A 107265-nucleotide genomic window follows, 5' to 3' on the forward strand; every position below is an offset into this window, starting at 1 on the left:
TTTTGTCTTCTTGGTTCCTGAGCTTTCCGGTGAGTTTTCCTATTTTGGCATAATCCAACGGCTTAGTTTGCCATTCCAGTCTGGTAGGGACTTTATCTTCTTTCCATCTCTGGGCTAGTAGAATCATAGAATCGTAGAGTTGGAAGGGACCACAAGGGCCATCCAGTCCAACCCCCTGCCGAGCAGGAAACACCATCAAAGCATTCTTGACATATGCCTGTCAAGCCTCTGCTTAAAGACCTCCAAAGAAGGAGACTCCACCACACTCCTTGGTAGCAAGTTCCACTGCCGAACAGCTCTTACTGTCAGGAAGTTCTTTCTAATGTTTAGGTGGAATCTTCTTTCTTGTAGTTTGAATCCATTGCTCCGTGTCCGCTTCTCTGGAGCAGCAGAAAACAACCTTTCTCCCTCCTCTATATGACATCCTTTTATATATTTGAACATGGCTATCATATCACCCCTTAACCTTCTCTTCTCCAGGCTAAACATACCCAGCTCCCTAAGCCGTTCCTCATAAGGCATCGTTTCCAGGTCTTTGACCAGTTTCGTTGCCCTCTTCTGGACACGTTCCAGCTTGTCAGTATCTTTCTTGAACTGTGGTGCCCAGAACTAGACACAGTACTCCAGGTGAGGTCTGACCAGAGCCGAATACAGTGGTACTATTACTTCCCTTGATCTAGATGCTATACTCCTATTGATGCAGCCCAGAATTGCATTGGCTTTTTTAGCTGCTGCATCACACTGCTGACTCATGTCAAGTTTGTGGTCTACCAAGACTCCTAAATCCTTTTCACATGTACTGCTCTCAAGCCAGGTGTCTCCCATCCTGTATTTGTGCCTTTCATTTTTTATTTTTTTTGCCCAAGTGTAGTACTTTACATTTCTCCTTGTTAAAATTCATCTTGTTTGCTTTGGCCCAGTTGTCTAATCTATTAAGGTCATTTTGAAGTGTGATCCTGTCCTCTGGGGTATTAGCCACCCCTCCCAATTTGGTGTCATCTGCAAACTTGCTCAGGATGCCCTCAAGCCCATCATCCAAGTCATTGATAAAGATGTTGAATAAGATTGGGCCCAAGACAGAACCCTGTGGCACCCCACTAGTCACTACTCTCCAGGATGAGGAGGAGCCATTGATGAGCACTCAGATAGTAGTATCTGAGTGGCTGTCGTTGCGTACACGAAAAGTCTTTTCTGCTCCTTTGGGACCTCGGTACCTACAATTCCTAATAAAAAAAGGCATCTGGGGATTTTTTTTCAAATAATATTTATTCATTTTATAAGAAAACAACAAAAATACAAACAATACAAACAAACATAAAAAAACACAATCAACTTCTATATAACCTAACTTTCATTAGGTGACTTCCCTCATTCCCTTCTTCTGGAATTCATTATATTTCCTCTTTAGTAGTTTATTCTCCATTATTTAATTAAACCATTATTAATTTAATTAAACCATTACCTATTAACCTCATCATTATACGATTTCCTCTTAACAATCTTTCCAACTTCTCATATTTAAATCGACTACTTTGTTCTAAAGCTATAACCTAAATTCACCACCAAGAACCTTACTTCACATCCTAACTCAATTCTGTTTTTTTAAAATAAAAGTTATTTTAAACATTTTTTTTCAATTCCTTATATATCATTTCCCAGAATGCTTTTGTTACCTTACACATCTACCACATATGCTAAAAGGTACCTTCTTTTTCTTTTGCACTACACATTTAAATAACCATTATGCCACTTGGAGAGCCATGGCTTCCCCCAAAGAATCCTAGGAAGTGCAATTTAAGGGGGCTGAGAGTTATGAGGAGACCTCGCTCTCTTCCCCTCACAGAGCTACAGTCAATCCCTCTTCCCAGGAAACTAGGAATTTCAGCTCTGTCTCCTAACAGCTCTCAGGTGGCGCTGTGGGTTAAACCACTGAGCCTAGGGCTTGCCGATCAGAAAGTTGGCGGTTTGAATCCCCATGACGGGGTGAGCTCCCGTCGCTAGGTCCCTGCTCCTGCCAACCTAGCAGTTCAAAAGCACATCAAATGCAAGTAGATAAATAGGTACCGCTACAGCGGGAAGGTAAACAAGGAATGTCGCATTTGACTGCTCCAATGCATTACATCCCACAGTTTGAAGGAGTGGCTCCATAATTTATGGTTTTGGACAGTATCGCCACGAGCTTGAAGGTGCTCGCCCATGTTCCCTCTAGGAAAATTAAAAGCAACTGACAAGGTTGGCTTGTGTTTCAAATTTGCATTTACATGATAAACACCAGCTTGTCTATCTTTCAAGTGATCCAGTTCCTGTCACTCTCTTTTTAATGCTTTTCTTTCCTGAGCTCTCCTGTGGAGATTAAGAGCTATTAATGTGCAAAAGACCTCAAAGTGTGTTTATAAGCCTTTATTCCATAGTACGTGGCTTTGTATGCCAAAAGTAGAGGCAGTTCTTCTTACATGTGCTCTGGTATTTATGGCCTGGGTCAGCCAGTCTTTACACACTGGCCCTCAGAAAGCCCAGTATAGGAAGATTGAGGGGACATTTTTTGGCCCCAGATATATGTGAGACTTTAAGGAATTAAAGAACCTTTTAATGAGGGTGAAAGAGGAGAGTGCAAAATATGGTCTGAAGCTCAACATCAAAAAAAAACCAAGATCATGGCCACTGGTCCCGTCACCTCCTGGCAAATAGAAGGGGAATAAATGGAGGCAGTGAGAGATTTTACTTTCTTGGGCTCCATGATCACTGCAGATGGTGACAGCAGTCACGAAATTAAAAGACGCCTGGTTCTTGAGAGAAAAGCAATGACAAACCTAGACAGCATCTTAAAAAGCAGAGACATCACCTTGCCGACAAAGGTCCGTATAGTTAAAGCTATGGTTTTCCCAGTAGTGATGTATGGAAGTGAGAGCTGGACCATAAAGAAGGCTGATCGCCGAAGAATTGATGCTTTTGAATTATGGTGCTGGAGGAGACTCTTGAGAGTCCCATGGACTGCAAGAAGATCAAACCTATCCATTCTGAAGGAAATCAGCCCTGAGTGCTCACTGGAAGGACAGATCCTGAAACTGAGGCTCCAATACTTTGGCCACCTCATGAGAAGAGAAGAATCCTTGGAAAAGACCCTGATGTTGGGAAAGATTGAGGGCACAAGGAGAAGGGGACGACAGAGGACGAGATGGTTGGACAGTGTTCTCGAAGCTACGAACATGAGTTTGACCAAACTGCGGGAGGCAGTGGAAGACAGGAGTGCCTGGCGTGCTCTGGTCCATGGGGTCACGAAGAGTCAGACACGACTAAATGACTAAACAACAACAACAACATATGTGAGACATGAAATCACACAATGGCATTGGCTCTGTATTCATTATATCATTTCACGCCACTCCAATCTCCAAGCACTGTCAGATTCCTGGGGGTTCCAAGTGTATTTACTGTACCAAGGAGTTGTGTTTCCTTTCAGAAATGAGGCACAGCATAGACTGTGATGTCTTTATGATAGATGGTTTATTTACACATATATACAACCTGAGCCTATGATGGAGAGGGTTACAATGGGGTCTTGCCTCTCCCATAGCCCAGCCTTGGATTCTGACAGACACCAGCCATGCCTCTGAGCACCTCTCTAGCTTGTCACCTTTTGCTTCCAGGTCACATCGCAGCCAATTTTAAAGACTCAAACTCTGCTTTTGTCTTCTAACTGACTCTGAGCTGAGGGAGGGGCCTGTCCCATTTGTCACCTGGCACTGAGTCCACTCTGTCTGGTTGTCCCCATGGCTCATCACCTTCCTTTTGTTTCTTTAATGTCTCATCTCCCCAGGCAATTTCCTGGTCAGAAAGGTGGCCTGGTTTATACGGTAGCTTAATATCTACTGGATCCAGGAATTTAGGGGAGTCTGGTGCCTCATAACAATAGACTGATGGAATGAATCTGATGTTACAGAGCAGTTTCAATAGGCCTTGACTTTCACAGGTATTGATAGGGTGATGACAAATTCAGCGTTAGGACTTATGAGAGCCTTGATAGTTTCCTGATGGGTCGGATTGTGTTGCAAACAAAGTACAGTGGTACCTTGGTTCTCAAACTTAATCCGTTCCAGAAGTACATTCCAAAACCAAAGTGTTCCAAAACCAAGGCACACTTTTCCATAGAAAGTAATGCAAAATGAATTAATCCGTTCCAGACTTTTAAAACAAACCCTAAAACATCAATTTAACATGAATTTTACTATCTAACAAGACCATTGATCCATAAAATGAAAGCAATAATCAATGTACTGTACTATAAAATAAATAAGACAGTATTGTAGATGATAAAAGTTGAAATTGTTTTTTTTTCCTTACCTGCACTGATAATAGTCATTGTTTGGATGGGGGGCTTTTATCCATTTCCACAGTCACACAATCAATCAATTAGTAGCTGAACTGGGTTTCCACACAGTCACAAAAACAAATTAACCGAAAAAGCCTCAAAAACGCAAAATAAATAGCAAAAACAAAAGCGCCAAACTTAATCCTTTCCGGAAGTCCGTTTGACTTCCGAAATGTACGAAAACGAAGGTGCAGGTGCCCTGGAAACAATAGACTTCCAGGGTTTCTGTGTTTGAGAACCAAGGCGTTTGAGAACCAAGGTACCACTGTATTATTCTCTAGTTTCCCTGCCCCCAGCTTTCTAACAGTACCACAGATAACACTTTGGGAGGAGTAATGGAGAGAGGCAGGCAGAGAGAGATCTACATATTCATGGAAGATTATTTGCAATAGTGATATCAATGGGGCCGAAAGTGAAAAAGCAAGGCATAAATGCTCCTACTAGCTCTTGACAACATGGCCAGTGGCAACGGGTGATGGGAGCTGTAAGGCAGCAACATATGGAGAGCCACAGGTTCCTCATCACTGCTAGAGTTCTCTGCCCCAAGAAGCTTACAGTTTACACTTTGGCATGGTGAGAAACAATGTTGGCGTGAGGAAGACAACAAGCGAATGACATGAGCTTTCCTCTTAATGGAAGGATACTTCTTTGCAATAGCAGCTCGAGTCCCTGTTATCTGCAACGTACCAGAGGACACTGAATGCTCATGTGACCTTTTGTAAGTAGTGTCAGCCTCTCGCATCGTCAGGCATCTTGATCATCTAGGATTCTCTCTCAAAAATGGCTCGAATAAAAGGATAACTTGCATTTTCCACATTCAAAAATGTTTGAAGCATCAACTTTGATCATCTAGACAGAATAATAAGGGAGCAATTCCAAATGTGTTTGACTTTCAACTTAGTTTTAATCATGCTGCCGCGACACTGGAACGAAACCTATGTATTTCATTCCAAGGTATGTTTAATCTTCATGCTACCAAAGTAAGAAAATATTTGCGTAATGAAGCACATTATGAAAGTACAAGTATGTCCTTTGTTTATGCCTATCCTTTAAAGTTTCAAATGTGTGTGCGCTTTTTTAAAAAAAAATGGATGAGCTGAGATTCGGCTTTTACAGTCTCATTTGAATGTGTATGAGTTGAATTTTCAAAAATCAAAACACACTGCCCAAAGATATACCTTAAAAAATAATTAAGGATTGCCCTCCCCTTAATTGTTTGGTTCCTGGGCCAGGTCAGAGCCGGCCATAACCAAATCTAGACCTCTAGAATTTGTTGTCCGTCTCTGGGTCCCAGAATTCACTTGCTGGAAAAGGAAGGTGTGGTTCTGTAGAGAGAAAAGAGCAGACAACTGGTTTATGACAACTAGGTGGATGCAAAGTTTTCATGTTGCCTGAGAACTGCACGTCTGCACTTGAAAAAGCCTCAAAGATCCTTTGGGGAATTATAGGGGGGGAACTGCTCAAATTGTATAGAAATTTTTTATTCATGTATGCGACTAGAATGCTCCTTGCCCAAAAATGGAAAGAAGAAGTAGTCCCAGAAAAAGAAGAATGGATGCAAAAAACTCATGGAATATGCAGAAATGGCCAAACTTACCAGAAGAATAAGAAATGAAGATACCCAACCTTTTTTAATAAAAGAACGGAAATGATTTATGGAATATCTGCAAACAAACTGTAACCAGATAGGAACATTGGCAGGATCACTGTGCTAACCTGCAGTCAGTTTTATAAGAGTATATATATTAAGGTAAATGAATAAATGAGCAAATTAATTTGGATATGCAGAAGATATTAAAAATAAATTTAAGGAACCGCAGGAAAGAGGGGGAAGGAAGTCAAGTTTTGAAATGTTAAAATGATTGTAAAATTGTTGAAATGTATAAAACTGAAAATCGAGAGAGAGAGAGAGAGAGAGAGAGAGGCCTACTGTCTACAGTGTTACCTCTGGATACGAACGGGATCCATTCCGGAGCCCCGTATGCATCCAGAGCAGTACTTACCCTGAATCACTGAATCTGTGCATGCTCCCGGTGGAAGATTTAAGCCTGCACAGACCTAGGGCTAGGGGTTATAGGGCTAAATTCTAGGCTCAAGGCATGCAGCTGAAACTGAGGTCGATGCTGTGTTTCATTATATGAATGTTGATGTTCACGATGTTCACCTCTGATCAGGGAAGTCAACAAGGATTTGCAGCTGAAGAAAACACCACCCTAAGGCCGCCTTTGTTTCGTTTCTTGCTCCCTTACCTCACTCAGTCTGTCGCCCAGCTAACCGTAAAATACCAGTGCATGCCTGTACCTGTAAAATACCTAGCTATGCATTGGAAAGGACTCATTAGATGACTTGGCCTGTCCAAGAATACTCAGTTGAAATGCTAATTATCATCCGTGCTGGGGTGAAACTATAAATGTGTATTTCCTGCTCACAGCCTTGGCGGAGTCCCAACAGCTGAGGACTGAAAAGCTTGGAGGTTCTCCACCTCTGGTTTACATACTCCATGCTCAGCATTCTGTGTCCTCGATATGTATGTAAGTTGCAGTCTCAAAAAAAATTATTTAAAATAACTTATATTTTAAAAAAACAACAACCTGGAAGCTTTTTTTATTAGGAATTGTAGGTACTGATATTCCAAGGGAGTAGAAAATACTTTTTATGTATGCTACTCGGTGCTTTTTTTTCGGGGAGGGATGCAGAATATGGATATGTATTTTGTATTGTTACAATTCTACGCTTGTACAATCAATTAAAAATTTATTTTTTAAAAAAAAGAAAGAAAGTTGCAGTCTCTTTAGCTTCCTTCACAAGCCCCTGAATGGCAACATCATGCCCTAGCCAGGGAAAACCAGAGAAAATTGCAGCTGTTTCAATTCAGGCATTGTGGGTCACATACCTGTAGTTTCTGTAACAAAGACGACATGTGCCAAACTGGCTAGGATCATTAAGGCTCCCAACAGACTATTAAAAACAGAATAAAACATCAATCATTAAAAACTTCCCTAAACAGATGTCTTCTAAAAGTCATATAGTTGTTTATCCACAGGGTGGGTGCCACCACCGAGAAGGACCTCTGCCTGGTTCCCTGTAACCTTGCTTCTCACAGTGAGGGAACCACCAGAAGGCCCTCGGCGCTGGACCTCAGTGTCCGGGCTGAACGATGGGGATGGAGACGCTCCTTCAGGTATACTGGACCGAGGCCGTTTAGGGCTTTAAAGGTCAGCAACAACACTTTGAATTGTGCTGGGAGCCAATGTAGGTCTTTCAGGTCTCGGTGGCCATTCCCAGTCACCAGTCTAGCTGCCGCATTCTGGATTTTCCGGGTCACCTTCAAAGGTATTTTCCAGGTCACCTTCAAAGGCAGCCCCACGTAGAGCGCATTGCAGTAGATAACCAGAGCATTCACCACTCTGCTGAGACAGTCTGCAGGCAAGTAGGGTGTCAGCCTGCGTACCAGATGGAGCTGGTAGACAGCTGCCCTGGACACAGAACTAACCTGTGCCTCCATGGACAGCTGTGAGTCCAGAATGACTCCCAGGCTGCGCACCTGGTCCTTCAGGGGCACAGTTACCCCATTCAGGACCAGGGAGTCCTCCACACCTGCCTGCCCCCTTTCCCTAAAAAGCAGTCCTTCCTTCCTTTCACAGAGCAACAGAATTGCCTATGAAGCCACAACTGAATTCATCTGCTTGGAGGCAGTATACTAACAGCGGAAGCGTATCCACCATAGAAACATCTCCCAGTAACAAAATGCAGGCTATTGAGTGCCCAGGAATTAATCTCCACTTTCAGCCCACTGCTATACGCTCACAGAGTCAGCTTCTATTCTTCTAACTGACCTGATTCTGTAATCCCATTATTAATATCATGAGAATGGCTGTCCTACCTATAGCTTTGTGCTATCAATGGAAAGCCAGAGCACCTAAAAAAAAAAAAACAACCACAAAATAAATTAACTCTCCTAGGTCTTCACTAAGATTATTTGCATCAATGCAAATGGAATTAATCACAGACGCATTGGAACAATCGTCCATCACAAGTCCCCATATAGGTGGCTGCAGCTACTGTAAGATCTACTGTACTGCTGAATGCTGAGCTCTATTACATCCCATAACAAAGCTCAGCAGACCTCTGCCAGAGTCCACAATTTCCAAAGGGCACATAATATTTGAATTGTGTGCAAGGCACCAGAAGCATCAAAGCATGAGCTTTAGAAACAGGATCCTGATGTCTCACTTTCTGCACTGTGTGGCTATTTTCTTGACGTCTGGTGGCGCATGATGGTGTTGCGGCTATTAACTCCGTGGGAATTGGGCCACACAAGGAGTCAGCGGGATTCTGTTGGCCTCTGACAACTGGCTCACATGCTCGGTCTGAGAGTCACTCGACCGCACTCAACTGCTCCTAGACTGCTTGTCCCCGCTTGCCTTCAGACCACCTGGCCTGATAATGTGCACAGGTGTATATCCCTTGCCACATGTTTCTTTTTCTTTTTAAAAAAATATATTTCTATTAAAGATTTCTTAGTTTACCAGAATACGTGCGTTGTCTCGTTTTTCAAGTGGTGTTCTCCACAGATCATTTTCATTCGTTGTGAGACATTAGTGCTGCATGCACTATTCAGTTGGGAAGAAAAGAGGTGGAAAGAGGGGAAGGGGAAGTGGTGAGTGGAGGGGGGTGGGGTAGAAGACTTTAGACTTGACAAAGTTCTGATAAAGAAATCAACATCAACTTCATTGGACTGGTCATGTTGTTTGGGTGCCCTATTATCGTCTTCCAAAACAACTACTCTACTCCCAACTTAAGAATGGTGAGTGTAATGTCGGTGGACAACAAGAGAGGTTTAAAGACGCTCTCAAGGCAAATCTTTAAAAATGTAGTATAAAAACTGACAACTGGGAATCACTGGCCTGTGAAAGCTCCAATTGGAGAACAGCCTTTACCAAAGGCGTTGTGGACTTTGAAGACACTCAGGACTCAGGACGCAAGGGAGAAACGTGCTAAGAGGAAGGAACGCTCGGCAAACCCTCACCGTGATCAACTCCCACCCGGAAACCCATGTCCCCACTGTGGAAAGACGTGTGGATCCAGAATTGGCCTCCGCAGTCACTTACGGACTCACTGTTAAAACTGTGTCATGGAAGACAATGTTACTCGGCTATGAGTGATCGCCAAATAAGAAAAATCTTTTGGGCAGGCTGGATAGCCTCTGAGAGATTCCACAAATCTGCTTCTCTCTGTTCTGTATTAGTGTTGTTGTTCATTACCCTCTTTTTCATCCAGGCTTTTCGGAATGTGTAATGGTAGTTGATTTCTGCATATGATTTTATTTGCTTATTACCCTTTATTACTTAACGGAAACTTTGAACCTAGAAGGCAAATGCCTATTTGGCCTTATAGGTAAAGGTAAAGGGGCCCCTGACCATCAGGTCCAGTCGTGTCCGACTCTGGGGTTGCGGCGCTCATCTCGCTCTATAGGCCGAGGGAGCCGGCGTTTGTCCGCAGACAGCTTCCGGGTCATGTTGCCAGCATGACAAAGCTGCCTCTGGCGAACCAGAGCAGCGCACGGAAATGCCGTTTACCTTCCCGCTGGAGCGGTCCCTATTTATCTACTTGCTCGTGCTTTCGAACTGCAAGGTGGGCAGGAGCTGGGACCGAGCAATGGGAGCTCACCCCGTTGCAGAGATTCGAACCGCCGACCTTCTGATCAGCAAGCCCTAGACTCTGTGGTTTAACCCACAGCGCCACCAGGGTCCCTAATAGTTACCTGCTAAATAGTTACCTGCTAAAAGATGGTGGAAACTTTCCTTTTTCGGAAGGCATTCCAAAAAAGGATTTCCAGGTTCCCGAGAGAAATAAAATGGCCGGCCTGCTCCTGTACTTTAGCAGCTGCATCAAAAACCCTCTGATGCAGTTTATCAAGGCCCCACCATCCATTCAAGTCTATAGATGAAGCTGCTGTTAGAGGCAGAAGAGCAGGGGGTAGTTTTTAAAAAATGGCAACCCTAGTTAGGAGTGGAATGTCTTAAAACTGTGCTGGTTTTAATTTTTTAAAAAATAGTTTTAGTGTGATGTTTCTTTTTATTGATACCGCCTCATGATTTGCAACCTACCTTGGATTAAAGTTTCAAGAATGCTAGGAAACAAACTTTGCTGTGAGGGATAGTGGACTGCTCCATACCATCCTATGAACCCACAGCACTGTCCCTGATATAAAAATGGCATCAGTAGACATGGAGCCATTACCTGGTCCTGAGAAGTGAAAACGAAACGAAGAGAGTGAAGCTTCATTTATTTGCTTGCCAAGCAGGAAGAAGAGGAAAAAGTACAGAAGGTTTGGTGCTTCTTGCCTCTCCTGCGAGACCTATGCCAGGCAACTTGGCATCTGGTGTGTACATGTGGAAGTCTTGCTTTGTGGGTGGGAGTTTGTCTGGAAACTGAAGGTGTTCAGAAAGCAGGAAGCAGCTTAGCTGCTGCTTCTTCTTCTTCTTCTTCTTTTTGAAAAACAAACAGATATCAGGCTAAGTGCTGGAATCTTTTGGAGTATTAGCAATTCATATATAGGTTGTCAAACTTAAATCAGAGCTCTAAATAATGTCCCCAGCAAGCAGTGTCTGCTTGTGTAATTCACTGTAGAGCTCCTTGCTTCCCACGGTCGTGGCATGCAGTGCTGAGCTTAAAGGAGCTGTGCAATTTGCCATCTTCTTTTCTAAGCTAATTCCCCAGATTCTAGTACACCAAAGGCCCAGGGTGATCCTGAGATGGAGAATAAAATCAAGCAGGTATCCCAAAAAGGAAATGATGTAGCAATGAGTAAATGTAGATTGGGTAATTGTGTGTTCCATACTCGTGTGTTCCAGATACCCTAAATCAGGCATGGCCAATCTTGGCCCTCCAGATGTTTTTGGGACTACAATTCCCATCATCCCTGACCATTGGTCCTGTTAGCTATGGATGATGGGAGTTGTAGTCCCAAAACATCTGGAGGGCCAAGTTTGGCCATGCCTGCCCTAAGTGATTGTGTCCCCCAGAGCAGTTGGTCATAGAGTGGACCAGAGGAGAAGCAAATCTCAACTTGATCTTAAGTGATGCCCAGGACTGGAACAAGACGCTAGTGAACAGATTGGCAACTCTGACCACAACACTATCAAGTTTAGACTAGATATACCCATCCTTCTAAAAGCCCAATTAGTAGTATTCTAAGTGTTGCAGAAGTGCAAATAAAGATTATGTAAACTGAGAAAAATCCTATGTTTGCTTCCAATACCTATTCATTTATTTCTTTGGCAATCACTTGTAGCTGAGTAAGATTGCCTTCCATGAATATGGTCTTAACGGTTTGTCTATAAGCAGCTCTTTTCTTTCTGGGGGGGACATAGACCCCTAAACATTTTGTGAATCTAAGTTTGGCCTCATTGGGGGGCAGTATCTCAATGTGAGTAGGATAATGAGAGTACCCCTAAACATTTTCTTTTTAGAAAAAAAGCACTGAGGTAAAGGTCCCCTAGAAGGTTAAGTCTAGTCAAAGGCGACTATGGGATTGTAGCGCTCATCTCGCTTTCAGGCCAAGAGAGCCGGCGTTTGTCCACAGACAGCTTACTGGGTCCTGTGGCCAGCATGACTGAACTGCTTCCAGCACAACAGAACACCGTGATGGAAATCAGAGCACACTGAAATGCCATATACCTTCCTGCCACTTGCACTGGTGTGCTTTCAAACTGCTAGGTTGGCAGGAGCTGGGACCGAGCAACGGGAGTTCACCCCGTCACGGGGATCCGAACCGCCGACCTTCTGGCAAGCCCAAGAGGCTCAGTGGTTTAGACCACAGCGCCACCCACGCCCCTCTTGCACCTGTATCAACATGGGTAGTGGTACAGTAAGAACTCTAAACGCCCACAACACAAAATATCTCTTTGAACAGGGCCCTGTTTATTTCTCCACATGGAGACAACACGTGGAAACTAGAAATTCACTTACTGTGGCCTTTTTCTACCAAGCGCAACACATTATTATACTTTGCAACTTGTAGCAAATCAAGCCATCATTTTTTTTCCACTTTATTTTACACAAGTTGTAATTTTCAGCCTTCTGCATTGTAGTACAAACACATTTCTGTGCCAAAGAGCAATTTGCAAGCAAAGCACAGGGTTTCAGCACATCACTATTCTATTACTTTTTTAAAAGGAAAAAAAAAAGAATTGGCAACTTTTCCAAAACTCACCCCAACTGCTAGATGTCACAGTGGCAAGAATTCTCCAGCACTTCACTTCTGCGAAGATGATTTCACAAAAGAAATCTTCCAAGGGAACATAAGGCTTCAGCAATTCTGTTTCATCGTTTATAATTAGCGCAATTAAAAAGTGACAAGGCGCGTGGTACAGGAAGAGCAAAATGATCTTTTGCAGACAGCACAAAAAGAAGAGACAAAAATGATAGCGGCGAGGAAAGGATTTTGGAATGGTCATTGCTTGCTGCTTATTCTCAAAGCCATCCTATGAGGGAAGCTGTATTGATTGAGAACTAATGAGCAACTTCTGTGGTTTGATTTTTATGACCCATCTACAGAGGCGTACCTGGGGGTTGTGGAAACCGGCGCACATTGGGTGGCACTACTGAGCCTCTTGGGCTTGCTGATCAGAAGGCCGACGGTTCAAATCCCCTTGATGGGGTGAGCTCCCATTGCTCTGTCCCATCTCCTGCCAACCTAGCAGTTCGAAAGCACACCAAATAGGCACCGCTGTGGCAGGAAGGTAAACAACATTTCTGTGTGCTCTGATTTCCGTCACGGTGCCCCGGAAGTATGGCACTCAAAACAGAAGTGTGCCACTCAAAACAGAAGTGTGCCACTCAAATCGGAAGTGTAACACTCAAAACGGAAGTGTGGCACTCAAAACAGAAGTGTTCCACTCAAAACAGAAGCGTAACACTCAAAACGGAGCACGTTTGGCTTCCGGGAAAAGTTCACAAACCAGAACATTTAGTTCCGGGTTTGCAATGTTTGGGTTCCATGTTGTTTGAGTGCCAAGGTGTTTGAGAACCAAGGTACAACTGTATTGTAGGAAATTAAAATGGGAGCTGCCCTCATGACCACTAAGGAAGCCTGTGGAGGCTTTCCGAGAGAGAAGGACTCCACTAGAGAGCACTCAGTGTCCTTTGAAGCAGCAGACACAGCCATGAAGCTTCAGCAAGCCCTTCTTATTGTACTCTTGAGAATCTGCTGGCTGCGGATCAGATAGTGACTAAGTCCTGCTACTGGAGGGAATTATAAGGACAGAACTATCGAAACTGTATAGAAATTTATTCATGTATGTTACCACAGCGGCAAGAATGTTACTCGCCCAAAAATGGAATGAAGAAGTACCAGCAAAGGAAGAATGGATACAAAATCTTATGGAATATGCAGAAATGGCGAAACTTACCGGAAGAACATGAAATCAAGATAACAAACTTTTTAATATAAAAGAATGGGAACAATTTATGGAATATTTACAGATAAATTGTAAACAGATAAGAATATTGGCAGGATGACTGTAATAACCTGCAGTTTTATAAGAGTATATATTTAAAGTAGATGAATAAATGAGTAAATTAAGTTAATTTGGATATGCAGAAGATCTGAAAAATAAATTTAAGGAACAGCAGAAAGAAGGGGAAGGAAGTCAAGTTTTGAAATGTTAAAATGATTGTAAAATTGTTGAAATGTATAAAACTGAAAATCGAGAGAGAGAGAGAGAGAGAGAGAGAGAGAGAGGCATTAAAAGTTTTTCTTTTAACGTGCATAAGTGCAAGTCAAAAATGTCAAATCAGCTTAACCACCTCGCAGAGCTGCAGTTATTTATTATTATCATTTATTGAATTTATATACCGCCCTATGCCTGGAGGTCTCAGGGCTGCTCACAAGGCTTCCCTGGGACTCTGTTAAATCCATTGACGTCTATAGCATAGATGTGCCTAAAGCTACAAATAGTGCCACTACTTTAAAAAAAGAAAAAATGCCAAGGAGTCTCTGCCTTCCATAGCTGCAGGAGAAGCAGAAAATCCACAAGGGCAGGTTTTTCATGGACTTCGTATCCTACTTTTCTTCCCTCGGGAAATTCAAGCTGCAGGCATTGTGGCTACTTCAGCCTGAGCTGTTCAAACAAAGCGAGGGCACCATGCATTAAGCATGCACAACCGTTCGCATAATTCAAAGGAAAGTTTAAAGTGAGGTATGCAAAACTTGTTGGAAGGTCAGACAAGTTTCCCTTTGAACCCTGATTGCTCTTTTCAGCTAATTGTTCTGTCAGCTTCTTTCAGACGGAGGACTACAAAGGGCTTTCTTCCCTCGCACGCCCTGTAGAAGCTGACAAACAGGCTACTGATGTTTTCATCTATGTAAATCTATAATTCAGAAAGTGATGTGGAAATGGGTAGATAATTAAGGCAACACGGTGCATTAAATTAATCTGACAGTGTCTGAACCGCTCGGAACGAGAGGAGCGAGCCAGCCTGTCAAAACAAACCGTAATCATCGGAGGTAAACCGGCGCCAATATCTCAGAGCAGATTCATGACTCAGCAGTTGCTTCGCTGCAAGGCTGGCAGGGAAGTTGAGCCGTTGCTTTCTGATCCTTTGGAAGTTTAAAAACTCAGCGGATATCTTCCCTTGGCACGTGGATACTGGAAGCATGGTGGGAAGGCAACGTCTGTCGAGGCAATTTTGTTTTTGTTACATGCACACAGCCTTTTTATTCCATTGTGGAACTCAAGGCAGGGTCAAAGTACAGGGGAACATGTCGTGCTACGGAGCGGGTTGCTGGGGGGCGGTGCTCCAGCAAGGATCCGGGCGCTGGAGCACCGCCCCCCGGCAACCCGCTCCGTAGCGCGACATGTGCTTCTTCCTACTCAGGCGAAATGACGCCATAATCAGGGGTTGGTTTTGCTCTCTGCATTTTTCTTGAAGCTGTCAAGCAGTGAAAATCATGTCCACTGTCCCCCTAGAAGGCCGAAAACCATTTTGGGATTCAGGAAGGGTCACCTCAGGTATTGTTACCAGACGGTTTGCTAAGATCCTTGCAAGAATTTTGCTGGCCGCAGCTAATAGAGAGATGCCTCGATACTTTCCACAATCAGTTCTGTCACCTTTATGAAAGAGATTGATATTTGCATTTTTGTTGTTGTTGTTTAGTCGTTTAGTCGTGTCCGACTCTTTGTGACCCCATGGACCATAGCACGCCAGGCACTCCTGTCTTGCACTGCCTCCCGCAGTTCGGTCAAACTCATGTTCGTAGCTTCGAGAACACTGTCCAACCATCTTGTCCTCTGTCGTCCCCTTCTCCTAGTGCCCTCAATCTTTCCCAACATCAGGGTCTTTTCCAAGGATTCTTCTCTTCTCATGAGGTGGCCAAAGTATTGGAGCCTCAGCTTCACGACCTGTCCTTCCAGTGAGCACTCAGGGCTGATTTCCTTCAGAATGGATAGGTTTGATCTTCTTGCAGCCCATGGGACTCTCAAGAGTCTCCTCCAGCACCATAATTCACCATAATTTGCATTTATAAACAGCAATTTAAAACAAAGCGACGACACTTTAAGCAACAGAACATAGTTATGATAACAAAAACATGTTGTGGTTTTTACCTGAGATTTCTTTGATGCAATGCGCTTCCATCTTACGGGTTTTAAGATTTAAAAAGCTTCTAATATCGCTGTTCACCCACAGAATAATCCAATGTACTTCAATGAAAATATTGCAATTATATGTTCCAGGGAGGAATTGTTCTCAAAGCACTGTCTAATTAACATGCCTCCGGCAATATTCATTGTCAGCTCAATATTTACAAGTTTTATATAATGATGCAGATAGAGAAGCCTTACATTTGCTTGGGCTTTCATTGTTTCTAATAATCCCCAAACCTGTTCGCTTGACACAGCAACTCTCATTTACACCTCTCATTTAAACAGCCTCCATTATGGGCTAGGCATTTTATTTTAAAAAATTGCAGACTGGGAGAATGTACTCTAAGCTGCTGTGAGGGTCCAAAAGATTTTGATACAAATAAAAGAAGTCAGAATACCAGAGAATCCTTGCTCTGAAGTTTCCTTTATAATAAAATAAAAAAATTCCTTCAGTAGCACCTTAAAGACCAACTAAGTTTTTATTTTGGTATGAGCTTTCGTGTGCATGCACACTTCTTCAGATACAGTGAAATGGAAGTTTCCAGGCACTTATGTAGGGAAGGGGTGGGGAGGGGTGGGGATGGGGAGGGGGGATCACTCAGAAGGGTGGTGGAAATGGGTGATTGACTGGCTGATAGCTGTTGATGACCGCAAACGACTGCAAATGGTTTTGCATGAAAAAGCAAGGGTTGAGATGGCTGAAGATCGCTTATCATGTATAATGAGATAAGAACCCGATATCTCTGTTCAAACCAGGTCCCTCCATGGTTTTGAGCTTGGTGATAAGTTGCAATTCAGCAACTTCTCTTTCCAGTCTATTTCTGAAATTCTTTTGTAGTAAGACAGCTACTTTGAGATCTTGTATAGAATGTCCTGGGAGATTGAAGTGTTCTCCTACTGGTTTTTCTGTCTTCTGGTTCCTGATGTCAGATTTATGTCCATTTATCCTTTGGCGTAGGGTTTGGCCTGTTTGTCCAATATAGAGAGCTGAAGGGCACTGTTGGCATTTGATGGCATACACAATGTTAGAGGATGAGCAATTAAATAGTCCTGAGATGGTATGTTGGATGTTGTTGGGGCCAGTAATGGTGTTGTCTGGGTGTATGTGGCAGCAAAGTTGGCATCTGGGTTTATTGCAGGCTCTGGTACCAGTGTCCATGTTAAGTCTGGTGGTTGTATTATTGTGGGTGAGGAGTTGTTTAAGATTGGGTGGCTGTCTGTAGGCAATGAAAGGTCTTCCTCCCAGAGCTTGAGAAAGGGAGCGGTCATTGTCCAGGAGAGGCTGTAGATCTCTGATGATGCGTTGTACTGTTTTAGCTTGGGAGCTGTATGTGATGACTAGTGGTGTTCTGTTATTTTCTTTTTGGGGTCTGTCTTGCAGCAGGTTCTCTCTAGGTATCTGTCTGACTCTGTTGATCTGTTGTTTAACTTCATCAGGTGGATATTTTAGTTCTAAAAAGGTTTGCTGTAGATCTCTTAGGTGAGATTCTCTGTCTGTAGAGTTGGAACAGATGCGGTTGTAACGTAAGGCCTGGCTGTATACGATGGATTGTTTGGTATGTTTGGGATGGTAGCTAGAAGCATGTAGATATGTTTGTCGGTCAGTTGGTTTTCTGTATAAGGTGGTGTCTATACGTCCATCCTGTATTTTTATAGTAGTGTCCAAAAATTGTATTTCTTGCATAGATTGGTTCATTGTTAGGTTGATGGTGGGGTGAAAGTCATTGAATGTCTGGTGGAAGGTTTCCAGGGTCTGTTGTCCATGTGTCCAGATAATAAAAATATCGTCAATGTATCGCAGGTACAGGAGAGGTTTGAGTGGGTAGGAGTTAAGGAAACGTTGTTCTAAATCTGCCATGAAGATGTTGGCATACTGTGGGGCCATGCGGGTGCCCATGGCTGTGCCGCTGATCTGGAGGAACAGGTCATCACCAAATTTGAAGTGGTTGTGGGTAAGGACAAAGTGGCAGAGTTTGGTAGCAAAGTCCGCTGTGGTTTTATCTGAAATGGTGTTCCTTATGGCTTGTAAACCATCATTGTGTGGGATGTTGGTATATAGAGATAATAATAAGTTTATAATAAGTTTTGTGTTCTTTATAATAATAAGTTTTAATAATAATAATATAATAATATATATTATTATTATTATTATTATTATTATATAATAATATAATAATATAATAATAATAATAATAATATAATAATATAATATAATAATAATATAATAATATAATAATATAATAAGTTTTGTGTTCTTTATAATAAGTTTTGTGTTCTTTCCCCTTCCCTAGTAATGGGTGTGGTGATTCAGCAGATGTTATCAGCTTATGTAGAAAATTAGGTCGTGTAAGCTTATAAGGCAAGTTTCCTTGCAATTTGCAACCTGATAACTCAGTTAAGAGCATGAGACTCTTGAATTCGGGGGGGGGGGGGTTGCCGGTTCAAGCCCCACGTTAGGCAATAGATTCCTGCGCTGCAAGATTCCTGCATTGATGAAGGTTGGCCTAGAGCTTCTTCCAAATCCACAATTCTATGATTCTAGTTGATGTGGGATGTAACATAAGCAGTCAAGTACAACACTTCCTGTTGGCCCAGAGTGGACACGCAGGGAGGGGGGTGTTGCTCCAAAGCCAGGAGGACTTCCTGTCACACCTGGTCTGGAGCATCCTCCCCCTTGTGTGTGACTAGGTAAGTGGGCATGACCCTGGGAGACCCTATAAAAGGGGCTGGTCATGCCACCACTTTTTTTCTCCTTGATGGATGTATTTTGCTGTCTGCTGGCTCTCAGCCACCAGGATATGGGCTCATTCCCATATGGCAGGCATGTCCAACTTGAAGCTGACTGTGACATACCTGCCAAGTTCCTGCCGGAAAAATAAGGGATGGGCAGACCGGAAGTAGCGCTGCCGCCATTTTGGAACTGGGTAGAGCAGCACCGGAAGTCGCTTCTGAGCATGCTCCGCCCAGTTCCAAAATGGCCGCCACGCCAGAAATCGCTTCTGCGCATGTCCAGAGACTCCAGACATGCGCAGAAGGAGCCTCCCCCGGCCGGTAAGTGAACCGGGGGGAAACAAAAAAAAATCCGTTTTTCCGGCTATCCGTATTTTCCGGCTAATCCGTATTTCCGCTTTATCCTATCCACAACATTTAAAGGGCATTTTACACTACAATGCCTTCTACACATTCCCTGGTCCCTTGGAAGTGAATGCAAGGGCATTTATTTGGACTTCAAATTCACAGTTGTGCTCCGAACATGCACACCAATAATTACTCAATTATTTCACTCTTCAATGCAGATACACACACACACACACACACACACACACACACACACAGTATTTTCCTCTCCCTGCATTTCAAAAGCAGGTGTCGAGGTCAAGCAGGCATTTGAACCTGAAGCACAGCAGCCTATTTTGTTCCAATACCCCAAGTTTCAAGGGATAGAGTGGTGCCTCGCCTTACGAATTTAATCCGTTCCAAAGGCACCTTCGTAGGTCGAAAAGAGCCATTGGAAACACGATTTCCCTTAGGAATGCATTGGAAACGGAAAAATTCGTAAGTTGAAGCAACCCCATCTAAAAATTCGCAAGTCGAAAAAACCCTATCTAAAACCGCCACGGTTTCCGTTAGGATGTCGAGTAATTCATAAGCACGCAGCCATTTGCCCCATTCGTAAATCAAAAAATTCGGTTGTCGAGTCGTTCCTAAGTCAAGGTACCACTGCATGTTTTGTTGCAAGCAAATTGAAGGCTGAACAGGCAAGTTCAATCATAGCTGATCAATTAAATAGTTGACAATTTGATTCATTTAATAATTCACATTGTGTCATGGTAGCGCCAACCCTGCTTAAATTTTTTGTTGTTATTTGCTTCTGTAGCTGCTGAAGTGCAAAAGAGAGAGAGAATTAAGTGCAGGGGCCCCAAACTAAGGCCCGGGGGCCGGATGCGGCCCAATCGCCTTCTCAATCCGGCCCGCAGACGGTCTGGGAATCAGCATGTTTTTACATGAGTAGAATGTGTCCTTTTATTTAAAATGCAACTCTGGGTTATTTGTGCGGCATAGGAATTTGTTCAATTTTTTTTTCTTCAAAATATAGTCCGGCCCCATACCAGGTCTGAGGGGCAGTGGACCTGCCCCCTGCTGAAAAAGTTTGCTGACCCCTGATTAAGAGCATGCATACCCATGAAGAGAAGACAAGCAGCTTGTCTTCTTACAAAGCCCATATTTTGTTCTGTCATCTGCAGGAGCTAACCAAGTCAAGCAATTCCAACAAGAATGAGAATTACCTCTTTTTAGTCCCTATCTTGCTTTTCCAACCTCTTGCTAATAAATCTGACACAGTCGCAGGAGGGAAATGTAAGCCAGGAATAGTCATATTAGCGGTTGGCTGGGGAAATATTTGGAATTTTGCAAGGCCTGGAGTCTTATAGACAGTGCGACTCTGCCACCCAGAGGACAAATGCATGAGGTAGCCTAAACTTTCCTAACCAGACACTTCCTTTTCCGCAGCTCAAATAAAATGAAGGTCTCTCTTGATAAAATGACAGTCTTGAATGTCAGGCAATTATAGCAGATCATATTACGCCTGTATTAATATTTCAGTCGCACTGCATAATTATTGAAAGAGTGTCTTCTATGTCAAGCAATTCCGATTTAGAATTGTCAGGACTTTTTGAATACAGGAAACAGTTGAAATTCCCAGCATAGAAATAATGTGTTCCCCATTTATTGAAATGAGAATTGTGATTTTGCAGCATTCTTTGTAGGTTTTCACAAGCAGAGCATGAGGGGGGTGCCAGTTCTCCTGGGAATATATTGATTTGAGAGCTAGTGCTTCTGACCATGAAGTTCAGTTTAGTTCCTACAGCTAATTGCCATTGACCCACCTCTGCTCCCATTCATTTATCTATTTTAATCCTACTTTAAATCTGTCTGTACTAGAAGAAGCAAGCAGCACGTGATACTAAACCTCATAACGTTCCTGTAGAGCAGAGATTCTCCAGCTGTGATTTGCGAACTCCATTCTGATGGCCAATGGTGCTGACCATTAAACCCTTTGGCACCATTGAGCCTCTTGAACTTGCCAATCAGGTTGGTGGTTCGAATCCCCGCGATGGACTGAGCTCCCAGCTCCTGCCAATCTAGCAGTTTGAAAGGACGCCAGGGCAAGTAGATAAATAGGTACCACTGCGGCGGGAAGGTAAACAGCATTTCCGTGCGCTCTGGTTTCTGCCACTGTGATCTGTTGTGCCAGTAGCGGTTTAGTCATGCTAGACACATGACGCAGAAAACTGTCTGTGGACAAACGCCGGTTCCCTCGGCCTGAAAGCGAGATGAGCGCTGCAACCCCATAGTCGCCTTTGACTGGACTTAACCATCCAGGGGTCCTTTACTTTACCCTTTACCTTCTACCTGAAGGAGCATCTCCACCCCCATCGTTCAGCCTGGACACTGAGGTCCAGCTCTGAGGGCCTTCTGACCATTCCCTCATTGCAAGAAGTGAGGTTGCAGGGAACCAGGCAGAGGGCCTTCTCGGAAGTGGCACCTGCCCTGTTGAATGCCCTCCCATCAGATATCAAGGAAATAAACAATTACAGTGGACGCTCAGGTTGCGAACGTGATCCGTGCGGGAGACATGTTCGCAACCCGCAGTGCCGCGTCTACGCACGTGTGTGTGATTTGGTGCTTCTGCGTATGCGCAAAGTACGATCTAGCATTTCTGTGCATGCGCGAGTGCCGAAACACGGAAGTAACCCGTTTGGGTACTTCCGGGTTTGGCGTGGGACGCAACCTGAAAAGACGCAACCCAAGGTATGACTCTATCTGGCTTTTAGAAGACATCTGAAGGCAGCCCTGTTTAGGGAAGCTTTTCATGTTTGATGTTTGATGTGTTTTTATTATGTTGGAAGCCACCCAGAGTGGCAGCGGAAACCAAGTGAGATGGGTGGAGTATTAATAAAATTATTAATATCACTGAAATATTTGAATTGTATACAGTGGTTATAGGCTCCCAGTAGACCTCCTCCCTTGCAAAGCTACTGTGGGCTCTGAACCATTGCAAATTTACACCTAACTAAATGGAAAAGAGTTGTGCTGTGGTTCAGAATAGGTCCCAGCTCTCAACACAGCGCTTGCACCAAATGTTGCAGGGGGCAATTTGCAGGTGTTTGGCGCCATTTTCGAGTGAATCGGACGACACTGGAATTTTGGCGAGAACCGTGCCCTGCTGGTCAGGGCGCTGAGGGCTCAATTTGGCCTACCTGGAAACACGGTGCTTGCACCATCAAACGTTGCAAGGGGCAATTTGGGGGCGGCGGGGGGTTTGGCTGCTTCATCTCCATATTCAGCAGCAGATGTAAAGCTAAAACTGGGCTCTCGGCATTGCAGCGGCACATTTAGATCTCCACTCCCAGCTCCCAAACAACCCACTAGATCCTCAGTCAGTCACTATCTGCCCCTTATAGTAGATCACCTGAGGCCTTCTTGTAGCCCCAAGCCTTTTTAGTTAAAAAAAAAAGGTAAAGGGTAAAGGGACCCCTGACAGTTAAGTCCAGTCGCGGATGACTCTGGGGTTGCGGTGCTCATCTCGCTTTACAGGCCGAGTGAGCCACCGTTTGTCCACTCTGCAGACAGTTTTTCCAGGTCATGTGGCCAGCCAGAGCAGCACACGGAAACGCCGTTTATGGGACCGAGCAACAGGAGCTCACCCCACCGCGGGGATTCGAACCACCGACCTTTTGATTGGCAAGCCCAAGGCTCAGTGGTTTAGACCACAGCACCACCCGCGTCCCTCTAAGCCATTTTAGAGCTTTACGTAAAAGGATGCGTTCTTGGAAGTCACATTTTATTTTCACATAGCTTAATAAAGGTAAAAAAGGTAAAGGACCCCTGGACAGTTAAGTCCAGTCAAAGGCGACTATGGGGTTGCAGTGCTCATCTCACTTTCAGGCCGAGGGAGCCGGCGTTTGTCCACAGACAGCCTTCTGGGTCATGTGGCCAGCAGGACTATACTGTTTCTGGCGCAACGGGACACTGTGATGGAAACCAGAGCGCAGTGGTACCTATTTATCAACTTGCACTTTTTGGCGTGCTTTCGAACTGCTAGGTTGGCAGGAGCTGGGACAAGGCAACGGGAGCTCACTCCGTCGTGGGGATTCGAACCGCCAACCTTCTGTGGTTTAGACCACAGCACTACCCATTTCCCAACTACAGCCTGCAGACACATACATGCATGTACACAGCCCTGTCACCAGCTTCCTTCCTCCCTTCTTCCTACTGCGACAGCATAAAGGTTTGCACAACGGTTGAAATGTTGGTGGTGGGTAAGATTGCAGGACTGGGAAAATAAAAAGGTTCAACTGCGTTGACTCCTGATCCCACAATAGATTTAAAGCTAAGGGGAGAAATCTCCACGTTGCAACACGTATCGTCTACTTATAGGGTAGCAATGGCAGGGACAAGACAACTAAAAGGGCTGGGGGAAGATTCGATTAGAAAGGCCTCTATCTTCCAGATTTTCCCACCTCCCTGAAAAGTTCTGTATAATGGCATTATAGCAGGAAAATAAATGCATATACTAAGCAAAGGCAAGCCCTTCATGAAAGGTTACCTACCAGCAAGATTGTTGAGCTGGAACGGATTCTGCTATGCAGTCATGCAAATGAATGCCAGTCAGCACTTCGACTCCTAATCTCTGGTGACCATTGAGACCATGTCCCATTGCCTCTGTGAAGAAATATGTGGATATTTCTTACAAATGTCTTTTGTACTTGCTAAGCAAAGAGGAATTGGGTAGAGTTCGCTTCCACAAAATTCTCAATCAGCTCTACACTCTTCAAGACTAAGAGACGCCGTTATTTGACCGATATAAAAATAGTGATGGCTTCGTACAACCTGCCACTATTTCACTATGAAAGCTTCCTTTGTTGCTGAACTGTAACTTCAAACAAAAAGATAAAAGCTTGCTGAACATAAAGATTGGCTGCTTTTATCTGAAAGCTTGCCTTCTAAATCTCACCTCAGTTTTAGATTCGAAGATCTTCGGCTGGTGGCCCAGCTGTGCCCCTATCTGGACAGGGATGGCCTAATTACTGTTGTCTATGCTCTGGTAACCTCAAGGTTAGATTACTGCAATGCGTTATACCTAGGGCTGCCTCTGAAGACAGTTCAGAAACTTCAGCTGGTGCAGAATTCAGCGGCCAGGTTGCTCACCGGAGCAAGATGGTTTGAGCATATTACACCCATCCTGGTCCGACTGCAGTGGCTACCAATTAGTTTCTGGGCCCAATTCAAAGTGCTGGTTTTGACCTTTAAAGCCTTAAATGGCTCAGGATTGCAATAACTCAAGGACCGCCTCTTTCCTTATGAACCTACCCAGACCCTGAGATCATCTTCTGAAGCCTCCTCCTCGAGAGGTCCGGAGGGTGGCAATAATAATAATAATAATAATAATAATAATAATAATAATAATAATAATAATAATTTATTATTTATACCCCGCCCATCTGGCCGGGTCCCCCCAGCCACTCTGGGCAGCTTCCAACAAACATTAAAATACAGAAATCCATCAAACACAAGAACACAAAAACAGGGCCTTCTCTGCAGCGGCTCCCCATCTGTGGAATGCTCTCCCCAGGGAGGTTCGCCTGACGCCTTCATTATACACCTTTAGGCACCTTTAGGCACCAGGCAAAAACGTTCCTTTTTAACCAGGCCTTTGGTTGATCTGATTTGCATACTTTGCCCTTTTAAAATGTGTTTTTTTCTGGGGGGGGGTACTTGGTTGTTTTTATTTTTATTAGGTATTTGATTTTATTCTGTGAACTGCCCTGAGACCCCCTGGGTATAGAGCAGTATATAAATAATATAATATAACATAATATAATATGACATCACACTGCAATATTGTTATTTTTAGTTAACACACAAAATTACATCTGGCCCTTAAAAATTACATTAAGCCAGCAGCATAAGATCATACAAATCTGACACATGCATAGAGAGGTGGATTACACGTGTATGTTCATCACTTCGCAGCAAAATCACCCATCACATCTGAAAGGGTTATTGTAATTATAACACCACATGTAGAACTTTCAAATGACTTGCAAACACAATGCTTTTTTTAATAATAGTCCATTCACACATCCAAGCTGCTAAGTCATTCACACATAGTTACTGATCACCAACTATTACACATACATGCAGATGTGGGTGGCGCTGTGGTCTAAACCACTGAGCCTCTTGCGCTTGCCGATTGGAAGGTTGGTGGTTCGAATCCCCGTGATGAGTGGGCTCCTGTTGCTCTGCCCCAGCTCCTGCCCACCTAGCAGCTCAAAAGCACGCCAGTGCAAGTAGATAAATAGGTACTGCTGCGGTGGGAAGGTAAACGGCATTTCCGTGTGCTCTGGTTTCCATCACGGTGTTCTGTTGTGCCAGAAGCGGCTTAGTCATGCTGGCCACATGACCAGGAAAGCTGCCTGCAGACAAACGCCAGTTCCCTCAGCCTGAAAGGGAGACGAGCGCCGCAAACCCATAGTCGCCTTTGACTGGACTTAACTGTCCAGGGGTCCTTTACCATTACACATACATGTGTGATCCCAACCTAGTTAAAGCAAATACGTAATATTTTATGCTAGAACCAAGGGGTGTAACAGGATAGGACTGCAGTTCTATACAGTCGCTTGGAAGGAAAACCCAGTGAACCTGGATGGCTGATTCCTACTTAATAGCAAACAACGATTTGGTGCTATGTGAATGACCTCAATGTTCATGTGTTCCCTCCAAATTGGGATTGTGAATCAGCTTCAAACTAACTTGGTCTCGAAAAGTGGAAGGTGCAAATGTTCTGCTGTAGCATTTGGTTTATGCTAAAAGAATAACAAATGAAATGAATCAATGGCAAACAAGAAGAGGGTAAACAAGAAGCCTACACAAGGGGGGGGGGGGGCTTGCTGTAAAAGTAAGCGTGCTCGACTGACAATTTGCTTCAAAACTGACTATGCCCAATAATAGGATTAAGTATTACGGTATTAATACTTATGCTCACTCCAATCTATATATATATATATATATATATATATATATATATATATATATATATATAAATTCTATATATATAAAAATGTAAACTGGCCATGTCCGTTAGTATCCATGTTTCACCAAAACCGCTTGACCGTTTGCGTTCAAATTTTGACACAATGCTGCATATATGAGAGCAAGCCCATACCGTTTTCAAAGACAGATGTCACACCTGTGGCACGTAAAAACCCCAAAACCTCATGTTTCAAAACACACCACTCAGGCGAAAATGCATTCTGGGAAAAGAACCAGGTTGCAAACCAGCGCCCTCTAGCGGCGGCTACACTGGTACTGCACCTATAAAACCTTCCCTCTCAACAGCACCTTGGCTCCCGTTTACATACTAGACCGAATGGAGGTACTGACTCGCTTGGGTGGGGGTTGGGGGGAGGAGGGGGTGGGATAGGTCAGGACCCGGTGGGGCCAGTCACAGGGATGAGCCAGGGGTGGGGGGAAGAGGGGACGTGATACGTCATGGGACAGGACAGGTTGGGGGGAATCACAGGGAAAACCCGGGGGTGGGCGGAGGGTGCAGGATACGTCATGGATCGACACAGGGCGGGGGCAGTCACAGGGATTAGCCACAGCAACGCGTGGCAGGGCCAGCTAGTAAAATATATAAAATGAAATACAGGCATCCACAATATAACGGCAAGTACCAGTCAGAGCACACCATTTCCTCTAACAAGCAATAATTGGGGGGTGGGGAGTGGGGCTGGGCTGGGCTGGGCAGGGCTAGCTTGGCCTGGATGAAATCAAAACAAGTCAATGCACAATAATATTTTCAATTTATTATCTTTGCCACAGTACAAATATTCACAAATCAAACATCCGTCGTCTGTCAAAGTATGTAAACAAGTGCCCACAGTTGTCCCTATCCCAGTTTTAAGGTTGTGAATGTCTTAAAAAGTCCTTCAAAATCAAGTTTTGAATTTTGTCATTTGAGAATGGAATCAGGAGCCTCTTCTTTTTATAATAAGTCTTTTTTAAAAAACCATTCAGCCTGTGCAATGCAGTAAAATCACAGTGAAAGCCCTGGATAAACATGATTTTTTTTACAACAGGACCCAACCCATTAGGTTAATAAATGCATTTAAAGAAGCAGTATGTTGACAAAACGAGGTTCCAGTTCCAGAAATCAATTGTTAGAAATGCTAGTCTCTACATTAAAAACAATTTTAAAAAATAACAATGAACCAACCCATCTCTTCCATCATTTTACAAGTCTAAACAGTTTCACTTGCAAAGATACTTTCCAGTCAGGAAAACAGTAGTGCAATTTAAGTAGTTTTACTTCATTAAAAGTTACTGATGTCCAGTAATGCAAATGCCATAGCTTCTGTGGAAAGATAAGAAGATGCTTCAGTAAACAAGAAAAAACTTTGGCAAGCCCAGACAGGCTTACTAGTCCGTTAAAGCTTGTGTTAAAGTGTTGTGGGTTTTTTTAATGGTTTTTTTATATATAAACTAAAAAAAAGCAGAAATAAATAGACAAAATGACTGTAAACTGTCTTGAAATTAAAAATTTTCATTGACAGCTGGCACAACTTTACCATAAAGTCATTTAGAACAGAAGAGGAATTGACCTAAGAGGTTTTCCTGCTGCGGCAACCAAGCCCAGAAGACAAAGAAAACTACATTCTGAATTTTAAAAAAAGAAAACAACAAGTCTAGCGATGCCACAATTGCGCTTTCCCCTCCAGCAGCCTCACTTTGACTTCTTCTTAAAGAGGCTTTTTATTTTGGAGGCCTTTTTGTTCCGCTCTCCGTTCTGGCAGAGGTCCTGTGGGGTGCTGCTTATCCGAGGGGCAGCCGAGGAGGTTTCATGACCCGTTTTGCTTTCGCTGCTGGTGGAGGAACAAGAGGTGTGGCGGGGCTTGGGGACGGGAGCACTGCTGGAGAGCTGGTTCATGCTGCACGACTTCTCCAGAATGCCATTGTACACCTTGTTTGCGGGACTGAAGATCATACTTTTAGTTTCCGTCATGCCAACACAGTCAGGGGAACCCCTGGAAATGTCGGCCGTCAGGGAAGAAGAGTCTCCAGTAGATGACTCTTCCAGTGAGAGTTCCTCCCGTGATATTTTTTGAGGTGACAAAGGTTGATATATTTCAAGGCTCGAAGGAGGAGATTGTTTCCTTCCAGAAGAATTTAAGGAGTCACATTCAGAAACTGTATCTTGTACTTCCCTGCAGCAAAGAGGAGAGAATTGTAAGGTGTCAGACTGTTCCATTTAAGGATCTGTCTGTCTGTCTATCTCTATCCCTCTGTCAATAATTAAATTACCTACTTCATTAAATCTTCCAAATCCTGAGTTTACACACACACACACACACACACACACACACACACACACACACAACTTTTACTTGTCAGCAGTGGAAACAAAAACTGCAAATGGCAAGGCCAGGCATCCCCAAACTGCAGCCCTCCAGATGTTTTGGCCTACAACTCCCATGATCCCTAGCTAACAGGACCAGTGGTCAGGGATGATGGGATGATTTGTAGTCCAAAACATCTGGAGGGCTGAAGTTTGGGGATGCCTGGGCAAGGCCCATCATGAAGTCGGTTATTTCCCTTTGTCTCACACATAGGAGGGAATGCTTCTTTTAAAATGTTGCCCATGGGCCAGATCCAGGGGAAAGGGCACAAAAGAAGGCTGGTAGGAGCCAAATTCGCCGGAATCTCTCTCCCCGCCCATGTCAGCCCCACAGCCTCTTGCAAAGCCCCTCATGTGAATCAGTTGAATGGGTTGGGATGTGAGAAGCGGCACTGAATGGGAAATGGGTATTGCCAACATCAGGCAAAGGCACCTTCTGTACCTCCCAAAACTGGGTGGAGGTACAGAATGTGGCTCTGCTTGGCGCTAGGATATACCACTTCCCCTTCAGTGCCCCATTCCACAGCCCAAAGCCATTCAACCAGGTCCGTGACCCTCATAAGATGCTTTTGGCGGGGAAGGAGGAATGCTAGGAGGAAGAAGGGAAGTCAGGCTCTGCCATCAGTTTCTCATGCACTTTGCTGTCAATTCAACTCAACTATGCATCTTTCTTTAGAGTCATTTTTGTTCCACTTGCAAAAATTAAATGGAATAGATTCAACTTCTTCATTGGCAACTTGTACAATTCAATCAACTGAGATTTACAGTGACAGCCTTACTTTGAATAAATATGAATTCATTGCTCACACCCACCCACCCACCCCCTTTGCAATAAAAATGTAACACTTATACAGTGGTACCTCAGAAGTCGAACTGAATCCGTTCCGGAAGTCTGTTCAACTACCAAAATGTACAGAAACCAAGGCGTGGCTTCCAATTGGTTGTAGGAAACTCCTGCAGCCAATCGGAAGCCGCATCGGACGTTTTGGGTCCAAAGAGTGTTCGCAAACTGGAACACTCACTTCCAGGTTTGCAGAGTTTGGGAGCCAAAACATTTGACTCGCAAGGCATTCAGCTTCCAAGGTACAACTGTATGTGGAAACAATTCAATCTATTCCTTCTGCACTAAAATGATTTTTTAAAAGAGCCAACTCAATTCTTGTTTATCTGACCCTCCCCTGAATTCATAAAATTCTAAAATTGTGCACCTCCCATCTCTCTTCAAAACAAGGCATCAAGCAGTTCACTGCACAGAGACTCTGCTAGCCGAAGATGGCCCTGGCACCACAAGAAACACAGTGCTCAGAACAGTGTTTCTCCACTGGCTTCATTGTCAGCCATGACTTCATCACCTCAAGGTCAGATCTCTGTTAGCAGCTTTTATGTCGGGAATGCCCTTGTAGACCGTGCCAAGTGCAGCCGCCTGCCTGCTGTAACAGCCGAGTCTCTAAGGGCACATTAAATCTGCATTTCAAGCCCTGAATACCTTGCATCTTGCATACCATAGAGGGCACAGGGGAGTTAATAGTCTTATCGCAATCTTCCAGATCTAAACGGAAAAGATCCTTTGCAAATCCTTCTGGTGTGTCCAAGTCTGGACAGCAAGGGCACATAGACACTTCATGGAACTAGCTCTAACCGAAACCATCACGGTAGCGTCCCAATGCCCATACCATTGCTTGTCAGCAGTGAAGTAAATTGCCTCTTCCTCCTCTTCTGTACGGTAAGCAGCGGGGCAGCTGGACACGGAAAGGATGTCAGGATCTGCAGAGTGCAAAGTAGCTTGGGCATGTGGAGGATGCGGTGTTTGTGCTGTGTGTTGCGACTGCGGAGACGACGGCATGACGCTTCGCCGGGAGCGACACATGCTACTGCTCCTTGCTAAGGTGCTCGTTTTCACGACAGACCCTGAGAACGACAAAACAATGTTATTCAAAAATCAACCAGCTGCTCTAAGTTATCAACCGAGCCATTGCTCTGTTTCAGGCAGGGAGGATTTGCAACTAGTCCTATCTGCCCAAGCCCACAGACTAAGGATTTTGAGTAGAAGCAGCAGCAACAATAGACTTCATTTTAATCTTGAATAATATATCCTTCCTTCCTTCTTCCCTTCCTATTAATCCATACTTAAATATATCAGCAAAAGAGACAGGCAAGGGCAAGGCAGGTGTAAAACTGACCTCCACTTGACGGAATTTCACAGAAGGCTCGGTTATCATTTTGAAGTCTTACTGGAGAAGGTCACAAGGGAAGTCACAAACTTATGATGCTGACAGCAACACCTGACTCAAATATTTAACAGGAATCTGTAACATCTCACTGAATGTATTATGATCAATGGAGTGGATGGAGAGGAATTCTATGAACATCATCTATTAATTTTAAAGGTTTATTTATTAAAAGCTTTAGCAAGAGTGCCCACCAAGAAAAACTGTATCTGTGAAATGAGCCTTAGGTTACCTATGATATCTGAAACAGAGCCGTGGAAAATAGTAAAATGTGAACCAAAAAACAGCTTCCAAAATTGAATGACTGTCCAGTTGAAGAACATTCCTGATTAGATCTTGTTCAGACCCAGATCAACCTGATCACAGTTGTGCTATGCTCTGTGAGTGCAGCTTTCTCCCAATTGAAGTGCAGAGTGTTTGAGGACAGGGACAATCGCAGGTAAACCAAAATGCTTGCTTACAAAGCTACTGTACTACCAACTTTCCTGTACACTTGTGAAACATAGATCACATATAAACACAATCTCAAACTCCTTGAAAGATTCTATCAATGGTGTCTCCGAAAAATTTTACATATCACTTGGGAAGACAGGCGAACTAATGTCACTGTACTGGAAGAAGCAAAGATCACCAGTGTCTAAGCAATGGTTCTTCAACATCAACTTTGTTGGACTGGTCATGTTGTGGTGGATTCCCGATTATCGTTTTACAAAGCAACTACTCTATTCCCAACTTAAGAATGCTAAGTGTAATGTCTGTGGACAGCAAGAGAGGTTTAAAGACTCTCTCAAGGCAAATCTTTAAAAAATGTAGTATAAACACCGACAACTGGGAATCACTGGCCTGCGAGCACTCCAGTTGGAGAACAGCCTTTACCAAAGGTGTCATGGACTCTGAAGAAGCGCAAACTCAGGACAAAAGGGAGAAACGTGCTAAGAAGAAGGCACATTTGGCAAACCCTCACCGTGATCAACTCCTGCCTGGAAAACCTATGTCCCCACTTTGGAAGGACGTGTGGATCCAGAATTGGCCTCCACAGCCACTTATGGACAGATTGTTAAGACCACATTCATGGAAGACAATCTTACTTGGGTACAAGTGACTGCCAAAGAAGACGAAGATGTCACCCTCTGCAAATATCGGCACTTACATCAGATGTAAACCAAACCAAAATAATTTTCAACTACTACAGATCGGAAGCAGAGTGGGGTTTTATTTTATAAAGGCTTCATCAGTAAAATCACACAGCCCTCAGAATCTCAAAAGGTTAGAAGGGCAGTAGAGGGAAACAATTGTTTTGCCAGCCATAGAAGTGAAAAGTTTGGTGGGGGGAATGTCTTACAGGTTTTCAAGAAAAGATTTCTAGAATCAGCTGTGAAAATGAAGAACAGCATTAAAACTGCCCTCCTCTGCACAGCAGAACCCTAATAAGACTCTTAATCTCTGAGACACTCTCTCCTTTCAGGCTTCCCAGAAACAAGAGCACCCAACAAGCAGCTTTCTGTTGCAACTTCCAAATGAGAGCCCTTTCTTTTATTTCCTACAAAAGCAGGAAGGAGAAAGCTCCATCCACAAAGCCAGCATTTCAAGGCTGCCTACAAGAGAGAAAGCAGCTCTTTAAGCACCACACTCTGCACAAAGAAGCACAGTGCTAAAATTTGAAACCCTGAGTGTGTGGCTGTTCTTTTCTCCTTTTTCGGAAACAAGTGGCTGGGAGGGGAAAGCTTCCGGCACTTTCCAGGAAGCAAGCCTCCAGAGTCTCATTTCCCCTCCGCCTTTTAAATGGGAAGAGCTGGACTCAACTAAAAGAGCACACCTTCTGCTTCCTTCCTGGAAGAACATGTTTTGTTTTGTTTTCAAAAGATTCCCTCCCAGCTTATTTTTTATTCCCATAAATATAATGTGCCCTCAATTTCAAAGCTCTTATACTGTTCCATTATGTGGGATGTGACTGAATGTAAGTAAAACTTATCATTACTTTCTAAAAGAAGACTGTTATGTCATTATTGTTTTTAAAAGGGAACTAAAGGGGATTTACCAGGAACAGTCCAATCTGGACAAGCCAGACTGGATTGTTTAACTCAAACGGTTCTAACGAATCCATCAACTAGCTTCCTGCTATGTACAAGGGAATGTGCTCTCCTACAAGTTCACTAGCGTGAGTGAAGAAGGATAAAATTTAAACAATATATCCTCTTCTACTATCCTCAACATTCCCACACATTAAATAGCTGGGGTTCCATACGCCGACTGTTTCTGCTTTTCCATATTTCCCAGCATCTTTGCTCTGCTGACTCTTGCTAACCCCTCTGACCCTTTGCTTCATTTGGCATTTCAGTATGCCAATTCTTCTAATGGTTGTAGCTATTTGCCAAACTCCTGTGTATCTGCTGGCATTCAATGTCTTCTTAGATATACTACCACATACCATGAAACTGAGAAACGATGGGAGGAGTGTCTTCGTCAAGGTCATCTACACCCCCGGCAATTGGATACGGCGGGATGGAAACTCGCGGCATTACCACCCAACTATGATCAGAGTAAAGTGATGAAGTCAGACTCGGTAATCCTGAGTTATGTGCTATCTGGAAGCCACAGATCTTCTCAATCTGCTGCCATCGGTAGAGTCGCTCTCTCAAACAAGTGGTTAATTCAGAAAGTGCTTTCCTAAGAAACAACAGAAGTTTGGGTTTGTTTGTTTCTTTGTTTGTTTTCAAATTATGCATTTGGGGGTATTTATGACCAGCCATCATGGGTGGCACTGTGGTCTAAACCACAGAGCCTAGGGCTTGCCGATCAGAAGGTCGGCGGTTCGAATCCCCGTGACAGGGTGAGCTCCCGTTGCTCGGTCCCCTGCTCCTGCCAACCTAGCAGTTCGAAAGCACTTCAAAGTGCAAGTAGATAAATAGGAACTGCTCCAGCGGGAAGGTGGCCAGTAAAGTGAGATGAGCACCACAACCCCAAAGTCGTCTGCAACTGGACCTAATGGTCAGGGGTCCCTTTACCTTTACAATAATCCATATTAATGTATACAGTACTATCGTTCTTCAGGAGCTACAAACAGTTACATTATAGAATCTGATTTTCAATTTAAAATGCAACTCACATTAAAAGGTAAAAAAAAAAGGTAAAGGACCCCTGGACAGTTGAATCCAGTCAAAGGCAACTATAGGGTTGTGGCGCTCAGTTTGCTTTCAGGCCGAGGGAGCCGGCATTTGTCCATAGACAGCTTTCCAGATCATGTGGCCAGCATGACTAAACCGCTTCTGGCACAACGGGACACCGTGACGGAAACTAGAGCAGCGCACGGATATGCTGTTTACCTTCCTGCCGCAACAGTACCTATTTATCTACTTGCACTGGTGTGCTTTTGAACTGTTAGGTTGACAGGAGCTAGGACAGAGCAACGGGAGCTCACCCTGTCGTGGGGATTTGAACTGCCGACCTTCTGATCAGCAAGCCCAAGAGGCTCTGTAGTTTAGACCACAGCGCCACCCGCATCCCAATAAAAATAAATAAATCTTAACATTAAAATATTGAGCACTATAGTATCAACCAAGTTTATGCATTAAGCACAAGGGGCATCACCCACTAGGCAGGTCTCTTACTTTGCTTCCAGAATCTTGTGGTCCACTTCATCAAGAGAAGAGCTGTGTGCAACATGTAATGTCCCAAAGACGGTACTTCTCTTTTTCTTAATCTTTTCTGCCTATTATTAAAGGACAAATATGAAGCCAAATTTACATATACAATGCAATGGGTAAAGAGGAATATATACCTTTTTTATCTAGCCAATAGGATTTGGGAGATGTTACAAGGTTAAACTATAGTGACGCTCTCAAGGCAAATCTTTAAAAATGTAGTATAAACACCGGCAACTGGGAAACACTGGCCTGAGAGCGCTCCAGTTGGAGAACAGCCTTTACCAAAGCTTTGAAGATGCTCAAACTCAGAACGAAAGGGCGAAACACGCTAAGAGGAAGGCACACTTGGCAAACCCTCACCATGATGAACTCCCGCCTGGAAACCTATGTCCCCACTGTGGAAGGACACATGGATCCAGAATTGGCCTCCATAGTTTTTTAACAGTAAGTGTGTTTATGGAAGACAATCTTACTTGGCTACAAGTGATCACCAAAGAAGAGGAAGAGGAAGAAGAGGAGGAAGAAAAAGAAGAAGAAAACTATAGTGACCTGGGAATAGCATATCCAAAGAGACATGTTGTCCTATCACAATCTCTAAAATAGAACAAAAACTCCCTTAAGGTTTCCCATCTTTACATAAGCAAGAACAACTAGGGGCATAGTCAAAGGTATTCTCAACAGGTAACTCCACAACTATGCAACTCCCTGAAACCAGAGACACACCAAAAGTGTATTTTTAAAGGTGAGATTAGCATTCATTTATTTCTTTTATTAAAATGCCTTATGAACTGCTTTTAAATACAATTTGCGGGTATTGCGTTAAACTGAGTAACTTATGTTTCCTGCCTCAAAGGGTATCTCTCCTGGACTTTAAGCCAAAGCACAAAGTTATAAAATGTAAAACATTTAAAGCTGGGCTGAATTCAGAAGGCTGTGGGCAGGCTAGACTAGAGTAGCAGGAGCAGCAGCCTGGGGCACAGCTCTTAGGAGGGTAGTGATACAGTAGCAGGAACAAAATGAGACAAAAATGTGATGCCCCAGAATTGTAACTGCCCATTTTGCTCAAAACGTAAACTTGCAGGAAGCAAGGGTACACACACACACACACACACACACACACACACACACACACACACACACTTCTAGCTGCAATCCCACAACCTGAATTGCATTAATTCGGTGACGAAATCAGAGACTACACACTGCTTTTGATTGCGAGGACTCAAAAGTGCACAATACCTCATCCTTGGCAATTGCCAATTGCATTTCTGCATTTTGTCTCTTAATGTTGTAGTACTGCACTTCCACTTCGTGCGTGAGCTGGAGCCATTTCTGCAACGCGTCAGGAACAGACCAATTGCTTCTCAGTTCAAACTCCTTCTCGGCCTTTTTTAAGGCCATGCGGACCTAGAAGCCAGAAGAGATATGCAAAGATGTTGAGACACCTAAGCCTGAAGGGAAATTGTGTTTATTTGGAAACGTGGGGAGCATTAAGATAAATTCAACAGTGTAAATAAGTTTTGATAGATTCAATAATGGAATACCGAATTGTTCAGTTTAAATAAAATATGCAGGGATTTATGTGATGCAAAATGAACCATGGAAAGAGAAGAGGGGAAGTCACTGATATTTTAAGGTTGTTTAAATGAATATTCTAAAATGTAAAACAGAAAATTCAATAAACTTATGAATATAAGCCCTATCAGTGTCCTTGAACAAATGCGCTGTTTCAATTTTCTTTCCCTACTATTTCTTTAGGCTGCATGTGGATGATCCGCAGCCTGCATGCAGCCCTTGGGCACCCACGGGTGTAGCCCCCAAGCCTCCAGCAGCCACACCCACTTTCCACACTGCTCAGTCATCAGCTGCACCGTGGGGAAGAGATTCCTGTTCCTGCCATGCTGAACAGCAAAGTGACAATTTCAGCTGCATCAGGATTGCAAGGTTAAGCCTTGGGACACCCTGGTGATGCTAATGCAACTGGGGGGGGGAGATTAAAGTCTGTCTCTCTCCCTCTCTCCCTCTCTCTCTCTGTGTGTGTGTGAAAGAGAGAGAGAAACAGAGAGAGAGAGAGTGGGGGAGCTGCGTGTGGAGCCAAGCTGTTACTCCAAAGTGTATAGTTAAAAAGAGGGCTACCAGAGGAACTTTTAAGTGTATAGATGCAAAGCTGCAAACTCAACTCCCCTTGGAATATGATATGGGGAACAATATTCCTGATGGTGTGGAAGAAAAAAGGGGGAAAGAGGGGGAGGGGGGCACGGTGAGTTGAGTGGGGTCGGGTGGCAATGCTTCTAATTCTTCTACTTAGTGTATGTGTGGGGTTTTGTGTCAGCGTCACCTGATGAAGCTAGGCAGCTACAATGTGCAGCTCAAAGGCTCCAGTTCTGGCTCTTTCCTTCTACTGATTGTTACACCCATTTCTCTACCAGTTTCAGCTTTGTATGTCTAAACTACCTTTCTGGAATTGATTTCAGTTTGCTTCTCTGGTTTACGATTCCATCATGCCCCTTGCTCCAATGCTACAGTGCCATTAAGTGGCTGGGAAAGGTACAACTCTGCGTGGGCTATGGTATACTGTATTTTATTTGCAAATACCTGCACCAGCTCCTCTTCTGCATATTTAAGCCTGCTGAGTTCACATTCAGCTCCTTCCCTCAACTCTCTCAGCCGACACGCTTCCCGTTTTGCGTCGCTGATTTCATCCATCATCTTGCGCTCCAGGTTTTGCTTTTCCACAGCGACAGTCCGATTTTCCTCCTGTGCTTTTTCAAGCCTTCAAAGTAGACATTTTTTTCCACAGGTTAATAGTGTTTGTTCAGTTCTGTTCATGCCTCAATTGATTGGACAAATAATTTAAGCTACTCTGTGGCATCGCCAAGCGACATGTCACTAAACCTCTCAATATGTGTGAAAAGAACACCAAAGGGTTACCCGTCTCTCTCAACAAACTTAGCTATGTTTACTGTCAAGTTACGGTGCTAAGGCTCAGGACCACAATACCTCAAGGGCTGCCTCTTTCCATATGAACCTTCCCAGACCCTGAGATCATCTTCTGAGGCACTCCTTTGTGTGCCTCCTCCTAGAGAGCTCCGGAGGGTGGCAACACGAGGACGGGCCTTTTCTGCAGTGGCTCCCCATCTGTGGAATGCTCTCCCCAAGGAAGTTTGCCTGGTGCCTTCATTATGCACCTTTAGGAAGCAGGCAAAAACGTTCCTTTTTATCCAGGCCTTTGGTTGATCCAATTTACATCCTATGCACTTTTTTAAATGTGGCCCTTTTTGGAGGGGGGTTGTTATTGGGTTGTTGTTTTCATTCTGATTATATATGTCGTGATCTTTTCTGTGAACTGCCCTGAGACCTCCGGGTATAGGGCAGTATATAAACTCAATAAATAACTGAGGACATTCAAATTTGTGAAGAACATCAAAACTCATACAATAACAGGAATGCTGGTGTAGCTTAGTGGCTAAATGTAAGTTGAGGAGTCTCCTCTTCATACATCACCTTAACCATGAATTCACTATGTGGAATAGACAAAGTCCTGCAATATTTTCACACTGAATGGCCTTTCAAGGCTGTCATAAGGACTTTGAACACCCTAAAGTATTGGTCTATTTTTCACGTACCTCTCTTGCAAATCGCACAGACTCTGTTCTGCTGTTTGAAGGCTTTCTAAATCTTTCATCATTTTTGTCATATGCTCTTTTGAAGTCTTGTTCTGAGTATATGCAAACCAGCAGCCCCCGACGCCGATCACTATAGAAATGGTGAGGATGAAATCTTTCATCCAGTTGTGAGGCGGTCCTGAAAAATGCAGTTGTACATGAGTTAAAGAGATAGATCATCTAACAAGATTAGGCTGATTTAGATACCATGCTAAACCAGGGTTTAGTGCGACACAAGCTGCAACAAGCCATGAGCCCTTACGCTCCCCACCAGCATGGCTCTGTGAGTTCAGAAACTTCCACTTCCATTTTAGGTCGACCAGTTTGTCAAAGTTTTTTTAAAAAAAATATTACAAACTGCAGTTAATCTTAAGTATGGTTAGTGCTCAGCACAATCCCCCCCTTTCTCCTGGCAACATGTCTGCACATGTGTCTTAAAGAAGAATCACTGTAATCCTGAAAGGGTCAAGCCAAGTTAAATTAAGCTGGCTTATTTTCAATAATCATGCCTAAGATTAACTGCAGCAGTAATAGAAAATAGCTGCACGTGGCGCCGAGAAAAATATGCGGTGTTATTTGGTGCAGCCAGTGATTTTTTTCTGACAAAACATTCCAGAAAGGAGTACCAGCATCTTCACTTGGGCTGCCACTGCTGCCAGCTAGCCTTTGCTTCCCCTGGGGCTTACTTAAAAAAAAAAAGTTCAAAGGGGGAGGGAGGAGCAATGAAGTTATCCTCATAAGCTTTGGCAGTGGCTGCCACTGCCTTCTTAAAGTAGCAAGTGCTTCATTCAACCCGTGCTAGCTGGAGATATGGTGGAAGTGGCTGGGTAAGAGCAGTGGGGATGTTCCTGCAAAGTCAGGCTGCCGCTGCCACTGCCTGCCAGCCAGCCAGCCACAAGTACCTCTTTCATTCTATGCTGGGTTTTGTTTTTGTTTTTTAAAGGTTAGGGGGGAGCAGTGGCGTCCTCACACACTCAGGCTGCTGTTGTCTACCATCGATGTGGAACTGGTGGCAGGTGCTTCCCCTGCCCGAGGGAAGGCCTTTGTCTGAAGGAGGGGCTTTGTGCAAGAGAGGAACATTTTGTGGCATTTGGTGGGAGGGAGAGATCTATACGTTGTCTGTGCACGAGAGAGAAAAGGAGGCATGCATGTGAGGTCTCCTAGGGAGAGAGGTAGGCCTGGACAGAGAGGAAGAGAGAAGGGGGAGCTATGTGTGCATATGTGGTGTGTGAGACGAAGAGAAGGAGTTATATCTGTGAAGTGCATGTTTGTGAGTCGCATAGGGAGATGTGCATTTGTCTGTGCTCTGAATACATGCATGTGCTCTGTGTGAAAAAAGAGAGGTAAAGGTAAAGGACCCCTAGACGGTAATGTCCAGTCAACGGTCATTATGGGGTTGTGGCGCTCATCTCGCTTTCGGGCCAAGGGAGTGGGCATTTGTCCACAGACAGCTTTCCAGGTCATGTGGCCAACATGACTAAACTGCTTCTGGCGCAACGGGACACCGTGACGGAAACCAGAGCGCACGAAAACACCATTTATCTTCCTGCTGCAGCGGTACCTATTTATCTACTTGCACAGGCGTGCTTTCGAACTGCTAGGTTGGCAGGAGATGGGACAGAGCAACGGGAGCTCACTCTGTTGTGGGGATTCAAACCGCTGACCTTCTGATTAGCAAGCCCAAGAAGCTCAGTTTTTTAGACCACAGCGCTACCCACTCACTGTGTGCTCTGTGTGCGCATAAGAGGTAAGAGGGAATGTGGCTGGCCACCTGGGGTCCCCGCCCCTCCCCCAGTAGTGAGGAATGTTGCCTGTTGTTATTAGATGACATCTCTCTCTCTCTCTCTCTCTCTCTCTCTCTCTCTCTCTCTCTCTCTCTCTCTCTCAGGGTTTGGGTTGGGTGTGGCGTGGTTGGTGTGTAAAATCAACATTGTGTGATTGCCACAAACAGGACCAGCAGAAGACTGCACTAACTTCCCATGGCAAGCATGAGATGGAGGAAAAGTCAAAGAGCAATTCTTCCAATGGCCTTGGCACCAATCGTGAAGTACTAAGTGTCATCCATAAAATGTCAAATTTCAATTAATGTTGATAATTAAATACAAAATAAAAATGTGTATCACAAATTCAATAGAGAGGGGAGATGGGCATAGAAAGAAGGGCTGGGTGGGATCTAGAAATTTTTCAGTTTATCAAGATATGAGTACCATTGTGTTGTTTTTATTTTTTATTAGGTATTTTGTGGTTTTATATCTTGATTTTATTCTGTGAACTGCCCTGAGACCCCCGGGTATATGGCGGTATATAAATTCATTAAATAATAATACTTTTTACACACACACACACACCCCAAAAAAGGCTAATTCAGAATATGACTGCCCAATTGCCATTTCCTTTCACTTAAAAACAAGCAAGTGAAATGATGGTTTGCTTTTACAGTTTGTCTGAAACAAGGCAGCTTCAAACCATGCAATGAAGCTGGTTTGTTTCAGCAAGCTATAATTAGATGACTCGTAGTTTAGGATTTAGATATACAGTAATGCTAAATTGTGGTTCATCTAAAGCAGAAGTGAAAGCTTCCTAACTCCTTATGACTGCACCAGATGATAAAATAGCACACAAATCCAAGACTTGCCTAGGCTTATTCCTGTCCTGATCAACCATGGTTTATTTTTACACTCAAAACACACCATCTGAAGGATACCCACAATAGTATCATTGGATATATCCCTCAGAGGAATTAGCTGCCCTAAATATTAACGTAAATCACAGTTCAACCGAACAATTCTTTCTGCTAGCAGTTTAAAGGTGATGGGGAGGAGGCAGAGAGAGGAAATAATACTAACGTGTGAGAGGTCCAAATAAGACAACATCCAAGGCCTTCAGTTGTAGTTTCTGCCGGTGGCTCCGATCAATTATTTTCAACTGAGAGATCATAAATGCGGCTTCATTAACTGCTATCCTGTACAGAATAAAGCAGGGATTTTATGTTCCTTGTCCTGAAAGCAACTGTCAGAGACACAACTAAAAATGCAGATTCTATTGTGTGCAGTAACTCAAAGTCAATGAGAAATGGATACTATGTTGTGCGGTTTATCACATTTCATGTACAACACTAAACCAGAGGTGGTAGATTTTAATGTACCAAACTAACATCAAGTTTGCCATTAACAGAATGTTCTTGTTTAAACTGATATAGCATGAAACTATACAGAACTGCATGACTATGTCAGTATAAGTGCAATAATGTACCATCAAAAAAGCAGATTTCTTAGGCTAACAATGTTTTAGATGTAAGAAATGTTTAATCTTAATGTTTAATATATTTCACTGAGCATGCTCTGCACAGAGAGCCCAAGACTGCAGGAATAGCCAAAACTTATCAGAGCTGAAAAATTCACCTCGGCAATGTTGTTCCTTTGACGTTATTTTCTCTGAAAGTCTTCTCATATTGAGGAAGTTCAACGAATTCTACCAGCCACTGAAGAGTCTCCTCCTGTGTCCAGTTGTGAACTATAACACAAACACAAATACTATTTTACACTGGCTGGATTATCAAGAATTAAAGCAACTGTACAAATAAAAAAGCAACAGCAAGTTATTGGCAGGTTTGCCGTCTTCATCATGTGCTCATCCAAGTCAAGATTACACAAAGATTATAAAGTAGTAATTCTTAAAAATATTTCATTATTAAAAATTCCATGGCCTGGTTGAAAAAGAAAAGGTCTTGTGACCAGTGGAGTGTACACATAGTTCTTGATCCTGTTATTCCTCAACTCATACTGTGGAATGAAGCGGATGAAAACAGGTTGTGTACCCACATAAGGGAAGATCTCTGGTCGAGTATGGTAGAACATCATGTGGGTCCATGATATTTTGGTGACAGAGAGAGCATGCTATTTGGGTTGGGTAATGAGAAAATGAAAGAATACAACATACAAACCCTAAAATACTACTGATATTTAAAACTTTAAAATACAGCACCATATAGACTGGTATCAATCTCAATTTCAACCATGTTGGTCCTTAAATAAGAATTTATTTTTTATACCCCAGTCACTCTGGATGGCTGCCAACAGAATATTAAAAACACTATAAAACATCAAACATAAAAAAAATTCCTAAACAGGGCGTCTTCAGGTGTCTTCTAAAAGACAGATTTTTGTTTCCTTGACATCTGATGGGAGGGTGGCACAGGGTGGGTGCCACCACCGAGAAGGCCCTCTGCCTGGTTCCCTGTAACCTCGCTTCTTGCAGTGACGGAACAGCCAGAAGGGCCTTGGCACTGGACCTCAGTGTATCCAAAACGAACAAAGAGGAGCAACCAGCAGGCTCAGAAGAACTCCAGAGTCTCAGAAGACGATACTTTGGAGTCCCATTCACCTGTCCAGCCAAACCCAACACTGACTGAGCATGCTCAGTGGGTAAGGGTAGAGAGAAAAGGGAAATGGCACAGGGTGGCTGCACAGACGAAGCCTCCACAGAAGCACTCCACACTGCAACCTTTTGCATCCGCTAATCACCTACATAACAAAACAATTAAAATACTCAAGTGTTCACCCAGCTAAAGGGTTTATCTTCATCTTCACATGCAATGGTTATTAACGTGAAAGCTAGTGGCTTGGCTAGGATAAGGCTCTCTATATTCAAGACCTTGCAGACAAGAAAGCACAATCGCTTAAATATAGAAGGAACCGTAACCTTGGCCTCAGCTGACAGCTTTGCATGATGCCATCACAACAAGCTAGTAACATTCTCACTGGAATACTAAGAGTGCTTTTAGCATGCCAAAGTGCTTGCTCCCACCCAGCGCAATCTATTCTTTTCTTTCTTTCAAAAAGCAGGGCATTCTTGTTTCATGATTCACGAACCCCCAGATGATAACCATCCGCATGGCAGAGGATACCAGAGTCAGCCTTAAAAATACCTAGGCTCAGAGCCATAGCTAGGTGATCTTGCACCCCTGGCAGAAACGTCCAGATTGCGCCCCCTAGCCATGGACAAATTAACTCTTCTTTCCACCTCTTCTCCAACCCCCCCCCACCCATTCAATTCTCCCTCTATTTAAAACCATTTATTATGAGGCAATAATCAATATTTATGTTTATGGATATATTTTTAGTAGATTTTGCACACACACCCCATTGGCTGCGCCCCTGGTGGGGGCCCACCTCACCACCCCCTAGCTACGGCCCTGCCTAGGCTAATAAACGAGATCAGTTTACACTGTCTGGCGAAGACAAAGGATGAGAGATCAGCTGAACTTCCTGCAGGGGAGAATTCCAGAACTGGGCTGCAGCCACTGAAAATACTCTCACATGTCCTGCCCAACTTAGCATCAATGCAGAGAAGGGGCATTCCTTCAGGTATCCCAGTCTGAAGCAATTTAGGGCATTATAAGCAATAATTAGCACTTTGATTTGTGCTGAGAAACAGATTGGAAACCAATGCAACTGTTCTAAAATGGGTAGAGCATGCTCCCACAAGCCATATTCTAGTAAGCATCTGGACCAGCTAAGGCTTCTAGAAACACTTCAGAGACAGTCTCATGTTGTTGTTGTTGTTGTTGTTGTTGTTGTTGTTGTTGTTGTGATACATACATACATGCATGCATGCATGCATGCATGCATGCATACCCAGCCCATATGGCTGGGTTTCCCCAGCCACTCTGGGGGGCTCACAAAATAATAATAATAATAATAATTAATAATAATAATAATAATAATAATAATAATAATAATAATAATGTGATAAAAAACCAAACATTAAAAAACTTCCCGGTACAGGGCTGCCTTCAGATGTCTTCTAAAAGTCAGATAGTTGTTTATTTTCTTGACAACTGGTGAGAGGGCGTTCCACAGGGCAGGTGCCACTACCGAGAAGGCCCTCTGCCTGGTTCCCTGTACCCTCACTTCTCACAGTGAGAGAGCCACCAGAAGACCCTCAGAGCTGGACCTCAGTGTCCGGGCTGAATGATGGGGGTGGAGACGCTCCTTCAGGTATACTGGGCCAAGGCTGTTTAGGGCTTTAAAGGTCAGCACCAACACTTTGTATTGTGCTCGAAAACATACTGGGAGCTAATGTAGGTCTTTTAGGACAGGTGTTATATGGTCCTGGCGGCCACGCCCAGTCACCAGTCTAGCTGCCGCATTCTGGATTAGTTGCAGTTTCCGGGTCATTTTCAAAGGTAGCCCCACATACAGCACATTGCAGTAGTCCAAGTGGGAGATAACCAGAGCATGGACACATAATTGACCTGCACCTTCATGGACAGCTGTGAGTCCAAAATGACTCCCAGGCTCCGCACCTGGTCCTTCAGGGGCACAGTTACCCCATTCAGGACCAGGGAGTCCTCTGCATCGGCCTGTCCCCTGTCCCCCATGTCACAGCAGCCCTAATCTACTTGCTGATCCTGACCTTCTTAATCCAGTGCATTACTATGTGCCACATGAAATTAAAAGCTTATACCCTACCCTTGTCATCCTTTGAAATCCACTTCACCTCTCACTGTACTCCTCAAACATAATCTCTGGTCTACAGGCCTTTGGTACTTCTGAATCCTCCTAAATGCAGTCTTTGCTCCCCTAGACAAATGCCTGCTTGCCTACAAACTGTTCCTTCCAGACACTTTACTTAGCCTGTGTGACTGGGTTTTGTTTTAGACTTCAGTTTAGCAATACATAGTTCATGAACTGAATTTAAATTTGACTTGTTTGTTGTTGTTGTTGTTTAGCTCCTGTAGGCTGGCAACTTCTGATTTAGACAAACTCCAAGTCTTGTTGCTTTCACTATTAGAATTCTGGGGAAAGCAAGGGTGCATGGAGTTCAAAGAAAATCCGCGACGAATTAAAAGCATAAGTAGAGGCAGGCAACTTGGAGAAAGTCACAAAATGTCACAAAACAGGAGCTCATTATTTAGCTTAACAGTGAGGTTCTATTCACCGCAAAATTAATTTCCTGTGGAATCTGGTAGGAGATTTTGCAAGGATTAACATGTTGGTGTTGTTGAGATGCTAATCCCACTACGGCTCATTTCCAGAACTTGCTTTACCAAAGTCAGAGAGTTATCATTGGGAACACACACACACACACACACACACACACACACACACACACACCTTCCTACAGAAAGCCCCAAGCTACATGCTTCCAGAGAAGATTTGGAACATGTAGCCTACCCAAATGACACCAGAGACAATGCCTTGTCATAACACGTAACACATATCAGATAAAAATATATATAAATGACCTAAAGCTTCAAAGCAAAACACAACTTGCCATAGGCACAAAGTGTGCCAAAGCAATGAAGCACACTATCATATCTTGATTATTTTGGACTATTCTTCCCTGCAATCTAGCATTGCACCAAACATACTACTAATCAGCAACAAAGTAGATTAACATTTTTTCCAAGTTGCCCCTCCTTCCTGGGAATATGATTTCTGCCAGTTGGGGATCATGCACCAAATGTGACTTTTGCGATGCTTGCCAAAAGAAGCAGAAATGTAACCTCTTATGTAAAGTATCCTATTTGTGTATGTAAGGCATATTGTTTGAGAGTTACACTCCCGACCAGGGAGATTCAGATAACCAAAGTTTTATTATTCAAAACATTATCATCAACACAGCAGAGGTCTTAACCTCCTACTACAATCACTCAAAGCTCTAATACACAGTGGTTTGATGTTGTTTTAAGAAAAAAAACGGTGCTGGCAATCACCATGAAGTTGTGACAGTAAGTATCACACTTCTAACATTTGGAAAAAAGGTGCTTGTACGGCATACTCTTGAGTACCCCAGGAAAAAAGCACTGCTAATATAGTATAACTTCCCCAGTTCCTCACTCTCCCCATCCTTTTCCAGAGTGCCACTTGGTTTCTTTTAAAGAGGCTCTAACACATATTAATAAGCAGCAACAAGAACATTTATGTTAGGCTAATTACATTTCACACGAAGCAGGCTTTTATTTAATTTTTTTTAATAAAAAAAACCTTGTACGTATCATTGTCTTCCTTTAGTATCACTTCTCTCCACTTTTCTAAGTTTGCAGTTTATACCTGAAACTTCACATCTAAAGCAATTCCAAGAACCCCAGATTTACTGTGAAACTCAAAATAGGAAAGAAACTCAAAATTGGAACAGCAAGCTTTAGACCTCTCCCCCCAATTTAATAGCTGTGTGCAGAAAAGCAATCACGGTTACGAGCTATACTGAATAAATAGCAGCTATTTACAGTTAGCAGTAATTTAAGAGAAACTTAAATTTGCCTTGGGCAGTTCTCCTTTCAGCATTAGTAAAGGGGCCAAGTTGTCCATCTCTGCTCAAACTGATGCCAAGATGTTACATAATGAAACAACAGTGACGTTTACTCTAAACTCACATTCAACCAACAATTTAACATTACAAGCATGCGCTTCCAAGAAAGGGGATCTGGAACTCCTGCACTGGCTTATTTGAAAAGGAATTTGAGGTTACATATTGCATCCCCAGTAGTGCTTGGCTTGCATTCATTTTCACTGTCTAGCTATTCAAAACCTGTGGCTGCCAATAATGAAGAATGTGCAATGCAACCATAACATTTCTAGATGGTATGCAACTTGTTCCCAGTTGCTGGAATAACATCTGCTGTGCACAGTGCCTTAGAAACATTATTTGAAGATTGTCACATGCTACCCACGCCCCATTTGTGTTGGCCTGTTTCTCCACTATTAGAGCTGTTCTTTGCACAAATGCAATTTCAACTGAATGAATTACGATACTGTGCCAGAAGGCTAACTCCCAAGTCATGCAGATTAACCAGTCAATAGCAGAGCATCTTCTCGCTACCTGAGGCACTCTGACAACTTCTAAAAAGGTAAAGGTAAAGGACCCCTGGACGGTTAAGTCCAGTCAAAGGTGACTCTGGGGTTGCGGCGTTCATCTTACTTTCAGGCCGAGGGAGCCAACGTTTGTCCACAGACAGCTTTCCAGATCGTGTGGCCTGCATGACTAAACCACTTCAGGCACAACGGAACACCGTGACGGAAAAAAGAGTGCACAGAAATGCCATTTACCTTCCCGTCACAGTGGTACTTATTTATCTACTTGCACTGGCAAGCTTTCGAACTGCTAGGTTGGCAGGAGCTGGGACAGACCAATGGGAGGTCGGTCCATTGCAGGGATTCGAACCGCCGACCTTCCGAACAGCAAGCCCAAGAGGCTCAGTGGTTAGTCCTCAATCCCTTCTGGATGAAACACTAGAATTTGTTCTGCTTCGGATTTGAGCAATTTGCTCCTATCCTGCTTTTTGTGTTGTAACAGACAAAGGAGCATTATGCCTTTGATCAAGGACAAGAAAGCAAGAGTATTCACTCTGAATGCCACCCTCCCCATGCTCTCACACAGCAACAGAAGTTATCTACGGGCTTTATATGTTTACATCAAGATATATGACCGCAGTGGGGAACCTTTCTGAGCGAAAAGGGCCACAATCCCTACTGAGCGGCTTTCTAAGGGTCACATGCCAGTGGTGAGTGGAGCCAGAGACAAAAGTGGGCAGATGTGACTCATGTTTGTACACTAGGCTACATTCCAGCCATGAAAAATACCAGACATTTCTACACATCTCTTCCTCTTCCACCCAAGCAAGCAAGAAGCATTATCACAGCCTGGAAAAAGCACCTGGGGAGAATTCTGAGAGCCAAATATAGAGGGTTGGAGGGTTGCCTTTGGCCCCTTGGCCCAAGGTTCCCCACCTCTGACATCCAAACACCAACAGTAATAGTTTCAAGCAAAAAGCATTTTGAACCATTTATCATTTGGGGTATAAAGAGGGGAGGGGATTTATGCATATGCACCTGTATAAATGAAACCTAGTAGCACACGTAAAAAAATTACCTGTTTTAAAGAAAGGAGAAGGACATTAATTCATAGCTGCCAAGTTTTCCCTTTTCTCGCGAGGAAGCCTATTCAGCATAAGGGAAAATTCCTTTAAAAAAGGGATAACTTGGCAGCTATGCATTAATTTATGAACACACATTTTGCAAGATGTGGCAATCAAAGCTATGAGTGGAACTTAATTCAGTGCTAAGGAAATTGCTCTGTCAGCTCAAGCATTTTTGCTTATCCAACTGATCTCCCCTCCTCTGTCCACTTTATGTTCTCCTGACCCACCAGAGGACTTGGCGGGGGGGGGGGTGGAGGAAGCACCACTGCCCTAGTGAGAGACCTTGCACTGGCTTCCACTAACAGAACAGGTTAGTTGAATCTTGCTGTGTATTTCTTTTGTTCCCTTTTGTAGTTTTATTTTATTTTTATTAAAGAATAAAGCAGAACATACAAATGAGAAAAATAACAGATATTAACAATAAAAAACAGATTTCTTCATTACAAGGAGCTTTTGATGATAAAGTCAAAAATCAGGAGCTATAGTTTTATAAATGGATTGTAAAAACACAGCAGAATGGGTTAGTTAAATATGGCCCTATATTTCTAGTTCATTTGATGGTGTGTAGGCAGCTTTGTTTCATTGTAAAGCCTGCAGAAAACATTTCAACCTCAAATTACCATTCTGCTACAAAGCTCAGCAGATATTGGACAAGTCTCCTTCAGCCTAACTCAGAGTTGTTGCACTGCTAATATGCTGGGAAGAAAATCAGGAAGGTGCCAGCAACAGGGGAAAGGAAGGAGGGGTACATCCAGGTGCACAATATTTTTTCATTTTTAACTGAGCCCAACACATTCTGAACAAAGTTCTTCCTCAGGGACACTTTTGAACAATAGATTTCAGCTTCGCACCTGTATACTGTGGCAGCTTATTTTTTCCTTGGGCACCTGGAGATCATCCTTTCTTTATGTTTCTTGTACAAAAGACAGGACACAAATATAGCACATAAAATACAGCTGTAATTATAGAAGAATGACCAGAACAGCTAAATACTTTAACAATCTCATCTTCTCACAAATAAACAGCTTTCGATGTGATGGGCGTAAAGCCTAATAAACATCTTTGCTTTGCTTTCGATACCATCGACCATGGTATCCTTGGAGTGGGTGGCACTGTTTTGTGGTGGCTCCAGTCCTACTTGGATGGTTGTTCCCAGAGGGCGTTGTTTGGGGAGTGCTTTTCAGCCCCGTGAAGCTTTCAATGTGGGGGCTGCAGGGCTCGATACGATCCCCTATGTTGGTCAACAAATACATGAAACTGCTGGGTGGTTTGGAGTACGTTGTCAGCAGCCTGCTGATGATACCCAGCTCTATTTCTCCTTTACATCTGCAGGTGAGGCAGTGGAAGTGCTGGACCAGTGTCTTGCCTCAATAATGGACTGGATGAGAGCCAACAAACTGAAACTCAAACCAGATAAGACCGAGGGACTTTTAGTGGGTGGTTCCCTAGACCGGATGGGTGGGAGATCGCCTGCTCTTGATAGGGTTACACCTCTTCTGAAGGAGCAGGTTCGTAGCTTGGGGGTACTCCTGGATCCTTTGGTGTCACTCGAGGCTCAGGTGGCCTCAGTGGCCCAGTGCACCTTCCATCAGCTTCAGCTGGTGGCCCAGCTACACCCCTATCTGGACAGGATAAGCCTAACTACTGTTGTCTATGCTCTGATAACCTCAAGGTTAGATTACTGCAATGCGTTATATGCAGGGCTGCCTCTGAAATGGTTTGGAAACTTCAGCTAGTGCAGAATTTAGAGCCCAGGTTGCTCACTCGAGCAAGACGGTCTGAGCACATTACACCAATCCTGGTCCGACTGCACTGGCTACTTTAACCAGGTCTTTGGTTGATTGACATCCTAGGTCCTTTTAAAAAAATTAAATGGGTTAATGGGTTGTTTTTGTTTTGATTATGTGTTTTGTGGTTTTATATTCTGATTTTATATTGTGAACCATCCTGAGACCTACGGGTATAGGGCAGTATATAAATTTAATAAATATTAATAATAATAAACTTATGAACAATCTGCAATGAAATGGTCTCACAATTTCATTATTTTTTTAAAAAAAGAATCTTAAATTGATGCTATGATACAACCTAATCCAGGCTTCCTCAACCTCGGCCCTCCAGATGTTTTGGCCTACAACTCCCATGATCCCTAGCTTGCAGGACCAGTGGTCAGGGATGATGGAAATTGTAGTCTCAAAACATCTGGAGGGCCAAGGTTGAGGAAGCCTGACCTAATCAAAGAACAGACACCTCATGATGCAGTATTTCTGGGTAGGGCTTACTTTGGTGCTTAATCGGCCATGATCAGTACTATTTATGGCCTGTGACTCTGACATACAAATACCTTTCAAGCAAGCTCAAGGAAGTTGATCGTTATTGACACCATCCTTTACACGGGCATCTTAAATCCATTTAATTCCATGCCAATAACTTACTTAACCTGCAGCAGTTAACCAAATGGTTGGGAAAGCAAAGCAAGCCACAATTTTAATTACAGCAAAATACCAAATTAAAGTTGCCATTAAGGACAAACATACATTACAGGGCAAGAGAGTTAAAAATTATGTTCTCTTTTCCACCATCCTATTTTTGCATGGCCTAAAGCAAAATGCAGACCTGTTTTGAAAACTAGAATATTGAATTTATGCAAATACAGCTGTCCAATTAGATTCATAATAGAAGGCTGACATGCTTTTAGCACCCCAGGGGAACTTGTTTACAGCTCCAGTTTGCAGATTAATACCTGAAATTTAAACCAGAGGTTAATTAAGTCCATCTGGTTGCAAATGACTTTGGAATGTTCATGGAACAAGAAGATCTCATTTAGAAAACCAAAATAAAATAAAATAAAATAATAAGCAATAAAACTGTTTGTTTACAATGTGGTAGAGATGTACTACGCATCATATTCATGGTACACCAATTACAATAATTTCTACAATTTACCATGTATTATGTAGTGGGGGACTTGTGTGAGACAAAACCTAATGATTAGTCTCAGGAAAAAAATATTCAAACAAGCAAGAAAAGTTTTATTAAACAAAAAAGTTTATGAAACAAAGTCAGTCAGGAAATGCGTTCTTTCAGGTAGAAGACTTGAGGAAATAGAACAACACCAACTTCACCCTCTCAGACAAAATGGTTATGACCAAAATGCTCACCCTCCCAAAATTAACCTATCTATTCAAAACTCTTCCAATCTGGATTCCCCCAACCCAACTCCACAAATGGCAGAAAAAAATTACACTCATTTATCACACAAAAATCCAAGAATAAACCCCAAATACCTACACCTCCCCTCCTCAGTAGGAGGGTGGGAAATCCCCAACACAGAACTATACTACATTGTCAACCAAATGCGCCACATAATCCCATACATTTTAGAAGACTAGACAAAACATTGGGCACACCTGGAGAGAGACATCATCAAAAATACTAGGGGACACCCCAATGCCCTGGCTAACACACCATCAATTACATGCCTTCTTAAACAATCCAGTAGTAAAATCAGCAGCAACTAGGCCCTTGACAACCTTCGAAAACCTCCTCATAACACGGCAAGGGGATAGTATCCACAATATTCAAAATAGTGCTCCAAAATCCCACAAACTCCCTCAATGTAATCAAAAAAAAAACAATGGAAGGACGACATAGGCTATGAGATTAACCCCACCCAATGGACTAGAATGTGGTCTAAACTTCCCTTTAAATCCATCTCAGATAAAAGAAAAGAACTGCAAACCTGCAAACCTGAGCTGAGCTGCTTTGGAGAGGGAAGCTTTGGTAGCTGCAGTACCAGTGGAGTCGTCGCTAGAGGGCAATGATTTGCAACCTCTCCTGTTCCTGTTTTTCCAAAAAAGCATGTTTTTACCTGTCTCTGGTGTGACATCTGTATAATATAAGTACCGTATATGCAAACACTCCCATATTCGCATGGACCGTTGTGTCAAAATTTCAATGCAATCGGTCAAACGGTTTTGGAGGTAGCTGGATGCGTAGAAATGGGGACCTTTTACATATATATATATATATACATGTGTGTGTGTGTGTGTGTGTGTGTGTGTGTGTGTGTAACATGTCCATGTTTGTGGCTGATGACTTTTCTCTGAAACCACTTGACCAATTGCATTCAAATTTGGACACAACGTTCCAGTCCAATATGCATAAACTTAGATTACACAGATGTGACACCTGTCACAGGTAAAAACATGATTTTGTGAAAATAATAATAGCGCCCTCCAGTGGAAGTCAAAGGAACAGATGCCATTTCTGTAGTATCACCCCATCCCTCCCACCCCCTCCTCCTACCTCAGCAGGCTGGACCTCGAAAACCAGGCCAGGCCCCCAAGTCACCTCTGCCAACTCCAGCGATGACAGGAGAGCCAGGCCGGGCCCCACCGCCGCTACCCCACCACCACCACAGTCTCCAGAGTCAGGCCGGCCCCGAACCCACCTCCGCCTCCTCCGATGCCACCTCAAAATCCAGGCCGGACCCTGAGAGCCAGGCCAGCCCCCAACCCACCTTCGCTGCCGTCCCTGCCACCTCAAGAGCCAGGCCAGACCTCGAGAGCCAGGCCAGGCCCCGAAGCCACCTCCAGCAACGGCACAAGAGGCAGGCCGGACCCCTCCGCCGCCATCCATGCTGCCTCAAGAGCCACGCCGAGCCTTGAGAGCCAGGCTCTTGCCCACCAGAATCCGCTGGGGGAACTTGACAGAACCTCCCTAGATGGTATGCGAAGAGGAGAGAGAGGGGGCTTGGGGTGGGGGGTGACGTCACATGAGGGGAATATGATGTCACTCGCCGGGGGAACAGGGGGAGGGCTGTCGTTACATCCTATGTCTGTCCGGATAAACAGGGACCCTGACAAAGCCACAGCAACGCGTGGCCAGGTACAGCTAGCAAAAATATAAAATAAACAAACAAACAGCAATACAAGGAATGACCAACTGACGCAAAATCGCACGCACACACACGGTGCCGAACCTGTAAATGACCCTAAAACGTCACTAAAAGGGCAAAACAGGGGAGGGGCAGAACGCTTTACACAGGGTCTGGATCGTATCCCCAGAGCAAAACGAGGATTCCCTGTAAGAAAAACTTCCTTAACTAAGGGAACAGGTAAAAGCATTAGAGGGGTCTGATGTTCAAAGACTCAAACTCCTACTTAAATAAAATAGTGCAAAACCCAAAGCAACAAAAACCCAAAAGCACAAAAACACAAAAAACCCAAAGCAACAAAAACAATACATAGCAAAATGTACTACACAATTTGCTAAATCTTTACACGAATTTCTGCAAGTAGGCACACAACAAACCGCAACTCTTAACATCACCAGCTTTCAGGCAGTAGAGCAGAGAGTTGCTGATGAGAGCTGATATAGCATAATGACTAAGAATGAACTGCGAACCAAGTGTTCCAAGACTGAAATCTAGCATCATTTGTGATCTAATTATGTACGAAGATTTCGCTTAGCCTTTCATCTGCAATATGGGAACAGCAACACTGTTATACCTTGCACAGTTGTTGTAAAGATTCCCAAAGAGCTTTACACATTATAACCTGCTATATAAATGCTACCTGTTGTTGTTTTTTATTGCTCCACAGACCACATTGACTCAGCTGCTTGTTAGCTCTGGCTTGCCTCTCTAAAACCAGACCTTTCTGCAACCTCCTGCTGACTCCAAATTGCCTAGAATACCCTGCTATGACAAGCTGCCAACAACTGAGCTCATGACCTTTGCCTGCAGGTCCCTTCTCCCCACGGCTTCCAGTCCTAGGTCAAGGCAGTAATTAAATATGGTCTGTTGTGTTCACTAATGAAAGCAGTAAAGATTGCAGAAAAGGGACCAGTACAGCTTTCAGTATCTTACCTTCAGATGTTTTCCAGCGTTTCCACAGATCTTCAACGGTGATGTGTTTGTCTTCCCGGTGTAGATGGTTATGCTTATTAGAAGCGTCTTTATATTTCATATCTTCTCTAATAAACTGGAAAAGAAAGAAAGTTAGGTCAGAGAGTTCTTGCAGCTAAGACACTAACAGTGGTGTGTTAAAGGTAAAGGTAAAGGTAAAGGGACCCCTGACCATTAGGTCCAGTCGTGACCGACTCTTGGGTTGCGGCGCTCATCTCGCTCTATTGGCCAAGGGAGCCGGCATACAGCTTCCGGGTCATGTGGTCAGCATGACAAACCACTTCTGGCGAACCAGAGCAGCGCACGGAAACGCTGCTTACCTTCCCACCGGAGCGGTACCTATTTATCTACTTGCACTTTGACGTGCTTTCGAACTGCTAGGTTGGCAGGAGCTCGGACCGAGCAACAGGAGCTCACCCCGTCGCGGGGATTCGAACCACCAACCTTCTGATCGGCAAGCCCTAGGCTCTGTGGTTTAACCCACAGCGCCACCCGCGTCCCCCAGTGGTGGGTTACAAACCCCCAAATTGGTGGAACTTAAAAGGAGCCACACGGTGCTTCATCACCAATTTCCCCTTACTTCCATTCACAATTCTCAATCCTTCATTTGTCATTAGATGCTCACTGTAATTCAGAGAACGCAATGTTTTAAGTACAGTTCAGTACAGTTCAGGCAGAATATTCACATCTGTGCTCCTGAAAAATGTAGAGTGACTTGCATTGCACAAGCACTGTATAATTAAGTGCTTTTGAAATGTTGTTTTAAAAACAGTAAAAGCATCAAACCCTTTCCTCATTGCTTTATGGCCATACCTTTATGTTCTCACACAGGTTCAACTTTTGATCAGAACTGTTGCTTCAACCAAATTATTATAGTCATGCCTCGTGTTGCGTCCGCTGCAGGTTGTGGTTTTTCGTGTTGCAAACGCGGCAGAACCGGAAGTGCTTACTTCCAGGTTTTGCCACACACGCATGCGCAGAAGTGTTCTGTGCGCTTCGAAGCGCATAAGTGTTCTATCACACTTTCGCGCATGCGCAAAAGCGCCACTCGGGTTACAGACCTTTTGGGGTGCAAATGGCACCCCGTAACGGATCGGGTCCACAACCCAGGGTACCACTGTACTGCTTATCCTAGTATTTTTGTCGCTTGGTATTTCAAGTTACTTTTAAATGCTGGTTTGCATTACACAACTGATGCAGGCTAGAGTTTCAAACTGAACATGAAAAGGGCCTCCCGTATGAATGCTTCTTATTCTGAGAACCGCCCTGAGACCTCTGGGTATAGGGTGGTATATAAATTCAATAAATAATAATTATAATAATAATACAGCAATGGACTAGATCAGGCATCCCCAAACTTGGCCCTCCAGCTGTTTTGGGACTACAACTCCCATCATCCCTAGCTAACAGGACCGGTGGTCAGGGATGATGGGAATTGTAGTCCCAAAACAGCTAGAGGGCCTAGTTTGGGGATGCCTGGACTAGATTCTGTTTATGTAATCCTTTAAATTGGGCTTTTTTTGCTTTGGTACTGGACTCAATTCATCATCATGTGTGTACAAGCACAGCACAGCAAGTTATTGACAGCACAAATCTGAAACCAGAGAGGGACCTAGAAGGATGTGGGCTGACCCTGAGGGAGGGAGGCTCCATTAACAACATTGATCCCCCAACCCCTTGTGGAAGCTGTGCTGCTCTCCTTTGCCTCTGAAAGGAGGATGCAACTCTCCCAGACACAGGGGAGAAGGAGCTGTTATTTCTCCCTAGGACTCCTTCATGGTGGATCTGGGATCTAGTGGGCTGCCTTTAAAAGTATGGGAAGCTGCTGGGGTGCAGCACTGTCAGAGGAATACATTTAGCTTGCTACTTTGGCAGGCCGCTTTGGCAAACAGGGAGGCTGCAAGGAAAGGCTGCTGCAGCAGCAGCATTTGAGACACTGAAGGAAAGGTCCTTGGCTGCATGAAAGAAGAGAGTTTGAAACCTGTTTAAGTAAACACATAAAACCTGTCAGGGATGTGGAGACTGCCTAAAACAATGGATTACAGTTCTGTTGAAACGGAAGCATTAAGTAAAGCTTACCAACTGAGATTGTGATGTAGATATGGACATTTAACTCTTTACGTAGCCTTGACCTTGATAGAAATAAGATTACTATTTGACAGCTTATTCGGGAAACATATTTGACATTACTCCTTGCAAGCATTACTCCTGCGCAACGTAACCTCTGTTTCTTCCAGGCCAAAACTGTACAGCGTACACCGATAAAATTGTCACTAAACACAGGAACTGTCACATTGAATCAATTAAACTAAACATATATAAATCAACTTGAGAGACTTTATAAACATTTTGGGCATGCACTGGCTGTGACTGTACAAGCTAGAGTTAGAAATTTCATCACCTTGGATTACATAGTTCTAGTCACAGGTAGGTAGCCATGTTGGTCTGACGTAGTTGAAACAAAATAAAAAAATTCCTTCCAGCAGCACCTTAAAGACCAACTAAGTTTTTTTATTTTGGTATGAACTTTCGTGTGCATGCACACTTCTTCTGAAGAAGTGCTCATACCAAAATAAAAAAATTGTTGGTCTTTAAGGTGCTGCTGGAAGGATTTTTTTATTTTTTTATTGGATTACATAGAGTAAGTTTTGATCTTACTTAAAACACATTGAACTGACTTAAATTGAAAGAAACATTAGTGACCAGATTTGGCAAAGAAACAGACCTTCTTGATTTCCTAGATTTTAAAGAACTGGATGAATATCCTCTATGAGTTATTTGATTTAAATATATTGATAGTATTCGTTACAGGTAGGTAGCCGTGTTGGTCTGGATCGAAGTAAAATAAAAAAAATTCCTTCAGTAGCACCTTAAAGACCAACTAAGTTTTTATTTTGGTATGAGCTTTCGTGTGCATGCACACTTTTGATAGTATTCATTATACTCTGCCAAATGAACTGAATTTAAAAAGACATATATGATTTCAGCTAAGAATGAATGAATATAACCTTATATAGAAGTGTAAGGTAAAGATAAAGGGTAAAGGACCCCTGGACGGTTAAGTCCAAAGCAGACTGTGGGGTTGTGACGCTCATCTCGCTTTCAGCTGAGGGAGCCAACGTTTGTCCACAGACAGCTTTCCAAGTCATGTGGCCAGCATGACTAAACCATTTCTGGCGCAATGGGACACCGTGACGGAAACCAGAGTGCACCGAAACGCCATTTACCTTCCCGCCCCAGCAGTACCTATTTATCTACTTGCACTGGCGTGCTTTCAAACTGCTAGGTTGGCAGGAGCTGGGATTGAGCAACGGGAGCTTACTCTGTTGCAGGGATTTGAACCACCAACCTTCTGATTGGCAAGCTCAAGAGGCTCAGTGGTTTAGACCATAGCGCCACCTGTGTCCTTATAGAAGTGTATTGGGTGTTAGGGAAGAGGGTAGTACCTCTGGTGGGGAACACATCATGCTCCTTCTGGGGCAGTCTGTCCACCTTTGGTCCCCACCCTGCACTAAACTGTGGCTCCTAGAAACTCTCAGTATGTCACAGCAGCCACACCCTGGGAAACTGCTTTGACTGCAGCCGCAGCAGGCCCCATTGAGCCCATCAGAAGGCGTGCAGGGTCCCATCAGGCCTCCTCCCACCATGTGACATCACAAATGCTGCACACGTGATGTCACGCACACAATGCACATGTGATGTCACATGCACGCACATCTCCCCCCAAAAAAACCGTTGAATGGAAACAGACACACCTTGGCATGGGAAACATTATATTCTTCCTGGTTCTAGTATTTTTTATTGGAACCTCTGAAGAAATAAATATTTATAATGAGGCTTGCATTCTTCTAAAATCTAAAGTTGCCAGTAAGTCTCACGAGAACAAGAATAGACTTGCAAAGTATGTATCAATTTTAGCAGTGCAGCTAATGTGCTCCAAATAATTTAGTTTTTTTCATCTCCAGCTTCTGAACAAGCAACATACATGCTGCCATTATAATTGTATAATCATTTCCTGACTGAATTTTTTAAGGCAGGAATACAAAGCAAGTTTTTAAATCCCAAGTTACACCAGAAAATCCTGGAGATCCTAATTACATCATTTTCAAACCTGGTTTGGTACTTTAGCAAGATTCAACTCTTTGGAATTGCAAAACTAGTAGGCACAGATTGAAACCTCCCTTTGATTTAAAAACAACAACTATCTGCAGACGGCTTTTTAAAAAAATGGGAATGTTTAAAAGGCTAATTCTCCCACCCACAATCTAAAATGGTAGAGTCCTCCTACCACCTCACTCTGCTCACAGGTAGAGCCAGCCAAAAATTCAGTTTTTTTTCCAATGAACCTCTAGGACATAAGTTTAGAAACTTATGTATATTAGAGTAGCAAGGAAAAATACGGGTAGCTTCCCTTTTTCTGCATGCCCAGACTGGTAGCAAAGATCAGGCACTCTCTAGTTTTAAAGATGTAATGGGGAAAGAACCTGATCTTTGCTACCAATTTGGACGGTGCTAGACAACAGCCTCCATAACTGAGCCAGTGGAAATAGTCTCCGATGTGATGTTGAGCAGCCTTTCACAGTAAGTGTGGGGGAAATATCCAAATGCTTTTGCTCTGTATTAGAAAACACCATGAATGCAGCCAAACATTCACAATACTCACAGTCATTCAACCACAGAAAAAGGATTGGGGAAGTTGGGTCTCCTGAAAACAAGGCTCATCACTTCTAGCATAAACAACCATCAAGGACACTTCCTTTTACGTAAAATGTTCTTACTTTCATTTGGCAAGCCTGGTCTTGTTCTAGCAAATAGTCTTTGTGAAAAGAAAAGAAATGGTATCCTCAAAAGCCCCCAAATTTAAAATGCAAACCAAAGTGTTCAATGCTGCTTGGAAATATTTGGGATCACACTCCTAAACTGGAATGTTGTCATATTGATACCAACATCTACATTCTTACTCTAGTCAATTTAGTTGCTGCAAAAGAAAAACACCTTTTGGGATCGTAGTCCCGAGGCATAAAAAAACAGCCTACCTGGCAAGTCAGCAATAACAGCAACCATTTATGAAAATGGGCTTTCCAAGAGACAAAGAGATCATTTAAATCGTCAGTTAAAACACATCAAGCTGAATGTAGAATGCCTCACAATTGTAACCAGCCTGCAAATGAAGCTTTGCCTCACTTTTTAAATTTTAAAATCCTCAATATTTGTGATGTAATTTCTCACTAGCACATTAAGTTGCTTTGGATTTAAGTCCAGGAACATTTCTAATGGTCCTAGAATGCAATACCAAAGGCAGCTCTTCTTCCACTCAGACTACTTTTCTTAGGCGGCTCGAAGAATGGCAAAATGCAGAGGGGATTAAATTTTTCAAAAAAAAGATTCATACTCCACCATACAATCAGCAGTCTCCAAGAAGCTTTTACATAAGACTAACACAAGTACAGCACAAGTACAAAATAAATCAAGCTCCAAACAGCATCAACCTAAATAGTAGCTTATACAATTCATTAACAACATAGTTATTTTATGTCACTCTAAGCCTAGAATAACAGAACAGTTTTCATCTACTGCCTGAAGGATAACAGAGTGGGTGGCAGGCAAGTTCACACAGATGGTTTCCTAACATCTCTGATGCAATTTCCTGTTGATATGGCAGGTGGTCCAGGTCAATCTGTATAATGCTTAAGTGATTCAGTCTGCAGAAACAATCACATCTAAAGTCACCTTTCCACTGGACAGAGTTCATTCCGCTTGTTGGCATCCCTAGCATCCATGAAACAATTGGAATGATGGCTTTACTGCAAATGGAAAACTCAGAACTGCCTGAGCACAAGCTAGAGTTCATTTCATAGCTGTCAAGTTCTCCCTTTTTTAAAGGAAAATTCCCTTATGCCGAATAGGCTTCCTTGCGAGAAAAGGGAAAACTTGACAGCTATGGTTCATTCTAGAGCCTAATCTGTGGAGGTGAATGCACAAGGACTTCCAGGGGACTAGTTTTGAAAACAGGTGCCCTACAGACTCGAGTGGATCAAGTAGAACCCTCAACACACCACCACAAATTCTTTCCAAAACCTCTTTCTACAGGTAACACTGCTTGCCTCAGATGCATTTTATTTTAGATGTTTGATGCAGTCCAAATACAGGGTGCTACAGGAGTAAATCAGGTTGCATTTGTTTGGAGGCTATAGCCAAGGTGTTCAAAGAGCTGTAGACTACAACCCCTGAAGTTTGGATTTAGACAACCGCAACAACTGCTGTGTTGCAATTCTCTCCTTCTGGGCCACAGTACTCAGCTGCATGTGGCCCAGGCATTTGTAGATGATGCTGATTACGTGGAACCCATTTCAATATGGCTTCCAGCTCAGATGTGGCACAGAAACTGCCGTGGTCATTCTGTGGGTGGCATGCAAAAGGATAAGGACAGGGGTGTGAATCTGCAGCTGCTTCTCAGTATGAAAGGTTTCTTTCGAGACCACCTCTCTGGGATGAGTATGTTTACTCTTTTCTGGTGGGTGTATTCAAGAAAGTGGTGCTGAGGAAAAGTAGTTCACTGCTATGTGTTCCCCATGCTTCTAGTCCAGTCCCTATCCTACTGAAAATGTTGGTGGAGTTGCTGGGTGAGATTTTTCTGAGATTTGGAGTAAGGGACCATTAGTATGCTATTTCTCCTTTTCATCTGAACAAGGAAAGGCAGTGGAAATGATGAACAGGTGCCAAGAATCAACAATGCCCTGGTCTAAGAAACTGAGGCTTAATCTAGATCAGGATGCTGTGGACATGACATCTGAGCTGTTCTGGATGGAGTTGCACTCACCCTTAAAGAGCAGGCAGCCTCAATGCATCTCCAGGATCCTATACGATCTAGCACTTTCACTAGATGCTCAAATCCAGTGAGGCGAGCACATTTACCAGCCAGGCGCTTCCTAGACAGATATATGTTTTATACATTTATTCAAACTAGATTACTAGTGTGGTAGAGGAGGTTGCCTTTGGAGACTGTCCGAAAACCTCTAGCTCTTCAGAACATAGCAACTAGATTATGAACTAGAATGTGCTAGCCTAAATATCCCATCCGTCTTCCAATCTCATCCAGGGCCGGCTCTAGGGGTAGTCTGGGTGGCACAGGGCGGCAGAGCCGCGCGGAAACCATGCTGCGTACTGCACCCCGCCCACCAGCCGCGGCAAGAAACAGAGCGGGGCGGGAGCGCCGGAGCGATCCCCGCACCACAGCGCCAGGGCGCCCGACATGCTTGAGACGGCCCTGATCTCATCAATGGCTTCCAATGTTACTCCAGGCACAATTAAAGAAGCTTTAATGCTCTAAACAGCTTGGTACAGAGGTAGTTGTGCCTACCCAGTTTTCTCCCTCCCTCATGGATTCTCCCTCCAGGTGGGCCAGGCTTTAGTGGTTAGAAGGGTGGCCATCAAAAACACAATCTTTACGGTGTTGGACCTTGTCTGTGGAATAACTTCCCAAGCAGATCTGTGAGGCACAAATATTGTCTTTTTAAGATGACAGGTTAAGGGATATTTCCAACTAAGTGCTACTCAGAGTAGACAAAAAAAACCTTAAGTTAGTCATGCCCGTTAATATTAATATTAATTAATATAATAGAAGCATCAAGTTGTAGAGTTGGAACAGGAGGGTCATCTAGTCCAACCCCCTGCAATGCAGGAATCTTTGCCCCCAATGAGGGGCTTGTCAATATGTCTACTCTGAGTAGGACTAGCATTGACTATAACCCTAAAACTTTTCATTTTAAATAATTATTTACAATTTTCTGCTTTCATTATTAATAATTAATAATAAACACAATTACGGTAAGTGGCATACACAGATTAAAATCAAGACATTCTCCATCTGCAGAGATGGAGAGGGAAAAGGAAAAAACAAACTTAGGCACCAGTTCTTAAACTTCTAATGAAATGTAAATAGTTCACAGAGAGAAGCCAACTAGAGCAGCCTTTCAGCTAAATCAATGGAATGGGCTCTACCCATCTCTTTGGCAGGGTTAGCCAGGTTGAATGAGTAATATATTTTTAATGCTGTATGGGGTTCTGCTTTGTCAATTTAATTTGTGCTTTTTAGTTGTTTTAGTTGGATGGCCGATAGAAAGCTGCTTAGGATTATTATTTTTATCTGCAACCCAAGTTCCATGAAAGTAGGAGAAATCTAGCAACATTAAGACATGCTATGAAAGCTGAAAACAATTTTTTAGTATGATTGGAGGACAAAATTCCAACACTCCTATGTAGGTTTTGCTAAATGTTTCCAACGGATTCTCTTCATTTGATATGTAATTCATAGAGCAGGGGTCGGCAGCCTAAGGCCCATGGGCCACAAGTGGCCCATGGGGGTCGTTTAACCGGCCCATGGACCCCCGCCCCCCGCTTGGTCAGCTCCAGTGCGCCATGCTAAACTGGCGCGGAGCAGAGCAGGGACCGCCTTCTGCGATGCTTGCCAGTTTCCAATTGGCTGTGCTTCCCATTGGCTGCAGGAAGCTCCTGCAGCCAATGGGAAGCTACACACACCTCCTCTGCACCAGAAATAGTGTTTGCACATGCCCACTGCAACATCTGCAGGACCGTGAACCGGCCCAAGCCACAAAAACTTTGCCGACCCCTGACATAGAGTTAGGTTTTCAAAAAATCTTAAATAAAAGGTTTAATACACAATTGTATTGAATTGGAGTAGTATTGTCACATGAGCACTATTGCCAGAAAAATCAATTGCAATGTGGCCATTTCCAAGCTCAATTTGGATCAATAAATGTTCATTGTAATAAGCATTAACTGTTTTTCCTTAATAGTCACACATTGAATGCAGCATTGAAATCTGTATATGAACCCATTTTATAGAGTCAGACTGTTGATTCTTCTTGGGAGACAGCTTTCCAGAGCCTCAGACATATGTTTCCCCAAATACCTTCTACCAACTACATACATAAGGGACATCCATTTGTGACTTGTTTTTATTATCCAATAAAAGCTGCTCAAATGCTCAGTAAACCCAGTTAGAAGAGCCTGCTGGAACAGATCAATGCCCCATCTAGTCTGTGTGGTCACAGTGGCCAACCAGATGCCTAGCAGTTGCAAGCAGGACCTGAACATAAGAGCAGTCTGCCTTCCTGCAGTTTCCAGGAATTGGTAGTGCTACCTCGGTTTACAAACTCAATCCGTTCCAGAAGTCTGTTCTTAAACCAAAGCCATTCTTAAACCGAGGCGCGCTTTCCCTAGTGAGGCCTCCCGCAGCTGGTGCCCTTCCACCATTCAGCTTCCCTTCGTAGACCGAGGTCAAGTTCAGTAACCGGAACACTACTTCCAGTTTTGCAGAGTTCTTATACCGAGTAGTTCATCAACAGGACTGTTCTTAAACTGAGGTACCACTGTGTCTTAAAATAGTCATTTATACTCTGTGGCACGAGTTGAAAACATACAGCATTTAAGTTCACCCCACTTTTTCTAGTCTGCTTTTGCATAAAGTCTGTCCATAGCATGGGAGAGAGGGAAGGACTCGAAATGCCTCTTCCTTACACCTCCAACCTTGTTATACAAGCTGCCCTAAATCAAGAGGAGCAGAAGCAGCTGAGCAATTCACACCTTCTACTGCCTTTCATAGTGACTGCTACACTGGAGGCCAGGACATGCTCAAGACCGAGGAGTAAGGGTCAAGTTCGTACCATCGGCAGCTTTCCTGTACCCTGCCCTACATTCTGTATTCCTAAATGTGCAACTTTGTTTCTGACAGCATTAAAATGAATGTGACCATTTCCCACTTCCCCATCTGGCACAGTGCTATTTTCCCCCACCAGAGTTATAGTAGCAACTGTGCTTGAAAATGCATGATATTCTCCCTGAATGTTTGTTAACATTCACAATCCTATCCTATAAAAAGTCCGTGTTTAGACTTCTGTGTTGTTTTCTCTGCACTACAGGTTACAACTGAACTTTCCACTTCCCCACCGGGCACAGTGCTATTCTTTTCCAGAGTTATAGTAACAATTGCACTTGAAAATGTGTAAGATTCTCCCCAAATGTTTACTAACATTCACAATCCCTATGCTATAAAAAGTCCATGTGTTATTTTCTCTGCAGGACTGGTTACCACTGAACTGCCAAACTTTTCACAGCCCTGTTTTTAATGCCAAATAGTTATCATCCAAAGTATGGCTAAATTTTGAAAATTTAACATGACTAAATTGTAGACATTAATTTGGTGTTTTTAAAGAAAGCATGTTCTTGGCCTGCTAACAAAACTTTTAAATAGACTAGAGATCCTTAAAGAGGCTCATGGATATAGAGTTTCCTATTAAGTGATATGATGCAAAATTATATATGAAAAAAGCAAACGGCTGTAGCAGGGTAAGAAAAGCAGTGACAGTAATACACTATGGACAGCTGTATAAGCTAAAGACTTGGCACTCCTACTCAAAACTTTTTAAAAGCTGTGCTTTGTTGAAGTAAGCACAGAAAATCCAGTAAGATTCTCTTCCATTTCCCTTGTCCTCTACTTCACTAATAATCTCCATACAGTTTACTAACAATAGAATTCGGTAACATTTTCTTATTGCAAAGTAAATCAAAATACTTAGTCTGCTAAAATATAGATTACTATTTAGTCTTAAAACTTGGCACTTATTTTGGCATAATACTTTACATCACTATGGTTGTGTAAAGATTGTTTACTCTCTCATAGTTTCTGCTTCTTTGGAGAAGCAACTATCATTATATTGGCAAGGCTCCCTCTGTGCAGTATGGTAGCTTTCAACTAAGAATCGTCAAAAGGACTGATATGTTTCATAGACAGCTGAATTGGTCTATTTCAATATATTTGACTATAAATGGTAAGCAAAATTTTCTTCTTTGCAAGTGCATTAGTAACAATGAACGGACGACAATTGTAAATACGAGGTTAGATGAGTATGGAAGTTTCAAAGTATCTAGTTTTGCTTACTAAAGGTAAAGGGACCCCTGACCATTAGGTCCAGTCATTACCGACTCTGGGGTTGCGCCGCTCATCTCGCATTATTGGCCGAGGGAGACGGCATACAGCTTCCAGGTCATGTGGCCAGCATGACAAAGCTGCTTCTGGCGAACCAGAGCAGCACACGGAAACGCCGTTTACCTTCCCGCTTGGAGCGGTACCTATTTATCTACTTGCACTTTGACGTGCTTTCGAACTGCTAGGTTAGCAAGAGCTGGGACCAAGCAACGGGAGCTCACCCCGTCGCAGGAATTCTAACCGCCGACCTTCTGACCAGCAAGCCCTAGGATCTGTGGTTTAACTCACAGTGTCACCCGCGTTGATTACTAAATACAGGTAAATTAGATCATTTGTAGAGTCTCAGCAAAATTTCTGGTTCAAACTTTTCCAGAAAAGCCACACCACTAATGTAAAGCATAAACTCCATAGCTGCAAGGGGTACAACAAAACAGTGGTAAGTCAATTGTTTATGTGCTCCCTTTCATACAAAATTCCATTTTTAAGGAAGATATTCGGAGTAATATATTTTCTTCACGTACCTCGTCACTTTCATCTACTTCAATGCCCCCATCTTTGTCATCATCCATTTGTTTATGAATTGTGCGAAGAGCTTCCAGGCTGTATTTATCTTCCTCAGTGAAACATGGTGGACTCAGTAAATGGCAAGGATCTAAAGAACAAAAATCAGAAACAATTCTTAAAAATTTGGGCTTTAAGAGGGAAATGGAGAAAATGAAAAGTTACTTACAAGTTTTTAGGACTTATAAATCTCAATTCATAATAGTAGGGCCTAAGTTCCATGCTACTAAACTATCATAGGCCCAGGTCCGCTTACCCTTTCGGTGTGGTGGCACTGCAGGACGGCAGAGGTCCACTGGGACCGCAACAAGGGAATCATGACATCAGTGCCCCTTCCTGAAAGGTTGCGGAGCCATAAGCGCCCACCGCCTATCAGAAGCTGGATCCTGGCTTGCATCCCGGTTTGGCAAATGGGGATGCAGGCTTGGACATGGGCTGGGTCAGGATGTGGAGCTGACGAAGCGGGAAGACTTCCCTCGGGTCTGCTCCCCAGCCATTTAAACATCCCTCACCTGGAGTCCTACCGGCTTTTCCTTCATATCGTTATTCCCCACCCTTGGTTCAAGCTCATAGTCAAGGACTTTGCTGTGGCTACGGTGGTTGCCATTTTATGGGGCCGGGTACGAATTTGTCGACCAGGCAAATTGGCTCTAGCCCGGTGGTTTTGCCTACCTCATAGCAATCATCACAACTGGGTTGGGCATTGGGGCAATCCTTTGTTTTGGATGGAGGGGAGGTTGTAGTCTCCACCTGCCCTTCCAAATGCTGGGGTATCCCATTAAAGGGATCCGGGGGGGGGAGTGGACATGTCCGCATGCCCACCAGGGCCAGGGCTGAAGGCACTACCCAGATGGTGGTCCCTGTGGGGGTCACACTATTTGATGTAAGTCTTAGGACCCCCACCCCGCTTGGATTGACCTACGCGTCACTTCCGGTGGGCAGGCCGGAAGTATTTTGATTGCCCCATGCCCAAGCCAAACCTCTTGCATTTGTATTCAATAAAGTTGTGGCCTTTTTCGATCCAAACCAGTCTTAGTGGTCTTTTATTTATGTGGGGTGGGGATTGGTGAGCAAGATGCCAGGACCTGCAATTCACACTCTCCTGTATAGCATGGGAAATGCTTCACAACAATGCCACTACAGAGCGTACAAGAACATTGGACCACACAGGCTGAATAAGTTAACATAGGTTTTGCTCAACAAATCCCTGGCCTCTTCTTCAGCCACATGTTAATCAGGTAAGAATGACCCTCATGAGTGGCAATTCTTGTGTGTACACACACACACACGAGTGTGTGAATACTACTACTACTAATAATAAAGATAGAAAGCTTTAAACCAAACAGAGTCAAGCAGTTCTATCCTGTTTCCACTTGCTGTTTTTATTTAATCCACTCCATTTGGTTTATTTAAATCAAAGACTTGTACACTGACCACTAATAATAAATCATATGTTGTAGATATTATTGCAAATTTATTACGCTATTTTTGCGATGTACAAATAACTTCTTGGTCTTTTTATTTATACAGTTTATTATTCCTATGATCCTTGTTTATAAAATACAATAAAAGTTACTTCAAAAAGAAAAGGAAAAAATAATAATAAAGAGGGGTAACAAACTAAAAGGCAGCAAGTACAAAATAACTTATTACTGGGAAGCGGCTGTTAATAGCTTCTCTAACATGTGTGTTTTTCATACAAACATACAATAGTGTGTGGGGTGGGTGGGAAAGTCCACACAGAATGTGGAGTGCAAGGGTGTAGAACAAATTTGCTGGAAGCACCCATTACAATAGACTAGAAGCGGTCCAAGATTCTTCATCCTATAATACTATGTTTTGGGTGGGCAGAACAATTTAAGTGGAATCTCCCTGCAGAGAGCTGGGGACAAGAGGAGGTAGAAATGCCAGAAATGCAAATAAAGGAAGTAGAAGCTGCTGTGCAGTTAAAGAGGAAGTTGGGCAGCGGTGAGGTGGTACCAATGGGTCGCCAGCAGCTACCCGACTGTACTACTAGGTGCCACCAGTCCTTCTTAATTCTCCTCCACAAACAGAAATTGTGGGCTTCCCATAGGCATCTCTATAAGAACAGAATTTTGGATCCGAAAGGCCCTTGGTCTGATCCAGCAGAGGTCTTTGTATGTTCTTATGACAGCCTGTGCTGTTATGACCTGTCTGAATTTCCTTGCACAGCACAAAGCATTCTCCCCCACAAAAGATTCTGCAGAAAACCGGGGAAAGTAGAAGTATTTAAGCATTCTGAGTAAATTAGTTCTTGGAATCCGACAAGGCCATCAAACCTAAACATGCTTTCAATTTATTTTCCTGCAGGAAACATATTGTATACCACAGAGGAAAATCTAAGTTATTGCTATTAAATGACAGCTTATCCAGAACGGAAGCCCTATAATTAACTTTTAATTAACAGCTTTGGTCGCCCTGTATGATGACCTCTGTCAGGAGAGAGACAGGGGAAATGTCTTCATTTTCCTTGACCTCTCAGCATCTTGAAATCATGATAGCCTTCTGGAGCAGCTGTCCAAGTTATGGGTGGGTGGCACAGCTTTGTGGTGGTTTTGGTCCTACTTGGATGATCGTTTCCAGAGGGTGACGCTTGGGGTGTGCTCTTCAGCCCTGTGGTGCTCTCAATGTGGGTTCCTAAGGATTCAATTTTATCCCCCATGCTGTTTAACGTCAACATGAAACCACTGAGGGGGCTATCCAGAGTTTTGGAGGAAGTTTTCAGCAATACGCTGATGGCACATGGCCTTACTTCTGCTGGACCATTACTGTCTTTGGCAATGGACTGGATGAGAGCCAACAGACTGAAGCGCAATCCAAATAAGACTGAGGCACTGTTAGTAGGTGGTTCCCTAGACCAGTGGTCCTCAACCTTGGGCCTCCAGATGTTTTTGGCCTACAACTCCCATGATCCCTAGCTAGTAGGACCAGTGGTCAGGGATGATGGGAATTGTAGTCTCAAAACATCTGGAGGCCCAAGGTTGAGGACCACTGCCCTAGACCACATGGATGGAAGACTGCTTCCTCTTGATGGGGTTACACACCCTCTGAAAGAGCGGGTACACAGACTGAGGGTACTTCTGCATCCTTTGCTGTCGCTTGAGACTCAGTGGCCTCAAAAAGTTATTTCCACAGCGGGTTCTCTAGCTCTCCATTTGATTTTTCCTGCCGGTCACAGTAAAACCTGCTATGGAGGGAGTTTTTAAAGCCCTCCGCCTCACTTACTGGACTCTGGGAAGGTCATGTGAGGGCCCTGGAGCCTTGCCCATCCTTTGCAGTTCAGTAAGCAAGGTGTGGGGGGCAATGCCTGTTCCAGACAGGTAGGGATGGTCTTGCAGAGGGAAGGTTCTGGGTGTTCCTGGTTTTACATGATTTTGTGTTTACACAAAGACCCTCAGAAGCAAAGCCTCACGTAAGCTGCAAGTTACCAGTACTAAATTTCATATCTCTTCACAAACATACATTGAATTGTCCCATAAGTTGAATAATATTTCATCACAACAGAGGCTAAATCTTTGTGATGATGCAAAAATGGCAAAATGCTGCTTTTAATCAGTTTCACTGGGCACATCAGCTGCATCTCTTCTCTGGCTACAGATATCAATGTTCTGTTAGCATCCAGTGTTGACAACTACAACGTGTTGTAGATGAGGTTGTCTTTGAGAAGTATCCTCATTACTTGTTAAGCACCAAGCAGTTCTGTCTCAGGTACCTTTAATGGTTCTTAATGGTATTGGAGCCACAGCTATTTATCTTTTATCTGTTGTTCTTATTTTGGTCATAACTTCTGGCTTTATTGGTTTATGTTTACAGGTTTCTTTGTTGCTTTTATGGTTATTTGTGTCATTGCTTATTTTCTTATGTTTTTACTGTAAACTCCTTAAGACCACTTTGTGAAAGGTAGAGTAAATACACCCATAAATTAAACATGCAGGAGTACCACATTACAAATAAAATCTAGATTCTGTATGTCAAACCCTATTCTATTACACACACACACACACACACACACACACACACACACAAATAATAATCAGGGGATCTGTATTGTAGCAGTGGGAGGAGGTGGTTCTCACTTGTACTCCAAACCAAAGTAAGTACCAACTATGGTCACATACATGAGCCATCTACTAAAGAGGGCTCATCACTTTGTAATTAAACGTTTATTCCTAATACACTGGACTTACTTTTTACACAACTTGGTCCTCATAACCCTCTTAATTTTATAATGGACAAATAAGTGCTTTTCTTCTCAAGAAAAACGTTATGTGCTTCTTCTTCTTTCTTTTTTTTAAAAAAAGGAAAACCTTGTCGGTTCCCTTGAGCATTGGTCAAAAGAACACTTGATACCCTTCACAGATCAAGTTCCTGAAGGCATTCAAGAGTGAAGAACATGAAGGGAAAACAGTGAACAGTTTGAAATTAAGAAACACGTCATTTTATGAAAAAAAAGCCAGTTTAATCATAGCTGGGGTGGGGATTGATCGAAGTTAAAAAATGTAATTCTTAACAACATACCTATGTTCTATTTTACTTAAGACTAAAATAATGCCTTTAGATTACCAATATTATTGTTGCTATTAAAAATTTTTACTCTGTTCTTCTGCCCATAGAACACCCAGCAGTTAAGATGAAGAAAAGTACAATATATTTATAAGCAAATAAAATAAACAGTTACAAAAAGGGAATGAAGAAAAAGCCATTTACAACAACGTAATCTGAAAAAGCAGCAATCATGTTAAAAATAATTTTTGAAAAGCAATTGAATTATACATTACTGCCAAGTAAAAGTGTTTTCTATTTGTGTCCTGAATGGACCAAAAGAGGGTGCCAGAGAGATCGCCACTGAAGATGAGCCATAGCACTGGCACCATCACTAAAACAGCAGCATCTCTTATGTTCACTCATTTAACAGCCCAAAATGGTGGTAAGGACTCCAAGGAAGTTATTAAAGCCTAGGCAGGTCTGCATGGCAGATCAATACCATTTAAAGACTTTCCAAAAAACAAGCTGAAACAAGATTGGAGTTAAACATGCCGATGATTAGCCAACACTCAAGAGTTCAGTTGCCACATTTTGGACTAACAGACATTTTAAAGACATTTTCAATATATCAGAATTTCAAAAGATAACCCCCATATACAGAACAGTGTAGTCATCTGATCTGGAAATAGCTGAAGTATGTATGCCAGGTTCATTTTCTCTAAGAGAACCAATTCTGAGACAAGCTTCACAGAATTTTGTTTATGGGCATCTTTGATATCATGATGACAGATGCAATGTGTCACTAACACAATCACACAAGTCAAGCAGCAGCAAGAGGAACAAGACAATGCTGAAAAGCAAGAAAACACCAAAAATATATGTGTCAAATATTGGTTTAAATAAAAGATGCTTTTCAAGAAATGTGAAAAAATGGTGCAAGGATCATAAATTTTTGTGAAAAGCGTAGTATGGTAAATAGAAGAGTAGAAATTTAAAGATTGAAAGACAAAGGGCAATCTAGGCCACAGCACACAGAGACATACAAATTGCAATACAATCACTGATGGTCAGTAATAAATGAGAAGAAAGCCCAATATTGGGGATGGGGGAGAGGGAGAAAGCACCTCCAGGTACACAGAAAAACCTTTGAGCCCAATGCAGAAGCCAATGCACTTCTGAAAACCTAAATCCACAGCAAAGCGATGTTTGTCTCTTAGCCTTCCTGATTAAGAGAACTCTTAAGAATCATGCAGAACATGCCTATAAAACAATCACATACTCCCATGCTAAGTACAGTGGTACCTTGGGTTAAGAACTTAATTCGTTCTGCAGGTCCGTTCTTAACCTGAGGTACCACTTTAGCTAATGGGGCCTCCCGCTGCTGCCGCCGCGCAAGTTCTGTTCTCATCCTGAAGGAAAGTTCTTAACCCGAGGTACTACTTCTGGGTTAGCGGAGTCTGTAACCTGAAGTGTCTGTAACCCAAGGTACCACTGTACTCCATGCACCATAAAGAAACAGAGGCCAATGAAACACATCTGGGGGAAGTTAAAGTTGTCTGGATGCATGGCAAGGGAACTGAATCTTTAGCTCCATGATTCCAAATGAGCAGCACACTAACACTGCCACCTCTGTGAAAACACCAGCAGGAAAAAGAGATCACAAAACAGCAAGAGAGTAAAAAGAGGGAATGTGGCAAGACCAGTACAATTAGGTCAGTTTCCACAAAGTCAATCTCTTCTTTGAACAGTCAACTCCAAAAGCCCCCTTTAAAAGAAGCTTCCCATCAAGTCACTGGTTCCATTGTTTTAAAATTAACACAGCTGTTCAAGGAGGTCATGCTAACATAGGAGAGTTTGTCCTTACATGTAACCAGAGCCAGTTCCATTAAGGGCTTTCAAGACGGAGACTGATACCCTGGATTTGCCCTGGTATTCGACAGGGAAGCTAGTAAATCAGTGCAATAACATGTTCTCTACAGCCGCAGCTTAGTAGCTGTTTTCTGAATCAATTTCATCTGTAAAGACACTTACTATAATTTATGCATCACAACTGAAGGATTTTTTATCTGACTTTTGGAATGTAGGCTGAAGAACAAAACAGTTTCTAAGGCTGCAGTCCTATACCCACTTACATGGAAATAAACCCCACTGACCACAATGAGACTTGTATCCGAGCAGACATGTACAGAATTGCACTCTAAGAGCTGTAAGGGGCTGGACAGACACAGCTGCCCTTAGCACAGAACTAGAGAAGATCCAGGTTCAAATCCCAACTCACCCATAAACCGATTTGGGTGCCTTTGGGCCAGTTTCTTTCTCAGCTTAAGTTGGAGTTGTAGGGAAAATTGGACATAAATGGAATAGAAATGTGTACATATATTTCTTTTGTCCTACTGTTATCTATAGGGACCCAGGTGGCGCTGTGGGTTAAACCACTGAGCCTAGGGCTTGCTGATCAGAAGGTCAGCGGTTCAAATCCCTGTGACGGGGTGAGCTCCCGTTGCTCGGTCCCAGCTCCTGCCAACCTAGCAGTTCGAAAGCACGTCAAAAATGCAAGTAGATAAATAGGAATCGCTACAGCGTGAAGGTAAACAGTGTTTCCGTGTGCTGCTCTGGTTCGCCAGAAGTGGCTTTGTCATGCTGGCCACATGACCTGGAAGCTATACGCCGGCTCCCTTGGCTAATAATGCGAGATGAGCACGCAACCCCAGAGTCGGTCACGACTGGACCTAATGGCCAAGGGTCCCTTTACCTTTCTGTTATCTATGAGCATACAATTTGTAAAAACACAACCAAAACCTAGCATGCTATTTGCTGTAGGCAATGAATAGTCAAGTATATACAGTATGGGCAATACTGTCATGACAACAAAATCATCTTCACAACTCTAAAAAAGTACCTTACTGTGACAAAATATATACTGTACAAGAGAGAGGACAAAGTCTGTCTCAGCTGTTTCTGTTTAAGTGCAGATTTCTAAATCTTATGTATAGCTGCGCTATGGGTCAGTTCACATATTAAAATCTTCTCTGCCATACCAATTTTTGTACATTGGTACATCAATGTGTAAAGGGAAGTATAAACCCTGGTACATAAAGGTAGCAGCTGCTATCTCCGGGATAGCAGAGGCTGGGGGGGGGGGATTCAGAGTTATGAGCCAACATGATGCAGGTGGTAAGTCCACCCTCTGATATGACAAGTGGCTAGCAGAGGGTTTCCTTTGAAGTGTAGTGATGAAAAGTCATAAACACCACACTTGTAAGACAAGTGAGTGGTAAATGAGGATCCCCATTACACACACTGTCCTCACCATCTGGTAATCATTTACCACCTAATATCTAGGCAACACAATTCAACAGAAATATGTTACCTCCTACTAAAGAGTTGAATGCACTAAATTTAAAATTAAACCTGTTCTACAGATGTACCCACCAATTTAGTTATGTAATTCTTCACTGTCAGTTTTCCAAGCACCAAATTATTAGTGGTGATGCTAATATTTGCATAATGCATTTTACAGAGAGAAGGTTGTATCAGTGACTTCATTAAAACCTCAAAGCCATCTGCTATGCAGGCACATAGGAATGGTGCAATTCGACTGTGACCAGTGTTCGAAACTCCCATTGTTCTAGCCGCATTTTGCAACAGGGAATTTCATTAGCGCGAGCAGCTTCTGAGCTCTGGGTGCAGTACTGTGCCTAAGATTTCAGATTAAAATGGCAGAGTGGAAGGAAAGGTGGACCTTTTCCTGCCTCCCCACTTCCAGCTACTCTCTGGAAGAGGAGAGGCTGGAAGGCTGGAGAGGAGATCATCTTAAGATTATTAGGGGGTGGGGCAGGGGAAGGGCAAGACCATGTGAAAAATGAACATAATGTTTTAGCTGCATTCATTCATTTTCAGCTTTGTAGTCTTGTTATATTAAAAAACGCAGCTAGACTTTCCGTTGCTGTGCCCATAACCTAGGCTTAAGGTGCCATTTAGCTCCTAGCTTTCATATCTCAGTTTCTAACACTGACCGTGACTCATATCATACCACCTTCCAATAGCAAAATGTGTGGCCGAAGACCAACTAGTACAGCAACGTGAAGGGGTCACCCAGAGAGAAGCAAGAAAATGAAAACAGATTGCTGTACAGGTAGGTGCCTACAACTTGTGGCTTTACAGTCTAGGAACTCATGGCAAGAAACTGATGAGAGAAGCACCATTAACTGCAGAAGCATTTCTCCTTCCGCCTTGCCTTGGAAGATCTTGAAGTGCTAGAAAGTTTTTCCCCTTGCAGCTTGAAGGGTCCTTTCAGGTTGTTTAATTCAGATCACACTGAAAAGCACTTCCAGCAATCTTAATTACACCCCCTTCAAGCTAATAAGTCTATTTAACAAGAGGGAAGCAATAGTTCCACTCCATTCTGCCTTGGTCACACCCCACGGCAAGTACTGTGTCCAGTTCTGGGCACCACAGTTTCAAGAAGATACTGACAAGTGAGAACGTCTGCAGAGGAGGCTGACCAAAATGATAAATGGATCTGGGAACCAAGGCTTATTAGGAACAGTTGGGGGAGTTATTTAAGTTTGCTATACAGGAGAGACGACTCAGAGGTGATATGATAGCCATCTTCAAATATTTGAAGGGCTGCCACATGGAAGATGGAGCAAGCTTTGTTTTTTGCTGGTCCAGAGGGTAGGACCCGAACCAACGGATTCAAATTACAAGAAAGGCAATTCCACCTAAACATTAGAAAGAACTTTCTGATGTAAGAGCTGTTCAACAATAGAATGGACTACCTTGTGCTCTCCTTCACTGGAAGTTTTTAAACAAAAGTTGGATGGTCATCAGTCAGGCATTAATTAGGTGTGATTCCTGCATTGCAGGGATGACCCATGAGGTCCCTTCCAACCCTACAATTCTGTGATTTCTAAGTTTGACATTTTGTAATACACATGCTCAAGTCAAGAATACTTCGGCTGCATTGTTCTGAAGTTTCTATCAGTATTCAACATATTCCCGGGTAAGAAAGAAATTGAAGTGGCTGAGCGAACTTCCTCTGTAAATGGTTCATCATAGCAACTGGAAATGGCTGCAGTGCCAAGCAAAGGAAACACAAACAGGGAGGCAATCTGTTCTTAGCTTCACAGTGTTTCCTCTATGCTGGTGAAAGGGAGATGGTAGCATCTTGACTGATATACAAAGGTTTTTTTGTTTTTGTTTTTAGTGGATGACTAGAAGTATTTGTCAAGGCAACGTGAACAGAGTTAGCAAGGGAGGAAAATGGCTGCAGCAAGGTCAAGGGCAAACTGCAAGCTTTAAAAACTACATGCATACAGCAAGAGGAATACCACAAAACCTCAAAGGTTTATCCTTTTGTTCCATCTGATTGTAACTATACAATTCCTACCATCCCAAATAAGTTCCACCTACAGCCCAGGTACACATCACCCTCTTCTCTTGCCAGAAAGTTTACCTGCTACCTTCAAAGTTAACACACCCATACAGCTTTCAAACAAAATACTGTGGTTTAGACTACATTTTTGCTGTCTTGTTTCACCACTACTATTGCATATAAAAGGATATGCAGTCTGATGACATTAAATAGAACTACAACTACTGGTATTATCAAAATTTCATACCGGTACATGGTTCTCCCTCTGTAATGAATAGGACACTTTGGTTCAGGGATCGCCAACCTGTAGTTCCTAAACTTCATACAGCTCTTTTGACACTTCCAGCTGCAGCTCTCGAGACCACATAAGGTGCCCATGCGTTTTATAATTTCCTGTATCCTTCCTAAGACACTGATGGAACAGCAATCCCTGTTCTATGCAACCACTTTGGTAGCAGATGCCATTCAGGACAAAGGAGTATCTGCCATGCGTAAGAGAGAAATAATTGGAGGCATGGTCAGCAAATCAGAAGACAAAAGGGGGCAGAGAAGCATGGGAGAGGAGAAGACAATAAGAAGCTATGTCAGATGATGGAAAAGAGAAGGCAGAGTTGCTGGCTATTGAAGAGGTGTGTAGAGTATGAAGAAGAGAGACAAGCAACGGACACACATAAGCCTGGGCTAGAGAGAAAAGAAAGGAGGTTTACTAGGCCTGAAGAATGGTATGAAATCAACCAGTGTTGCCCCTGGCCTCTTTGCAGAAGTAAGGTTCAGGCTATTGTTAATAATACCGGTAATAATAATAATAATAATAATAATAATAATAATAATAATAATAATATACCATCCTATACCCGGGGGCCTCACAGAATAAAATCAAGATATAAAACCACAAAATTAATACTACTACTACTAATAATAATAATAATAATACAAGCCAACAGCCCTCCCCCCCCCAACAAAAACACATTTTAAAAGGGCATAGGATGTAAATCTGACCAAAGGCCTGGTTAAAAAGGAATGTTTTTGCCTGCCTCCTAAAGGTGCATAATGAAGGCGCCAGGTGAACTTCCCTGGGGAGAGCATTCCACAGATGGGGAGCCACTGCAGAGAAGGCCTAGTCTCATGGTGCCACCCTCTAGACCTCTCGAGGAAGAGGCACATGAAGGAGGGCCTCAGAAGGTGATCTCAGGGTCCGGGTAGGTTCATATAGAAAGAGGCAGTCCTCTTTCCCCACTTCCACTTTCCCTTCCAGTCACTTTCTACAGGCTTTGCCTAGAAGGGTCAATCAATCTGCCTATGATCTGACTTTTAGTAGACATCTGAAGGCAGTCCTGTAGAGGGAAGTTTTTAATGTTTGATGTTTTACTGTAGTTTTATAATCTGTTGGAAACCACCCAGAGTGGCTGGGGCAACCGAGTCAGATGGGCAGCTTATAAATAACATTATTATTATTATTATTATTATTATTATTATTATTATTATTACTATTATTACTGCTGCAATTCAGAAACTGTCCAGCAGTGCACGTATGCAGTGTTCAAAAAGGATATTGTGCAATACATTTGTTCAGGCAATGATAGACATCTCACCATCTTGCAATAAACCCTTCCTAATCAGATGCTGGAGTTTGCTGTGGCATCTGATTTATATTCTGTGCATGCATGAAAGCATAACATAATCAAGTCATAAGAAATGCAAATATGGAGAAAATTGAAATTTTAAGTCAAAATGGGAGGAAGATTTTACATGCACCGTTAAATGAGACAATCCTCTTGGCTTTAACTGCAATGCATCAGTCACTCTAAACTTTAAAGTAAGCAACTTGAAATGCCACTCCTAAACAAATCAAGAGACATTTCATTTGAATACACACACAGCCCGCATTAGAATTAAGGAAAACATATTGCTTTCAGCATTCGCTAAAGCAGTCTTTCCCAAACTGGTGCCCTTCACAAGTTTTGGACTACAAAACTCGTCAGACCCAGGCAGCATGGCCAACTGTCAGCGATGATGTGAGCTGTAGTCCAAAACATCTAGTGGGCACCAGGTTGGGAAAGGCTAAATTAGAATTACACACAACTAACTACTAAAGACAGGACGTGGGTGGCACTGTGGTCTAAACCACAGAGCCTAGGGCTTGCCGATCAAAAGGTTGGCGGTTCGAATTCCCGCAACAGGGTGAACTCCCGTTACTCAGTCCCAGCTCCTGCCAACCTAGCAGTTCGAAAGCACACCAGTGCAAGTAGATAAATAGGTGCCGCTCCTGCGGTAAGGTAAACAGCATTTCCGTGCACTGCTCTGGTTCGCCAGAAGTGGCTTAGTCATGCTGGCCACATGACCCAGAAGCTGTCTGTGGCCAACGCTGGCTCCCTTGGCCAGTAAAGCAAGATGAGTGCCGCAACTCCAGAGTCGCCCACGACTGGACTTAACGGTCAGGGGTCCCTCTACCTTTACCCAACTACTAAAGACAGGATTCAATGTTACATGCACCCTCAAAATCTGCTCCAGAGTATCCCCCAACTCTCCAGAGCAGATTTTGAGGGTGCACAGGGGGTTGCAGGGGTGCGGAAAGGAAGATGAAGTCCCACTGCGTGATCTTAAGTCTGTTTCACTTCCACAGACAGCACTGGACACAACTCTAAGACTGGATAGCTAGAGAAGCTTGAGAAAACTGGAAAATGAAAACTTCTATGTAAACCCTACCATAATTCACACACTAAGTCTTCAGTTGCTTATGCTTGCACACACTGCTCACCGTGACTAAAACAGACCTCATGTAAATGGGTGCTATTCACAGGTAAACCGGGGGTTCCTATTCAGGAACGCATTAGAGTAAGGAGGGAACCTGTGGCCCTCAAAATGTTGCTCAATTTCATCTCTCATCAGCCATTAACATTGGCCAGGCAGAACTGGGCTGATGCGAGTTCGAATCCAACATAATCTGGAGAGTTCTATACAGATTTCTATACAGGTATCTGCTTTAAAAGTTTGTTAGGTCATCTGCAACAGTCATTAAAAGAAACTTACAAACTCAGAGCTTTCTCCTGCGTTTTGGAGTCCTGTTGGAGCTTAATGACGTAAGTTTCGATTAGCACTTTACCAAGTACAGAAATTGATACTTTATACATGTCTTTGCGGGATAACAAAAACTGCTGTGCATGCTAAAAACTGCCACCCTTTGGGTACCTTCCACATAGCAAATATACCACTACAGATACGTCCCTCCCTTTTGATATGTATCCTCTTCCTTTTACACCTTCTCAATTCTATTTTTATCACAGCAGATTAAAAATGCAGCTATCAGTTTTTCAGTAGAGTCTCCCACACACACACACACAAATGGATAGATCATAGCAAGCATGTGACAAATACTCCTGACAAAACTAGCAAGCATGTGGTAAACCAAGTTTCCGGCAATTTTGAAACAAGGAGGTAGAATAGGTGGCCCCTAAGATGTTGCTGCACAACCACTGTCATCATTCCTAATCAATGGCCCATAGCAGCAGGAGGTGATAGGAGCTGGAGTCCAACAGAATTTATTAACATTTAGGGAACTCTCCGACTGTAATCCTGTCCTCACTGACCTAGGAGGAAGTCACTTTGAACTCAATGAAACGAGAGGTAGAGCAGTGTTGTGAACTGCCCTGAAATCTACAGGTGTAGGGAAGTATAGAAATTTACTAAATAATAAATAAATGCGGTTTGCCTTTTCAAATAAACACACAAACCAGAACAAAACTCTCCTCTATGTGTCCTAAATTTTGAGATGTAGTTCTGCATAGCATGCAGAGAATTGCACTGCCAAGGACATATCGAAGTATGAGTTCATCTGCTTTGTCTTAGTCACTTTACTTTCTTATAGCATTTAATGGTCTAGTCTACATGCTCATCATTAAAGCACCTTTAACATAAACAGCGATACAAGCATCCTGTCGGTCATCTAATTATCAGCATCTGATCAGAGATTCTGCAATTAAAAACCAATTACAGTAAATTACAGATTCTTATTTTTAAGAACTAATTTATCACTTTGTGCTTTTGTCAATTGGATATTGTGTTTTATACATTTGGTACATATTCACAAGGGGAGAAACAATATAACAGGGCAGCATATTGAACACAGGAGGGAAGAAAGATGAGAAAATCAGAAGATAGAGTCAAGCCTTCATAACTGGTCGATGGCATAAAATATCAGTAAGAAAAAATATTGAGAAGGAACATGAGCTGATCAGTACTATCTGTAAACAGATTTTTTTTTGCAAGGCTTTCCCATAAAGCAACAACTACTCTATGAACTTTTAAAAATGGAAAACCTAGAAATATTACCTCAAAGTAACTCCCACTGAACACAGTAGAGCTTGCTTCTGAATAAACATTTCTAGTATTTGTACTCCAAGTACTAATAATTTAAACCCCAGAATTTCAGTAAAAGCTCGAAAATCCTCAATTTATACTTACCAAGAACTCCTAAGGCAAAAATGCCATCTAAATTATTCTGAACAAGGCATTACTAATTGACGGCAAGCTCAGACATTTAAGTAGTGTTTTGTTTAGTGATTTCATAATTTACTGTGCAGTAACATTTACTACAAATATGCAAAACAAACACAAGCCTTGAAAAACTCGTGAACTCAAAATCACAGGACTTAATCAGCTACCACACAATGTTACAGAAATGAAGATTTACCAACTACAGTACAAAAAGACTTTGTTGTTGTTTTTTTAATGCTCTAACTGCTCTCTTCCTGAAGAAAGATTTAAGAAAATGAAACGTAAGACATTGGCATCTAAATTCCTTTTTATAATCCAGAACACATGCCTTGATCTTTTGACTCTCTCCCAAAAGTATTCATTAGTAAGTTGCAGTCTGACCAGAAATTGTTTTCCCTTCCTAGACTAGTTCTTAAGTTCCTACCAAAGGAGAGAAATAAAAAATAAGTAAAATGATTTTTAAAATTTGAATCAGTTTTCATTCACATTTGAGTATATAGCTTTTCAAGTCTCACTGAATTTTTATCCTGATAGAATAGAAAGGTAGCAACATTTCAAGAATATAAAGAGCAAGCTTGCTATTTACTCATGGGCTTTATACAAAGCTTGAAAACATCTGCATTGCTGGAATAAGTTATCTGCAAAGCTAAGTTACACTTAGAAATAGACAGGCTTTCCTTAGCAAATATTATACATCTTCCAATTTGCTTATTTTGAAAGATCTCAGATCTTTTTTCCAAGCAAGTACAAGAATCCTTAAAATTACTCAAAACTCTCAGCCTTGAAATTACAAACTAGAATTCAAGTGCTACTAAAGCTCATCTGCCCTTTATGGGGATCTTTAATGAGCTCCTGGTGTTTTCACTACATCTTTAGTTACATCACATTTAACCAAACATTCAGTATATGCAAGGGAAGTGTTTGAAATATTTGATCTTTTTTGAGATTATTAACTAATGAATGATTCTTAAATTGAGGTTCATGGTTTACTTTCTAGGAAGCCCTCAATACTACAATAGAAATACCTTACCTCTCTCTCTGACCTTGTACCTTCCTTTACTCTTTGGGAGAAAAAAACTGAAACAGATTGAAATGGGTCCCGATAATCCAGTTCCTCCAAGCACGCCTGAAGTTGCCAAGCCATCAAGTACTTGAAGGAGTGCCTCTTCCATTATCTGCCAGACCATCCCTTAAGATCTGCTGGGAAGGCCTTCCATGTACAGTAGTACCTTGGAAGTCGAACGGAATCCGTTCCGGAAGTCCGTTCAACTTCCAAAACGTTCGGAAACCAAATAGCGGCTTCCGATTGTCTGTAGGAAGCTCTTCCTGCAGACTTCCGGGTTTGCGGTGTTCGGGAGCCAAAATGTCTGAGTTCCAGGATGTTCCGGATCCAAGGTACAACTGCACTCTCAATGCTAAGCATAGTACATAGTGTGGTGCCGTCTCAGTTGTGGCATCCTGTTTGTGAAACTACCTCCCCCTGGCCTAGAGGTACAGTTGGCTCCCTCCTTATTTTTGGTAGGGATAAATATATATATATATTATTTTTTAAAATGTGGTTTTAAAGTTTGTATTGATGTTGTTTTGCTACAGCTTATCATGATTTTGATTGCCAGACACTTTGAAAGGGCCTTGGTCCTGGAAAGCAGCATAAAAATCCTGTAAATAAATGGCAGGTTGGGCTGGTCTTTAAGAAAAACAAAAATACTTGAAGAACTATGTAGCAGTTCTAACCAAGTTCATACTCACAGCAGAATCACTGAAATAGTTATGCATGTCCAACATTTTCGATCAGTCTATGCTGCGTAACACTGAATATCACCCATAACCAAACATCTCAGGATATTTCAACCAGGCCTCAATACCTGCTTCCTACTAATGGTCCCTTTCCATTTTCCTTGCATGTTTATTCTTCTAAATACAACTGTTCTAGTGAGCAGAAGGTACTAAGTTTTCATTTGGAAACCTTTCAAGTCCCCTATTGTGTGATGGCCATAAAGTAAGAGGGTGTGGTGTCTCAGAAGGAACTGGCAAACCACCAGACTATGTTCCTCAGTACAACAGTGCTGAAAGAATTCTGGTCCACAGGGTTCAAAACATGATGAATTTTCAGGTACACCATCCCACTTTCTTGGTCCTTAGCCTTACTTAACCTTAGTCTACACACCTCTTTCCAGACGAATCAGTGTTAGCAACTGACATATGAAAGCAAGGAGCTAAATTGCGCCTAGGTTATGGGCACAACAACGGAATGTCTAGGTGCGCTTTTTTAAACAACAAGAATACAAAGCTGAAAATGAATGAACTGCAGCTAAAATATTACGTTCATTTTTCGCATGGTCTAGTCCTTCACCTGCCCCAACGCCCTAATATTCTTAAGAGGGTCTCTTCTCCAGTCTTCAGAGAGTAGCTAGAAATGGGGAGACAGGAAAAGGTCCTCCTTTCCTTCCACTCTACCATTTTAATCTGAAATCTTAGGCATAGTACTGCGCCCAGAGATCAGAAACTGCTCGCACTGATGAAATTCCCTGTCGCAAAATGCGCCTAGAACAATGGGAGTTTCAAACAATGAAAGGAATGTCAAGAAACAAAGATATTTATAATACACATGGCTAAAAAAAAGTGACAGTGCTCATAGCTCACCCCACTAAGTGCCTTAACTATGGCAGAGGATTCAAAGATTCCAGATCTGTCTATCTCTAGAACTGGGACTTCTGAGTGAACACAGGTGGTCAAGCTGAAGCAGAAATATAACCTCTTTTGAATGTCAATCACTATCCCACTGCAGCCTTTCTCTCAGGTATTTTAGGTACAGAGAATTTGTGTCCAATAAACAGTGAAGGGGGGGAGAGGCTACCTATTATTAACCCCTCAAAGAAAGTATAAAAGCAATCAGAAGTTTGAAGGTGTATCTATTTACAATAGAACTATCATTACAGAGTGTCAGCCTTTGGCTTCTTTTTACCCAGGTGGGCAGTCTGGCTAGCACTCTGTGAATGCTGCTAAACACCTTGGCTTCTTTAGCATTGCTCTACAGCAGGCACGTCCAACAGGTAGACTGTGATCTACCGGTAGATCACTGGATGTCTGTGGTAGATCACTGGTAATCTACTGGCTCCCCCCTAAGATGCTCAACAACTCTGGCTCCCCTAAAAAAGCTAAATGATTAAGAACAGTTTCAGGTTAAGAACGGACCTCCGGAACAAATTACATTCTTAACCAGAGGTACCACTGTACCAGCAAGTGCCTCCATTATGCCATCCTGGCATGAAAAAAGTGGCTTCCCCAACAAGAACTGCCTCCATTGGTAACATAAACAGCAATTGTTTGTATCTCAGAAAGTATCTTCCATCTCTATTTTGCACAGGAAAATCCATTGACAGCTCACTATTTTGCCCTCAAGGCCAAGAACAGTTTAGACTTCAGATACCAGACTTCAGCCCAGGCCCCAGAGTGGTCCATCGTTTTCACTTTAGGATACCCATCTTGGTCTAGAATTCCCATCTCAACCTAATTTATGGTACAGAACTCTACGGTGGTCTACAGTGGTCTAAACCACTGAGCCTCTTGAGCATGCTGATCAGAAGGTCGGCGGTTCGAATCTGCATGACAGGGTGAGCTCCCATTGCTCTGTCCCAGCTCCTGCCAACCTAGCAGTTCGAAAGTATGCCAGTGCAAGTAGATAAATAGATACCGCTGTGGCGGGAAGGTAAACGGCATTTCCGTCATGGTGTCCCGTTGTGCCAGAAGCAGTTTAGTCATGCTGGTCACATGACCCAGAAGCTGTTTTGGGACAAACACCGGTTCCCTCGGCATGAAAGCAAGATGAGCGCCGCACCCAATAGACACCTTTGACACCTTAACTGTCCAGGGGTCCTTTACCTTACCTTACCTTTTAGATCCCACATCATTGCCACTCTGTTGAAGAAACATTTCAGTGAATGCTTACTAAGTGGAATTCAGAAGGTGCATGTAGCCACAATGCATACCTTCGTTTTCAGTCCAATCCCTCAGTTCAAGAGCCTGTGAAACTCAGGAAAGCCACTCCTACTCTCTTTGGAACAGGTAACTATTGGTACCTCAACTATTTTATTTCCCTCTACTCCATTTCTCAGATCTCAATGCATTTTCTACCTTTGTGTGGTCCAAACACTAGCCATTTGCATCTGAGCTTCTCCTGGTACATCAGGGCCTTCAGTCTGATAGATCCATAGTGCCACATCCTGCTCCTTGCACAGCCACAGTAATATATTATATTATATTATATTATATTATATTATATTATATTATATTATATTATATTATATTATATTATACTAGTGGATTTTAGCCCGTTTAAAAACGGGCGCTAGAGGAAGCGGCCTGCCGGGACTGGCTTGGCGGTGGCGGGTCTTCCCGCCACCGCCAAGCCAGTCCGCAGCGGGGGCTTTTCGCCGTTTGCCTTCCCCTGAGGGGGAGGCAAACGGCGAAAAACCCCGCCGCGCCGCAATTCGGCTCTGGGACTGGCTTGGCGGTGGCGGCTCTTCCCGCCACCGCCAAGCCAGTCCGCAGCGGGGGCTTTTCGCTGTTTGCCTCGGAGGCAAACGGCGAAAAACCTCGCCGCGCCGCAATTCGGCTCCGGGACTGGCTTGGCGGTGGCGGGATGTTCCCGCCACCGCCAAGCCAGTCCGCAGCGGGGGCTTTTCGCCGTTTGCCTTCCCCTGGGGGAGGCAAACGGCGAAAAACCCCGCCGCGCCGCAATTCGGCTTCGGGACTGGCTTGGCGGTGGCGGGTCTTCCCGCCACCGCCAAGCTAGTCCGCAGCGGGGGTTTTTCGCCGTTTGCCTTCCCCTGGGGGAGGCAAACAGCGAAAAACCCCGCCGCGCCGCAATTTGGCTCCGGGACTGGCTTGGCGGTGGCGGGATGTTCCCGCCACCGCCAAGCCAGTCCGCAGCGGGGGCTTTTCGCCGTTTGCCTTCCCCCGAGGGGGAGGCAAACGGCGAAAACCCCCGCCGCGCCGCAATTCGGCTCCGGGACTGGCTTGGCGGCGGCGGGAAAAAGGGGAGGAATTCCTCCCCTTCTTCCCGCCTCCGCCAAGCCAAAGCGGGCTTCCCTCCGCGCCCGCTGCCGCTTCGGCTTCCTCGGGTTCCCCGAGGAAGCGCCGTCCCATGCCGGAGGTGTGCGGCAAGGCTGCGGGGGGGGGAAGCGCTTCTCTCCCCCGCCGCCTCACCGCGCACCTCCAGCATGAGACTGGGCTTCGGAGCGGCGGTTGGCGGAGCGGCAGTTGGCTGTTCCCTGTGTCCCGAGAGCGCGGGTCCAATCCCTGTGTCCCTGGTTGTCCCTCCGTCCAATCCCTGTGTCTCTGGGGGACATGCGCAGTGACCCAGGGACACACGGGACAGCTTGGACGCAGGGACAACTTGCATATTATTATATAGGATTATATTACCTTCCTCTGTCTCCATCCCTATCCCAGAAACAGGCAAAGTGTCTGTTGTTGGTCCAGGCAGAATGGAGTTAGTGAAGCCCGATCATAATTTCTACGCCAACAAATTCACTCTCTGTATTTACTGAAGAAAGAAACATTACTTTCTTTCATGCCCTTAAACATGACTGCTAGATATTTCACAGTTATTACATATCATAAGCTTGTAAAGCATGAAGTTTTCTTTATGCATTTGTTTATATTAAAGACAAGAGAATATTTAAGAGCTTGAAACAAAGCTTTGAAAAGATAAATTTAAAAATGGATTCAAAGCAGCTCAGAGGAGGAATTCTTCTTCATGAGACACAGCAAAGAAGCAGCTTTTGAAATAAGCATGACAAATTAGCAAGATGCAAGTAGGTTTCCCATCCCAAACAATCACACCACTGTTAGACTTCCTACTCTCCTCTTTTCTAGGAAAACACAACGAAATATTAAAACATCCCACACAAACCAACATTAGCAATCCATTTATTGAATTACACTATTTAAAAATCCATAGTACATTTTAATAATAATAATAATAATAATAATAATAATAATAATTTATTATTTTTACCCCGCCCATCTGGCTGGGTTTCCCCAGCCACTCTGGGCGGCTTCCAACAGAAGAATAAAATAATCGATTTTCATATTATATGATGTTTTTATAATGTTCCAATACAAAATAAGCCAAAATACCTTTTGCATTACCAACCTATGAACCAATTGTAGAAGAGCAACAACCAAAGGGGAAAAAAACAATCTAAATGATCCTGAAGTATTCTGCACCCAAAAGCAGTTATTGCTCATGAAATCTCCTTACATAGCTCTTCCCAAGAAGCTTTGGATTATAAAAACCCAGGGTGCTCCTGGTCTTCTTGTGGAGTAACTAATCCCTTGCAGCAGAAGATTTCATTATATTTAAAGCCATGATTTCTTTAGAGAGTGAATATAAAGTCTCTCTTAGTATTTACAACTTAAGAGACTATTCAAAAGGAGTCCTGGTTAAAGTCTTCAATAAAAGATTTAGGTTCCAACCAGGAGGGAAAATCAAAGTATTTCTATAGGAGAAATAATAAACTATTTGCCCATAAATAAATTCAATATATGAAAAGAAATTATTATTCTAGTAGCAGTACATGCAAGTTCCTGTATTCCCATACTTAATATCATAAACTATTGTGAATACTAAGAAAGGAACTGTTCCACACTAAGCAGAGTATTATATTCTTTAAAAAAAGTCAAAATCAAGTTATCCAAAATCTATACAAAGCATACCCTCCTATATAGTGCAATCTAGTGTAACTAACAATGGTTATAATGGTCAGATTTACATCATTTTTATTGCCACAAAAACCCCAGTGTATGGCAGACTTTGAGTTTAGCAGAACAAATACCATGAGGCCAAGAACACAGGACAAGTGTTTTCTATGTAGTCTATCCGACTAGCAATTATTACTACCATTATTGTTAAGCATTTATGAGACACTTTCCTGCCACTTGGTAGCTCCCAAAGTGACTTAGTAAATAGAAACACACACGGAGTAAATAAAAACACATAACATTCTTCCACACTGCATTGCAATCAAATACATAAAAATAAAAAACTGAGTAACTAAACAATGATGTTTCCTACCCAAGTATTAAAGCAGAGCTTTCCAAACTGTGTGTTGTGACACATTGGTGTGTCGGCAGCAGTGAGGCTCTTACAAGGGATTAGCTTGACCTCCAGTTTGCTGGTAAAACTAAATTACTGTGTCACGAAATGAGGCATGTCTAAAAAGTGTGTCACCAACATGAAAAGTTTGGAAAACTCTGCATTGAAGCCTCCAGCCACAACAATAAAATAATTGAACAGCTCAGTTGGTTAGAGGCAATTGTGCTGATAATTTGTTGGAAGCCGCCCAGAGTGGCTGGGGAAACCCAGCCAGATGGGCAGGGAATAAATTATTATTATTATTATTACTAATGCCAAGGTTGCAGGGTCAATCCCCATATGGGACAGCTGCATATCCCTGCATTGCAGGGGTTGGGCTAAGTCATGGGTAGGCAAATTAAGGCGCGGGGGCCAGATCCGGCCCGTGCACAGTCGGGGAATCAGCATGTTTCTACATGAGTAGAATGTGTCCTTTTATTTAAAATGCATCCCTGGGTTGTTTGTGGGGAATAAGAATTCATTCATTTCCCCCCCCCCCCAAAAAAATAGTGCAGCCCCCCACAAGGTCTGAGGGACAGTGGGCCGGCCCCCTGCTGAAAAAGTCTGCTGACCCCTGCGCTAAATGATCCTTAGGATCCTTTCCAACTCTACAATTCTACGATTCTATGATTCTAACTGGAAAACCTATGAGTTGTTATTATCTGCCCCCCCCCCCAATAATCAAATGTAAAGGTAAAAGGTAAAGGACCCCTGGACGGTTAAGTCCAGCCAAAGCCAACTATGGGGTTGCGGCGCTCATCTCGCTATCAGGCCGAGATAGCCGGCATTTGTCCACAGACAGCTTTCCGAGTCGTGTGGCCAGCATGACTAAACCGCTTCTGGCACAATGGGACACCGTGATGGAAACCAGAGCACACGGAAGCGCCGTTTACCTTCCCACCGCAGCAATACCAATTTATCTACTTGCACTGGCATGTTTGCAAACTGCTAGGTTGGCAGGAGGTGGGACAGAGCAACAGGAGCTCACCTCGTTGTGGGGATTCGAACCGCCGACCTTCTGATCAGCAAGCCCAAGAGGCTCAGTGGTTAGACCACAGTGCCATCCGCATCCTTATAATCAAGTGTAACACCAACCAAACAAGACTCCTGGTAGTACTTAAGTGCGTTGCTGTGTGGTACAGAGAGGGTCATTATCCCACATACAATAATGTCTCTAGCCAAATGCAAAGGAAGGGAGCTCAACTGAATCTGCAACTGGCTAACTTTGAAGTCAATCCAAATAACCACTCCACCCGATCCAATAGTCCACTCCTATTCTGTTATCTACCCGCTGTGAGAGACCATATTCTATATCCAGAATATTAATTCTATATTAATCAGATATATGAATAACACCCCCAAAGACAATGTTGGCATTTAATATATTCAGTAAGTCACCCTCCTACACATGTATGTTCCAGAGAGCAGTAAAATATAACCAAGATGATTGGCAGTAGACTGGAGGTGCTTATTTTTTAAAAAAACAAAAACAAAACCCCATATTGTAACATGCTGGTTTGCCCTCTTTTAATAGGTTTAGAAGCCCAGGCAAAACTTTGTTACTCAGCAAAGGCTTAACACATGGCACAAATGGAATGGAATCTTGGATTATAAATCATTGCATTATCTATTTGCATGAGGCTTTCCCACAAAATTGTGCCCAATGCAACTCATATCATATGAATAATAACAATTGTAAAAGATTAGAAACAATTAAAAGCAATCATAGGATCAATAAGTAAAAGCCAAACCAAAAAAATCAATCCATACAGCACTTTATTGAAATTATAAATATAAGCTAACTCAACTAACTCAACAGTTTAAACTGAACAACATTGTATAAAACAATAAAAATTAACTAACCTAATTCAATGGCTTGCATTTGATGAATACTTTTTGAAAGTAAGCAACACCCACATCTTTAGGCATTGAGAGAGGCTCTTCAGTATAAATGCTACTCAAGAAGGGTTGCAGCTTTTCCATGATGGTATGGGGAGGGTACATATATTGAGAATTTTTTCTGCCTCTCATGTAATTCTAGCTTCTCCAAGGTCACCCAATGAATCTGAGTGGCGGACTGTAGATTCAGGGTGGACAACAGTACACTTCTTCACAAAATATACAATTAATTTATGGACTCGAAAGCCACAAGATGTGCTGACGGGAGACTGGCTTAGCTAGCTTTAAAAGAGGATTAGGCTAATTGGGGACAGAGAAGGGAGATAGAGTTCTATTAGCCATGACAGCTAAATGGAACCTCCATGTGCAGAGGCAGCATCCCATTGAAAACCATTTGCTGGAGGGAAAACTATCCAGGAAGGAGTATTTCCTTCATGCCCAGCCATGGGTTTCCCAGGGTCATCTGGCTGACCATTATAGGAAAGTATAATAGATAAAACCTTGGACCAATTCAACAGTAATCCTCTTGCATTTTTAAAACTTTTGGCTTGAATGAATATGGTTCTTCTTCTATATATATTCTTTTAAATATGGCATATTTTGAAGTGTCAGTTCCACATTTGTTTGCATACAAACAAATATAGGAATGTGTTTTTGAAATACCAAAGAAAAATGTTCCTTCTAGAATAGTATGTACAGCATAGTAGGATGGAGTTTCCTTCTCTTCAGAAGAGATACTGCATTATCTTCTGACATGTAGCTGGGCCAGGAGGAACAGGGTGGCACCTAAGAGACGGAATGTCTATTGACAACACTGAACAGGAATGTTTCTGTTGTTGCAAGGATGCTTCTGTTATTGGGACCAGGTCACAATAACAATAACTACTGAACAAAAATATAAAACTATTGTTAAACAGAGCAAGAATTTCATTAGATAAATAAAACCAACCCTTTAGATGTAACTTTGGAAGAACAGTTTGCAGTGAGATAAATAAATTAGGAAAAGAGATCTTGCTAGCCAACGTTTTTGTTTGTACCACCTTACTGGAGCATTTCAGCTTACTACTAAGAGGAGACAGATAATCAAACATACTTGGAATTGCAACGATCAGACCACAAAGTAAAAAAATATTATATACATTCATTGTTAATTACAAAACACCATAATCTCAAATATGCCTGTAAGCACGATCATTTGCTTTAAAATGTTTATTTTAAGCCCTTTTTTGACAAAACTAATACAAGTGTGGATAAGTGGATAAGAAATAATAATGCTGACCTAGCAATTTAATACGTGTTTCACCCATAAATTGATACAGAAGACAATTTCAATCCATGAAGAGATGTGTAGGCAGCATGCCTTGTTTCTCTGAATTAAGCTGCACGGAAATCGACGGGATTTATGTTCACGCTCAAGTTTTTTTTAAAAAAAAACCAGGAGTGCTACTTAGAACAAGAGCTACTGAAAAATGAAGGTCCCTTGTGAATCCACAATTTCTGTCAAATAAAATACCAGAGAACAAAATGGAACTTGAAATATGTAGCGATTATGTCTCCATGTGTGAACCCCTTCCAGCATACAGATAAGTCTGCATACTGGGAGGAATTTCACCCAAGCAAGCCAAAGGCCTCTGCTAAAACCGACCCTGCATGCTTTGCTGGGTGAGGGATCTTAACTTTATAGAACTGACACATCATGCAACTCATAGCACTGAATGAAGAGGTCCAAGCTTTAGTTGTCCTAAGCTGGTTGAATAGCTAAGTAAAAAAATTCAAGAAAATTATTTTCCAACATTATCACCCGTGCAACAGGTTCGTGAAATCAATACATATTTTTGCTGATCTATAAGCCTGCAGTAATCAGAATTTCTAACCCTGCTCAACAATTCATGTTAAGAACGAACAGCGGTTGATCCCTTCAGAAAGTGTGATGACAAAAGAACACCAAATATAAGCAGGAACAACATGACCAACAGCCAGAGCACTAGAGTCAAATTGTGTCACAGAAAACAAATTAACTCTCTACCCCGCACTAAAAAGTACTAAAAAGCAAAGGAGGAAATTAAACCCATCCTCTCCAGGGAGAAAAGACAATGAAAACTTAAAGTCTGCCACTATACACCAATATTTTCAACAATGATCAGAGCCACTTCACACAATACAGCAATTACTTACTTACTTTTGTGTAACTGAACACATGCAAAAAGTAAGTTTTTAGGATTCTCAGCCATTCATGTGACTTCCAGGTGCACGATTCCAATGGTTTTTCAGAAACATGTTGCATAAGAATGAATGAATTTACTTTATTACGGTCACAGACCAGCATAAGCAAAACATCTAAATAAATAGCATAACAATATCTCTAAGCAGATAATTATTAAATTAATTGGGAACAAGAACCAAACATAGATTAAAACATATACTAGAATACTTGATTAAGCATAGGTAATGGATGAATAAAAACTGATAAGGAAAGTTTAAAGATCAGTTTTAAAAGAACAGCTGTATGGGGTGGGGCTTCAGAAGTACGGATCTAACAATATGGGCCTTCTATTTAGGACTGATTTGTAGCATAGACCATCCTTCGACAAATATCTATCATGGCAGCGCAAAATCTGGTGACCAAGTATGTGACTTCTGGGCTATTGTCCTGTAGTAATAGGGAGATGTAGTGTTGTTCTGAATGCCCAGGGAACTTATATAGGATGGGCTGGATAAACCTAGCTCCAATGTCTATGTAATACTGGCAATGAAGAAGGGCATGCTCAGTTGTTTCCTGCTGCCCAGAGCCACATGGGCATTTCCTCTCCTTATATGGTATCTTTCTATAACGGCCTTCCTGAACTGCTGAAGGGAAGGCCTGACAACGGGTCAAGGTGAAAGCCCTTCATTGTTTTGGTATTTCAAGATTAGCTACGTATGGCATTTGGGAAGTCATGTATCTTCTAGTTTCATTAATTAAAGATTTTGGGGACCTGGCTAGGTCTGCCTGTCGTTCTATGTCTACCACGCGCTGTTTAATGATGTTTTTTGCTTGCTCATTCCCCATGTTAAGTAAGAACTGTGGATTGAATCCTAGAGTTCTTATTATATTATCCACTGCTCATTTCCATATCGATTGGAAATCGTCTTTTAATAGTCAAGGAAGCAAGACTGCTGGGAAGAGAGGCTAGTCTCGGCCAATAATTGCCTAAGAGACATTACCAAAGATGGGTGTGTGGGAAGTAGCCCTCATTTAGCATTGTTTATCTAAAATCAACTCTTTGCATATAAAAAATGTGGTAACTTTTTGCAAACCTAACCAATACAAATGCATACAGGAAGCTGAAAGTTAAATTTCTACTGTGCACTGCATCCTTTCTGAAGTTCCATTTACGATGGAAATGATGTCCGCAATAAAAGTAGCCAATAATATTCCTAATTAAAAACTATCTGTTATTAACACTATAGTCTGAAACACATATTTGTGTGTGATATACAATATTTTTAATTTTTTGGCATATCAGTACTACATATATATAGCATTCACTGCTTGTGATTAGTACAAATGCAAGATTACTGTAATTAGTGCAATATAAAAGTATATAACTATTACACTATATAATGAATTTGCTTTAACTACTGTGGGTATCACATAGCTTGGTTTCCACAGCAACCAACACTGCAGAATGATAACTGTATCTAAAAAGAATGAAAGACAGGTCATTATATAACTTTCACCAGCAGTGCAAGATACTTCATAGATAGTTAATCACCAACTTTCAGTTTGGGAAACATAAGAGTTCCCAGGCAACAGACTTTTTTTTACTTCATCCACAGTTTTATGAAAAAAATAATACACACAAAAATGACCACTTCAAATTCAATTTTGGTTTTCTTAATTAATCATTTAAAAAAACCCAGCTATACTGCACATTCATTCTACTTTGCTATACTGCACAGTCATTCTACTATTTTTGAAATCTTGTATCATCACATTGTGAAAAACTATTTAATAAGCAAAATCCAGCTTGGACCAAAAATATACTCAGTAGACTAATGTTGCAGACCAGATCCAAGTGCTCTTGAAGAAAACTGATTTTCTAGATCCATTCAAATAAATAAATAAATAAATATTATTTATACCCCACTCATCTGGCTGGGTTTCCCCAGCCACTCTGGGTGACTTTCAACAGAGTATTAAAATACAATAATCTATTAAACATTAAAAGCTTCCCTAAACAGGGCTGCCTTCAGATGTCTTCTAAAAGTCTGGTACAGTAGTTCTTTTTCTCTTTGACATCTGGTGGGAGGGCATTCCACAGGGCGGGTGCCACTACCGAGAAGGCCCTCAGAGCTGGACCTCAGTGTCCAGGCTGAACAATGGGGGTGGAGACGCTCCTTCAGGTATACTGGGCCAAGGCCCTTTAGGGCTTTAAAGGTCAGCACCAACATTTTGAATTGCACTTGGAAACTTACTGGGAATCAATGTTGGGGTTTATATGTCCTTTGTTAACTTTGCAGTGGTTCCAGTCCTACTTGAATGAACATTTCCAGAGGGTGCTACTTGGGAGAGTGCTCTTCAGCCCCATGGAGCCTTCTATGTGTGGTTCCTTAGAGTTCGATTTTACCCCCTATGCTATTTAACATCTGTATGAAACAGCTGAGTGGAGTCATCCAGACTTTGGTAGTTACGCTGTCAGTAAAACATAAATGATACACAGCTCTACCTCTCCTTTACATCTGGCAAGCTTGGCAATGAATGTGCTGGTATGTTGTCTTGTTTTGGTAACTGGATGAGAGCCAATAAACTGAAGCCCAATCCAGGTAAAACTGAGGCACTGTCAGTGGGAAGTGGTCTACTCTACTGGAAAGTAGAAGAGAAGCTAGGATTTCAACCATTGGAATTTCATGGAGCCCACTTTAGCTATTTGCTTATATTTTGATTTAGGCTAGTAAATGTTGTGAGCTCTTGGAATCGAAAACTATAAAAATTCAGAGAGACAGAAATAGCTTCCCTTCCCACCCAAACCCCCCCAAAACAATCCAGAGTAAGGTATTGCAGAATAATTTGCTAAACAAATGATTGTTGTTGACAATGTTTGCTGAATAAGATGTTTTGCATGCAATGACATCTTCAGCCATAGTAATATGAAGAAGAATTTGATTCCAATTTCCATTCCCAGCCTCAAAGCTGAAAGGCTCCTCACATGAACCCACGTGAAGTCCTACATCTATATTAGGCACTCCATATCGAACCATGGCAATTTACCACAACCTATCCCAAACTTAGATTATATGCAACATATCATCATTTGTCAAGTAGGATTGTTCTCATTTATCAGTGTAAACATGCAGCTGTACTTCAGAATCACTATTTAGAAAGTTGAGATAAAAGCAGCATAGAGCAATAGATACAGTATCAATCTACAGGAAGGCTTCAGAAAAAGAAAGATTAACTAGAAGAAACTGATAAGGGAAAAACATACCCACAGTAGACAGGAAATATGCTGAGAACTTGGAATACAGGTAAGAATCCCTCAAATCCCGAGATGTTGATACACTGTAAGTCAAAGTGAATTGTATGTTGTATATTGTTTATGTGAGATGCCTAGAGAACTTTGCTGATCAGTGGTTTATAAATGTAATTATTATTAACTTATAAACCACTGATCAGCAAAGTTCTCTGGGCAGCTTACATAAACAATATACAAAATACAATTCCCAACACAAAAAAACACAAAAAAGTAAAACTCTGCAAAACGTGACTAAAATCAGCATAAACCCCAGCAGCAACAATACTTGAAACCAGCAAAAACAAAAAACAAAAAAACATCAACAGGAAACTTGGTGCAAGAACTAAAACAATACACAAGATTGTAAATAAAAGGTCTGGGAGAACAGGAACTGGTCTTCACTTGGCACCTAAAAGATCACAGTATACATACCAGGGGAGTGCCCATTTGCCAAAACTTCTTTTAGACCAAAGAAGAAAAATAGAGCTGAGAAACTGTTTTTATACAAAAGAGAGGGAGAAAGCAAGGGTAAAGGATTCACTGCACACTATGTCTCTGATACTAAAAAACAGAACAGAGAAACCTCATTTAAAGTCATGCTATTCTGGAAATACCACAGACCCTTAAGCTATTTATCCAGAAAAAATTTAGTGTGCTTTTCAGCACACTTTTCAGATTTATTACAGTATAAATTATGGTTTAGGTCCTAAATTGCCACCACTCCCCTCAATATCCCATAGGCCAACCAATTCACAGGAGCAAGGTTTCAGGGGGCTGCAGAGGAAAAGGGGGCAGGAAAGCCCTGTTCCATGAACATGGATCCAAGCCAAAGTATTTAAAATAGAAAACAGGGCCACTCCCATGCTAACAGGATAAAATAGAATCACACACTCAATTCAGTTATCTGAAAACACTAGTCAAATCCCCAACATTATTCCATCATTTACTACTGCAGAATGCTCCACAATCCCCCATTCATGCCCACTGCCGCCGCCCCCCCCCCCAAGCAGCAGCCATACTTGGTACCTAGCCATACTTGGTACCTCCCAGCATCACCACTCTGGCTGGGAGAAATTGCTAAAACTACCCTGAGTCAGGAACCCACAAATACAGGACACATTTTCACTGGCTCTTCAGCTGTTCCTGATTCCTGGCTGTGTATATTACTTCTCCCAGTTAAAGTAGCAAAGCCAAGCAAGTTTTGGACCTTAAGAATATCCACGAGGACAAGAGAGTTCCCTGCAGCATTCTACAATGTGCTGAAGCAGCCATTAGAACAGGACTTGAGTTCAAATACATATTTATTAAAAAAAAAAGCCCTCACTGACAGCCCACAGGCAAGTCACCAGCTCTCAGCCTAACTCAGCGTTTCTCAACCGTGTGCCGCGAGACGCTGGCTGGTGTGCCGCGACGTGCGGGCGACGAGAAGGGCGATTTGCATTGTCACGTGCCTGGCGGCCGCCAATAAGTAACACTGACCCGCCGGAAAGGAAGCCAGCCGGGTCACGACGCGGGGCGAGCGCAGCTCTCAACAGCCACCACCACAGGAGGGTGGTTTTAGACAAACTTAAAGAAGCTGGCTGGATGAGCTCAACCTGAAACTTGCTGAGCAAAGGATTGTGCTAGCAGAGAAATCAGCGGCTTGTGAAGCCTTATTACAGGAGATTGCAACCAACACAGCAATTGGCAAGTGTTTCTTACAGTCATAATTATATAGTCAATATAGGGCGGCACAGAGTTAATTTTTTTAACTTTTTTAATGGTGGTGTGCCTTGTGATTTTTTTCATGGAACAAGTGTGCCTTGGCCCAAAAAAGGTTGAGAAACACTGGCCTAACTAACATACCTCGCAACATTGTTTGGAAAACTTGATACTACCATCCACATACCATTCTGGGCACGCTAACAGAAAGATAGGGCACAAATGTAACAAATAAAGAAAATTCCGCAAAGTCTGTAATAACCCACACTTCAAATGACCTGATATATGCTCCCCCCCCCCCCACGGATGCTTCTTTCCCACAGAAGCACACTTGTCTTTTTTGCCATCATTCACAGAAGCTGCATCCCTCTGAAAACACTTTCATGTTTTGTTGTTTTTAAATTTGCTTTTAAATAGTGTCTGCAATATGGTCAATTCATTTCCAAAATGGTTACTTTTCCCCCCAGGAAAGTGATTCACTGCTAAGGTGCTCACTGAACACACTTTTGAAGATGTCAAAGTACAGGGTCACAGGACAATGTCAAAGTTTCAGTTCCATCTATCACATCCATGAAACTTCCTCCAGAACAATCTACATTCCATCTTCTCATTTTCAACAGTATGATGGCGAGTTTATTTCCTGGGAATTAATTCAGCCGCCTCTGAGCAAGTCTTCCTGCTGATAATATATTATCAACACTTCATAGGACTGTTTATTTCACTCCCAACTTCCTTCACTCTGCTTCAGATTCCACTATCGTGCAAACAGCGTGTTTTGCCCTCTGCACAGCGCAAGACCCAGACGCAAGAAAAATGGTTAGAACAGTTGCTATATTCCGGTTACACACAACTATAAAACATGCAGACAATAGGATGACAAATATTAAACAGCACCCTCCTACGAAGATTTTTTTTAAAGCCTCTGGAGCACTTTTATAGTAACTTCCTTGTGGGTTAATGTCGAGTTAGAAGTCTGGGATTGCCGGGAAAGCTTCATGCACTTGCCTCAGTTCCGCATTGCTGCTTCTGCTCCTTTTGACTAGTAATTCAAACACAGAGAGAAAAAGAGAGAGGACCACAGTTGCCTGCCGACACATCTGGTTCTTCTGCAGGAATAACTGGATGAGCAATGACAAAGCCAAGAGAACTGCATTGACAGCCTTTACAAGCCATTTAAGACATGTAAAAAAAAAACCACATTGTAAATGGGTAAGATAAATGAGGAGTTGGCCCAAGGAGGGCTTTGAAACTGAAACTGAAATCCTAAGCTGCTCTTCATTAATGCTCCACTCAAAGACATTAATTGAAAGGGTATAACACCGGCTACATTTCAGTGTAGATACAGCAAGGGTGTTCAGAAGGCTTCATAAACAGTGTGGTTTAACAGTTAGAGCATTGAACTATGACTTGGGAGACCAGAGTTCGAATCCCCACTCAACCATGAAGAGCACTGGATGATCTTGGGCCAGTAGCCATCCCTACCTCACAGGGTTGTTATGAGGATGAACTGGGGGGGAGGAGAACCATGCACACAGCCTCAAGCTCCTTAGGAGAAAAAAATGGTGTATAAATATAATTAACAATAATAATAATAATAACCAAACCTGCAAAGAACTGAAGAATGGAGGACAGTAATTAATTATCCCAGCACACCGGGACTGAAACAACAATGTATATGAAGGACTACACATGTGAAATGGATTTTATATTTATATAAGATGTAACACAGGCACTATTTGTAAGGAGGAAAAAATGTCTCTGATCTTATGAAAATGTATTAAATTGAAGTAATTTGGTTGATTTTGTAATAATTTGGAAAATTAGTAAAATAATTGGGGGGGGAACTACCAATGACCAAACTCTGTCAAGTGTTCCCTATTATGCAGCACTTAGGGTAAAACGCCACTACTTCTCCCACCTACACATCCATAGGTACGTCATATCCTAAGTTCAGTGATAAGGTAAAGGTACCCCTGACCGTTAGGTGCAGTCGCTGACGACTCTGGGGTTCTGGTGCTCATCTCGCTCTATAGGCCAAGGGAGCCGGCGTTTGTCATGTGGCCAGCATGACTAAGCATGGCAAACCAGAGCAGCGCACAGAAACGCGTTAACCTTCCTGCCGGAGTGGTACCTATTTATCTACTTGCACTTTGATGTGCTTTCAAACTGCTAGGTGAGCAGGAGCTGGGACCGAGCAACAGGAATTCACCCCTCACACCATCGTGGGGATTCGGCAAGCCCAAGAGGCTCTGTGGTTTAGAGCACAGCAACACCCGCGTCCCAAGTCCAGCGATAACTAGCACTAAAAGCCTTTCCAGTTTTCATCCTGCACACACCTCACCACAAGCCAGAACCCCGAGTGTTACCTGAGGCCATCTAGACTAAACTTGGGTCCTCGGATGTTGTGGGACTACAACTCCTATCCTGGCAGCTGGGGGGGGTGTTGTTGGATTATTGTTTTTGTTTTGATTTTATATACAGTATTGTGATCTTTTCTGTAAACATCCCTGAGATCCCCGGGTATAGGGTGGTATATAAATTCAATGAATCAACAATAAACAAAGAACATCTGAGGACCCAAGTTTGAGAAAGGCTGGTTTTAGGCAACTTTCTTCCCTTTCCCTGATCCCCACCACCCTCAAGATTCCCCCCCCCCAAAAAAAAGCTCCATCCTTGGAGATACCAGCAGCTCCCCCTACCTTGGCTTCTCCCTCCCCAACTGAGGACCACTTACATGCCTCACACCCCAACAAGAGCTCGCTGTCGCGAAACACGCGTCCCCCGCTCCACACGTGACCCCGACACCCCCCCCCTTTCCGGAGCAAGAGGCGAGACCCGAGGGATCCGTTTCGTGCCCTGCATTTAATGGTCATATACTCCTTTTGGCTCCCTCACGAGCAGAAGAAGCCGGTGCCGAAGATCCGCATCCCCGCCCCCGCGCCGCCAACTCAGGGCCAACTCAGCGAGATCGCGCGGGCGAAATGAGCGAGACACGCGTCTGCCGTTCTACACGTGACGTCAACGCGTACCCGGCGGGAGTCGTTCCTGTGAGCCTTTGAGCAACCGCAACGAAGATTCCCGTTCCTTTTCCCTCCCTCAGCGCTGAGGGAGCCTCCGCCTCCGCCTCCGCCCGCGGCTCCCCCGTTTCCTCCTCCGGCAGCGGCGGCGGCGGCGGCGGCGGAGATGCTCCAACTTCCCTCGCCCATAAACTGCTGCTTCTCACCTGTCCCCAGGGCCGGGCTGTCGGAGGCAGCCGCAGAAGCCGCTCCACCCGCTCCGCCACCGCTTCCCCTTCTGCTGCCGCCGCCGCCGGCCACGTCCGCCGCCGCCTCCGCCTCGCAGCGCCCTGGGGCCGGCGAGGAGGCGGCGGGCGAAGGCGAAGCAGCAGCGCGGGCGGCGGCGGCGGCATCCGCCTTCGGCAACAGCGGCAGCAGCAGGAGCAGGAGCAGGATCCCTCCCGGCCGCGCGGCTCTCCTCACGGCGGCGGGGCAGCAGCGGCGTCGGCTCATCGGCGCGGCGGCTCGGCTAGGCTCAGGCGACGGGCTCCTTCGTCGTCGCCTCAGCTCGCGAGGAGGATGCCTCCCGCGCCGCTGCCGAAGCCCCGCCCCCCACGGGGGGGCCTCACGCTCCGCTGACGAAAGCAGCCGATGCGGCGGTTGCTCCCCGCTCGCGCCGCCGAGGCCGCTACTCCGCATGCGCGCCGCCACGCAGGCGGTGGGACGTGCGCAGTAGCGGCGTGCGAAGCCGCGCCTGCCCTTACGGCTTGCCCGCCCGCGCCTTGATGGGTCTCTCTCTCTCTCTCTCGCAAGGGAAAGGAGCGGGGTGCAGGGGAGCTGGGAAAGAGATGGCGTTGTTGTTTTGACGGGGGGGGGGTGAGCACGCTCAGGGGCATCCCTTTGAATGGGAATATGCCACGTGGGGGTGCGCATGCTCAGTAGCAGCGCTGTCTTATTGACTCCTGCCACGTGGGCCGAGCATACTTAGGGCCATCCCTTCTTATTTATTTATTTTGAAATAATTTTTATTTCGTTTAACAAATATAAAATCATAACAATATGAACATATATATCCATATTTAAAGATTCCTCCGAATCTCTGGACTTCCCACCTTCCCCTCCATGAGTCTATTACTCAATTTAATAGTATTATTATTATTTGCACACATACACACATACTGAGTAATATGCAGTTTAAAATGCAATATATATGCAGTCATACCTCGGGTTACGAACGTGATCCATGCCGTAGGGACGTTCACAACCTGCAACGTTGGTAACCCACAGCACTGCGTCTGCGCACGTGCATGACGCGATTCTGTGCTTCTGTGCATGCGCATGACATCATTCCGGTACTTCCAGGTTCGCGCAACCCAAGCATACAAAACATACCGTATACATTTTAAAGAAAGATGCCTTCTGCTGAGTACACAACACATTGATCTTTTAAATCAATCTTGCAATCAGACTTAAAATCTCACCTGTAGTGGTCACGAGGTGGCCAAAGTATTGGAGCCTCAGCTTCAGGATCTGTCCTTCCAGTGAGCACTCAGGGCTGATTTCCTTCAGAATGGATAGGTTTGATCTTCTCGCAGTCCATGGGACTCTCAAGAGTCTCCTCCAGCACCATACAGTCAAACCTCGTTTTAAGTACATTTCGGTTTGAGTACTTTCAGTTTAAGTACTTCGCGCATGTGCAGAAGGGATCTGCACGCTTCGCGCGCTTGCGCTATCGCCGCTCAGATTAAGTACTTTTTAGGGTGCGAATGGCACCCCGGAACCAATTACCGTAAGTAATTAACCCGAGGTACCACTGTAATAATTTTATTTTTAATCATCTATAATACTGTCCTATTTATTTTATAGTACAGTACATTGATTACTGCCTTCATTTTATGGATCAATTGTCTCATTAGACAGTAAAATTCGTGTTAAATTGCTGTTTTAGGGGGTGTTTTTCATCGTCTGGAACGGATCAATCCACTTTCCATTACTTTCAATGGGAAAGTTTGCTTCGGTTTAAGTACACTTCCGTTTAAGTACGGACTTCCTGAACCAATTAAGTACTTAACCCGAGGTACCACTGTAATTCAAAAGCATCAATTCTTCGGCGATCAGCCGTCTTTATGGTCCAGCTCTCACTTCCATACATCACTACTGGGAAAACCATAGCTTTAACTATACGGACCTTTGTTGGCAAGGTGATGTCTTTGCTTTTTAAGATGCTGTCTAGGTTTGTCATCGCTTTTCTCCCAAGAAGCATGCGTCTTTTAATTTCGTGACTGCTGTCACCATCTGCAGTGATCATGGAACCCAAGAAAGTAAAATCTCTCACTGCCTCCATTTCTTACCCTTCTATTTGCCAGGAGGTAATGGGCCCAGTGGCCATGATCTTAGTTTTTTTTAATGTTGAGCTTCAGACCATGTTTTGTGCTCTGCTCTATCACCCTCATTAAGAGGTTCTTTAATTCCTCCTCACTTCCTGCCATCAAAGTTGTGTCATCTGCATATCTTGAGATTGTTGATATTTCTTCCGGCAATCTTAATTTCACTGGTTCATCCAGTCCAGCCTTTCGCATGATGAATTCTGCATATAATGATCTAAATGCGGCAAAAAGGTGTATAAATCAAAGGCTGGATGATGCAGAGCTATACAAAAATTTCTTAGCTGGTGGTGGAGTCTACTCGACGCTAAATTTCGGCAAAACCCCTATTTACCGTGCTCCGTCCTATTTAACATCGCTTGCGGCCACGTCTCACCGATATGCCTTCATTAAAGCTAGGTTCAATGTTTTTCCAACAAACGTGCTGAGACATAGATTTACTAAGGGCCAAGTCTCTTCAATGTGTGCTTGTGAAATTAAAACATCTGAATCTCTACATCATGTTGTGTTTATCTCCCCTATGTACAGTTCGGCTCGTGCTAGTATACTAAACTCCATAATCCAGCCTATGGCTGACAAACCAGTTGACCTTCAGCTTGCCTGGGTTCTTCAAGATGTGGATCCTTATATTACTCTACAGGTTGCTAAATTCCTAACAGCCGTCCTCTCGTACAAGAGACGGAATGGAATGTTAGCTGATTATTTATAGTTAAAAGAATTTTCTATAATGACATCAGATATTGATTTTAGCGTAGTGCCTAAATTTTTAATCATAATCTTAAACTTTTCTTTTTGAATTGTTAATATTTGTCCTTGTGAACTGTGAATTGTGTTATATTATTTATGGCTTGTACGAGTCCGCTATTTTATTTGATTTATTTTGTTGTGTTGTGTTTCATGATGGGCGTAAAGCCGAATAAACATCCTTGTTGTTGTTGTTGTTGTTGTTGCTGCTGTTGTTGTTGTTGTTGCATATAAGTTAAATAAGCAGGGAGACAATATACATCCTTGTCATACCCCTTTCCCAATTTTGAACCAATCAGTTGTTCCATATCCAGTTCTAACTGTAGCTTCTTGTCCCACATAGATGATAGAAAACACTTTTAAATGATATTTCCCACAGCCTGATAGATATCTGATCACCCTGATTAAACTTCCATCCTGTGAGCAAAGTGAAATCAACTGTCCAAATCACATCGGAATTTTTATCCCTTGACCAATTCTATATCATTCAACAAACTGTATAGGGAATGGGATTCGTCGGAACAATCTGCAACTCCATGATAGTTAAAGTAAACACTGCTAATCCCCAAACATCTGCCTGGGGCTTCCTGCTTCAGTTTTCCTGTAATCCATTTACATTGTGAGCTCCTATGGGAAATTTTATTATTTGATTTAGGCCAGGCAACCTATAAAGGAGGCCTAGAATTTTTTGCAAGCAGGGAAGAATTCCCACTTCAAAACATATAAAACCCACATCAGGGGAAGATGGGAAGCTGTTATTTTCAAATATGATATCTAAATCAACATGTTCTCTAGAAATAGGAAGAGGGTGCATGTATCTTAAAGAAGAAAATATTTGGAAATGTATAGAGATACCTAAAATGTATAGAAACTTATTCATGTACAGCAGGAAGAATGTGACTTGCCCCACAATGGAAAGAAGCAGAAGTCCCAGCAAAGGAAGAATGGATACAAAAACTTATGGGATATACAGAAATGGCGAAACTTACCGGAAGTATAAGAAACCAAACTTTTTTATAAAAGAATGGAAATGGTTTATTGAATATTTGCAGATAAACAGATAAAAACATTGGGAGGATTATCGTAATAACCCGCCCTTTTATAAGAGCATATATTTAAAGAAGATGACTCAATGAACAAATTAAGTTAATTTGCATATGCAGAAGATATTAAAAACAAATTTAAGGAACTGCAGAAAGTGGGGGAAGGGAGTCAAGTTTTGAAATGTCTAGCTGAATGTAAAATCAGTGAAATGCATACATTTGAAACTATATATATATATATATATATATATATATATATATATATATATGAGAACTGCTTTCTGTTAGAATGTCATGGCTTGACCAACATCTCAGATGCAGTTGAGGGATAGGGTCAAACCAGACAAATCTGTAGAAAAACGATGTGGAGAATTGATACCCAGCAAAACAGTAAGCAATTTCTAGCAGTTTTCAGTGTCCAAATGCTTTAAAACCGGGGCCAGTCCACTGTCCCTCAGACCTTGTGGGGGGGCTGGACTATATGGGGGGGGAATGAACAAATTCCTGTGCCCCACAAATAACCCAGAGGCGCATTTTAAATAAAAGGGCACATTCTACTCATATAAAAACACGCTGATTCCTGGACTGTCTGCGGGCCAGATTTAGAAATAGAAACGTGTTTGAAATAGTACAGGATAGCAATCCTGAAGCAATTTTGACTCTTCCAAACCATTTTGACTCTCCCAAATTGACCTCAAATGTTTCTCTGTGAGGGGGAAGGAAATGAGAAAGCCTCTCCATTGTCTTTTGCTTACCTGTCTTAAGGGCGTATTTGTGTATGAATAGGGTGAGCCTGTGGCCTGGATTCAGGAACTAAAGTATTTACCATCACAAAAGAATAGCCAGGCTGCCCAGGTAAAGCAATCAGTGCCTATTATCAGGTATTCTGGCAAACAGGATTTCTGCTGCAGACCGCCTCCTGTGATGCACTTCTGCTGTGGACATACATCATACTTCTGTGATGTATGTATGATGTTTTGGGGTGATGTGGTCTTGAGCTACAGGGTGGGTAATTTCAAAAGTCTATATAAGGGCTTGCACACCATTGTTCTGGGTTCCTCCTCCCTCCTGCATGTGGTGAATGAGGACCCTGTTGAAACAGTCTAGTAAAGATCAGACTTACAAGCTGCTTTGCTTCTCAGTATTCTCTGGTTGGCCTCTGTTATTTTCTCCTACCAATAGTGAAACCACTTAAGAACTCTATATGGGCTCTTGGGTACCCTATAAGGGAAAAGGAGCAGGTTTTTTTCTATAGCAATGATGAGCTAAAAAACCAGAGAAGTTTGGGTGCTAGAAAGGGAGCCTTTCTCAGTGGCCAAAGTCAATGCTGTTTGGGCACAAACATAACCGGTATATAGTTACAGGTAGGTAGCCGTGTTGGTCTGATGTAGTCAAAACAAAACAAAACAAAAAAATTCCTTCCAGTAGCACCTTAGAGACCAACTAAGTTTGTCATAGGTATGAGCTTTCGTGTGCATGCACACAGTCGTCAACAGGTTTGCCACTCCTATCAGCCAATCACCCATTCCCACCACGCTTCTGAGTAATACCCCTCCCCACCTTCTGACTATACATAAGGGTCTGGTGACTTCTGTTTCAGTGTATCTGAAGAAGTGTGCATGGTTTCTGTGTGCTGCTGTGGTTCGCCAGAAGCGGCTTTGTCATGCTGGCCACATGACCTGGAAGCTGTACGTCGGCTCCCTCGGCCAATAACACGAGATGAGCACCGCAGCCCCAGAGTCGGTCACAACTGGACCTAATGGTCAGGGGTCCCTTTACCTTTACCTTTACATTGTTTATTGATTTCGTTTTATGCATCATTGGTCTTGTTAGATAGTAAAATTCATGTTAAACTGCTGTTTTAGGGGTTGTTTTTAAAACGTCTGGAACGGATTAATCCGTTTTGCATTACTTTCAATGAGAAAGCGTGCCTTGGTGTTGGAACACTTTGGTTTTGGAACGGACTTCCAGAACGGGTTAAGAACCAAGGTACCACTGTATTGGCATGTGTGCTTCTCCTCTCCATCGGTTCCTCAAAAGAAGATTGCATAACCTTCTGCAACACAATGGAATGGTCGATCCCATTTAACGCCCAAATACCCACTGTCTTGTATCACAGGGAACTTGGGGGTATTCCCCGTTGACATTATTGCGGCATGAATTCTCAGAGAATTCTATGGAGGCAAAAGAACTGCTGTTGTCTTGTTTCACATTCTTTCTTGTTTTTAGTTTTGTAGGACAGGCACCCCGAAACTGTAGCCCTCGAAATGTTTTGGCCTACAACTCCCATGATCCCTAGCTAAGAGGACCAGTGGGCAGGGATGATGGAAATTGTAGTCCAAAACATCTGGAGGGTCAAAGTTTGGGGATGCCTGATGTAGGAGTTAGGAAGTGCCTGGCACTAATAAACTTATCACCCTCTTACATTAGGTACCTGTGAAATTATTCTGATTTTTACGTTGTTGTTGTTGTTGTTGTTTAGTCGTGTCTGACTCTTCATGACCCCATGGACCATAGCACGCCAGGCACTCCTGTCTTGCACTGCCTCCCGCAGTTTGGTCAAACTCATGTTCGTAGCTTCGAGAACACTTTCCAACTATCTCATCCTCTGTCGTCCCCTTCTCCTTGTGCCCTCTTTCTTTCCCAACATCAGGGTCTTTTCCAGGGAGTCTTCTCTTCTCATGAGGTGGCAAAAGTATTGGAGCCTCAGCTTCAGGATCTGTCCTTCCAGTGAGCACTCAGGGCTGATTTCCTTCAGAATGGATAGGTTTGATCTTCTAGCAGTCCATGGGACTCTCAAGAGTCTCCTCCAGCACCATAATTCAAAAGCATCAATTCTTCAGCGATCAGCCTTCTTTATGGTCCAGCTCTCACTTCCATACATCACTACTGGGAAAACCATAGCTATACGAACCTTTGTCGGCAAGGTGATGTCTCTGGTTTTTAAGATGCTGTCTAGGTTTGTCATTGCTTTTCTCCCAAGAAGCAGGCGGCTTTTAATTTCATGACTGCTGTCACCATCTGCAGTGATCAAGGAGCCCAAGAAAGTAAAATCTCTCACTGCCTCCATTTCTTCCCCTTCTATTTGCCAGGAGGTGATGGGACCAGTGGCCATGATCTTGGTTTTTTTGATGTTGAGCTTCAGACCATATTTTGCGCTCTCCTCTTTCACCCTCATTAAAAGGTTCTTTAATTCCTCCTCACTTTCTGCCATCAAGGTTGTGTCATCTGCATATCTGAGGTTGTTGATATTTCTTCCGGCAATCTTAATTCCGTCTTGGGATTCATCTAGTCCAGCCTTTCGCATGATGAATTCTGCATATAAGTTAAATAAGCAGGGAGACAATTACTTTGTTATAAGCATGTCTATTGCTTTTCTTATTTTATCCAGTACCGGGATGAACAATAAAAACCAGAATAGAGAACAAACGGAATAATGCAACATCTTATGCATGTGCCTTCTTAGAGTTCTTAATTTTTTTAGCCCTCCACAATTTCACAAAGACTATAACTTATAGCTGGACAGCAAACACCATTAAAACTGCCAGAAGTATTGCCAAATGTGCCACGCCTGAAGTGCAGGATGTTTCAGATATGCAAGTCATGACATACCATAAGGTCAAAAAAGATTGCCAAATCATATAAAAAGAGTCTGCTGTGTCTTGACATTGACAAAGCTTCAGCTGATGAGTGAGCTTTTCTATGAAAGTTATATTTCATTTAAATTAATATGAACACTGCAGTGAAAGGTCCTTAGGAGTTTTCCATAACTAATGAATCTACCAGCGCCATACATCATTGTTCTCGTCTTCAGACATATTTAGCTACGACAGTTGTGGACAAAATATGTGTTGTTCCATATAAACCATTTCTCGGAACTTTTCCACTTTTCGTAAATATTGGTGGCCCAGAAGAAAACACTTTGGATAGCTAAACTGGAGTCTGATACCATTTGTGAATCAACTTCAGTGAATTTCCTCTCATGTTGTCAGAGACCTGAATTTTCAGTTTGCATATCTGCTTCCCATGTTTTTTGTGTATTTTTTTTTAAGAATAGTGGTGG

General features: G+C 43.0%; 1 protein-coding gene across 1 annotated transcript; it reads right to left on the reverse strand.

The window, feature by feature from the left end:
* Positions 1 to 27091: 27091 nt before the first annotated feature.
* On the reverse strand, positions 27092 to 99335 carry STIM2 (stromal interaction molecule 2). Its single transcript, XM_035112120.2, has 12 exons — positions 99259 to 99335; positions 65383 to 65513; positions 53815 to 53929; positions 41419 to 41530; positions 40864 to 40979; positions 37979 to 38156; positions 36948 to 37125; positions 35592 to 35759; positions 34317 to 34417; positions 33137 to 33375; positions 30154 to 30388; positions 27092 to 28289 (listed from the first exon to the last, which is right to left on the reverse strand). Exons 2-12 carry the CDS (start codon positions 65428 to 65430, stop codon positions 27809 to 27811), a joined length of 1971 nt encoding a protein of 656 aa, XP_034968011.1. The 5' UTR covers positions 65431 to 65513; positions 99259 to 99335; the 3' UTR covers positions 27092 to 27808.
* Positions 99336 to 107265: the final 7930 nt, after the last annotated feature.

The sequence above is a fragment of the Zootoca vivipara genome, chromosome 9, assembly GCF_963506605.1.
Source record: "Zootoca vivipara chromosome 9, rZooViv1.1, whole genome shotgun sequence".
In the NCBI taxonomy this organism is placed as follows: domain Eukaryota; kingdom Metazoa; phylum Chordata; class Lepidosauria; order Squamata; family Lacertidae; genus Zootoca; species Zootoca vivipara.

Excerpts from the sequence above, each read along its gene's own strand:
- STIM2 (XM_035112120.2), bottom strand. The coding sequence starts at position 65,430 with ATGGATGATGACAAAGATGGGGGCATTGAAGTAGATGAAAGTGACGAG. Across the intron at positions 41,531-53,814 it reads ACGCTGGAAAACATCTGAAG|TTCACAACTGGACACAGGAG; the intron begins GTAAGATACTGA and ends TTTGTGTTATAG. Across the intron at positions 34,418-35,591 it reads TGGCAATTGCCAAGGATGAG|GCAGAAAAGATTAAGAAAAA; the intron begins GTATTGTGCACT and ends CTTTAATAATAG.